The sequence below is a fragment of the Papilio machaon genome, chromosome 6 (assembly GCF_912999745.1).
Source record: "Papilio machaon chromosome 6, ilPapMach1.1, whole genome shotgun sequence".
Classification (NCBI taxonomy): Eukaryota; Metazoa; Arthropoda; class Insecta; order Lepidoptera; family Papilionidae; genus Papilio; species Papilio machaon.
The window spans coordinates 3,082,718-3,197,767 of record NC_059991.1 but is presented as its reverse complement, the minus strand read 5'-3'; the positions used below and the strand labels follow the sequence as shown (position 1 = coordinate 3,197,767).

General features: G+C 33.2%; 10 protein-coding genes across 13 annotated transcripts; 3 read left to right on the top strand and 7 right to left on the bottom strand.

The window, feature by feature from the left end:
• Positions 1-13,158: 13,158 nt before the first annotated feature.
• Positions 13,159-15,792, bottom strand: LOC106716675 (cuticle protein 19). The gene is made up of 4 exons (XM_014510242.2): positions 15,641-15,792; positions 14,700-14,796; positions 14,166-14,396; positions 13,159-13,419 (listed from the first exon to the last, which is right to left on the bottom strand). Exons 1-4 carry the CDS (start codon positions 15,737-15,739, stop codon positions 13,328-13,330), a joined length of 519 nt encoding a protein of 172 aa, XP_014365728.2. The 5' UTR covers positions 15,740-15,792; the 3' UTR covers positions 13,159-13,327.
• Positions 15,793-17,676: 1,884 nt separating this feature from the next.
• Positions 17,677-22,650, bottom strand: LOC106716683 (cuticle protein 19). The gene is made up of 4 exons (XM_045678337.1): positions 22,618-22,650; positions 20,538-20,699; positions 18,131-18,227; positions 17,677-17,849 (listed from the first exon to the last, which is right to left on the bottom strand). Exons 1-4 carry the CDS (start codon positions 22,627-22,629, stop codon positions 17,701-17,703), a joined length of 420 nt encoding a protein of 139 aa, XP_045534293.1. The 5' UTR covers positions 22,630-22,650; the 3' UTR covers positions 17,677-17,700.
• A 2,015-nt stretch (positions 22,651-24,665) lies between these two features.
• LOC106716725 lies at positions 24,666-27,716 on the top strand. The gene is made up of 8 exons (XM_045678393.1): positions 24,666-24,691; positions 25,513-25,618; positions 25,702-25,815; positions 25,897-25,916; positions 26,116-26,252; positions 26,315-26,503; positions 26,576-26,825; positions 27,531-27,716. The coding sequence occupies exons 1-8, from the start codon at positions 24,677-24,679 to the stop codon at positions 27,714-27,716; spliced, it is 1,017 nt and encodes a 338-aa protein (XP_045534349.1). The 5' UTR covers positions 24,666-24,676.
• Positions 27,717-27,770: 54 nt separating this feature from the next.
• Positions 27,771-28,663, bottom strand: LOC106716528. The gene is made up of 3 exons (XM_014510051.2): positions 28,618-28,663; positions 28,366-28,561; positions 27,771-28,149 (listed from the first exon to the last, which is right to left on the bottom strand). Exons 1-3 carry the CDS (start codon positions 28,661-28,663, stop codon positions 27,771-27,773), a joined length of 621 nt encoding a protein of 206 aa, XP_014365537.2.
• Positions 28,664-29,147: 484 nt separating this feature from the next.
• On the bottom strand, positions 29,148-31,673 carry LOC106716691. The gene is made up of 4 exons (XM_014510258.2): positions 31,467-31,673; positions 30,543-30,651; positions 30,201-30,375; positions 29,148-29,381 (listed from the first exon to the last, which is right to left on the bottom strand). Exons 1-4 carry the CDS (start codon positions 31,488-31,490, stop codon positions 29,177-29,179), a joined length of 513 nt encoding a protein of 170 aa, XP_014365744.2. The 5' UTR covers positions 31,491-31,673; the 3' UTR covers positions 29,148-29,176.
• Positions 31,674-34,506: 2,833 nt separating this feature from the next.
• Positions 34,507-37,974, bottom strand: LOC106713934 (cuticle protein 8-like). Its single transcript, XM_045678336.1, has 6 exons — positions 37,931-37,974; positions 36,689-36,871; positions 36,335-36,431; positions 35,858-35,970; positions 34,621-34,762; positions 34,507-34,524 (listed from the first exon to the last, which is right to left on the bottom strand). Exons 1-5 carry the CDS (start codon positions 37,934-37,936, stop codon positions 34,688-34,690), a joined length of 474 nt encoding a protein of 157 aa, XP_045534292.1. The 5' UTR covers positions 37,937-37,974; the 3' UTR covers positions 34,507-34,524; positions 34,621-34,687.
• A 3,646-nt stretch (positions 37,975-41,620) lies between these two features.
• LOC106716627 (mechanosensory protein 2) lies at positions 41,621-46,466 on the top strand. 4 transcript variants are annotated; one of them, XM_014510178.2, is made up of 8 exons: positions 41,704-41,869; positions 42,251-42,292; positions 42,500-42,600; positions 43,676-43,831; positions 45,281-45,378; positions 45,665-45,826; positions 45,945-46,110; positions 46,321-46,466. In XM_014510178.2, the coding sequence occupies exons 1-8, from the start codon at positions 41,779-41,781 to the stop codon at positions 46,453-46,455; spliced, it is 951 nt and encodes a 316-aa protein (XP_014365664.1). In that variant the 5' UTR covers positions 41,704-41,778; the 3' UTR covers positions 46,456-46,466. The 4 variants fall into 4 exon arrangements, with proteins under 4 accessions (XP_014365667.1, XP_014365664.1, XP_014365666.1 ...); XM_014510179.2 differs by lacking the exon at positions 41,704-41,869 and adding an exon at positions 42,022-42,166; XM_014510181.2 differs by lacking the exons at positions 41,704-41,869; positions 42,251-42,292 and adding an exon at positions 41,621-41,657.
• Positions 46,467-46,743: 277 nt separating this feature from the next.
• LOC106716695 (larval cuticle protein A3A) lies at positions 46,744-48,792 on the bottom strand. Its single transcript, XM_014510261.2, has 4 exons — positions 48,734-48,792; positions 47,964-48,194; positions 47,592-47,765; positions 46,744-46,864 (listed from the first exon to the last, which is right to left on the bottom strand). The coding sequence occupies exons 1-4, from the start codon at positions 48,749-48,751 to the stop codon at positions 46,757-46,759; spliced, it is 531 nt and encodes a 176-aa protein (XP_014365747.1). The 5' UTR covers positions 48,752-48,792; the 3' UTR covers positions 46,744-46,756.
• Positions 48,793-49,841: 1,049 nt separating this feature from the next.
• LOC106716529 lies at positions 49,842-52,625 on the top strand. Its single transcript, XM_014510052.2, has 6 exons — positions 49,842-50,235; positions 50,343-50,501; positions 50,616-51,067; positions 51,309-51,489; positions 51,565-51,685; positions 51,955-52,625. Exons 1-6 carry the CDS (start codon positions 49,945-49,947, stop codon positions 52,623-52,625), a joined length of 1,875 nt encoding a protein of 624 aa, XP_014365538.2. The 5' UTR covers positions 49,842-49,944.
• Positions 52,626-53,002: 377 nt separating this feature from the next.
• Positions 53,003-53,841, bottom strand: LOC106716646 (39S ribosomal protein L47, mitochondrial). The gene has a single exon (XM_014510200.2). The coding sequence runs from the start codon at positions 53,815-53,817 to the stop codon at positions 53,047-53,049; it is 771 nt and encodes a 256-aa protein (XP_014365686.2). The 5' UTR covers positions 53,818-53,841; the 3' UTR covers positions 53,003-53,046.
• Positions 53,842-115,050: the final 61,209 nt, after the last annotated feature.

Here is a 115,050-nt window from a genome sequence, read left to right as displayed (position 1 = left end):
TATATCGGAAATTCGTAAAATATATACATATTCAACATCAACATCAAAGGAATAAAATAAATAAATTGAGTGATAATTTTAAACTTCAATTAACTTCATTTATAAATTAAATTATAAAATTGAAACGAAGAAGAGATTTTATAATATTTGATTTTATAATGTCACCTCATTGGATAGGTTGATAGAAATATTGAAAGATTAGGCGTTATTTATATGTTACAATGTATAATTATTATATATTTACGAATTATGCTTACTATTAGGTGAGGCTCCAATAATTTGCTAAAATATGAATGTGCCAGGATAAATTCTCGCACGCTAGCTTAGCCTCCGTTATTTCTAAGGCTTGGCAGACGTCACACTTAACTAATTTACATTCACGATAATTGTTTGCCCTCGTCCTTATTAATGTCGCACCCAGATGCTGATTGCATGACCAAATATGATAAGAGAATGTAAATAATGTAGGTCATCAATTTCTACTATTCTAATACTGCAGCTGATGTAAGAAATTACGTTCTTTTTTTGTAAAATAAGGCAAACAAATAAGACGAGAGTTAGATAGATAGATAGATAAGAAGAGAATAGGCGTAACAACCCGAGCCGAGACTCCTGAGGGAGCCCTCGAGACTAGTTACTCTTAAAACGATGTTTAGGCTAAGCGCCATCTGCGCCCGGCCACCTCAAGCCCGGTGAACCTGTAAATGCCTCCTCGAGGCAAACAGTGACTCCTTAGTCACAGAAAAAATAGGGCACTTTGTCGTATAAGCAAAGTTATCTTTTAATTAATAAGTTGTGGATGCTAATGTTTGGATGGTATACTTTTTTAAGATATTACCTGAACGTTAGAAACTGCAGCTTTAAATCAAATGTCCAAACCATTAATACATATGGCAACAATATATGTTAAGCTCGATTGCACCACATTGATACTTGACAACAAGACAAAAGCAGATATTTGACGTCCTTGACATTTGAGTTGGGCGCAACTAACAATGCGATCATTGCAACGAACCCTCCCATAGCTACTTACGTGCATAATGAACAAAGCTGACACCCACGCACTCGCGGCATACACGACGTTTACTGTCAACTCTTTAAGGCAAACCTTTCTGACGTACTATATTTAAGGCGTATAAAATTGTGTATAAAGTCATCTTGTTAAGAGATAGTCAACTTTTTTCACAGCAGAGTATGTTTTTGAAATTCAAATGTTCGAATGGAATTCCTTCGCGATTGGCTGAGAATTACTGTTACCATGACAACCATCCATCTTTGCTGTTATTGGCTAGCAATACCCTTTCTCGCATAACAATTTTTTTTTTTCAATTTACTCACCTCTAAGTTAAATGGCGTCAAAATACCTGTATGTAACCTAAAGCGTGTCGTAAGTATAGTGCTCTTTATTATAAAAATATGATTGCTACGATCCTGCGTTATAAAAAACTAGCTTTTACCCGCGACTCCGTCCGCGCGGAATAGAAAAAAAATAGAAAACGGGGTAAAAATTATCCTATGTCCGTTTCCTGGTTCTAAACTACCTGCCCACCAATTTTAAGTCAAATCGATTCAGCCGTTCTTGAGTTATAAATAGTGTAACTAACACGACTTTCTTTTATGTATATAGATTATATTTACGCTTTATTATATTTGTGTAGATATAGGTGTAGTTTTCATTACTCTGCTCATTCTAATTTGTACACTCAGCGCACATTTCATGTTGTTAGGCTTCAGTTTGCTAACTGACATTTGCTTCACGTTTCGTCGTTTGTATTCGTAGCCGGTTGCAGTTTTACTCCGTAATATAAATTTCGATCGTGAGAATGAGGTGAAAGGATTATTGCTTTCCATCTTTCATTGTGAATAAAACACTTCCCAAGTATTCTGTCATCTTACGAAAACTTTATTGAATTTGTACAACTTATCGTGGGTTGCTGAGATCTTAATCCCCGTTTAAAACATGTTATTATCTCTGTTTTGTCGAAGATAATGACAGGAATACGTTTTATACAGAGATTTTGGTCTTAGAAACCAACGATTAGACATAAAAATTAACGCTTATACTTCAAAATGTAGTGGACAGAAGAAATAACAGTCAGAGAAATATAAGATTGTATTTTTACTTTTTTTGTTCCAATATTTGTTTCTCGTCCTGCAAATTATTTAAGGATAAAAACTAATGTCAAAGACGAGTTTTTTTTTAATTATTCCAATACAAAAATGTTAATAGATACCTTTCGTTATGACACTAATCTTTTTTCCTGGCGACATGTTTCATAATTCCAATAATTGGAAGTGAAAAAAAGTTGTAAGTTGCATATCTTGTCGCAGTCATTGAAATAATAGTTTTGAATAAAACATAGATATTTTGACTTCCTGCAAGTACAAGTTTAGTGTTGTAACTTATTTCTCGTTTCTCTTAAAGTTCTAATATTGCTAAAGTATAATATCTTAATTGTTTAGGAGTCTAAGTTTTGACCATTTGAATGGGTTATTTGGTACTCTATAGTCCAAAAGCGTTCTTTTTACGATGAATTTATGATTTAAACTAGCTGTTAGAAATTTTCTCTATAATAGTATTTATAAATGTTATTTATAATATTATCGGTTACTCTGCCTATAAATATAGGTAAATCAATTGTTAGTTTTTGTAATTAATTAATAGTAAACAGTAATCTCATTAAAATAGTGTGCTTTATCCGGAGCCATATGTTGTAGCACTTCACTAGTAAATCAACAATAGCCTTCGAGTCTGTAAACGTTGATGGATATTATCAATGGGTTTCCGCTCCCAAAAAGCTTGTAAAAAAACATAATGCTATTTCTAATTTTTCTTTGTGAATGAAAGTGATATAAACTATTTTTTTGTGCAAACGCTTTGACTGTGGAAAACTACTATAATAACTTTATTATGTGTAACAGAAGAGTCTCGGAGCGTAGATTCAGTGTAGATAAGGCTTTAATTAAAGGCTCGTCTGCCGTCGCTCACGTCGCGATCCCAGCAGGTCTCAGGGTCGACATCAACACGACGCGGTACGAAAACAAGTTTGATCCACTTCAATACCTAAAATTGCGCTTTTAGTTTTCATTACGCCAGAATTGAACTCTTTTTCGTATTAGACGGTAAACGAAAAGCTCCTTGGATTTTAATTAAGTGCAAAAATCTAAAACGATAAATTTTTTAAAATAGACATTAAAAAATAAATACGTATCCTGTTTCATAGTGAAAGAAACGTCTGTGTTATTCTTTCAGGATAATATTTTATACTCGTCCAATACGCAGAAAAATTTTGTGAATAAAACTATTCTCTAATCTCACATGTAAACTATTTGAACTTTATTTTCAGAAAAGAAGAACCTTATCTTTTTCTACAGTCCACTTAAAATTGTATTCGCTTATCTATTGTCTTAAATCCATGTGCTACATTTTAGTTGCCTAATTTTTGTATAAGTCAGCGATGCATTCGCAAACGCCTTTTGTTGCGCACTGGCATCTCTACTTTATACCTTCGCAAACATCTCGACGTATTTGGTCGTGTTTTATTTTAGTATTAAGTATGTGACCTTCTAAATAAATACTACGTAAACATCTATTAGAATGAAATGAGCAATTAAATCAACCATTTAACAGCTCTTTAGTTCTGAAATTCATTCAAAGAGTTTTTAAACGTTTAATTAATGCTCTTTAGTATTAAAAGCTCTTGAAACGTGTCTGCATTTTAAATGTTAAATTTTAAATTACACGTTTCGATAGTCACAGTAATAATTACCAGGAATTACTTTTAAATCGCCACCAGCCTAATGGCATTAATTTACGAAGAACGATCCGAAACATTACTTTAATTTAATTCTTGATATATCTTTTTGAATAAGAAGACTTTATAACAGTTAAGTGTTGAATTCATAAATAGAATATAGGGTCGTAACTAGATAAGTGAGAGTCCAAGGGATCGCGATATTTTTCCCCCATATAGAGGTTTCTCTCTAACCCGAATTTCTTACTTATGGAAGTCATCCGTCAGGACCGGGCAATGTCCGTTGTTTATAAAGATTTCTGTTTACTGTTTTGTAATATAATAATCCCTTATGTAATTCTGTTTATTCTGTACCACAAATGGCAAGTTCAGGAAATGTCATTATAAATTATGCGTTTTAAACTAGTTATCAGACGAAACATTTTAAATAGTGTAAGATCAAAATTCCCATCAGGAATTGCAACGTATAAAGAACAAGACCAATTATTATTATTTATTATTCTAGCTGTCGCTTGCGACACTGTTCGCGCCGCGCGGCTCTAAAAAATAAAACTTAACAAGTAGTAGTGTGCGTTCTTCCAGACTATGACAACATTTGCCAAATTTCATCAAGATTCGTTCCGGAGATAATTTCAAACATCCTTCCATCAACAAAAAAAATATCAAAAAAATATAGACCGAATCAGCATCGTTAAGATTAGATTTAATTTTCTTTCAGAATAAATCCTACGCCCCTTCTCAATCAAGAAACTAAAATGACACCAGATTATCTTACAATGACAGTACGTATTTTAAAATAACAAAATAACCATAGCACTCCAGTTCAATTAAATACATATAAGCCACATATGTGATAGTGTTACAAAGGACAAATATTTATAGACATAATTTTGAAAGTTGCACTCTTAAGAATTTTATTTACTATATAAAGCTTTTGAAAATAAGCAACGATTTTCAAATAACATATAAAATAAATGACTTGAATCGTATCATATATAAATCGCACACCCGACATGGTGCGTGCATAGCATTCCAATACGTATTAGATTTCAGAACTAGTATACACGAGGACAGTGATGTAGAGCAATAGTGCAGTACGTATATTTTTAAACGCATACGCACACTTACTGTCAAAACACTACTATCCTGTCTCGCCGTAGTACTACATTGTCTACGGATACCCCCATGTGAAACTGGCATAATATTCCTCTTAGCTTTCAACCTTCTAAATAAAACCGACCTCGAAGCATCACGCTTCATGTGTTCCGGTCGATTGCGATCCATTCGTTTGGATATAAGTTGACTCTTAAACAATTTACATGCACAAGAAAATATTTTTCACAACTTTAAATTGTTCCGCGTTCCTTTGTACTTAATACTAGTATTAAAGCAATATTGTACCTATATATGTTACCTATAGATTTTAAACTTCAACATTTTAAGATCGATCTAGGGTGTTGGTGCGGCTTAGTAACCGATTAAACAAGTGTAACTGAGGACCGGACGAAATATTAAGAAATTGGCAATCATGTTTGGACATGATACGTCAACAAAACTAACTTTACCTATTATTATCGTACATTTTAACCTAAAAAATGTAACATAACATCATTATGAGAAGGGTTCATTTAACAATTTGCTTAGCTCAATACACCCTGTCCGATTATAATCTGTAGAAGTTCACAACCGAACCGGTGGGACGAGACGTTAACTTTTTAACTATAACAATGCAGATAACAATCAGACCCGTTATAGTATTGTCAACATTAAAAAAAACTTTAAAAACAACTCACAAATATATAAATGCAATTTTCGATAGTTATTGCTAATAAGACATTGACCATCAGTTGTCAACACTTACCTACCTTCACAATTAACAAAGCACCTGAATTGGTTATACAGATAAAGGTAATTAACTTTCAATGGACTACATTTTTAAATAAGTTTACGGAACTATCGTAATATACTGGAACTCACCGCACTAAATTTATCTTCGTCGTTTGTCTATTTTATAATTTTTTTTTTTTTTGAATTAAAACTTCTGATCATTTTTCCACCTTCATTAATCCTTGAACAAATTATATAGAATTTCCACCACTCTGCATAATTAATTACATTTCACAAGTCTGCGTTTAACTATAAATATTAATTATTCGTTTATCCTTCACTGCTTATGAAGGATAAATATTAAACGGATAAACGGATTATATAATAGACGTAATAACTTAGTAGGATGTACAAACGGACGGTCGCACTGATATCTGTCGCTCGTCGGAAGCGCGGGACGTAGTATATAAAAGTCAAGGCTACGAAGCTTATACTTCTTATATTGGACCAATGTTAACTTGTGTTATTTAAATATCATACCAGCGACATGGGACTCCTTTCGAAACGTCATATTTTTTTCTTGTAAGGACGCTTGTCACTTCGTTTCAGAGTTTTAGAGGGAGTACTCGTTTTTATGTCGTTATTATTCAGTTTATGGTCGTTAATTAAAAATATTACGTCACTTTTTAATTTAAAATAATGTTTTGATCATTTTAAAATTGAAATATACTTTTATTTAGTAAATAATAAGGAAAACCATTTATGCATTAATTTGTTAATAATATTTAATTATAACATTTCGATATTATAATATACGGATTTCTTCAATTGCCTAAATTACCTATAATAATATTATTATAAGAAGGATGTATAAGCGAGTATTAAAGTAAACGGACCTGTAAGATGACTCAGGAATGAATATTGTTTTTAAATGAAGCTTTTATTTTTTCACCTGTTCTCTATCAAATCTTGCAAATTAAATTTGATTCACTTCTCGGTTATTGATTGAGCTGTAATTTTGTATACATGTGTAAATCATGTGGCAATGCAATATTATGATGACATAGTGCTGATCTGATGATGGAGCTGGAAGATACCCATAGAAACTTCTCAATGAAACAACACTACGTCATAGAGTTTGGGCTAGCTTAAATCGTTTGAAGAGTAGTTTATTTTTATTTTTTAGTTCTTTAGCCGACTTCAAAAAGAAGGAGATTATCAATTCGACTGTATTTTTTTTTCTGTGTGTTATAATTAACAAGAACATAATAACAGCTTGTTTATAAGAGGTGATTTTTTTATTAGCCTATATAAGTATAAACTAGATAACCTCCTTCTTTTTGAAGTCGGCTAAAAAGCAGATAAAACGCTTGTAACAGTATACCACGTATGTATAGTATCCAGCGATAGAGTTGGCATGATTGACGGAAGAAAAGTTACTACTGCTTCGGTATGGCAAATCAAATTCTGTGTACTATAATAAATTAAAAAATAGCAAAAATTGCTAATAAATAAAGATATATTGATATGTTTGACAGTAAGTGGTATTTATATGACAACCAAAGCTGCACTTTTTGACATTTCGTTAATGTCAAAAATTGCAAAAATAAATGCTCCGAATTAGCAATAGATCAAAATTGCATGTCTAGGTCCATTTAAATGGTGATGCAAACACTTAGTAATAGTTTTGTAATTTACTTGGGCTATAAATGTCACAAGATTAAACTGTCTGCACGAAAAGATGATCTTTCTTTAAATAATAAGATCAACGCTTAAGTTTTATAAAAATAATTTCGCACAACACACATTTTGAAAACACAAAGAGGCTCTTAAATGAAAATTGTAATGGCACACTGTTAATGTTAAAGAAACAATAACAGTTACTAGTAATTAGCATTCACTATATTTAAGTTGGATTTTGTCACGCTGTAGATTTGCTGAGAAGCGTGAAATTTAACACGTTATAAATGTAAACAATTTTATGCTTACTCCATGATACGAAACTAAATAAAACGCACTTATAAATTGAACCTAACTTGTAAATACGCAATCCGTTTTAAAACGGGACAAATAATCCCAAAGAAGTATATTTTGAAACATCGAAATTCACCTTAAAAGGTTTACTAAATATTTAAACATGTATATAAATAGTGTCTAATGTTAATTGCTGATTTATCAAGCGCAGATGTCTGATATCACTTGCTTTTTACGGAAAATACTTACTGAGATAAATTTGAGCCTATGCATTTCTTAAAAGTTTTGCGACATTACATTAGCGCTCCGATCGATCGATTTATGTTTTATATTTAAACCTGAATCTAGTCAAAAGCATCAGTAAATATTCTAATTACAATTTAAGATATTTTGAAACCATTATGAAAAATGTTAAGTGAAAATTTTGTGAGGAAAATTTCACGTCTGAGAGAAATCCATTCACGTTCAACTTACAAAATGTTGATTTATTCTTCAGTTCTTCTGGCAAAATGATAATTAATATTATTTAGGCAATTTTTTTAATCAGCTGAAATATAAGAAATCTGTTCAGAAAACGTTCCTTCGCGGTAAAAGTTCAAGTTCCACGGTAAAATTATAGCGAGGGCATCACAATTACGGTATGTCAATTTAAACCTCTCTTAAAACTTTTAGACATCAAGAGAACAATTTACACCTTCCTGTAAAATGTACAGCAACTAAGAATAACAACAGATGTAAAGCGTAGAAATAATAACCATTTATTTTGTTCCGATCGTATCCGTCCGGGTGTACCTTCACATCCAGATAACGTTAAAGTACAAAAACAAAAGGTAATTGTCGGCTCGAGTACTTGATCGATCGGCATCATCGTAATTGCTTCAGTTAGCTCTGATCATTCCGGCAATTATTATCCGCACTAGCGATCACTCCCGACACTCTATACTTTAATTTTACTGTTCATTCAACATCCAAACTCTCGTATTTATAATATTAATTTTACTAGCTATTGTCCGCGACTTCGTTGGCGCGGACTAACAAATATTGATCCATCCTTACATCTAAACTTTCGCATTTGTAACATTAAGATAAGTTAAGCTATTTTATACTTATTTTTGTAAATGCAAACTAAACTAAGCTTATACCTTTTTTACTGATTAATCGATGCACTGGTTTTGAATGTATAAGATATCTGATTATAGAAGTGTTATACAAACTTACATTTACAACTAATTTAAACATGTTTCATTATTAGAAAGGAATTAAAGCTAATCTAAGGAAGTAAAGAGTTAGGAAGTGAATTATATTCAACATAACATAACAAAACCAATTTATTATGTCATTCACTGGCCAAAGTAAATAAACAAACAATACAAAGTATGTAAACAATAGTTGTCGCATATAAGGTTGATAATGAAGCTATCTTCAAAAAGTGTGCGTGTCAGGTCATGCACCCCGACTTATTCGACTAAATTTTAAGTAACGTTGGCTCAGGCGAACGATTAAAACAATGTATTGAAATATATCTATCGAGTCGTTAATAGACCGACTTCATAACATTTATAAAAAGGATTTCGAAACGGATTCCGATAAATAAAATAGATAACCCGTAACTAATGAACTACAGCACGTTTTATAAAACAATATTGCAGAATATTTCTGACAGGCGTTAAGACCAATTGTTCCGAGTTACGCCGTCGCCTTTTGTAGCGCTTACATTGTTTCTAAGGCCCTAGGGTATAACGCAAGTTATCATAACAAATTCGCTTTATATATTTCGTTAAACACTAAAGCTAACAATTATACAGTTCGTGATGAATATGACGAATTATCGATGCATGTCATTGCAAACATTCCGAAAGGTCTTCGGTTTCCCATAACTTTTTTAATGTCACTCGTCAAATAATGCCTCTAGCATTGATTGCAATTGGCGAAGCTAAGCTTTCATATAATCTTGCTTCATTGACGTGACTTAGTAGCGCTTCGGCAGATCTAAATTTAGTCTCTTTAGTTTTATTGATTTTTCAATTTCATCACGGACTAGACAACTAATGAACTATTGACACTGTAATCGCTATTAGAATGATATATTAACCAGTTCTATTTGCCTTAAAACGAATTACGTAACATCTCGATTATAATTAGTTCACTGTAATAAGTAGACCTTGATAACTTATTCGAACAGATTCTTCTATTCTTGATCTTACTCTTCTGTTTACAAATTTAAGGAGTTTATTATTTTTTTAATTACACAGTGTCATTGTTTCCTCTTTTTTTTTTTAAGTTTCTAGCCATTTTATTTTCATATCACATTGTTTGCTCCTTCTCATCATCTAACAATGTGTCTTCGACTCTATTGCTAGCATTAGAGGTGCCGCTATCTCATTTCTATGCTTCTATATAGATTTAATATTCAAATTATAAGTTTAGCTGTAAAAAAACAAATAAAATATTTTATTTCATCTATTACTAGCTTTTACCCGCGACTCCGTCCGCGCGGAATAAAAAAAATAGAAAACGGGGTAAAAATTATCCTATGTCCGTTTCCTGGTTCTAAGCTACCTGCCCACCAATTTTCAGTCAAATCGATTCAGCCGTTCTTGAGTTATAAATAGTGTAACTAACACGACTTTCTTTTATATATATAGATAACCTTAACGTTAGTACCATGGTGATTAATCGGCAGTCGCCTCTGAGGAATTCGACATTCATAAATAAATCGTGACTATCGACATTGAATCCGGAACTGATTGTGTACTCATCTCCGTGTACAGTGTGCATTGTTGTCTTTCGCATTGTAAATTATGAAATAATAATCTTGACTTTTAAGCGATAATTTTAATACTTTAATACTGTTAGTTTTAGCGTTAATTTCTCAAAATATGATCGCGAGGTCGTGGATTCTAATCCCACCATTGAACAATTATCGTAAAACTGGCTAGACTCTCATACATATTTAGAAGTGAGTAATAGTTCAGTGTCATCCAAGGAAAACCAAAAAATGGAAGACGGACGATGACAGTTGCAAATGCCTATGAGTAGTGATCGCGGTGAACATTTTTTTAATGTCATGTAAAAGAAGGGGGCCAACGAGCGGCGGGAACGCTGAGGTGATCATCGACATCCGCAACACCAGAGGATCTGTAGAGATACACACGCTTTTTGATGAATCCCAAGTTATAATGGTTTGGAAATACCGCTCACATTAGGTGTCAATAGTTTGCCACCTTTTTCTATTAAGAATTATAGTTTCAGTACTGTAAGATAATGAAGATGATTTAACATTTTGAATTAAAGATATGTAATATGTGGTGTAGCCATATTTTTTTCGTATTTCCGTGGTATTGGTTTACTTCATGGTATAAGAGGGATCCGAGAGTTATATAGCGAGTTGACCTCATTGTGATAAAACATGCTTATAATTTTTGCTTACATGTGATAATTTTTAACGTTTTGGACAACATGAAGTGCAAGTAACAACTCTTCGGCAGCGAGTTTCAGCGACCTCATACATTATGATAAAGATTAAGGACACTCGTACTATTTTATTGCTTCTTGATAAATATTAACATTTGTATCAATGTCAAAGTGAATGCGTTCTTTAAAATCAAAATTAAAAATCAAGAAAGGAAAGGTCGAAGTACTCACTTTGAGATTATTTATTGTAAATAATATAGTCCTTACTTACATTAACAGTAAACAATATCTAAAACTAGCTTTTGTCCGCAACTTCGTCCGTATGGAATAAAAAAAAAACTATAGCCTATAATATTCAGTGATAATGTGACTTTTTAATCGCGGAAGAATTTTTAAAATCGGTCTAATAGTTTTTGAGTTTATTCGTTACATAAAAATAGAAAAATACAAGTCCTTATAATAACAGTATACATTGGAAAGTTTTTGATTTTTATTATTTAATAAAGATTTGGTTAATTTTCTATTTTATCGTAAAATTATCATTATTTATTACACTTTGAGTTTTTGCAGTTTGCTTCAATTTCAGATTATTTAATAAGTGACTAATTTAAATAAACGTCTGCAGTATATTTTAGTATACTATTAATATTATAGAGAAATCAAATTACAATTCGCATTCAGTACCTCGAGGCGTTGCAAAGGGTGCGTACGGAAATGGTCGAGAATTAACAACCGGGTTGTTTTTAACTGACACCTGTTGAATAACTTAGAAATGTAAGAGCGCAATATTTCAGATTGCTCATAATAATAAATGTTTTCTCCTTTAGTGTAGATGTAGTGTAGTGTAAATTAAAGAGGTGGGTGTAGGAAGGTGTATGGTGTAGACGCGTACATACCTAAGATAATTTTAGCAACATTGGTGTCAATATTATATCTTCTGTTTAAAACGTATCAGCTTGGAATTACTATTTTTGTTTGTTGTTTTGTAATGTCAAGGTCGTTCACTTGTTGAGCAGTAAATGTAATTGTCATAAATCAACTAATGGGTAATAACAATATATTTTATAGCTTAATGCCAGTGGCAATAAATTTGCTGTGATATACTGTTACTGTGGTCCAATACTAATATTTTTATAAATTACGTAAAAGATGCAATATACACAAGTCAGGCTACATCTAAAGGTACTTTTTAAATTAGTTGTTTATTGATTACAATATTCATTCTTTTGTTTGTAGCAAAAAAAAGGTCTAGATTAGATAATTGTTCAGGCCCTCAAACTACTTGAAGTTATTACTAATATCAAGAATTATTTTATGTTCATGTCGTTCAAACATCTGTATTACACAAGGAACTTTGAGAGAATCACTACATTTTGAATTACTGCCAAGACCTTCTTTGCAAATTCCATGACTTACACTAACGTATACATTGCTATTTTAAAATATCAGGCGAAGGGAAATTACAATCATGGATCAAGAAAAGAAAACTCTAATTTGCAAACTATATATCTTAGCCCTATAAATAATATTTACATAATAGACTTAGCTTTATTATTATGAAATACTGAGTCAAAAGAGATAATAAAAATAGATACGTGCTATGGATACACCTATTTTTATCATACATTTAATTGGGAGATGCATAAAAATTCCAATCATCATCTTTTAAATATTTATTCTATATTTATACAATTCATTTACTGAAGACATATCGTGCCTACATTCATCAGTAATTTATAATCACGTCAATTAACTACTCTGTACAAAAGACTTCGAAGACGAATTCAATATTTTATCAATATCTGGACTGGCCATTTTCCTGTGCATCTAAAATGAAAGAAAATTCAAATTGTCAAACACACTGGTATATAAGCTCCTTACAAATATAATAACTAGCTGACGCCCGCGACTTTGTCCGGGCGGACTTAAAAAAAAGCTAATAAGTAGCCTATGTGTTCCTCCAGTCTATGATCTACATCTATGTCGAATTTCATCTAGATCCGTTGAGCCTTTCTGGAGATACCTTCAATCAAACATGAATCCATTCATCCGAATATTCGCATTTATAATATTAGTAAGAATAAATTGTTCATATATTTATATGATTAAGTTAAATAAAATACACGAATTTGACTAACTGAAGTTTCTTTATTTTTTATTCAATTTTCAGTTAGAAATATTAGGGTATATGAATGTTATTAAATGACTGACAAAACTGTTTCAATATAAATCAACAACAAAGATTAAACAGCGCATTCTAAATGTCTAATTATTAAAAAGCATTACGTAGTGTACACCCTTAACTTCATATAACAGTACCTTTTCATTTTAACAATATGTAACATGAACATGGGAACCTAATAAAAATTCTTTGATGACAATTGATACGGTCCGTCGAGTTCAAATTCGTCATATTCTGGATAGTGCGGCCCCTCGACCTTGGGAAAAGCTGAAAAACAAAACAAAAGGTGAATTCCTTTCGCAAAGAATAAACAATGGTGCGCCTAACACAATGGAGTTACGATTCGTTATCCGCTACTAATTAGGCATACCCGTACTGACGCTGTTTTATCTGTTTTACACATTGTTTTTTAGTCTGTGAGATTTTACTGAACATAGTACGTGATAAAACTGAATAATATCAATTCGCCGTAATATAGATATCTTAAAGTCACTTCTCTTCATAGATAATAGATATTTATCAAAGACATAACATTATTTGCCTAAATATCTGTAGATTTAGTGAAAGCAATCTGCGACTTAAACGATCACAAACTGATTCTGAGTAGCACATTAAGTATGTATGATTCTATATGTCTCATTCTAGGTGACGATTAAAACAAGGATACTTTAACAATGCTTTACGTTTTTTTTTCGAGTCGTGATTGAAAGAATTGTGTCGAAACCTTGATGGTTCATTGCTACTAGATATAAAGACGTGAGCTCCTTAGACCATGTCAACAATGAAAATGGTTTTTATAGTCTGTTCAAAACATTGTATTCGATAAAGTCAACTTTATGCGTTAATTTGACTACAATAATTAAGGTTAGGATTTCGGAATCTCCTACAGAAGGCATTATTATTCTCTCAACTAAACCTAGGAGATAATAAAACTCGCTCATTATGACCAAATCCGATTTAAAAAACCAGAACCCTTAATAAAGATAATAAATCCAACACTAAAAAAGTCTTACCATAAGGTGCCGGAGATGCGTATATGATTTGCTTAGGTACAACTTGCACTGGTTTTGGCAGAACTCCTATGATCGGTTGCACAGGTACTGGTGGTATCGGTGTAACATGCACAGGTGCTGCGTGCACACTCGGTCCAATTTTAGATACAACCGCGTTGAAGCCGTGCACAGGGTCAGCTGTGTAGTCCACAGTACGTATGGAACCATCTGGCTCCACTAAGGAGTATTGCCCTGGAAAACAAAGCAACTGTTTAACATTTATACCTACATACATCAGTACCAAACAGTTTAGGCGACTGGAGGTAATATACCCATGTACAGTCGCCTTCGTTCGCGGTATTCCAGTTACAGAAAATTTCTATGTACCTCGTAACGTAATTTAACTCCGCCTCTTAATACTAATAAACAATTAGTATATTATCGGTTTTTTTTTTCATCAATTAAAGAAAAAACTGTTTTTCACCTGCACATAAATTCAGTATATTTAATTAAATATTTCATCGTTATCAAATGTGTTTAAGAAGAGAAACCAACCTTTGACGACGTCTCCATCTCGACTCTCATGTTGTGACTTCACGTCGCCTGTTGAATGATCAGCGACTCCATACGTGAAAGCATATTGTGGACGTTCCTGGAAATCGAAGTAATGAATTCACCCTTGATCCAGCAAGCAGCACTTATTTCTCCTAGAAGTATTTTCCCGATGGGAACAAAAATGGTAGCAACTCTCCACGCCATATAAGTCCTAACCAATAGTACTCTAACTACTAGATGAGGTTAATTAAATACACAATTAAGTCGTATCTTCAACATTTTAATGAGGTTTCAAACACTAATATAATGTATTAGAAAATGTGGGTTAAAACCCAGTCAGACATGTTTGTATAGTAAACAACATAAAAAGACACACATATAGTATACCTATATGTGTTGCATAACGTAACTTTGCAATGAAAAGACGTAACTTCAATGCAACGCATGGGAAGTCACAGCAAATAACCTATTGTATAAATCGGAATTAAAGGAAATATGTACGGTATTGTATGAATGACTTCACATACTTTTTTAAATAACTAGACGTTAAAAAGTTTACGGTTTGGATTTCATAACATATTTGTCACCTAATTAGGTATACATATTGTCTAAATTTATATTTATTTACTAATATAGACTTGCTTTGACTTACCCATTGACCGATTTATATTAGAGTTCATTTAATTTTTTTAAGGAAAAATTTCTGACTAAAACTCTGCCTAAATCGCATAACACACGCTTATTTTAATAGTTTAACATTTTTTTAATTTCTATGTAATTTTAAGTCTCCCTTACAATAGCGAAACTTATAGAAATGCTATAATTAAATTAATGAAAACAAATATACTATTGTGATCAAATTCTGTACAAATCAAATAATGATGGGTCTAACAACCTCCTACAAGTTAATGTGAACATACAATAAATACTCGTATACTTACGTAATAATCATTGTAGCCGTGTTCAAAGCCTAAATTTATCTTTGGTCTTGCAAATGCAACTTGCAATATCGCTAACAACAAGCATTGATATCTCCACATTATAGTATAAAAATTAAATAAGATCTTAAGATACGACTGCCTTACTATGTGTCTGAACCCTGAGTCGTACAATAGGGGGTTCACATGCATTTATAAGTGGCCTTATTCAGTAGTGAACGACAGCCTTGGTAGGCGGGGCTCAGCTTCTTCCGAAAACGAAGTTTCCTCGCGAGCACCGTATCGGGCGGATAATTGAGAAAAGTTTCGCACGGCTCAATGACCCAGCGCATGCAGATTACATTCTTTATATGTATATGCTGGATTTCTGTGAACCTTCATATAGTCTAGATTATAACAGAACACTTCCGTGATAATCGAGATATTTTTTTAGAAAGTGTTTATGTTTATATGTTACACATTTTCCCTTATAATCAATCTTATATTATGATATATTAGTCACTTTATGTTATGTATCTTGGCTATGTATACATTAGAAGGTATATATTCCCAACTGTCCTAATTATAATCACCTAAAGCTATATCTTCATTCGTCATTGCTAGAGTTTGTAACTGTGTTCGTAGATGTTTTATTTAAACTACAACATTTAGGGACTGATTCGGTTCCCATGAAAACTAGGGCGTTAAATGGAGTGCGCGAAGACATGATTGTGTAATGGTTGTTAAAAGTACACAAACGTCTGTTCACCATAGTACAGATACATAACAATTACACTAATGTTACTTTGCAATACCTTAAAAATACAATGTATTTCATACATTTTAAATAGGTAATGCAAATTAAGCTACTTGAAGCTTTAGCAAACAAAAATATTCTGAAAGTCATCTCATACGATTCATTTTTGTTTTGGGATAGACGAATTTTGAAAAAAAAAAGGGACGCAAAGCAGTTGGGGCTAAGGCAAAGGTGTCAAACTCAATTTTGCAGAGGGCCACATCTTAAATTCGAAGTCTAAAAGCTCTAAAAAACATGATTCTTCTTTCTGTGATACATTGCGATCGCAGGCCTTATTACTGGTTATTATTACTTAATATGACTGGGCTAAGGCATCCAGAGAAGGTTTATGACATTCAACTGATATTATCTTCACTTGATTATTTTTATATAATATGACAATTTAATTTATCATTAATTATTCTGTAGATTTCTAATAAGGCTTTATGATTATTATGAGATTAACATGATTCATCTTCACAATGTTTAGAAAAGGTATATTTTATAGCATGTTACAAAGATAGCTAACTTAGAATAGCGCCATCTGTGGCAGTATTAGTAACTTGTACTGTGGAAAACAAGTTAAGTGTTTATTAGTTCTGAAAATGTCGACCACGGGGCGCTGAAGTAAATTTAGTACTTATTTGTATAATAGAAATTAAGTACATATTTTTTTTATAATTTACAACTTATTACAATATCTAAAACATATTGTTATCTCGGTTTTGTCAAAAATAATTAGACAGATTTTGATATTTTTTATACAGAGATTTTGGTCTCAGAAATCAACGATAAGTGCAATTATAATTTCTATTCTTCCTCTTCTATTTATTATAACTTATATTCACATTTGTTACCCCTGCTGATTTTATCGGACACTTGTACAGTACATACAAACTTAGCGTGTTATAACCATCAATGGGATAAAATAAATAAATTGAGTAATATTTTAAGCTTCAATTAATTTTATTGACATTTAAAAATTAATAACATTGCGACTTATATTAAAATTTACAAAGACTTAATTGTAACACATTTAATGATAGGTCAGGTACGCGTAAAACCAACAATAATAAATAATCCAAGAAATAACAACGACGAGATCGGAATTATTGAGTCCAATCGAAAACATAATATTTTTAACTTACTACACAACTACATAACATAATCTATGTTATAACGGAAATAAATAAGTAACGTTTAAGTTACTAACCAATTAAATAAGAAGTATTAATTAACAAGTAATAGTCATCAAAATTAAGTTATTTCGAAACTGTTATGCAAAAATCTAATAATGCTCAGCAAATTTATAGTGGGCCGCTTCGTGTGGAGTTATTGGTGCGGTCCTGTGAACAACAGCATTGAAACCATTGTGTTTGTCGGCGGTGTAGTCCACAGTTCTAATTGAGCCGTCGGGTTCCACTACTGTATATTGACCTGTAAAGAAAAATTCAAGTATTTATAAAAAAAAAGTTAGGTTAAAATTAAATCTAATATGCGCGTTACTGCGACGATTTCATTGTAATCTTATTAGTAAGTAGTCACTGCCTTTAGCTTAATTCTTTTAGTAGAAGAAGCTTGTCTTCCATTAGGCAATATGATGACCTTAGTCAACTATTTAGAGAGGGTTTTTATAGAATCTTAGGATATAAGATATCGCTATCGTATATCATGTCAACGTATGTTTTGTCATATTATAAATAAAACTAATAAAGTACCTTTTACGACGTCACCGTCTCGGCTCTCGTGATGAGTCTTTATGTCGCCCGTGTGGAAGTCGTTGACGCCGTATTTGAACTCGTACTTCGGATACGCCTGTAAGCATGAACAAGGTGATTAAATACATTTCTCTTATTGCTATCGGAACACCCTTCATTTTAAGAAAACAACTTGTGTTGCCTATTTTTAACTGCATATGATAGAGTTCAAAAATATTACGACTATACAACACTTCGCATACGCCCTCTGTAGAAAGCGTTGTAAACTATAATATTTTTTATTGTTACGTCATACCGATCTAATTACGTCCATAGAGTAACTTAAATTAATTTCTATCAAATCTATACTACTGCTATAGGAAAATGTCTCATAAAAGAATGTTCTAAATTCAACTGTAAGAGCAAGCGAAGCATAAAATCATAATTGGCATTGTTTTAAGGAAGTGCTAGAATACAAATTTCTTTAGAAACGCCTAGCGCTTCGTCGCTCCCAATGTAAACGGTAAAAACACTTACATGCGCTTACGCAACAGCATTTCCTTCGCCACGCTGTTATCAAGTGAACAACCAAGTGCGGGGAACATTTATTACCTAAGTTATATTACTCAAGCTTACGTCAAGCAAATAAGCGTCTGTAATTTTAAATAGCTTATTACATTTTAATTTTCTTTTCTATCTACTGAAAGTATGTGACTTCATTAGAATCAAAAATAATAAAAGCTGTTTTATACACCAATATTTCATCACGTTAAGAATAATTTTTCAATTTACTTAACTACTTTTCACAAACTGATAACTAAAGCACGTGCAATGTGAACAAAGAACAGTAGACTAGCTTTTACCCGCGACTACGTCCGGGCGAAAAAAAACTTACTAAGTAACCTATGTGGTCTTCCAGAGAGTTTTCTATCTCTGTACAAAATTTCATCTAAATCTATGCAGCCATTCTGAAGATACCTTCTAATAAACATCCATCTTTACAAACTTTTGTATATATAATATTACTAGCTGTCGCCCGCAGCTCCGTCCACACGGAATTAAACAAAACCTTAATAGCCTATGTATTCTTCCAAACTATGTTCTACATCTATGCAAAATTTCATTGAGATCCATGCAGCCGTGAACATACCTTCAAACAAACATGCATCCATCTAAACATTCGCATTTATAATATTAGTAAGATTGTAAGATTAACACGCTACTATTCCTTTTCAAGGACGGTACGATGTCATGAATACATAAAAAACATACAGCCATCACTCTTTTATTCTATCGGAAAAAAAAAGAATATTAGTATAACTATACTAAAATTTATTTAGGTGTTTCGACATTAGAACCTACCATAATGTCGTTTTTTCTATTAAGCTGATTGTCAAAGCTACATTTACTAAAGAAAGGCGTTTTATAAAAGGTCTGTTTCCGCTTATATTTGTACCAAACAGCTCGCACTTATCCGATGGTATATTTCACAGGAAGAGCAACCTCGTCAGTGAGGAATACTTTCCTCACAAAGAGACGAAAGATTTTTTTACTTGCACCTTGCTATACAGAAAACGATGTTCGGTGGAAACGTTTAACCATTGTTTGGAGCAATTAGAGAAAGCTACAACTGAAACTAAAGCTGGATCTAACAGACATTTTATGATACAACCTATACAATTTTCTTACTTACATATTGCTTTGCTAATATGGTTGAAAGTTACGACAGCACATAACTTTAATTTATAAGTAAATAATAATATTTTTGAAGTATAATTCCATATTTCAATAATTAATTTTGTGTTACCTTTATATTTCTTATTTGCCACAGTAAATGTGTCGAAACTTTTTATTCATAAAGATACTGGTTGCAATTTCTCGTTACATTTAATAATATAGTAATAATTATGAAATGTAATTATTTTGATGGGAAACAAAATGAATTCAGTATAATAAAAAAAAATAACAGTCGATCTAAAAATAAAAGTTGCCAGTAAAACTGTAAAGGTTGTATCAAAGAAAGTGATCGAAGGAAAGTGCAATCGAAGCGGAACTGGCTGGAGAACCAGATATGTGAACAGAGGTTAGTTTATAAACCTCTAGGTTCAATAACTTTACCTTGTCTCTTCTCATTCAAAACATTCTAAGCGGATTTGCAATACAAAAAAAGTTTTGCGCTAAAAGCTTTAAAATGCTCACATTTTCTATCTCCAAATCAGAATAAGGATTTAAATAAATTAAAATAAAACTTACTTGGACTTACAATACGAAATGTTAAAGAGTTTTTTAGTTAATTAAATCCCTCTGTTGTTGTAAGTTATTGTAAGGTTAAAAAAAAAACATTTCATTCTAAGTACAACGAGTAGACATGATTGAAAAGCAAGAAATTTCTCAGTAGCTTTGAGTATAATTAATTTTAAGTACTTACATAATAATCAACGTGTTCGTCTTCAGATATATGATGATGATGATCAAACACCAACTGTGGCTCCTCGTGGACGAGAGCTGGCTCCGGGTGCAAATCTGCAGGCCGATAGTACGTGAAGAGCCGGCCGTGAGCGCACGCCGCGAACAACACTAACAATGCAAGCTGGAATAAAACAATTTAATCTGTTAAGAAACATTGAACCTTGATCCTATAAGACGAGTCACTACGCTGGAATCAGTCTAGTGACCCGTCAACCAGGTATGCACCGTCGACAAAGTGCGTAAACATTTTACTTCTTTATTTAAAAAAAAAATGACAACATGAACAAACAAAAATGAAGTATAAAATTGTAGAAATAACTTAGTATCAAAAACAATAAGAAAATTATAGGCAGAGCTGGGCATTAACTCGTTAATCCGTTAATCGTTAATTAACGAAGTTAACATTTTGCTTAACGGATTAACTTTTAAGTTAACTTCAAAAAGTGTTAACGCTTTTGTTAACTTCCGTTAAACTCAACTTCCGTTAATAAAAGTCCGTTAATCGTTAAATTAGAATCTTAGAGACGTGCTGTCATTTTGTTTAAATTACGTGCCACGCCACGCTCGTAAGTTCAGCTATTTTGGGCGACTGTCGGCGACTCGAATGGTGAACGAACGAGTTGATAATTGATATATGTGAAGTTCGCGTGCAAGTGTGATGCATCAGAGCGTCCGGGAAAGACATGACCAACAGGACAAAATCAAAAGAAGGTTCGAAATAGTATATTTCATTACGAGTATATAAAAGCACGAGTATGTCGAGTATGCCCACATTCCGAACGGTCATCATCCCTGCAATACGCCACTTTTTGAGCAACTGTATTAAAACACTTTTTTACTCGTGATTTTTCTTTAGCTTTTCCAAACTCGTGCGTTCTCTTTCCCAACTGTCAAAATAATGTCTATTGAAAAGAAAAAAACAACCACGAAGTTTTTACAAAAAAAAAATCATGGAAGTTTTTATGATTCATGCAAATATTTCTAAAAAGAAGCTCCTAATTTGTTACAATTTCAGATTTAATGATTTAATTCAATGTTTTAGGTTAGGTTTCATTTTATTTAATCTCATTAAATTTCATTTTCATTTCATATCAATAAAAATAATCTACTGAAGACTTGGCTGTTTGGGCATAGTTCCCTTTGCCTACCCAGAATGGGTGAAGAAAACAGAAAAAAAAACTCTGTTTGTATTCTTTTACGGTTGGCGCCATTTTCCAAACATTTTAGTTAATATACACTAAACTCGTTATTGTGTTTGTATTATTCTATTAAATTGCTTCATTTTTTCGCAACTGTATCAAAAATAGTTGTTTAGTACACGTGCGAAACTGTCATTACAACTTGTTCCAACTGTCAAGTCTCACCTTCGGCTGCGCTTCGGCTCGGGTAGACATTTGTCTGTCTTTGCAATGACAGGCTCTCCGCATTCGTAATGAAATATACTATGTATAATGCATTCATACTTGTCTTTAATACTAATGTGTTATAGAATGTATAGTCAAATTACTATTTTAAACAAGTGTCGCCACAATAAGTGTGAAATTAGTATGTAAAATTTTGGTATGGTTAACTGTTAACGATTAACTTTAACTTGCGTTAAATTTTCGAGAATTTAACGCTTTAACGATTAACGAAGTTAATTTTTTAATTAACGAATTAACGATTAACGAAGTTAACTTTTCGATTAACTGTGCCCACCTGTGATTATAGGTAATTGGAGTAAAAATAACTTTTTAAGTTATAAATTTCCCCTTGACAACTTTCAATCGACTCGCTCCAATGCCACAAAGGAAGGAAATCTTTCCGTATGCTAATAAATTTAATTAGTTGTTTTTAACACCAACGCATTAAACAGGAACAAAAAAGTTTAATCAGAAACTGTAAATAAACAGAAATGGCTTCACTTATTTTATTTCTATAAAAATAACAAAGCATAGTTTGATACTTTAAAATTAAAAAGCTTTCGTTAAGTCTGTAGTGTGTTTTGTTGTAATAAGAATTATTTATTTTTTACATGAATAATATTTTAAACAGCTTACCTTCAAGGCCATTGTAAAAGTTTTTTTAAACAAAACACTAGCAATAAAAACAAAAAAATCAAAACAAAACACAAATCGAGTTTGGCGCTTAAATAATTTAAACGTAAAAAATGTATGACACGATTAGAAGTCAATGTATTGAATGTAGCTAGTGAAACGTCTCCGTGCATTTATATGATACTGTACGGTCAGTGGTGGGTTGCAGCGAGCATTTTGAATACTACGAAAAATATATTAAATTTGAAGATATTAACAATTTAATTCATATTTAAATTAGAATAGTAATTTTCTATTTCACGCCAATGATTTCAGATCAGACGTAATCATACACTTGGTCTGTTATTTATTTTAATTTTTCTCATACAATTATGTAAAATTTTAAAAAAGACAACAAAATCTGTGAATTATGATGCTATCACAAAATATATTGAAACGTCGTGGAAAATTGTTAATTAAAGGCTATTACAATTTAATAAAGAACATCATAGTTTATTGGAAATTTAACTTAATGGATAACTTAACATTAACCCTTACTACCTATCCCTAAACCTTTAAAATTTTCTTATTAACTATAGACTTATAAAATTATTAGAGCATCACTGGCAAGCGCAACTAGTAACCCTTACCTCATGGTTTTTTTTTTTTCAAAACTATTCCAGTCATTAAAAGTAGATAAAAATGACGTGTGAATGATTCTTTGTCTTGTTGAACAATACAACAACATAATAAGCGCCGTTGCTATTACGATTTAAATACTTTGGTTATGGAACTGCATGATTGACTGGTTATGTGGAACATTACATGCAATAAGAAAAAGCTGATTATTACTCTTCAATTCTCCATAATACGTCAGACAAAGTAGTGACAACTTATTTGTCCCAAAGACGTAGCTTACAAAGCCATTTGATTTGCCAAATTTAATTTTATCTTAGGTTTGCACTTAATAATTAATTTTAAGAGATCGATACACACCTAATTTAGTATTCTATAGGTTTACGATCTGTTTGAAAATGAAAACATATCCATGTGTATATGTTGAAGAAATGAGTTCTATCTGATTGCTACGAGATAATTTGATTCGTTTTCAGCTGAATTGAAAGTTATATAATACATCTTAATAATGTTATAAATGCGAATGTTTGGATGGATGGATGAATGGATATTTGTTGAAAGGTATCTCCAGAACGGCTCAACGGATCTCGATGAAATTTGGCATAGATGTAAATCATCGTCTGGCAGAACACATAGGCTACTTATTGTGTTTCTTTAAACTTCGCGCGGGCGGAGTCGCGGGCGATTGCTAGTAACTAAATAAGTATGTATGTCTTATTCATCGTTTAGGTTTAAAATTAAACATAGTATTGTGCAAAATTGTAATGGAAGCAATAAGATTTACAAAACTGTATCAAGTCTTATTAAAGGTTACCTAATAAAATATTGCAAGTAATGTTATTTTCTATTATACTAACTCAATACCATAAAATATTTTATTACAATATGTCACTAATGCGTAAGGAGTTACGTAAGCTTTCGTATCCGTGGTGTCACGCTTTCCTTATTACGTTTAATTTATTTAACAATATGTAATTTTAGGTCGCAGCATAGTCACCTACATATTGACGGTTAAATAAAACTACTTTAACAAACTTTAATGTATTGAATTTTTTATACTATTGTAGATATTTGCTTTTTCCTATCTCCATAGATACGCGGGATGAACATTGTTTCGTTTTATTGTAGGATTGACGATAGACAATTCATCGCACAGAAATTGGTAACAAAATGATGTACTGTATGTTGGCTGCAGATTTTTAATTTGGTTATGGAAACGAGATGTGGTTTTAAAGAGTGATTTGACCAGGTCTTATGATAAAAATAGAAAATATTTCACCAGGTTTGCATCAAAAAGGTTGTATTATAATTAATAAATTATTTTACCGATGACAGTCGGTAAAAGTATTGTTTCAATGAAGCTATCAAAGCTACGAAGTAGTTACATACTCTTTGGAAGCTATCAAAATATTTTCTACGATTTTGATATATTTATTTATTGTATATAATGTTTTTAAACAAGGTATCTATTTTGTTTGTCATAAACGGAAATAGTTTTATTGTTGCGCCTGTTCGTGTAAATGTTAACGTGACTTTTTTTAAATTCAAGTATTGTCCGGATTCGTAACCTATTTTACATAGTTATGTTATTAAGACGAATCGAAGTCACTTTCGCTAGATTCACTCCTGCTATAATAAACCGAAGTAGTGTACTATGAACAAAATTAACATATAGAATTATAAACCTTACATAATCTTATGTAACATATGTACCATGTAAATAAATTGTAAAGCAATGCACGTACTTTGTGACGTTATAGTAACGTGTCATCTATGTTACCCTGGTAATATATACGATAATAGTAGTAATCCATGAAATATAATATAATAATTATGTTTCTATATATTAATTATATATTTCTAGTGATTAATATTTGATAGACATCCAGATACGTCAAGCAACAAAGAGAAATACTCAATCCCGACAGAATACCAACATCAATTTGCATGATATGGGTGCTTGTCCAGTCCGTCTTAAGATAACAATAACTCTGGGATATCTAATCCCTTATTCCCGAGACTTGTGTCTATTCCATCTGAATTGAGTATCGATATAATTTGATTTCGATATTGTTTTGATGGAATTATATAAATTAATGAACTCACCCTTACTTCTTCACCTTTCAACTAAACTGTAGCAGTATTCACTGATAGCATGTTATGTAGAGTTTGAAGACAGGACAATGGATTCTTCGGGTCTAGAAATATTATTTTAATTGACCAACTGTTTCACAAGCTTTATAATTCACTTATTTTAGTAATCAAAACTTTTTCATTTTTCAGATTTTTGATACAGGAAACTTACAATGTGAACTGTGCAAAAATATAACACCAAAGCACAGCGCATATATCTGTGAATCTGGTCATACTATTTGTATAAACTGTGACGGTATTTCCTTTAAATATTCATTTGTTATTTACTGCATCATTTTTAAAGTAATTTTTGATTTCAATTACTATTTATACTTTTAGTCGATCTAAATGCTACACACGAAGTTTCTGAACACGCAGGGGAAGATAAAACAGATGTTGAATATAATACACTAAATGATTTAGCGGGTGGTGATTATATTAAACAAAAATCTAGTAAGCTTAATTATTTCTCAAAATGAAATATAGTTTTTTTTTATAAACCAAGTTGTTGAAATTAATTTATTAATTTCACAGAAAAAATGATTGATGAAAACGTTAGAAGAAAAACAAGTAAATACAAGCCTGAAAGCACAGATAAAACAAAATATCTTAAAAAGGTCATTTATTCATATTTTTTTCCGATCTATAAAACTCTCATTCTTCGTCATTACGACTAACTTATAGAAAAACTTTCCATAAAAATTGCATGTTTTCTTTCTATCATAAAGGATTAAGTATAAATTTAATTTTCAGAACTTAAGACAGACCAGTAATGCACATGAAACCACCGTAGTTTACAAGAATTTCAGTTTCGACAACAATGAAAGTATAAAGAGCCTTATCAATAGCCATGATAGTACTAATCATGAAACGGAAAAAATTAACATAAGGTAAATATTTTAGATTTAAAAATGTATTTTTAATAAAACTTCTTACTAAAAAACATTTTCAGGCCTATTACTTGTCCAATGTCATGCTGCAAAAAGACAGTTGCATTTAATTCAATATTGAAACATTTCCACTTCGATCATTCAGAAATAGCCACATTACCGATTAACATGAGGAAAACTTTGAAGATTTACTTAAAACCAATAAATTTGTCAAAAGATACCAAATGTGTGGCTATTATAAATCCAATAGGGTAAGTATAATAACGTACAAAACAATGTGTAGATAAAATTTATACTAATCGCGAAACTTTTTTTATTTCTAGAAGTACGGGTTCTTTAATGCTTATGGCAGCTAAAGTGCATGAAGGTTACATAATCCATGAAGATAAGCAATCTGAAAACCTTTTTAACTCCAATCTCGGTCTACAAGATAAAAACGGAGATGCAGATCTTGAAAAAAAAGATAAATTTTCTCAACATGTACAAAAATCTTCATTACAGCAAGTAAAAGAAATGCAAGAAGACATAATTATTTGGATTTGTCGATTAACTGAATTTAAACAAGTGTGCTGTGTAAGTTGTTTATTTGCTATAATTTAGCTCTATAGTTTTTTTACAAAATCTTATTACTGAACTGATGCTATTGTAAGTAAATGGTCATTGTAACTGAGACTTTTATATAGAAATACAGAAGATAGATACATAAAATATTGCTATCTGAATCTATCATTACGTAACTAGCGTGGCGGAACGCGACGAATCAGAAATTCAAGTTTTCTCATCGCTCCATTCAGATGCATCAATCGGTTCCGAGGCAGTGCGCGATATGCATGCCAACTACAGCGCCGTCAATGGACTTGTTAACTTCCTTATTCAATTCACTCTACGTAAATTTCATTTCAGTTCATTTATTCATTCAAATTTTACCGACGTAATTTGATTTTAGTAATTTTCTTTTTGGTTCAATTCATCTGTCTTATATCAAATAAGTAATGATTTTAATCATTGCATGTCATTACATTTATCCGACGTTCTTACGGCGAAGGAAAACATCGGGATGCAACCTACAACATGTCTGAGAATAAATTCAAAGATATGTGTGAAGTCAACCAACCGGCACTGTGCCAGCGTGATTGACTATGGCCTAGTCACCCCTTACTTGGTTAGGCTCCGTGATCCTCGGTGGGGACGTATAGTGATAGATGATGATGTCATACTAGTCTTATTTGACGTTAAATTCTACTTAATGTTTACACTTCGCTTCGTTTCTATTTCCAGGTAAAAGTTAAACGCGACAACATTTTAGGTTACAGTTACATTGGAGAAGGTTTAGATATCAGTCAGCATCAGGACCCTACAAGTGTATTTAAGAGTCCAGAATGTTTGTTATTAAGATACCATTCTCTACCTAAATTGTTAGACGACCAGGAACAGATTCATGTGTATATTAATCTTTTAAAATAAAAAAACGTCATTTACTAGGTATTTTTATTTCTAGATAAAATAATTATTCTAGAATTAGTCGAAATACTTATAAGTAGCCACATTAGATGCTTCACGAGATTTTCTTTTGCCCTTGTCAATATAAATTCGCACTTTATTCTGCCCACATTTCGGTGCGTGAACTTCATTTTGCAAATATATTTCATAATCCGGTGAGTTCTTGTAAGCCTTCTTCGGGTAGAGGGATTTATCACCTTTAGTTAAATCATTGAGTGAAAGGAACTTGTTTTTAGTTGTGTTCGAAGGGTTGTTTATAGTGTTTGGATAATCTTGTGAAAAATCAGTGGATGAATCAAGCGGCGGCCACAGATTATCTGATTTTTGTTGCTTTTCTAAATGAGTGTTGTCTTGATCAATGGATCCGTCTAACACTTTCATACTTTTCAATTCAACGCTGAAATAATAGGTATTGTGATCAAAAGCCAAAATTAAAGGTACAAAGCTATGAAGTGCATTTATAACATTATTTAGATAACTATGGGCAGCGGCTACTGCTGCATTTTAGCCATGCAAGAACCAACATACCTTATAATAAAATGTGCTGTTAAAAGTAGTTAAAATCGCTCATTGATTTGTTGTGTTTTTAAAATGAATACAATTTATAACTTACCCATATCCTGTATCGTCTGCGTAATATCTTACATGTACTGGAACTCCTTCCTTATCTATGTACTTGTAATGCCCAGTAACAGTGCCATTGGGAAAATGTTTTTCTTCCTTTATGCTAATTTTATTAATTAAATTATCTCTACCCAGCGGATAACCTGATGTATAAAAGTAACATGTATAAAAATGAAATGTCCAAACTGTTGCAAACAATTCCTAATGCAGAGTTTTGGCATAACGCGTAATTCTCGAATACTATCCACATCTTGGTTGGTTATCGTACTCGAGAATTTTTCAGTCATTTTTTTTCCCAACAAGACCTAGGAAATAATCGATCTCTATGGACATTTTTAAATCAACACAACTTAGGACATTCAAAAGAACGTACTCCTTTTTGGAGGAAAACAGGAAAGCATTTTACCTCTACATTGTAAGGAATTGTGTTTATTGACTTTAGTATTTATCTAGATACGATTTCCTATGATTTGCTATTGAAATAATAAACTTTACTTACAATTGACAAATTTTAGTAGAAATAAAATCAAAATAAATCTCAAAAGACTTTGCTGTTTATTTAATATCATTTTTATTAAACACGTTAAGACATTTTTATTTATGTTGACATCTGACATATCATTTCAAAATTTCAAAATAGTTTTTGTATAAACGTCATAGATTTTTCACGATATTTTCATAATAATTTTACATTTAAAAAAAACACATACTTTTCACAATTTTTCCTAGTTTATTTATACCAATTATTAATAACATTTTTTATTATTCTTATTCTTCTACTTATACGAGTACATATATCTTCACTCGATCGCGTAATAACTTGGAGGTTTCAGTTGGTAGTACTTGTTCATGTTTGTTAGCAAGTTTAAAACATTTGTTGGTTTTACTTCTTGTGTTTTTTTCTTTTTCTTAGCGGGACGCGTCCAAGTGATAGAAGATTCAGTACTAGCTTTTTGACCATTGAATATATGAAATTTATCATCCATCAGTGTGTTGCTTACGACTCTGGAAATAAATGGTTTTCTCATTATAAATTTGCATAGGTATTGAAAGTAGGAAATATTGATTTGTCTTATATTGTATATTATAAGAGCTTTTCCCGTCTTCTCAATTGTACATTTATTACTAAAGCTACGTTCCTTCGCCATTGTCTTGCCTTGTCGTAGTAAGATTTTGAACATTGTTACTAATAATATTGTACAACGAGAAATGTTTTAAAATGAGACGTTATTGTGAACGTGAATAATGAATATGAACTTGACTTGTGATATATTCCATTATAATTAGACCACTATACGTCCCCAAGGGGCTCAGAACCTAAGTCAGGGGTGACTATAGGTCATAATCCATACTTCAAACATAGACATATATTTAAATTCTCTTCGCAGATATGTGCAGGTTGCATTACGATGTTTTCTTTCAACGTAAGAACGTCAGATAAATGTATATATGTAAATCAAAAATCGAAAAACACATTGATACATGGCGGGGTTTGAACCCAGAATTTGCCGACGCTGCAGATTACAAGTCAAGTGCTAAACCACCGACGCTCTTATTGCGTATTGTTATATATTTGACTAGTCATAAAATTTATTTATCCAAAAAATTACAACTTAAAAATAGGTTATGATGATAAGTGAAGAAAAAGAAAATGAAAAAGGAAAGTTCCAAATTCCTTTTATTAGAACATTTAATTAGTTTTTGTTAAGCATGTTTGCTTTTTAATATGCACAGGCGCTTATACTTTATATTACTCATGTCGAACCTGTCGCTCTACATGAGCAAAGAGACTGGTTTAAAGAAAAGATCTGTATAAAAATTTACCTGTAGCCATCTCCATCAGCTACATATTGAAAGCGACGCGTACGTCCAAAGGGATCCAAGTATCCATAACTACCTACTACGGTACCGTTTGGAAACCTCTCTTCCTTTCGATACTGAATGTTATCCGTCTCTGGGTCGGACACGTCATATCCGAAAGAATAAGATCCTGGATCACCTGTAAGATTACAGAATATTATGTATATCCTCTTCTGTCCCCCTCCTGTCTTCTTTCTATTACACTCCCATGCTCGTAGTTTACTTTCAGAAGAAATAACTAGTTTAAAATTTATCATTTCAGATTAAATAGTAATGCTATAAGCTATAAATTATTAAATATTATACCTTGTCCATAATAATGTGCCGGCATTGGTTCTGCCAAACTGAGTCTTTTAATTCTAGATGATGATTGGACACCTCTGTTATACAAAATCACGCTCGCTATAGCCAGAACCTGAAGACATTTAAATATAACGGTGAGTTTTCACTTATGAAACGTCTGTTTGTCTCGAACAGTGTTTACTAGATCAAGTGTGGTTAGAATCAGTATTTTAAAAAATATTACACATTATAAACATGTACTTGTAAAGTACTTCTATAATTATAAAACCACTGTGAATCCTAATTAATTAGATTTAAGAAAAGGGCGTAACTTCGTAACTTTACAAATGATTCCGTATATTATATCAATTAGAACAAACTTTTTTTTATTATTAACGTCATCCTGACAAATGGATGGAATTTGTCTTGTGTCCGTATAATCCCGTGTCGGACGTGCTTTACTTAACGTAAGAACCACTGAGCTCATATATCAAAACTGATACAGAAACGTACATACCTTGTAGGATTAAGTCATGTTTCTTTGATTAATTGAAACATTATTTAGCAAATTACATCAAAAACACAATAATAATTCAAAACAATTACTTATTTATGAAAAATTTTACACAACATTTTTACTTAGTTTCAGACTACGAAAATGTTTAACACACTTGAAACGGTACAAGGTATAAGACGGTATAAGACGAATTAAAATTTCAAATATAAACCGTCTTTTTGTCTTTTCTTTATCGAAACACATCTAAGTGCATCTAGTATTTTAGTCAACAAACAAAACTTAGTTTAGTATCCGTTACAGTTTACTTACTAAAAAAACGTCATATTATAGAAATAAGAGTAAGTTCTCTGCCGATTCAAACAACTAGGTAAACGTGCAAATTTTACTAAATCTATCAACAATTATTAAAAATAAACAAGGTAAAGCCTTACCTTTAAAAGTAGTGCCATTGCCATTTTCGTTCGAAAGTTGTCACTATTGACAAATTCTTTTTTGTGAATATTTTTCTATTGTGGCTTGTTGTAGGAAGTGTGTACACGGTCAAACGAGCGCCGAGCATACGTGATTCCCCTTATAGTCACCTCCTTTTAATGGCTTTTAGTTTGCAAAAAAACAACAGCAGTGTATAAGGCGCGTAAACTTTGTGGGTGAAGGCAATTTCGCCCGTATCCGTTCCAAAGTGATGTCATACAGCGGGATAAGGAGTTATGTGGCGACGTAAGCGGTTGTCGGATGTATGGCGGTGGCTAGAGAACACGTAATTTGCATTTATATTTAAATACAAAAACATTGTTCCTTTTTAAGTGCAGTCATACATAAGTGCACTTTTCAAGGTTGAGTCATTGCACACAGTGAGCTACCAAGTTCAAGTACATCGACAAAATTTGTACTAAAATTTGGGCAATACCAATTTTTATCGAGTGTAAAGTACACCAATAATCTTATACTTATTTTGACATAATTGACAATGACGATACGAAGACGATTGACACAAATATTCGTGCTAGGTCCACTGTTAATTAAATGCAATTGTAATTCCAACCCAAACTTTTATAAGTTAGGGTATGGGGTTGTTAGTTAGAAGTGTGTAATTGAGTGCCTGTCACGCACAAAAAAAATATGATAAAGTGTTGCAAGATTTTTTAGTTCGTATTTTGGGTCTATCAATCAACAACAGCAGAAGTGCCAGGCTCTCTACTTAGGTTCTAATTCTAGTCCAGAGAAGATAAAGTTTTAATCATATTTTATTTTACTTTGTTTTCGCTAAATCACGCATTACGTTTTCTGTATGTTGACGATCATTTTCTAAAGTATCGTAGATAATAAAACATCTGATTTTTATAAACTAAAAACGATGTAAGGTAATAAAATGAACAGTTACATTATTATTCTCAAATCGTCATTTGATTACATTGAAGATATAAAAGCTCAATTCTTCTCAAAAGAGTGATATCGTAAACACGTATTTGGCATTTCATGACATATTTAACGTGCGTACCTACGCCTAATGCCCACGCATGACTTTATGGATAGCATACTTTTTAAATAGGAGAAACACTAAAAAGCTTTAAAATAACAGCACTTGCAAAAACATTTCATTTCATTATAATAATAAAATATAATGTGAGTAATAATTTTTGTAACAAAAATACAAATTTGTTCTCCTTAAATAATGTGTTAAACGAAACATATTATGCAAAGAAACTTGATCCCGCATATCTCCTTGTTTGTTCTTTTAAAATATGGTTTTCATAAAAACTGAATTCCTTTTATACGATTACCCGAATAACGAATATTTATATATATATTTCTATATGACTTGACTTATAAAAAAAAAATTCAACCAGTGTTAAAATATAACTAGCTCTTGTGACTTCGTCTACTTTTAGGGCACAGTTTTGTTCAGGTACCCTAGGAAAAACCCTTGGAAAATTATGTAAAATCAAAATCTGCCCAATGGTTTAGTAACGGAGGAGACAACTATACAAACAATCATTTACATATACATAGATATAAGAAAGATAAATGTGGTGTAGTGAAAACAAGGTATTAATAGTCGTTGATGAGTAGATTAGATAAAATTGACATTAACAAAGTAAACAGTATTTCGCTACATCTATATTTGCTGCGTGCGTTTGATTGCACCAGGGGTTCCAAACTGCAATTTGCAAGAATAGTACAATATTAAATGTATCGATGTATGGAAATAATACAAATTATTCGGTTCGCAACCCTTTGAGCAGTATAATTTGCATATTAATTATTCATTTTAATAGTGATCTTAAAAATAAACTAAATAAATTTTACTATAATGAAAGTTCAAGTACTGGTATCTAAGTACACAAAAAATATTACTTTAAATCTTAAAACCAATTTTAATTACTTGTGTGTTATATTATCTCTACAATTTTTAAAAGTGTAACGACATTAAAAAGCGGCCCGCAGTTGTAATTTATAAGCAGACCTGTATCAAATAGAAAAAAATCCACCCGCGCCAAGTAAGAACTTAATGATTCAGCATCGTTAATAGCTTATTAGCGAATCCTGTTTCTAGTTTCGCATATGGCATTAATAGTAAATACATTTCAACAGCATATAAATTAATACAAGATTATAAATGAAAGGCCAATGAACCCTCATCGCCATATATGGTTTGTTTTTCTTCCTTGAGATTTGTTACACAGTTTTTAGAGCGGTATATTTGATTTTATCATCATTTATTTATTTTACGATTTTAATTTATGTTATCAGTGGTAGATCCCGCAACAACAATATTTATTGAGAGCACGAATGGGCCTCGACCAGTGAAATACCACGACCACACAGAAGAGGTGTGAAGTGGAAGCAATTCCGCGTTTTCTCTGATGAGTGTGGTGCCGGAGGCCTGATTTTAGTCCTATTTCCCTTCCCACCCTATTCTTATTAAGAAAGGATTTGAAGTCAAAGTGGATTTGGCGGAAGAGGGGGCGCATAGGAAGAGCAAATATCCTTTTTCTGCGCATCCCCTACTCAGTTGATTAACTGTGAGCAACGCATCTGCATTCTTGGATGCCTGTGTGCAAAGGTCCTCTCTATTTCGGCGAATTTAGGTAGCCGTTTGCCATCTTTTGATATAAAAAAAATTAATGTGATTTATTATTCAATATTTTTATAATTATTTTACGTCTAAAGCATAAAGGATTAATAAGTAACACAATTGTACAGATTATAATTTATTAACCATACAAAATATTGATACACATTCATATCTTTGACAAATTGCAAAACCTTACAAGCTAAGCCGTATATAAAACAATAATTCTATAAAACACGGAGGATTTCATTGTACTTAAGATGCTGTAATTTTCTTAACTTTATAAATCATTCATCACTCAAAATTAATTTCAACATTAAAACATCCTATCCTACAGGAAACTGCTGTAAATATACAAAAACGATGATAAAAAAGTAACAGGAAGATGAAAACTAATTTATCAACTTTTACCAAACCTTTAAAATAGCATTTATAGCAAATAATTTCGAATTCAAAAACAGGAAATTAATCTTAAAAGCCTTAAAACTCTGTTTACGATCGTCAAAACTAACACTTATAAGTATAAAAATCATGTTATTCGTGAAATAAAATACGATAATTTTAGACAATCAATGCATGTTAGTGATAAGAGTGAGGAGAAATTGCATAGGATGGCGTTGCGACGTAGTGTGCCACTGGAGCAACTGCCACTTGCTGTAATACAAACAAATTATTCAACAATTAGAAAAATGGAACAAATAATGACTTATATTATTTACCACCTATTCTTTCAGAAATATCAACCCATACCGAAAAATGTAGAAGATAAAATTACTGGCTTAATATCTGGCTATTTATTAAGTACGTAATACTAGACTAGTTGTACCCCGCGACTCCATCCGCGCGGAATAAAAAAAAAGCTTAATAAGTAGCCTATGTATTCTTCCAGACTATGATCTACATATATGCCAAAATTCATCGAGATCCGTGGAGCCGTTCTGGAGATACCTATAAACAAACATCTATACATCCAAACATTCACATTTATAATATTGGTAAGAAGTATGAAAAAGAATCTAGGTAATGTAAAAGGATAAAATGAAAACTATCTTTGTCTATATAAAGTCTGTTCAAATTAGGACTCAATATTCTCACTAATGACGCATCTAATAAATCTTTGTGATAATTTTAAAACCAAATACCTATATGAACAGTGTGTAGGTGCGTTCGTGTAACATTGGATACTAGACCTAACTTTTGAATCAGGACAGACAGTATAAGCCTTTTAAATTTGTATATATAATACCATTATGATCTACAATGTTTATGACAATTTCAAATTATAACACAACTATTTTTAGCATGTTTTTAAAAATTCACTTAAAAAACTGTACAACCAAAGTAGGCCAAGATCCACGTTGTTTTCTTTTAAGCTGACGCACCATGCCTGTCGCAATATGACACCGGCTCTTGCTCGAGCGACAGAGAAATCAAGTCTGTGTAATATTTGGTTTTACGAAAACTCTGAAATTATTCAACTGTCTCAAAAATTGAAAATTCGAGCAGCTAGAAGATGATATTTTGATTTTGATTAAATTGTTTGGCTTCGTAAATATTATAGAGTGAGTGAGATTCTAGACACAAAACTTAAGTTTACTAGTAATTAAGACTATTTACATTTACCGTACAATAAAAAATTCAAGATTCAAACGCTGAACCTTTACTTTTATTCCGAAGTTGGAATATAAGCAAAGTTACATCTGACCAGATTGCATAGTTTGTACAATGTCAACAAGATGTTATTCATACCGGATGCACGGCGTGGCCGGACTTTTGCACAACCGCGTTGAAGCCGCTGTGGTCGTCCGCCGAGTAGTGAACGGTGCGCGTCGTACCGTCCGGCTCCACTAGCGAGTAACTACCTGTGAAATTAAACTTAAGTATTGATATATTGGGAGAGATGATGAATGAAATAAAAAATCAATGGAGGGTATAGTATGCGGCGCTTGATTAAGCATATCCCACAGAAGTATATGCTTTGCTACCGAAATGCCAAACTTAATCCCGGGTTCTATAACTTCTATCCTCCTCCTCTATCCGAGGCTGTACTACGGCTGGACTCGTATCGTCCTCTGCATTTGCTGGATAACAAAGTAGGCGACAAACTACTCGCTTTCTTTCCTCAATGATATTTTTCTAATTTAATTTTTGTTTAACGTTTCTTAAATTTTCTTGGAAAATGTTGTGTTCATATATTTAGTCAACAGTGAAATTTGTTTTGTGTACCTTTGACAACATCGCCGTCTCTCTCCTCCTGTTGTGTCTTGACGTCACCGGTGTGCGGGTCTTTCACGCCGTACGAGAACGCGTATTTCGGGTACGACTGGGACAATACGAAAAACATAATTCCTTAATTCTAAAATATTTATACTCAAACTACCATTATTGTAGTGCTGTTTGTCCCGCAAGTTCTTGTGAATGTCTGAAAACTGCACCATAGTTTTTAATTTTTCATATAAAATATAGATCAGCTTAGCCTGCTAGTCCTATATTCAGACTAGTCAGTTAAATAAATCTATTCTACCATCAAAAATAAAACTTTTTCCAAAGCAGTATACGTGTTCTGATATTATATCGTACCACGGTCTCAACAGCGACGGGCGCATGGACCGCTTGCACGGCGACAGGTGCAGCGTGTACTGTTTGCAGCGCAACCGGCGCGTGCGCATACACCGCGCCGCCATAACCGCCGTATCCACCGTAACCGCCGTAATCGATCGGCACAGCGAGCGCCCCGCTCATACATGCCAGCAGTACAGCGAACTAAAACAAAATTTATAAGATTTATACCCGGCGACCCCTTTTTTAATCTATACGAATTGTGTCAGTCGTGTCAGTGGAAAAGATACCAACATACATTGCTCATAAAAATAGCAATCACACGACTAGTACCGTTTAGAAATCGTTCGTTCATTGTGCGTAAAGCAAAGGAGTGGAACAAGTTCCTGGCGTTAGTGTTTCCGGCAAAGTATAACGTGTGGGTCAAGCGCCAGTTCATACTTTATTAATAATGATATAAAATCAAATTCGTTCCTCCAATGCCGTTTGAACTGATATGAAAGAACATCTGATACTAGTTTATTTCAAATTAAAATATTAACTGTTTTTCTTCATTTTTCAATGTTTAATTTTGTATAGAGATCTTTAGAAATCGTTAAATTTAAGATTAAATCGTAAGCAATGGTTTGATGTCAACAAGTTCGTTTAAGGAAGTAGGATCCCACGCTAACATGTCTTCACATAACTTCCAGAGTCGCCTTTAACAAAATTTATTGAATCAGATTTGTCTTAATTTTTAAAAGCAACACACATTTTTTATCTGACTCGGATATATTGTAAGCAAATATGTAGAATTAATACAAAAATATATGAATGGAAAAAATGTACTTTCATTATTACTTCAATAATTTTAAAACTTTCTTAAGAGGTCAACAACATAAGGTGACTATACAAAAAAATTAGGAAAAGTTATATACTAAAAAAAAAAAAAGTTATGGAGAATAGTTTATTAACTTTTATTAGAAACTAGCTTTTACCCGCGACTCCGTCCGCGCGGAATAAAAAATAGAAAACGGGGTAAAAATTATCCTATGTCCTATTCCTGGTTCTAAGCTACCTGCCCACCAATTTTCAGTCAAATCGATTCAGCCGTTCTTGAGTTATAAATGGTGTAACTAACACAACTTTCTTTTATATATATAGATTTATTATTAAAAAAAAACATAACTCAAAAATTATAATCTAATAATGCAGTGTAATCGAATGTTTTTTTTTTCTTTTAATTTTTTGTTATTATATTTATGAAATTGTAGGTAAACTCACCCACATGACTTCAAGTTAAACCACAGTATCACACTACACTCGCACACTAAGTTATCATCAACCTACCTCTAGCCCTAGGCTTTTAAACATAGGGCCCCTCCAATTTCTACGCTCTAAAATTACTTAGGGTTCACAAATTTTATTAATTGTAGTAAAAATAATTTTAGCAATAGAAAAATATAAAGAGAAATTAATTTTACTGTTTTAATTAATAAATTATGAAACTTTGTTAAATAATGTTATAAAATATCGCTTTTTTATTTCGCATCCCTTATGAGGCAATTGGAATAAAACCTGCTGCTATGGCAGCTGCAATGAAAGCACTATTGCTTAACAAAGGAGATGCACTAGTACATACCATACTTATTTCAGATAATTGTACATTGGCCACTGCCGATACCTGTGCATATTGTAATATTTGTTTATTCGGTTCGAATGATAGAATAACAATATGTTTGGTATATATGTTTTGGCAATGGACATTCCATATAATTCACAATAATTTTATAAACAAAAATTAGAATTAATATAAAAAGCTTTTAGTGTTCAGCATTTATATCTCCTAGATATCAGAAATAGACAACCCTGCTTGAGATTTGTTTAGACCTGTGATTAAATGATAGCGCATTTTACTTTACGCGTGCACATTATAAAAAATATGTATACTAGTAAAGTTTAGTAAAATTTTTGCTTTACATTTAATTTTTATCAAAAAAAGGCTTTTCACAATGAATCCAACTTGTGCAGTTCATTACTATATTACTTCATATTTGGTTGTGTAGGGTCATTGAAACACTATTTGTTTCATTTATTCTTTAACTACCTATTGTTATATAGGGCACTATATGTAATATAGTAAATACAGGTATTGCTTCATTGTGTATAAGTAAAATATATTGATATATCTCATTAAATAGGAATAAATTTAAGATAGATATCATTAAGTCGGTCGGAAATTCACGTCAGTCGTTACAAATATAAGTGGTTGACAAGCGAATTACTGAAATTACGTATAAACTTATTAAAGTAACGTGTTCTAGATAAATCAGTGTTTATATCTAAGTATCCTGCGTAACACTAACACAAACATGTATGCCCACTTTTTACAATCAAATACTTTTACGGAACACAAATGATGACGGAGGAAACCGCTTAAAGGTTTTTATACTCGAGGCATTTAGAGCATGCTACTCAAGCATAGCTGTTTACTCTTAAAATAATAATTAAAAGTCTACGGTATTACTGGTTGAAATTTCAATAGCAAGAAATATGCCACAAAAAAGATTATAAACACCAAAAAGTTAACAAGAAATATTTTGTTTTAAAATAACTGTCTCCATTTTTATACATTACAGCATTTGTAGATAAAATTCTGTGTTTATTCTATTGGTATTTTTAGTCTTATGTAGTTATCTATTGCATTGGATATGTTATAAAATTATGTTACTGTATATATGCTCCTGTATGGGTGCTGAAATATTTGGCGGGTGAAAGATGCTCTCCGCGGGAACGTGGTTAAATTTTCCAATAACTTGTGTGACCTCAAAATTATTTAAATGCCTTTTGTTTATTAATAAATAATAATTTGTTAACAAATCTCTCTCTAACTTCCTCTGTCGATTAAATGGCAACGCATCTACAAATGCAGATGTCTATAGGCCACGGTCACTCCGCTAGTTAGCGAATTCAAATGACCGCTCGCTCGTGCCACCTTTTGTTATTAAAAAAAAAAACAATTAAATGAAGTTAATTGGAGTACTTTATGGAGTTCAGTTTCAACAGTTAACAAACAAAAATAACAAAAACTTACATATTAACCACACATGGCTTGATTGAAATAGATATCGTAGATAGATATTATTTGTATTGATACGCATAACAGTCTAGTATTTGCTCGACATTCCTATAATGTTGTAATTTCTACCAGTTCTCGCTCGGACTTGGTACGCCTTCGAGTTGTGGTGCAACCTAAATTTGTTGCCAATATAGTGCGCATTTGAGAAATCGTACCTGTTTATTATTGTCAACCACCCAACTAATGCGACAGATAAAGTCGATAAATTAAAAACATTCTGTTGCAACCTGCATGATAGTGTTTTAGAAATACGTAATATAAAATACGCTTAAGAAACAACAAAACTTATTAATAGTTAACCGAACACACTAACTTATTAACCTTCTTCGAAACACCGATGTAAAATGCAAACAATTTTAGATATTACTTTTTGAAAACACTCTTCATCACAAAACCTTTCTACTATTATACAACAATAACAATGAAAGTCTTAATTTTGTTTGTTAGGCAACGCCTGTCTCTTATAAATTACAGACGTATACTGTAGGATACCTAGTGCCTTGTAATTGAACGTTACATCAGTAATGTGCCTGCTTTGTAGATCATTTATTATGTAACTCCATAAAAACTGTCTCAATGACCGATACACATTTCCTGTCGCACTCAAAGTTCAATCTTGAAATGGTCCCTTTTAGTCTAAATTTCAAATGTACAATTAGGGCCTTCCTTAGTGATGTGTGTGTCCTCTTCTTCTTCCCACCCTTTTCTTATAAGGAAGGGATGTGAAGGGGAGTTAGATTTGGATTTGGCAGGGGAAACATAGGAAAGGAAAATATCCTCTTTCTGTATGTCTCCTCCTGTGTCGTTTAAAGGTAGGCACACCTCTGCAAATGCAGACGTTTATGGACCACGGTCCCTTCGCTATTTTGGTAATTTCAAATGGATTACTCATTTGCCACCTGATGATAAAAAGCTATCTAAATTAAATAGAATACATATATAAACACATAATATATTACGTACTTTTTGACGGATAAAGACCTACCTTAGCGTTAGAAAGTAAATGATAGGTCATATTTCTAACATATCATCATTAATATTAAATCTAGATTAACAGTTAGTATGTTAGTATTAGACAGATTGATGAGTAGATTTAAATATACCACTAATGATCTTCACAGTAACGTTTGATGACATAAACATATAAAAGGTCACAACAAGTGGCCTCAATGAGATCGACAAGACGTTACACCGGTTTGTTAAAGATCACTGTAATGAATCCCTTGCAAGAAATAACTAACATGGATTTTCTGTACATAGAATCTATTAATTATGGATGTTATTCCTTATAATAAAACAATTTAAAGGAAGATTGATTTGAAAAAGTCACAACATTCTTTTTTATACATGTGTTTTGAAAATGTAAATCGATCTTAAAACGGCTGCAGTAGTACATAGTTAGCTAACTGTTAATATAGAACAAGATAGTAATAAAAAAACGAGAGCAATAAGATTTACCAGATGTGTTAAAGGAATGACTTTGAACTAAATTTGTCATAGGATTTACTGTTATGTTTATAGTTAAAAATAAAATTATTGCTATTTAAATTTTTATTATGTATTACGTTCTATTTTTTATAAATTTAGATGAATACTATTCAAAATTATTACTACTACTAGTCTAAAAGTAATTAGCACACAAATGTCTGTTTGAAATGGTTAAAAATTATATTACAAATATTTACATATATATCAAAGTTTTTGGCAACTCCTACCATAAACATACTAACATCTGTATTAGTTAGTTATTATCTAAACATCCTCTTATAAAGTATCGTAACGGAGTGAATAGTTTCAGGAATACCTAAATTCAACAATTTTGTAGTTAGCAGAGGCGTGTGCGGCCGTGCTCGCTCGACGTTATGCCTAAAAGTGCGTTTATTTATTTATTGTCGGCATAAGCCTGATATTCCGTGCTTCCCGGCTTCTTAGTGTCCCTACAGACACCGGGTAGCTAACATCGCGACCACTTACCAACGATCTTAACAAATCAATGCGCTATACACTGCGCGGTGTCAAATACTCCATGGATTTCGGTTGCTACGACAAGGACTCGGGCGAAGTGGAGTGCTACCTCGAAATACGTAAATAATTCTAAAATAAAAATATGTTACGACCTTGATTTACAAACAAAGTATTGTTGCGGGACGACGAAATGTAATTGATATTTTTAGGAATCGTATTTTTTTGGGTCGGGTAAACATGCGGCCTCTTCTGACAGTAAGTTAGCGCAGTCTGCGATTGTTAGCCGGGTAATACGCTGTTATGAGCGTTTATAATTTCGATTAGATGGTGTATTAATTAAACAAACATATAAGATCCATTTAATATGCAAACAGAGTTGAGATCTCATAGCACTAGGCGCGATAATGTACCCAGTCGTAAGTAAATCGTCGCGAAAATTTCTGTTAAAAATAATACGATAAACTGCATTAATCTAATATCTGTGCATTGAAACGTTTTAGATTGTGATACGGGTACGTCTTGCGCTATCACGATACAAATGCGTAAGTACTATGATAATAAGGGAACAATAGTTATCATCTTGCACTAACCTAGTTAGTTTGTGCAATTTATGTGGTGAAATTAATTATGCCAAAACTTTGATAGGTTCTTTAATATGTGAAGAGTTATACAAATTTTGTAATACAGTACGTTTTTTTTTATTATTTTAGTTTCGTTGCGTATCTCATAAAGTTTTTAATTGTTGACAGCGAATCCTGAGGCAGTGGGATGTGTTGAGAGATTCGCTACGTTCCTCTCCTTTCTTCTGGTCATCATTACATTCCCCTTCTCACTTTTTGAATGCTTTAAGGTGAAATTACGAACAATTATAATTGGCAGTCTGTGTATTAATATACTAATATTGTATAAAACAATGTAATGTTTTAATATTAAAAAGACTAATTTACAAATATATGTAAATAAATGGGATTCAAAAGCATGGCCTAGTTTAATAAAATTTTTCCTATTCCTAATACTTATCATAGTATGACTTCGTCGCGTCGCCACATATGTGAATTTAACATAATTAGTGTTCTGTTAAGCACTTATCAATTATTTCAATAGTTCATTTAAAACATTTAAAAAATATCTTACTAATATTATAAATTATAAATGTTTAGATGTTTGTTTGAAGGTATCTCCGAAACGGCTTAACGGATCATGATGAAATTTGGCACAGATTTAGAACATAATCTGAAAGAACACATAGGCTACTACTTATTGCATTTTTTATTCGCGCGGACAAAGACGCGGGCGACAAATAGTTCACTATAAACATGAAACTTTTTTTTTAAATTCATACATTTAGTAAAACATGTAAAGTGAGTGGAAAATTCTAGATTAGAAACATTGAAAATATCTTAAAAATTTTAAAAGTAAATAAACCATTGATCGTTTAAAATACTTGCTTAGATATTGGTGTAGTGTAAACAGATTGCGGAGTCCATTGCTGCAAGTAAAATTACCACAGTGTTCTGCAAGTGAAGCCAATTAAACTATTTTCGTATTTTATTTGTGTACAAAACAGGCGTGCAAAACATTTAATAGCGAATTTATTTGCGGGCGCGGGGCGATCTGATCTAATTGATTTCTAAAATTAACATTTTAATTTTATTATTTCATAGGTAAAAATTTAGTCGATAAAAATTAGCGTGTTTGAAGCTAATATCAGCATTTCATCGCTTTTCGTATGTGTGTTTGTTTTGCTTCTTTGTCTACACAACACAAGCACCTAGATGTGTGGAATATTTCATGCCATTTGGAATCCCTACATACTCGTAATCTATGCTAACCATCGACAAGCTCATCCACATATCTATTACTAATAAAGGCTATTATAGGAAAATTATTTCCGGACCCTAATCGCCTCTGTGATAATTTTCCAGGTTGTCCAAGAGTTTGAAAGAGCTGTGATATTCCGATTAGGTCGAGTACGGAAAGGCGGAGCGAGAGGTCCTGGTCTATTCTTCGTGCTACCTTGCGTCGACACTTACAGAAAAGTTGATCTGAGAACAGTCTCTTTCGACGTTCCGCCACAGGAGGTAATAAAGATTGCTATGTTTATTTCGGATATAGTAAATATGATCAGTGACTACTTTCTTCAATAACATTAAAACTAAAATTACAAGTTTTCAATAAATTCGTATCTTAAAATACACATGGTTTCAAACCTGAGGGGTGGGAATAGATAACAGATTTTCAATTAGTGCGGTGCTGTCACACATCTTCCTCCTCTTCCACATTCATATCTTAAATTAACTTTACAAATAAAAATAAAAAAGAACTGATATATGCTTGATGAAGTCATGGTGATGTATAAGAAGAAACAAGATACACGAGCGGTTGTACAGCGGCATTGGTATTGAAAACAGTTAACCCAGATGTTCCTCACACCGTGTGCTATGGGCCACGATTAATTGATGCGGCCGTAAAGCATCAATCAAAGTTTTACAACACACAAACAATCGCTTACTGTTTACCAATCGTCTGGATAGGAACTAATCTTACATGCATCTATTAATATTTCATGCCGTGATACAGTATGAAGAAAACAAAATTTTAACACGATGTAAAAACCTTTATGAAAGCAAATGATAGAAAACCTTAAAAAAACATAATCGAAGAAGTGCCGAGTATCATTAGTAGTAAATCAAAATTGACTCTCTGGTCGCAAATTTAGTACGTTATTTAAAACAGTAAACTAATCTCTATTTTACTGTTCGGCTCAAATATTATAAAATTTTTCCCTAAAAATCAGTAGGTATATTAAATCGCAACACATGTTATACGATCTTGTTAGTATTTGTAGTCATTCTCAGAGCTACTATTAATAACTTTCCGACGTATTCCGATTGAAATTATTCTGAATCTTTATTTGATACACGTCATTATGCGTCAAACGGTGCATGCACACGGACTGATTGAAGTGGATTCAGGTCGTCGGCACCACTTGCCAACCATAAATATGCACCAGAACATCTAAAATCCATATTCAATTTACATTGCATTGTTCAATTGTGTCAGAAAGATATAGCAGACTAACTCCAATTAAAATTCTTAACTTCCTCCTGTGTCTTTTTCTTCTACTCAGCTCATTGCGTTATTTATCTTTTAGGGTTGTATTAAAAAACTGAGGTTGAAAAAATGTTTTATTTGCGTTTTAAAGTATATTTCAGGAACCCAATATTATTTTGTATTTACATATTTCTTTCAACCGAAATAACTATAAATAAATGGTTAATATCATAATTCTGTGTATATTTAAACAAGTCAGATGTTCAGTATTCGTGAACGGATATCTCACAGTGCCGACCTAATTTGTCAGCCGGATTGATGGCTACCGACATTAAATCCGACAGCAATTCGGGATTTAATTGCGTTCCAGTAAAAAAAAAACATCTGCCCAGAAATTTTTTAAGCGAAAATGTTGGACTTTATACAACTGTCAAAATATGTAGTTTTGTTGATTTGTTGTATTTTCTTCTTTAAAGGTTCTTACAAGAGACTCCGTAACAGTTGCTGTTGACGCTGTAGTGTATTACAGAATAAAAGAACCATTAAATGCAGTTGTGCGAGTAGCAGATTACAGGTGAATATTTTTTTACATTTTATTTCACATTAACTTTAACAGTGTAAGTGATGCAATGGAGGTTGTATTGAATGCAAACCGATGATTTCATCACGTCCAAGAACCGTCTTTTTTATATTAATTAAATTCTTATTTATATTAATTAATTCCGTCTTTTTTATCAAATATATTATATCAAAATAATTGTATAAAATGAATCATGGCTATGGCTATTAAAAATATGGCTAAGCATAGTAAATTGTATGGAATATGTTTGTCACGTATTTCATAAAGGCGTAACTTGCAGTGCGTCTACCCGTCTTTTAGCTGCGACGACACTTCGCAACGTGCTGGGCATGCGCGACCTTGCACAGCTGCTGTCGGACCGCGAGGCCATCAGCCACATGATGCAGGCCAATCTGGACGAGGCCACAGATCCCTGGGGCGTTGAAGTTGAAAGAGTTGAAATGTTAGTATTTGGATTCGTCCCTAACGTGCAAGATGTTTTTTCCTTGACCGTAGGGAAAAGCATACTGTGATATTTTTTAGAGAGAAAATAAAGAATGTAACAATTATTGTATTTTTAGCAAAGATGTAAGATTGCCGGTGCAACTGCAGCGAGCAATGGCGGCCGAAGCAGAAGCGGACAGAGAAGCAAGAGCAAAGATTATAGCCGCTGAAGGTGAAATAAAAGCATCGAAGGCGCTTAAAGAAGCTTCATTAGTCATGATTGATAATCCTATGGCGTTGCAAGTAAGTAAACTAACGCAATATCAAAATATATCATACTTGAAGTATGCGACATCCGTAACTTTATAAAACTAGTACGCATTCTGTGTGTAATAGTAATAAAGCAAAAGGTGTTACTTTAAATTAAATTAATGTTTAAACGAAAGTTTGATGTTCAATTGTTCTAGGCGCGTGTGCGTGTCTAACGCATTTGAATTTTCTTTATTCTTTCAGCTACGATATCTGCAGTCACTGAACACGATATCAGCAGAAAAAAATTCCACGATCATATTCCCCTTCCCTATGGATTTCTTGAGAACTTTCTTAGGTGGAGCGGGGCCAAGCATGTCGCCGTCATTACCAATTTAAGTGTACTCTTTGAAAACAAATTTTACTTATGTAGATATTTTGTTAATGTGTTCATAATTTAAGTAAACTGATGTTGAAAAATGAAATAATATACAGCAATATATTATTTAAATGTTATGAGCTAACGGAATTTCTGGAATTCGATAACTTTGGACTTTGAATTTCATATAAAATGTTATTAATAAGAAATTTTAAACTTGGTTTAAGCTTATTTATTTTAAAAACTTTAAAATAGTTCATAAATAATCAAAAATATAAAACTAAAACATTTATAAACGAAATACTTATAAAATAATTAAGACTAGTACTCTCTGGAATCATCTTCTTCTTGGTTTCTACGACCGTAGTGGACTGGATGCTCTACCTGCTGTTGCTGAGCTTGTGCGGCAGGTTGTTTGTGCACCGTTGCCTGAAGAAAAACAGTATTATAGGTAAAACATTTAATAATAAATACAAAGGGACCACACTGAGTTCTCATTCAAAAATTGATATTGCTCTTGCACTTTCTGAAAATACGTTTAATGTTATAGCAGTCTTATTGACCAGGGTAGGCACTGGTCCATAATGCGGTAAGCGTCATTATAGTCAATAATTATCATTAAAAAAAATAATCATAGCAGTAGCAGTGACAGGTGATGAACGAAGGAATGAAATGTTGACACCGTAACTCCTCAAAAACAACAGTAACTCCTCAAAAATTTACTCATGATTATAAAGTTAATCGTGAGACAGACACAGACACAGACAGGCGTGAAGTGGAAGTGGCGTGAAGAAATTCCGTGTTTCGTCTGTTGAGTGTGGTGCCGAAGGCCTAATTTTAGTCTTCTTTCCCTTCTCACCCTTTTCTTACAAGGAAAGGATGGGAAGGGGAAGTGTATTTTTGATGGAGGAGGGGATATACAGAAAGGCGCAATATTTTCTTTCTGTGCGACTCCTCTTCCGTCGATAAAAGGTAAGCAACGCATTTGCAATTGCGGATGTCTATGGGTAGCGGTCGCTTCGCCATTTCGACGAATTCAGGTGGCCGCTTGCTCGTTTTCCACCTTATAATATAAAAAAATGTTTAGAAACAACCGAGAGGTTGAACTTGATTGAGAAAGAACAATGTAGCTGGAATATTTTGAAACATTCGTTACCTTGAATCCGTTTTTGGGATCGGCGGTGTAGCGGACGATACGGAGAGAACCGTCAGGTTCGACTAACGAATACTCCCCATTGACAACATCTCCGTCACGTTGCTCTTTGTGGTTCTGTTGATTGCCTGTGTGGGGATCGTCTACGCCGTACGCATAATGATAATCGGGTTTCGCCTATGATAATGTAATATACTATACGTAAGTACCAGAATTAACTACATTATACTCATAAGCCACCTTTGGAACTTTTTGATAAAAAAAATAATAAGTAAATACAATTCATAACTTACTTATTATAATAATTTAAACCATAATGTAATCAAAAGTTTTAAGTAAGTGTTACCAACAGTAGTATATAAAAATATTTCTTACCACATAGTCGACGGTCTTCAAGCGGGCGTACTTTGCAGTTTCAGGATCTATTTGACCAGCGTTATGATCGTAGCCATAACTCGCATGTTCTTGGGCCGCAATATTTTTGGCAGCTGGCACTTCGACTTCTACTATTTGCCCACTAACAGGACCACTAAATCTGTTATACGAATAACCACCAGGAGCCTGATTTGATGAAACACTTGAAGCAAGAGCCACGATGACAAAAACCTATAATGAAAATTTAAATTATTCACATTGTTATTTTTAAACTATATGCTTTATCCAGTGGTTCTAAGTTGAATAGATGAAATAAAAGTATGTCACTATGGAAGTTAAAAATTGTGTAGACTGATCGAAGAAAAAAACATTATCTTACAAATGGTGGATGCTAAAAAGTGGGACGACCTTCACGGTCAGCTGATACAGAAGAAAGTTACTCAATAGCAATGGCATTGAAAATTCGATGACAATAATGATTTCACAATTGTATCAATATTTTCAAAATCATGCTAAAACCTAAAAAAAAAACTTAATTCTGACTTTGAATCTGGTAATTGTATGAGGTAAGTTCAATTTTAGTTTCCTGTTCTACTAACCGGGTTCCACAGTCAAAATAAGTAATTAATCAATAATAAATCAATTTGATTTATTGTTAGTCATTATTTTCGCGTAATTACAATAAACTTGTAAAAATGTTACTTATCGCGTAAAAATCTTTAAAACAAACAACAGTAAACAAGTACCCGAGTAATGTTTTGCCAAAGTACCTTAAAATAAGCAGCCATCGCGTTGAATTTTTTTTTTGGATATAGTGTTGTCACGCGCTTTCCTAGAGGACTGTTGCCGAAGTCGAGGGTATTGTGGTTTTATAGCGACCGTTATTCAAGAAAGTATGGGTGCAATTGCTAACTTATTCAATTCGGTTGCGTACAAACTATGAATCAATAATGTTCAATATTTGGCACTACTTCAGTGAACACGAACAAATTTTGCTTGTATAGATGGGCATATTTTTCAATCACACATAATTTTATGACTCTTATTATCAAGGCTACGATAAAAATTAAAATTTAATATTCAATTTGGGAACATATGTGGTAATATGTAAATGTTAAAGGAAAGAATGGTTAATAGACAGGAGTGGAACGTACGAAAAGAGTCTGCACGTTTGCCTCCTCCGCCGAAGCCGTGTCTCTTTTTCTTTTAAGAAAAAGGTAGGGAAGGGAAGATGACTTGATGATGATGATGAACTTTGATCTCCGGCACAACATGTTTTGTGGGACTTGTGGGAATCACTTCCACTTTACGCCAGTCTTCTGTGTGGTCTTGGTATTTCACCGGTCGAGTCGGCCAATTCTTGTCCTTGCGGGGTCTACTACTGTTTAAAGAAGAAGATAACCTCATATTATTCTTAATTAATTTACTACCCATATCTCTTGATAATCGATAGTCGATACATTAGATAGATAGATAGTATTCGACAATATTATGCAAGAAGAATTCTTTGGTGTACATTTTTTTTTTGCCATCGGCGTTATTTTGAGTATCTTTATCTAGCTTTTATTGTATTGATTTCTTTCATCATTACTATGTTATGTTCACTAAAACTAAATGAACGTTATTAAGATGTTTACGTTCTTCCAGACTATTTATGTCTAATTTCACTGAGATCCGTTAAACTGTTTTGATAATACCTTCTAACAAACATCCATCCATACATTCGCATTTAGAATACTACTAGCTGTCGCCCGCGACTCCGTCCGGGCGAAATAAAAAAATGTGTGATTTCTCAGGATTGCCATAAACAAACTTAAAACTGCAAGCTGGTCACACTCTTTGCATAATTCAAAAGTATCTGTCAAAACAAAACTTTAATTCAAAACAAATGGTTTGCTTCAAAATGATTTAAAAACAATAAACAGTGGGGTTATGCTGCTGTACAGTACAAATTTTTTTTTATTAATATTACAACTTTAACATGAGCCCAAAAAGGAAAAAGACAAAAGTGAGCGGCAAGGAAGGAGGAGAAATGAAACGTACAAGCGAAAAGGACGTAGATAATCAGAATAAGCCATCTAATTCAGAAAAGCAAGAGACGAAGAAGACGACGGAAGAAGAGTTAAGAGCATTGAAAAGAAAAAACTTTGTTAAAGCTTGTGAACAAGTATCATATAAGGAGTATTATAATTATGCTAAAAGATTTAAATTAGTGTACCTACCACAATGCATAAATGGAAGTAATTGCAATCATCAAAATGTTAAAAATTCAGTAAGATTCATGCTAACTTGTGCAACAGTAATATTATGTACAATTTTAATATAAATAATATATAATAATGTAAATAAATATAATTTTACATAATTTTAAATTTTCAGTCAAATATAAATCAGATACCATCATATGCAGAGGAATCATTTCAAATAGAAATCAAATCAGGCACATGGTGTGAAGCATTGGAAGTATGCTTTATATGCCTAACACCTCATCAATATTTGTCAGCAAATGTTCTGAAGAATATAGTGGAAATAATGCTGGTAAATCTTGGAAAGATTTTTTAATTTACCCAACATGTTGTCTGTGTTTTTATTTTCCAACAAAATACTAGAAACACTCTAATGTTAATTTTGTACCAATTATTTTAATTTCAGAATGCTCATGATGATCCAGATGAAGATTTCACAGTTTCATATTTATTAGAGAAATGTCAACAAGTTCTTTCACAACAGTTTAGTACCCATCCACCATGCTTAATGAAGACCATAAGAAAATGTTACAATGATTTCCTTACATCCTCAATGGATAGAAAAGAGAATACATTTACAAATAGAGATAAATTTGAATTTAACAAAGGAGTTGTTAAATATTGCATGAATAGACTAGAATATGAATTAAGTTTAGAGAGTAATGATGAACCTTTAGTTAATGAATATGAAATTACTCCGGAAGAGATGAAAGACAGTGTTAAAGGCTTACATTGGCAAAAACAAAAACTAGAATTATATGAAACTTTGAAGAGAGAAGATAGAATTTATAGAATCATGGCTGTACTTGAAAGTGTTATTGAACTGTTACAGTTTGATTTAGTGATATGGCATTCTCGGTGAGAATTTCAATACTAAATACAAAAAAAATTTGAATTTAATATAAAAAATGAATTGTTGGATTGATACTTTAGGTTTAACTTTTTTACTAAACATTATTTAATTTTTATAACAAAAAGTAAGTTGGAACTATTAATTATACATTTTTACAAAGGTTGGAAGATCAGAACTATGTATGAAGACGTCTCATACCAATTGTCAACTTTGAAATTTAATTTATTATTTTGTTATCAATTACAGGTACAGTAATAATACAGGGTGTCACATAATGAGATCGCACAGGCCCTTAATGGCTTTTGTTTTATGGTCTGATAATATACTCTTCACTGGGGCTGTGAATAACAATTGTAGGCAAGTCCTACGCATATTTTCTTACATGGTACACCTTTCATATCCCGAGGAACACATTAGAATTATAACTGTAAGTAATGTGACATTCTTTAATTTAAATTCAAAATTTTTGTATTAAAATTTTAAATAATTATTACTCTTTTAGATGTGGCTTAACTCTATCATACAGACATTTTATATTTGTGAAAATAATTCAAACAGTGACTATCCTAATACTGGTAAATATTGCAATGCATTTGCCAAGGAGTTTTATAAGATTATATCAGGTAAGTTCTATACGTTTTTGAAGATTTTTAACTAAGTTTAGCTTATATGAGGCAAAAATTATTATCCCTTGAGATTTTGTAAGACAATATAACACAGTCACGGCTATTGCTATTCTATTATACAAGGAGTGATGAACAATACATTGTATTATTCAAATTTGGTAAGGTGTGGTATGCACAAAGAAAACCCTTTACTGAAATTATCCATATACCTTAAACATATTTGTAGTTTTTCATATTTATAACAAACATATTTACCTAAATTTCAGGTCTTCCTCATGACTCAGTACTCAAAATATTGCAAAGGGTACAACCAACTTACATGCAAAATATTCTTGGAACATTACATTTACAATCAACAATACCTACAACAAAAGACAACATACTAGAAATACTCATTGAATTTTTAGAAAATTCACAGTGGACAAAATATCCAACAAACAACATCAACTTGAAAATGTTTGTAGATAGTAGGTTAAAAATAAGAAAAGTTAAAAGCATGTCTAATTACTTATCAAAAATATTACATAAAATTCGTAAAGAAAATCTTCCAGCTCCAAACAATTTTAATCAATACCCTAAATTCGATCCAAATTTCTTAAAAGACCCTTGTGTAATAGATCAAAGTTATGTAGTGTTTGCTTTATATATTACACTGAATGCCTGTCTAGATGCATATAGTGTTCAACATGTCCAAAACGTGTTAGATTCCCTAAATGACAGTCTTAGTCGAGGTCATATTGACGAAAATGAACCATCTTCTGAATTTTGTACGTACAATGTTACAGTGCCCTTTATAAAGCACTATCGTTCTATATACACATTATTGAAGCAACTTATCATAACTTTTCAAAAACTGAAAAATAATGGTACACTTCCCAGTACTTTTAAAGTGTTTGAGAAAATAGATTTTCTCGCAGCATTGGTAAATTTTTCATAAGATTTGTAATAATTTCCTGGCTTTGATTTCTAGGTGATTGTGTAAGTGTTATGTTATAAATTAAAAAATACATTTTAAATATGATGCATTTACATTTTATTACTTCAATTTTAAGATACAACAATAACTGTTTAAAAATGTATGAAGAAATATGTCGTAGTCTTTAGTCATAAATGTTATTTTTAACTTAAGTATTTAACCTCATGATATATGTTTGTATCTTAACCTTATGTATATGATCTCCCTTTCCTTATCCCACAACACAGCACAACAGGCTTTATCCTCCAAACTATAAACTATTTGTCAATCAATCATTACATCCCTTCCCTTCTTAGTCATATTACCATAAAATAAAATACCATTATTATTCACACTATCTTTATTAAATAATAATAACTCTAAAACATTAATTTAAATGATACTAATACAAAGGCATATAATGCCCTCTTGCTTTTTTGGTTCTCTTTGCTTTTTCAATATCAACATTTGGATATTCAGCTTTCAACTTTTCCATATCCATATTTGGGAAACGTTTCAATAGCTGTTGCACATGATTGAAATCTCTATTGCGGGCTTTTCTTACTTCATTGTACTGTTTTTCTTTATATAGTCTATAAAATTTCTTAACAGCAAGACTGTTTATGTATCCATGTTCTAAATAAGGTCTTACCCACCTGCTATTCATAAATTGTGGTATATAGTACTCTTGTTTATTGTATTTTTCAGGTAGACCAAATAAATTAAGCACATCTTCCACTGGGCGTTCACCAGTTTCACCAGTTTCTAGCTTATAATATGCAATGTTGCGTTCTCTGATGACTGTCTCAATATTACTCATTGATTCTTGAACCTTATCAATTCTTTCAGGGTTAGGAAACAGTCGTGTTTGCTCGTTACATTCATGCTCCATTGTATAAAGCATATTACGTTCTTTAAGTAGTACGTACCACAGTTTATGTAAATCCACATTTGACTTTATTCTTAATTCGTCCAGTTTCCAAGCTCTGCCCACTCTTATATTTGTCTCACTCCAATTTTTCTTAGTATCAAAAAATTCCATTAAATCATTATTGTATCGTGTGGTGTGAATACTTCTAACCGGAAGTGACAAAGCAGCAAATGTTACGTTTCTTGTTTGGTAATATAAAGTGGAGGCATGTCTAAAAACATTTTTAATTATGGAAAAGTTCATGTTTACAATTACAATTTACTTTTATTCAAACAACAATACAACCTAACCTATAATTGAATGTCAGAGTTAAACTTAAAATGTCAAAGTCAAACTTTATCAAACTTCTTCACTTCAAAATGTTACGTTTCAGACTATACAAAAACATGAATTTTGAGGTAAAACTAAATCTTCATTTTCCACAACAGTTAAGTCCACTTTTCTCTATTGAATTCTTTATTTAATTACTGAAACTCCAAATTGTTAATGTTGAAAATTAAATAGTGAAAATCCACAAAAAACATATTTAATATTTATCTATGGTGCAGTCATAATCAGCGGATGACGAACAACAGAGTTGAGTTTGCTTGTCGAGTTTTGTTTGGGAATGTTTTTGCAGCTAAACAGTGAATAGTAATGATAGTAGTATTACATTGTAATTAAAATTAAAATTACTTTAGTGAAAGTGTTTGTTGAAGAAGTGTTTTTAAGTGTGTTCTGTTATGAGTCTTCGGTGTAACCAAATCTGAGGAGTCATTAGAAGGTAACAGTGCTATTTGTTGCTACTATTTTTGTTTTGAACTACGTTCATCAAACTAACCTCGATATACAAGGTAACTTTTACTTCCACCATGTATAATTAGGTCTTTCTTAAAAATCTATGATGTTTAATTGTAATTGAATTTAATTTAAGTAAATATTATGGTGATAAAACATAACCCTAAAGTTTAATTATCGGTACCTTATTTACACTTCATACAAAATTGCCAATTGCTTGGATGTTGAATTAATAACATTAGGATATTAAACCCATGCTATCAAAATTTGTGGATACTAAATAGGTTGTGTTATTTTAGTAATTGCCATTACTTTTAATGACTTCTTAATATTTTAAATTTTCGTTCAGATTTCGTAAAGTAGGATTATAAGTTATTTAAAATTAAAATAACAGAAGTTTTAGAAAAATAAATTACTCTAAAAATATCTGTTATGTATTTCTCTTCATTGAAACATTTATAAGTTTTTAGAGTTTTTAAAATAAGTTTTGTTTGGTCACTGTTTACAAATTTTTCATTCTTACAGTTTAGTGACTTGTGCCTTTATATATTGTAAGAGTGAATCTGTGATTGAATGAAACATAATAATTATGGATTTAAATTCCAGACTATGCTTGTATTTCACACATTTTGTACTGCTTTTATATTTTCTAGTATATAAAAAGATTCAGTGGTTGACATGGAAACTGTCAGAAATTAACTCTAATTACATTGGAAGAATAAATATAGATTTTGAACTGCCAATAGCTCCTGCGACTGGTTCCTATAAAAGATTGAAAATCTTAAAGCCTCTATGTGAGTGAAAAGAACTAACTAATATAGAAAAGTTGTGAGGTATGCAACAATGATGTCCTGAGGGGCATACTTTTTGAAAATATGAATCCACATGTTTGGAGACCTCTAAGGTTATGAACACCTGTGTGATATTTTATACTACAAAATGATCAGACAGTAACCTGAATGACAAAGAAAGTATCAGTCTTTTTAACAACAAATAATGAACATATTATTATAAAGATATTATCCAAACAATTTATTGTGTAGTCTTTGTTCAAACCTTGTTTACTTACTCTAAAGTTTATATATATATATACAGTCAAAATCTGTTATAACGACATCGAAGGGACTACTCATATTGAGTCATAAAAACCGATAGTTGTAACAACCGGTGACAGGTATTAATAGGAAAGATATGTATATAACATTCAGCCAGGACCTTTGATTTTGGTCAATTTAACCGGTATGTTGTTCTAAACGATGTCTCCATAAACGGTTTTGACTGTATATATATATATATTCCACCACTTCACACACACACACCACATTAGCAACCACTTCCCATAGACATCCACAATTGCAGATGCGTTGAAGTAAGATGTATGTAAATAAAGCCCATGTAATGAAATCTAGTGCACATCATTCAAATTTAATCAAGATTCTTTGAGCTGTTCCAGAGATACCTTCTAACTAATATCCACCCATCCAGCTATCCATACTTTCGCATTCGTAATATAAGTAAGATTACACTATACATCCTGCATTAGCTTCACATCCTGTATGAGTATTGTTATATAAGTTTAGTGTTTGTTAATACTAGATTACGAGATAAATTGTAACTAACAGCGACGCCTTTGTTTCGTAGGTGCACTGTAAATCACGTGATTCACGCATTCGTCATTCAAAATCGAGTTGTATCTCAACGTAACCGTGAAATTCTACTGCCATTATGTTTAACACAATATTGTTGTCTCTGGTTTTTCAAAAAAAAAAATGAGAGGGATGGATTAAATTTTTATACAAGTGTTTCGAAAATTTAAACCTACAACTGGACAGGAAACTAGCGCGATCTGGTTTCGACAATGGGCTATTAAAATTGTTTAAAGCGTACCGACTTTGATCCTCAATACAATGTCAAATTGAATATCGCACAGTTAATATCGGATCATAAAATTACATTTTATGATCAACGCCACCACGGATATATAATGCCCAGTTTTTGTCGATAATTGGTTATCTTATTTCTTTTTTTTACTTTGTAAAGGAATAACACTTTTTTTTTTTTCGAGTAGGCTGTCGACGAGAAAGCCGTTCCCGTGATGTTAATTGACTGTTGTCGTTGTAGTTGCTATATTTTACTACATCATTAAAGACGTAAGCGTTTACATAAATTTAATATCAACTACGACGGGTGGTGAATATTAACTCTCATGTTATAATCACATCGGAGAGGGCGATGTATTGACACGTTGATTAAATCAGCCGAGCTTTGTTCAAACAAGTACGTGCTTTGTATTGCACGCTTGCACAGCCCCCCTTATGGCACGATGAATGTTTTGAAGTTGTTGTCTTAAAGTTTAGTTTTAAACCATGTAACGGTCTAATCGTGCATTTAATCGCAATGTTTGTGACCCCTATGGGAGGTGTGTTATTAATTTTTAAAGCTCGTTTAAAAACTAAGTTTCACACAAAAGAATAGTTAACTTAGCGATTCCTTAGTGTAGGTTTCTCATACTAAATCAACAATAAGGGACGTTCTTAGTACAGGAGCTAGCAGCAATATAAAATAAACTTTTCACTTTACATAAAATCTTCTAAAACCGTTCTCTTGATGTTTATTTATTATTAATATAAATCATTGATTAATTAGGTAATTATTTCGCTCTAAACGTGCTATTGAATTTTATTACAATATTTGCTCTGCCGTTGAAATTTACACTTGATGAGTTTCAGTCAAAGCAATCAGTTGACAGTAAATTAATTAGTTACCTGACAATGTTGAGGCGACGGCTTTCACTTTTTGTTAATTTATTTATCAGATAACTCTGGAGCCTTCGCTTCGGTGTAATACGTATTAATCATTAACTCGCCTTAATATCGTAATACATGCTCTGCGAGTTTGTAACTTTACATAATTATGAAAATTTAATTATTATACACCATTTACAGATTTTGCAAGAAATTCAAAAGTACAAGTAAAACACTTCATACATAAAGGTAGATGAACATTTAAATGGACAGTACCTACTGAGATAAATAAATTGTCCTTTCATTGAAAAAGCTTCAAAGTTAGCAAAACATAACTTTTAATAAATTTAAATAATTACAGCAATAAGAGATAGAGAATTTTCAAGAAAAATATTCTAAGAATGTTTGAAATGCAAATTCCACAGACGTCCAATAAGAAAGACTTAAACAGAAAACCATTAACCTAAGCGTATTCTGTGAATCTTGAGTGACGTTTTTCAAAGGGTCGAAGATCAAAGCAATCGAAGCGAATAAATAAGATGTACCTATTCCTTCCTTCGTTGTTAAGGGGCTACTTTCTATTCGATTGATATAAGGAATTCAATTGCGTCGAATTAATAATTTATTTTTTATTCATATTGAAAATTTATTTTCTCTGTTATATTTTTAATCTACCTACTTCTCTTCTGATTTATAAGTCATAATAAAATAATTGTTCATTTGTTGATATTCCGTATGTCTTTCTTTACTCTTTACCACTTTACGTATTTGAATTTATGTAGAATTTCGTAATTTATTCAGTGAAATAAGTATTATTCATTTTGAAAAGATAACGGCATAATTCTTATACTGAGAGGAACCCAATTTTGCTCCGGAACAGCAACAAACATTATTATCGCAGTTCCGGCTTGCGCCACCGCCTGTAGTAGCTTTCCGCCTCGGCGACACCGTAACGTTTCCCTGGCAATATTTCAGGGCGGAAAGAGGGTCAATTGTCTATCCCGTGAGCCTGTGATTAAGCCATCAGTGCCAAATTATCCGCGTAATGTCTCTCGCTCCAGGAACACGAGCAATTTCGTGTCGCTTTCTGGTCGCCCACGTTAAGTGTCACAATTTGCATGTTTCACGACGCCAGGTGTTGTTGCTTTCGTAACTTGTACGTTGACGATAATAAGATAAGTTAGGATTTTTAATAAAAACGTGTCTCGCTAAAAATTATTGTTTTTCTTTTACAAGCTTATATATTTTGATGTAGCACCACAATCAAATAAAGTTCTAATTAAAACAAGTATCAAAACGAAAGTTTGTTTATTTTGCCGTCCTTTATTACACGTGGCTAAGATGAACGTTTTAATTGTTGTGCTCGAGGTCCATTCTGGGCGCCGGGATGGCCGGGGAGGTCGCACGTTATCTGAGCCGGCTGTCGGGCACACGCGGCCTACAATGGACTCGTTTGTTTCCGAGCTGTGTAATATTGTTTGTAATTTAAAATATCGGGCGTGTCGGCACGAGTGGAAAGCGGCTTGTTTCGCAGCTAAATTGTGAATCCGAGGTGTATTGTTGCGTTGATTAGATCAGGAGCGCTTTGTTCTGAGCTGAATGGCCGGATCCGCTCGGCTATCGTCTGTCGTTTGCACGCGACCCGCTACCGAGCTTGCGGTTACACTTCTCACGTTGTTTGTTAAAAAACGTATGTACATATTGTGGTTGAATTCTTGTAATTTATGAGGTAACATTGAATCTCATGCCCCAAATTAATTCTTCAGATTATACCATCGACCTCCGTCTAGTGATATTTCTTTCGCGAACATTGGCTGTATTATTATCTGCGAAATAAACTTGAAATAGGCCATTTATTGTTAAAAGAGTAAGTAATCATTGTTATCATTTTTGCTGTAACGTATTTCTCGTAGGTTATACAAATTTAACAAAAAAACTCGAGAAAATAAGGGGCACCGTTGAAAGAAGGCGGACAATACGCTAATGGCTTATGTTTGCGATGACTGTCCCTCCCTGTCAATAGGCTCTATTATCATGGCCCGACTCCAGTGCGCTGAATTGACTAAATGTTTTGTGCTGTCTGAAAAGATTCGAGATGACGGGGAAATTGTTGAGAAAATTGATCACTTCCACTGGAATAACTCGGATTTATTATTTCTGGGGATCGTTTTTTGCAGAGGTCGGTAGTTACATTGTAACCACACGCATTGTCTTCTTCTTATGTCCCAGTAATATATTTGAAGGTATCCTTTTTAATATTCTTTCTAGAGTAGGTACCCTAGTATTAATGCTTTTTATAAAATAAATTGTTACCATTAAATTGTTATTTTCACATACATACTATTTTTTAAAATTATATTAAGTACTATGATATACTACGAAATTCGCTTCTAACTGATTTATGTTTCTTATTTTGAAGATGTCATAATGTAAAAAAAATCTTAAGTAAATTCTATAAAAAAACACAATTTCCGTACCATCCAGATTTCAGTTTAAAGTTTCCACATTTGGTGAGAGACCATTCAACCAGAATGGTTCCCATGACTTTTACGATGTAAAAACCATATTGCGTCATAGCCAGTTCGAAGAAGCTACCAAGTAACTTTTTTTATTTTTTAATTATACCGAATTGTAAAGTTACAAGACGCGACGCCGCGGTATCAGGCCTGACATATTTATATGGTGCCTTATAAAATAAACGGTGCCGCTAGTCGTGAAGAATTATATACAGAGACCTCTAAAGGCATCTCGAGCATGCAGTTACGTACAGGTACGTAGACATCGAATAAATTATCTCACCGCATTCCACTGTTCCGTTGCAATGTAGTAAATTTGAAAATCGATGCTTTTTGTATTGAGTACCTACTTATCTTTAACTAAGAGCCGTATTTACCTTTTAAATATCTTATCGATTCTATCTGCAATCCGTATTTCATAAAGTAATTGCTATTAACCATAATAATTTATAAGCTTTATTTAGCATTCGGCCGCGGCTCCGTCCGCCTGGAATTAAAAAAAAACTTAATAAGTAGACTATGTGTTCTTCCAGACTATGTTCTACATCTATGCCAAAATTCATCAAGATCCGTTTAGTCGTTCCAGAGATACCTTCAAACAAACATCCATCCATCTAAACTTTTGCGTATATAATATTAGTAAGATTACTTTGTTGATTCATTATAGGTAACTTTTTTCTACACTCTTATTTGAAAATTTCAAGTAAGGCGAAGCAATTACAAAAATTCCCACCTTTTCGCTTCATTTAGACGGTCCCTAATAAAGGTGACTCATCTCCATCCTTTTATTGTGAATGTCCCGTGCAGATTTGGACGTAGAGTTTTTGTTTCTCTATCTCTTTATAACAAGTTTGTAACAGGGCTAGAATAATTTACTTTAGTCCTTTTAATTTTATATCGTCTATGGATATAGGGTCTAGAGATTTGTCCGCATCTCCATTAAATATCAGACAGGGTCAACAAATACAAAGGACGGAGAAAAAACAAAAGCTAATCTTAGACTAATGCGCACTTAAAATATTGTGGTACAGAAATAGTAGTTGATTTCGAAATATGTACGACAATGTTTAGTCGAGCTTAGTAATAAAATGCTATACATTCCAGTTAAATTACACACATGATGCATTTCAAATATAAATTTATATAAGTATAAAAAGAAATCCTAGAAATTATCTTAAATCTTACTAATGTTATAAATACGAATGTTTAGATGAATGGATGGATGGATATTTGATTGAAGGTATCTCCGGTACGGTTCAACGTAACTGGATGAAATTTGGCACAGATGTAGAATAAAGTCTAGAAGAACCCATAGGCTAACTGTTACTTTATTTTTTAATTCTGCGCGGACGGAGTCGCAGACGATGGCTAGTCGTAAATATTTTTAAAAGGGTAAAGAAAAAATCGTAATGTAGTGCGGTTATAATAAGTTCATAAGGATGTACCGATAAAATATTTTAAATCTTTCTTTGAGTAAAGTTAAAATAAAATACCACCAAGCATAAACAAGTTTTAACCAAACTGGGACTGAGAGATGTAGGATTAGACGTATGCCTGTCGTTGCTAGCGTTAATAGCGAAATCATTCATCAATATTTTATGACTATTAGGTCATGTGCCGATGTAGTACATATTGTAAAATGTGATAGGCGTTTCCAATATTTAACTTATGATAGGTGACAGTGACAAACGAGCACATAATATATCCATATATAGCATAACGAATGCGAATTTGGGTCATGAGGTGTTGACAGTGTAGGCATACATTCACTTTTCATATAATAGTATAGACCTGGTAAGAGTATTTTATTTATTTATAAAGACAACGTTCAAATACTACACCTTTTAAGGAACATAGTCTCCAAATCAACAATTGGCATTCGCCATACACGGACCTCACTGCCATTTGCAACCGCCGCGAAAGAAATCAGCCAACCGTGCATGAAGCAGTTCGAGTATGGCCTTTTATATTTGTGTTGTCTTAAATAACAAAAAGTGATTTTATTACATGAGCAAAAATTAACTCATAAAATATTTTATAAAACAAAGCCTTAAAATAAGTATTCTTTTGCGTGAGCATAAAATTCCCTTAATTGATTTAAAAGGCTCTCACAACGCCGAGGGCGGGCTAGCTCGCTGTTGTTTTAAAAAATTTCATAATAACCGACGAGGATCTCACTTAACAATTAGTTAACAAAATGGAAGGCCGAGTTCTACTCAAGCTCCATAAGAACACTTACTGAATTTCCGTTAAAGTCATTGTAGATATTAAAATGTCTCACATGTTTTTTAAACTTTTATATGTGAGTTTATGAATGGGGAAAATTTTGTATGCTCTCATACATTGATTCGACATTTAAGTGATTGTAAAGTGGAAAAAGCGAACATATGGTGTGGAGAGCTATGCAGAGAGATTATTGCTTGCCGGTGAATTTATTTACGCAAAGCCTGGGCTTTTTTTACCTCCCCTCTAACACCAAACGCTCTTTATTAAAAAAGAATTTATGCTTTAATTTCGTGCGTGTTTTGATGTTTAATGATGTTATGTCGGCATATATGAATACTTGGACACGGTAATCGTAATTTTTTATGAAAAAATAACCAATAATAAGTTAATCTATATTTCTAAATTATTGTTACAAAAGTTAATATTTGGTGGCAGATCGAAACGTACAACATTTTAAGCAAATTATTTTATAGTTTGCGCTCAACATTGCACATTATTGCGAGCTGGAAAATAATACACTTGTCAAATGAAAAGTTTGACTTTTTGCGGTGTAAATTTTGCAATTTGAGCTGTGCAAAATCTTTGCTATTGTTCCCTACTTTGTTGCTTGACTTTGATTCTATAATTTAATCAAGAAACGCTTCCAACAAAGTTTTAAATGGAATCTTAAACAAGTTAAATTTATTAAGTGGCTTCAAATGAATTATTGTTATTAAAACTATATTTAAATTTTACTGAGTATTCTAACTAATGTTCACCAACTTTTAATGGTCACAGACTTTTAAAAATTAGTTCTAATTAACTTGACCTCCTTTCTACTTCATGTATGTTTAAAGCACAAGGTCGCTATCGTATATCACTAATCGCAAATATTTGTACATTTGATTTATCACGAGTGATTCATTGCAAGTGGACAGCGTGCTAGTCCGTTTGACGATCAATCAAGGGGCGGACGAAGGCGCGACAGGCCATTAGGCAGTACTGCCGGCTCAGGTGGCGCTGCCGTCCGACATCACTAGGCGACTCCACTACATCTCTGTCTTAATGACAAGAATAACTCTTATCAACTATAGTGCTTTATGGCAACTAGTCTCATGATAATATAAGCTGAAAGAAAACTGTTGAGCGTACAGTATAGTACTACTTATAATTATTTTCGTAACCATGCGGTTGGAATTATGTATATTGTCATTAGTTTGATACATCGTTAAAAAGAATTTATAATTTAAAAAGCTTTCTCTCAGGTTTATGGCAAAAACATTAACTATTATTTAATTTCGAGCTGGTTAAATACTTATGTCCGTATCTAATTCTAATCATATTATAAGAGCTATTTAAGAAAAGGTTACTAATAAATATGTTTGATAATTGTTCGTATAAATAACTTTCATGGTAAACACCGAAAACAGGTCAAGTTACACACGCACAACATAAACTGCGCCTGACACCCAGTCTGTCGTCACTCGTCGTGGATTTAAATTAGATTATCCATTTACCAGAGTCTAAGCCGACTGATTTAACACACTCCTTGTTTGGGTAATATTTTTTTATTATTGTAAACCATTATTTAATAACCACGGGATAAAAAATGTGCAGAAATGAACGGAATACTTGAAACAGTACCTAACATGTGCAGGTATAGATGCATGTTAACATTTCGCAGACATGCATTTCCTTTCCAATGAAGCAAGAATACTGAATGCAATACAAGGTACATTTATTAACGGATTCGACATTGTACTCCGAAGGCTTTAATTATTCAACGCCTGCACTAAGGCGACAGGACACGTCGAACATATGACGATGTTCTGTCTGCGCTATGCTTGCTCTATATTTGAACCAGATTTTGTGTTATTGCATACTACATACGAATTAAAGTTTTATATATAGAAATCCATTTACGTATGTGAATATTTGGGATTTCAACAGCTGTTACATGTTTTGTACTTAACACCATCTACCGTGTCTGAGAATATAAAAATGCAGCTGCGAATCAGAGACATGCACGGAAATACTTTCTGCAGGAGCATCTGTGACAAAGACGTGAACCGTATATTGGTAAAACCTTTTTCGTTGTCCGGAATTTGAAACTATGTTATATTGATACTAGGACCATATTAACACATAAATTATGTTATACCCAAATGTCGCTGTATCTACTTCATTCTAATTATACTTTAAAGGCGAAAATCATCATTTGGCAAAGTGGGTCATAGTTGAAATGTGAACAAGTGCACTCATTATAATGTTTGGAGGTTAGAACGGGATCGGATGTCAGGGCCTGGGGCAGTACATTAGCCGTGAGGAGCGACACGCAGCGACCCGCCATTAATTACCCCGTCGTTTCAACCTAATGCACTGGACACTGTTGTCGCGTTCTGTTCTGCGGACTGCACAACGAACAATGCTATTTATTATCTGGTTGCCGCTTAACCTAAATAACTAGTGTACTGCGTGCATTGTTAAAGTTTAAATATATGTTTTATTTTTCATACTTCATACTAATAGCACACAACTACAATCTCAATTGATTTATATAACTAAAGCTTAATCGATTGAGGAAAATCAAAGAATCAGCTGAGCTTAACATACACGTGTTTTTTTCGAACATCGGAAAATAAAAGATATCACACAATAATAATGGTCACGTGTTCGTGTTCACGTGTTCCTAATTTAGACGTGCTCGGTATTTTTTGGTGTGACGCGTAACATTCGGAATCTGCAAGGACAACGAGGATAATATTTGTTTATAACGAAGAAATTAAAACTTTAAAGTTTGAATATGAAATAAATTCAAAAATTGTTTTAGGAAAAAATAACTTAATTGTTTAAAAAAACACTACTGTATCACTTAGAAATAAAGTGAGAAGTTGCTTTTTTATTGGAAATTCAAATAATTCAACTAGCTATGTAAGTGTACAAATGACCCTAACATGGCCTCAATATCACCTACTGATATCGATGAATTCACGTAATGGATATTTGGGTAGATATCTAACCAATACTATTAAGACTCGACACAAGGCGTTATGAAAGTCATCGTATTTCCATTATTCAAAACAATGTCTACAAAAGTAAGAATCAAATATTTCGTAATATGTAAAGACTCTACAATTATGTCTAGATTAGAGGGCTTTATATTATGTCAGACTCTTGTAATGTCGTCAGGTATAGGCCTCCTGAGAATGTATCTCGAATATTTGCGATATGCGTTTTCGTAACTTCATTGACAAAATATGTTAAAATTTGCTATGGATTTTTCGTGTACCTACTTTATGCCTGATAGCGGGCGCTCTATAAATCTAATACAAATTTTGTCAATGACGTTACGAATACTTTCTCGCAAATGTTCGTGCTAGGCCTTAGGTATTCTTTTATTTGAAGTTTATGTTTATCTACCATGAAACACGGATGCGGGTGTTTGCTTGTATGTACTCTTATGATCTCAAAGTCATCAAAGGTCTATTTCCTGTATTTGTGAACATACTCATTGTATGTTGTTTACAACTTAATATGACTTCGAAGTCTTATTAAAACTGTATCTGAATTGAACTTTTAACCGATTTAATGCATTGTGGAAACATTCAAGTTCCCGTCTATAAATATCCTTCGATAACTATGCCATATGCCGAGTCTCACATCGTGTTATAATTAAACAATTACACTAGACGGCAAGTTGAATCGATTTTGCGACAATTGTCGTCATTCCAGCTTTATTATAAGCTTTTGTTTGAATATGCTAACATTGCAGTTTTGTTTTTAATATAAACATAGTATTATGGTAAGCTCGCATTTAATTATTTAATTACATTACATTTAATTATTGAAAAGTAATTCAAGTTTCTTCTAATGAGATCTATTTTGAATCTTTAACTTTCCTTAATTATATTTAATTTAATAATAACCTATTACGATATGATTGTGTGAGATAAAGAAACCTATCTGAAGTATGAACGGTGGTTGTGCTAGTTAAAATAATGGCGACCATTTGTATAAATAGCTTATAACATTTGTCATTTACGATGTAACGGTGCTACTTGCTTTGATTGCCGCTCGTGTAATTTCGAGTATACTCTCAATTAAAATATTGTTCACGACTGCGCAGTATGGCTATTATAACGCCTTCTACACTTGCGGCTTTAGATTCTTTACCTTTGTCGTAAACAGGCTTTTAGTAATACGATACTGGTCTTCGTGAAGTGTTGGTTATCTGTGGGTCTCGTGATCAAATGAATTACTATAAGCTCCCACAAAACCCGCATACTCGTTCGGCTCTCACCGTTCCCTCGGCCCTTCAGAGGAATAAAGCGTGATCACTGATTATCCGTCGACGACCTTTGATTTGCACGCTTAAAAAGTTGAATATTATGAAAATCTATCTTAATATTAAACTTTTAATAATTAAACGTAGCTAAATTCTCATTGTAGGTCTGGTCTTTCGTAGTCAATTTATAGCATTAGAAAAGTTTTTTTTTATATTTACAGTTATTTCCAGAGTTCGATCCCTTATAGAATTGATGACGTAGCAAGTTTTATTTGGGTTGCAAGTCGACGAAATAAATTGTTATTGGTATACTTTATTGTTTTGGTAGGCGTGTTGATACGAGAATTCGAGAACTGTCCCCGCTTTGCAATGGTGTTTTAAAACTATTTGTATATTCCTAGTTTTTATCAATATCTTTTTGGCAAATCTAACTTTAACTATTTAGGTACGATTTTGATCGTTTAACTTTCTAATAATAAGAAATCATTTCTGTAATAGTCCCCATTCCCACTATCTTGGCTATTAATAGTGTCGTGTTACTTAATAGCCTGAGGTAAAATAAGAGGATGTTTTAATTAGAAACGTCGACGTTACTAAGGCCCGCTTCTCAGACGAATTTCCGAGACATTTCATAATTTCATTAGGGCTCACGACAGAGTTGTAAGATCGTAGACATTAAGAAGAAAATCCCTTACTGAAGACCCTGAATTAAACTGAGAGCGGTGGTTTAAATGAGTTTAAAGAAGCTTTGACTTTAAGATTTGATTTGATTTTTTAGCAGTTTTGTTAATACTTAAAGCTCGAATAGTTTAATTTTTTATAGATTTCTGAGATAACGTAACAGAATAACCGTGGGTTTCTGAGACCAAAATAAAGAATAATTTAAGAGTTGATATCTCTGTTTTGTCAAAGCTATGTGACAGAGATGACGATATGTTTTATACATAGATTTTGGTCTCAGAAACCAACAGTAAATTCAGGTTCGCGATCGGTTCCAATTACAACGTACCGTGAACCGAAATCGTAAATGCGGTAAAAATCTGCCAAATTAAATTAATACCATTTGTTACTTTGTTTTTATTATACGCTGTTTTCATTACGTTGATATTTGAAATATTATAACAGGTGCAATACGTATTAATAGATTATTCAAAGAGATTCAGTAAAATGGGTCACAGCTGGAGAGAAAATACTTCCTGAGTGCACGAATTAAACTGCGACGTAAGTAATGAACATCTTTCTTGTAAATAACAAAAGCGAATTTAAGAGTAACTTTGACCGTGGGTTTCAAAGACCAAAATCTCCGTTTAAAACATATTGTTATCTCTGTTTTGACTTTATGTTTTATACAGAGATATTGTCCAATGTTATCATTTAATTAATATTAGTTGTTAGTTGAACGATAGATGGCGTGCATCGTCTTTATGGATCGCGGTGTAAAGATTCGCGGAGGTGGATTGACCTCACTTCACAATTTAATTAAATTTGTCTTCGCTGTACTATACCCCAATGTTTTAATTCATACCAACTCCACCAACTCCATTGAGAAGGAGACTTTTTGAGGCTGCTTAACAGATATTGGTCTCCGAAATCAACTCTGGTTTCCCTTCAAAACGTATAAATCTCCGAAATCAACGGTTCGGACATGTTAAATGATTTGTTAAATAAAATTATATATTATAACTTAACCTTAAATTAATAACGAATTTTCTCATGTATACTGTTTTAAAAGTAATTACGAAGTTTTTCGTAACACTTGGTTAAGCGCGTGTACGCGATTCGATTCAAAAAGCAGTAAAGTTTAAGTAAACAGCTGTTATATTTACGAGTAGTTCGTGTCATCAGACTTTGCAGTCGACTGTATAGCTTTAAAACATTTCTGTTGGTAAATTAGTTTTTAAGTTTATTCATCACATGTGACTGTATAGTTTTACTGTTGTTAAAAGTGTATTAAATTAGAACTCGTAAGCTCTTAGATGCGTGATACATTAATGCAATTTAAACTGTTGTAATTCTTGTATTACCCCGCTACATTTCAAACCCAAAAGGCTTGTAAATGTAGAAATTGGTTTTGAATAACACAAAAACACATGAGTTACAAGACGCGAGTGTTTTTCATTTGTTACATACGTGTTGGCAACCGCTTTGAAATATGTTTTCAATCATTGTATAAGTAAAGTAGATTAAGGTATATCATTAGATGCATATCAAATTTTATCGCAGATATTTGGACATTTGATTTATTACAAGCGGCGATGTTTTGTGACGGGGCCACTGCACACGTCACCTGTCGATCAATCACCCCGCTTCCCCAACTTACCCCTCATACCCCGCATCATCCGTCAGGCCATTAGGCGACTCTTCTCGCAGTGCTTACATGCAAACTGCTACCTTGCTGCATCTTGTTCTGTTTCTGTTATATAAACGTAGATATCAATTTTCGCTGCCAAAACAAATATACAAAAATACTTTTAAAATACTCATTGAAAAGTTAAATAACTTAGTGAATAATATTGAATTTAATTACAGTTAATTCAAAAGTTAATATTTGGATTAGATAATAGTTCCGAGCGCTGGTACGGTTCAGATATACAACTATTGATCTTGTGTCAGTTTATCTAGAACTACTTACTTCAATCGCGATTACCTGTGTAGACAGCGGTATATCTAAAGTGCTTTCACTAACTCACTTTCAATCATTGATTCCCTAATCTAAACTAAAATTATTTTTGCTAACCGGATTTTGGTTGAATGTAAACTTGAGAATAAGTGCGAATATTGTAAAAACAAAAATCCTTTATTGACACAAATGAGTTTGCGTTTCATCTAATTTGAGACAGAACTAAAAATATTTATATTTAATTTTATAACTATGCATAAAAAACAATATCAATCAATGTATGATGCATGAAAAGTCAGATTACAAAGGGCACCGAATTATCTAAAGGTCGGATTACCGCGGGTTCACTGTATTTGCTTGTTTAGTATTATTTCAGATAGATGATAAAGAAAAAAAATTTGACCGTTATCCGTTTTTTCTAACTGAAAATCCGCGATATGACATAAAAATATGAATTGTCCCTGTTGCCTACAAACATTTGTAACAGTTTAAACTTCATAGCGCAACTTCCTCCCTCTTTGTTCAAACGAACTGCATCCGACCTCGTTTTGTTGTCACTAGAAATTCATTTTATCTTTTCTTTTTATTTTTTATTATTTTTATTTAATAGAAATGTTTGTATGACAATCTAATAAAATAGTTCTATACCAAATAACAATATAATACTTTAATAGTATTAGGTTTCACAGCGCGTTGCGTGATGACAAATAAGAAAGGAAAGTAGTAATTTAATCCCAGGAAGTGAAAGCTTAATACCTACTTACTGTAGTATACAGTGAAGGCTTCTATTTGCACACACGTTATCAAAGGATGACGAATGTTAGGTCATCGAGATTACGTGGTATTATAAAGTTTTAGAATTATTCCTTGCTAGTTGTCGTCCGAGTCCTCGTTCTGTTGGAATAAAAAAAAAATTAAGTTGCCCATGGGTTTTAACAGATTTTGTTCTACATCTATGCTAAATTTAAGCTAGATCCGTAATGCAATTCTGGAAATAAATAGTAAGAAAGATCCATCCATCTATTCGCATTTATAATATAAGTAAGATGATATTTTACACCTCAGGTTACGAGATTACAAGAATATTAAAATAATATTCACATAGTTATTACTGATTGTTATGGAAATCTTAATCTAAAAGGTTAACTCTCAATTATTTAGTTAATTATAGTTGATAACTAGATAGTCGTAAAAATCTATGAGCTAACAAACCAAACAACTTATTTTCACGTCCAATACCATTATAAGATTAAAGCAGTGACCGGTAATGTAACAGGCATAGTCAGTAAACAAAACAGTAATAGACTTGTGTTTTCTAGGCGCGCCTAACTAACCTCGATGTTCATAATGTAACTATGCCATAGAATAGATTGAAATTCAATAGTGTGATGGAAAATAACATTAGGTAACGTTTCTTTTTTGTTTTAGTGTAAATTGATTGAATGTATCAAATATTTTTTTATTTTACATTATCGCTTGGTAACTAAGTGATTATTTCTTAGTTGACGGAATTTATTTTCTCATATTTTAATCAAATCCCTTTCACTTTGTACATGGATCTTTAAAACTATGGACAGTCATCTTTAAAATAAGGATTGTGCATACAGTATTAAAGATACAGTCATTAGAAGGATGTTCTTTAGATAGATGTTCACCTTTCACATGTAGATAATTAGTGTAGAGATAGGATCTGTATTGCGGTACCGCAACGTACGTACGTGATTTTGCCTCGTTCCCATTCAGATAACTGGGATCATTTAATACGTTCCTTTTATGTTGAATTATAGTTAATATCTGATGTCTTTGAGGAGAACGAAAAATACCTACCTTGATTTTCTACAGTTAAAGATATACTTGGTTTTTCATATTTTGTTTCAGGTGCTTAATGCATTCAAATAACAAAGTATCGCCACTAGTCATAAAGCACAGGTATATTGTATTTTTTTTTTAAAGTAAACAGGCAGCTACGGTAAAAAAACGAGAAGGTCATTAATCTCTTCAGCGTATTAATAATATTTAGATACAAGCTAATCTTTTTGTTAGTTCTGTATCAATAAATACACAAAAATAATATAATAGAACTAGGTAAAGGTCCAATTTTGTTGAGATTGTTCATAGTAGAAGTCAAATAGAACATACCTATATATTAGTGTCAGTAAGTTCTTATTTTAAAACAGAAATGGCATGTGTAATTTTTTGTATTTTACGATAGAAATACACTAATGTAAAAGTTTGTAACGGTCCGTCAGAATTTTTTCAATATTCCGATGCTTAAAATTTCAGTATTCCTGTTTTGTGTTTAAATAACAATGCTTTAGTTCATAAACAACAAAGGCTTGGCCCACATTATAACAATACCGAAATTGTGCTGTACGTTTTATGAGTCAGTAAACAATACGCAGTTGCTAAATTACCTGATGATACTATAAATATCAAGAGCGTAGGTGGCTCAGGGTCTTGTTATCTGCATGTCTTGGGTTCGAATCCCGCCATGTACTATGTGTTTTCCCATTTTCGATTTACATATGTACATCTGATGTTCCTACGGCAAAGGAAGACATCGTGATGCAACCTGCACATATCTGAGAAGAAATTCAAAGATACGTGTGAAGTCAACCAACCCGCACTATGGGCTACTCACCCCTAACTTCGTAGGCTTCGAGCCCCTGAGTGGGAACGTATAGTGAGCTGATGATGACTATAAATATCGTGATTTCGTAAAATATTGAAATTTATTAATAATATACATTATATAGTTAAGTTTAACACGTTCCATGCCACTACTGTCCGGATTAAAGTGAATTCGTAAGTCGAGTCAGGTAGTTAACGTGTTAGTATGGTACCACGTTCTATTCTGCGGCCGCTCATTACATGCAACATAATACTGTTGATCACCAGCTTGCGTCAGCGCTAATGTTCAACTACTTGACACTATGAGGGGTGTGTTAATTAACTTACACATAGTTTAAACTATCTAAGTACTAGCTGTCGACCGCGAATCTGTATTTTTACCTGGTGTTTTGCCAATTGATAAAAATTCATGTTCATTCAACTTTTTTATCAAGCGAAACTTTGTCCGGGAAACTATCATTTTGGATAAAATTTTTATCGTTCAGTTATTTTAGTGGGGAACTTTTTTAATTAACATTCGTGTAGCGCCGATGTATACGTAAACACTGTCCCTGTATGTCTGGAACTAGTTGACGATATAGCAAGTTATTTAAGTGGTGTGAACAATTTTGCAATTTAAAATGGGTTCTATAAATTTTATTTAATACCAAAAAAATGTTCATATCTAATTTTTTATAAATTAAAATACTGCTACTAGGTATAGAGTAAACCATTTTACGTGATTTTTTTTAATGGAGGATTGTTACTTAATTTATCATAATGTTCTTCGCCTTAGCAAATAGAAGATAGAACATTTGTTATAGTAAATTCAATTCTTTAACAAATATTTTTTTGCCAGTGAAGAGGTCGGCTTCGTTTGAATTATGACAGTCTCATCGGATTTGTAATCAGATGAAACAATTTCTTATTTATTCTACTGACGTCTTCGTAAAAAATCGTCGTTAAATATTTTAGTCTTTTTCTTTATTCAATATCTCATTGACCTATGATTCAACTTTCAATTAGAATTCAATGGTAGAAACTGGTTCATAGTATAAATGATTTAATGTTATTTAATTCTTATATTGAGAGCTTCGGTGGTTTAGGGGTTAAGCACTTGACCTGTAATCTGCAGGTCCTAGGTTCGAATTCCGTCATGTACCAATGTGATTTTCAATATTCGATTTACATATGTAAATTTATGTGGAAACATGAGTGAAATTATCCAACCCAATAAGTGGAGACGTTTAGTCAGCTGATGATGAGTTCAAGTATTAATAGGGACAAAAATGCTAGAATTATCTTCTAGAAACTGACTTGACAGCAAAATTTAAATTAATTTTTAAGGTTAACTAATTAAAATTACAGTTCATTATGTTTAAAAAACAACTAACATTAAAAAATAGGTTATTTAATTTTCTATTACGTAGTACTATAACTAGAAGTAAATCATGTCGGGAGTTTTACCTTTATATTTGTATGCTAAGATCGTAAACCACGTAAGGAACGTTATGTAAGGCTGAAATATGGAAGGCCGGAAGGGTTTTACTGCGGTTCATTTTTATTCGAACATTGTTTATGTCGTAGATAAAACGGCGCGGAAAGTTTGCATCGAGTACGAGTACTATCGAGCCAGTTCGATGCATGCTCTTCCTTTTCTACGATACGTTGCATGCTCACTTATTGCATGGATAGGCCATTAGTATACAGATAGGCTTGATGTTGTACTACAACTTCTACGTCTACCCGTGTTCCATATATTCCGAAATTGTTCGATATTTTCCTCCTGTTTCTACGATGGCCAATTTTATGCAAAATCTATACATTCAAGTTCAGATCCGATAAATGAACGTAAGCATTTCTTTTTCATATTTATGTGTTGAAAATTATTGGTCATCGTACTGCATGTGCTGTAATTTCAATTTCAGTTATTAATATTAATAAAGTACATAAATTAAGGAAGAGTAAATTTGTTAGAATGTTACACCTTTTATAAAATATATTTTACTGTTTTATAAGAAATCATCTGCAGTTTTTAATTAAATTACCATCCTCTTTGAGGATGTAAAAGTATTTCTTAATGAAAATATTATATGCATTTTAAGTTTTAACTTGTGCACTCGGAAGTCTTGAAGAGCTGTACGAAATACATTCTTACTATTTTTATTAACCTTAAAATTAATGTAATTTAAAAATGTTCATGAAAATAATTGCTCAGTATTATACTTTTGGAGTATTGAAATACTTATAGATGGAATTGCTTAAATACGCTTATTTGTGATTCTCTGAACTTAAGCTCAGACTCATTTCTTTAGTGTGAATCACAGAACACACATATTAGGGTAGGCAATAATTGCTTCTGAATAACGAAAGCGAAACAAGCAATCTCCTGTCGTCTTGATTAGGTGATAAAGTGTACATAATTCTTTGTTTGTAATTAACTACAGTGGAAAGAATGAAAGCATTTTTATTTCACTAGATGTGAAATATTCATCTGTAACGCCCGCTGAAGATTCTTCTTCAAGTTTAATCACATTGATGAAAAAAGTACAGCTGAACAACCTGTGGAAACTCTTAATTCTTGCTAATCTCAATATAAAAAATATCGTCATCCCTGTCATATTTGACAAAAAAAAAACAATATTTTAAACGAGGATTTTCTCAGAATGATGATCTCAGAAACTCACGATAAGTCATACTATGTAATCTGCGGCTTTAAATCTACTTCTATGAGCATAATTTTTAAAAATTAATTATTGTCGTATTAAGTATACGCTTAGCTATATTGATACATATAGATAATTTTGTTAGAGAAAATTTGTTGTAAGGTCACATCAGAGACTAACGAGATTGTCCTTGAATGTAATTGCCTTACGGAAAACCTAGTGATTTTCATAGAGGAATAAAACATTTAAAAATTAGCAGCACTGCCTCTAAATGATTGTAGCATTTTACCCTTCATATACAGCTTCCTCTGGCGTTGTTTGAACGAACAGCATCCGTCCTCATTCTATTGTCCTTGTAACTTACATTTATAGTTCAATTCTCTTTGGTTTAATTTAGAAAATTGTCCCATGTGGCGTTTTATTACATAATATTATCTGGCGTGAAATGAAATCTAGTTGTTACATTTTAAAATGAAATTACAAGAATGGTAAAGTTTGTTAACATAATTACTATAAAACTAAATGTACCATTGTCAGTAACGATTATTTTAACTAAACTCTTTCAAGTATTGTTATTAATATATGGGTTGAAATAAATGTTTAATGTTATTTGTTTCAAAAGTAAATGTTTGGCATTAATTACAACTTAATCTTTACATTAAACTTATTATAAAAGTTAAGCATGACGTATTACACATGAAATAATTCAAACATTGATTTTTGATCTATACTTAATATTATAAAAAGGAAAGATTTGATTGTTCGTTTATTTGCATTGAAATGTGAAAATTTTTTGAAATGAAATTTATCTCCTGTTGGGTAGCTACACTTTCCCTGGGTGTTGTGTGCTATTTTTTTTTAATATCGTTTTGTTGTTGTTTTTTAATTCAAGCTAGTATTTTGTATTTATTTTACGACTTGAAACGATTGATATTGGTTGGTGAGGTTTTATAAGCTTATTAACAAAATGTATTTTGGAAATAATATAGGTATAAAACATTAATGTCCATTCTCTGGAGTCAGTCTTCATAATTGCCCTTTACAATGATTCTATTCCTATGTTCTTCATGATTAACCTTCACCTTATAATACCTTTTAGGACTGGTTCTTTACCGCCATCACTTGGTCCATGGACAACACTTTGACATTTTGTAAATTAATTCGTTTGGAAAAACAGTTAACTAAAATAGATCAATAGTTATCAGTTTGAAATTTTACATGTATTTTGCAGTTAACCAGGTCATGTTTATGCGATAAGGAGGCATTATGTGCTGAGCTGTATTGTGTGCGAGGCGCCAGCGGAGCGCGGCGGAATCGAAGCTTTGTTCAGCAGGTCGCCAGGGGGCGTTACTTTATCTTATTACACTCGTCACTTGAGGGCTAATGAGCCAGCACCCCACAATTGTTTTACCTTCAAACTTAACGTGACTGTTTTCGTAATGATGGTATTATGCATTAGGTAAAACATTATTGTCGCTGACAAAATATGACGTAATTTTCAAGGAAAGCCTTTCTACAATTTAATTACGTTGTTGAAATAAGACGAAAGATGTAGGATGGCGTTCTCCTTAATGATTTACTGAGGAGCTTGAGTTGCCAGCTGAGAAGTTTTCCTAAAAATTACAATAGCACGAAACTTTTAAACGTCCTAATGAATTATAATGAAAATGAAGTTGTGTATCATACTAATCTATATATATAAAAGAAAGTCGTGTTAGTTACACTATTTATAACTCAAGAACAGCTGAATCGATTTGACTGAAAATTGGTGGGCAGGTAGCTTAGAACCAGGAAACGGACATAGGATAATTTTTACCCCGTTTTCAATTTTTTATTCCGTGCGGACGGAGTCGCGGGTAAAAGCTAGTATTATATAAATGCGAATGTTTAGATGGATGTATGTTTGTTTAAAGGTTTCTCCGGAACGGCTCAACGGATTGTAATTTGGCACAGATGTAGATCATAGTCTGGAAGAATACATAGGCTACCTTCTGCGTTTTTTAATCCCGCGCGGACGGAGTCGCGGGTGACAGCTAGTAATTTCATAAACGAAAAAAAATCATTGCTGTAATCATCGTCTATTTTCTCTTAAATTAATAAAATAAACATGTTCACGCGTTCCCGAGTAACGTTAAATACAGACACATTACAGGAAAAACATTTCCGCTATCGTTGCGTTGAATGGCAGGGACGTATTCGCAGTGTGAACAGGTACGGATTTATTTTGCTACGCTTAATTGAACACATAAAGTAGAGTGTCCATGCAATTTCCAACGTTTATAACTCAACCATCTGAGTATGGCGGAGACTTAATTGCCTGTCGTAATATAATGATCACCGGCGTTGTTTAATGTTACGATCTTTTCCTTTATTGAACATGAAATATAAGTTCTTATATCAACATATTGTATAAGCTGATTTACTCTACATTTGTTACTTCACCATTTGTACTTATGATAATAATACTCGTTATAAAAACCTTGGTGATGTCTTACTCTGTTGTCTATAAAACTCTCTTACTCTGTACGTCGTACGTACTGAAGGTTTCCTTTTATGTTTTATTTTAGTCGATCTCTTTTTACGATAGTATCAGTGCTGCATACAGTTTTGGCGACTCATTGATCTGCAATGTCGCTGATGTAGATGCATTAACTTATACTTACATAATCCATTACATCTCTCACTTTACAGTTTTTTTGTTTTACTTCTTCATCATATTGTGATGAAGCCATAGAGCATGTTTTTAATAAGTTAATTATTATTTTTAATTATATTCGGTTTCATCTGACTAAATCATAGTTATTACACAACACCTGCAATCCAAAAAACTGCAATCCGAAAGCATTGTTCCTATAAGTAACAATACATTCATAACTTTTGATTTTCATGTCGTATAAAAGATATATTTTTTTGTAAATTTTCCTCCGCCGTTTTCTGCGTTAAATTGATACCGCTTTCTTTTTTCTCTAGAGCCGAAGCATTTAATTATGATTGGTCGACTCTTCGGAATCGGTATCATTTTTATTCTTATTTCACCTTTAAGTTGAAATCAATCTACACTTTAAGTGATTGATTGAAAAGGAACATAAAGAGACGGTAACTGTATTGATAAGACTGTCTCAATGATAGTTATTTTCATGATTTAAAAAAAAGTTGATAAAGTTTAATTGAAGTTGATAAAAGTGATTCACATATCGATAACAGTTACACAGTGAAACTTTTTTTTTTAATTAAAGAACATTTTCAAAGTAAAGTCCTAAGTCATGTCTGAATCATAAAAATGATTCATATAAGAGGACAAATATATGAATCTTAACGTACTTTAATTAACCTCATAAAATAGCTGGTTCATACACTATTCATCGCTTCCTTCCCGGTGGAGTGCTAGAACTTAATTGCCTGTGGTAATATTACTATCTGAAGTCGGTCGTGTGATGGTTGGTATTAAAACGTATATCATATTAGACAAAGTGTTCGTGACTGAATACATAGAAATTCGATGTTATACTATCCGTAGTTCTGGAATAAATTCTTAGGCTGAATTAGAGCTTAAAAATCCTTGTTCAAAGTAATAGAGAATTTGGTAGTTCTGTTAATTATGCATGTAATAAAGTACCTTCTTGAAAAATCTAGGTAATACGAAACAGGATACGAATGCACATGGACGAATTAGTATTTATTGTTGTATTTATCTGGATTGTCAAATCAAAAATAACGCTACTTACAAAAAAAAAACATTCAAGAAAAAATTGTTTAAAATCAAATGTATATGATTTTATTGGCTCCAATTGCAACAGTGTTGTTTAACGTTATACCGCCGGCTGCCACGTTGTTTGAACGAACAGCATCCGGCCTCGTTCCATTGTCACTATAACTTTCTGCTTATTTCTCATTGTTTTCTCTTAATAAAGCTCTTCACTATGACACTTTAATGCGACACTTTATGTGACATTTTAAAGCTGTAGTATATTGCAATGTGTGTTTAATTTTTATAATTTTACGGAACATTAATTTCACAGTTTGTTTTTTAAAAATAAATTAAATGGGACTGTTTATTAAGATTATCCGTGACAATACATTCTCTATGACAGCTGAGCTTTGTTTGATTAAATATTTCCTAAGATGATACGATTTTCTTAGCGCAGAATTCAATTGCCGCAATAATTGTTTTACATTTTGTCTTTCGAAGATAATGAAATTATCTTTGACACAACAGGGACTGCAATATAAGTATCACAAGTGTTGCGGCAGGGCAATACTATTAGATTCAAAGTCTTTCAATTTCAATCAATGCAAATAAATAGAATATGTTCCGCAATAGTCAATAGTCACCTCAGTAGAGCCTCATACTTCGATTTGCAGACATAATGGCGGGGCACCGGAGCGTGGCTAAGTTATTACAAGCCATTGATGGCTGTAAGCGTCAGTAACGTGAAATGCCTGAATGCGATTGCCAATTTATCTAGCGGTTAGGCCATTTGAGTCCTAAAGGAAGTTATTGAGCGTTTTGATTTGGACGGCTTTAATCCAGCATTCGATTCTACAGGTCGTGTGACGATTTTACTATCGATGTTGAAGGTTTTGAGGTAGAGTTACATTTGTGTAATTCTGTTCATCTTGGGTTTTGATGTTTTCCTTTTCATCACCATATTTTTAGAAATAATTTTTTGTACGGCCTATTTATTTTTAGTATCTGATAAAAGATAAATATTTATTAATTTGATCTGTTTCTAAGACTAATATTTGTGTGCTAACATTTAATTTCCTTTTTCTCAGGTTTTCTTGTTAAACTCTTTATGAAAACATTATATCGTTTTGGGTTGTTTGCACAAATAGCACCCGCCTCTGCTCTGATTTTACACTTTTATTTTATAAAAATTCTTAGATTATTGCAAATTTGTTTGTATCATTTTTTTGCTCACTCAATATAGGATTCATTCACTAGATTTGTATGCTTCATAAAATTACAAACACAGTAAAAGTCTTTTGTTATCTGTTCGATTCCACTGCCAAAACATTCACACAAAAACATTTTATCTCAATTAATTCAAAGAGAATGAAAGGGAAGTCAATATGTTTTTGTTTGCATGTATCAGCAATGAAAACCCACCGTAAAATGTACATTTATCAGGTACTTGAACAAACTCATTATAATATAATTCCACGTTTACATTCGTATGTAAATATGCGTGGAGTTATAAAACGTTCCACATCGGAGATGTAACTATAAAATGTGTACATTTGTGTTTATTTAACAACTGTACTTACACATAAGAAGTAGTACTTCGTATGCTTCAGTAGTCGGCGTTTACTTTATATGACAAGAAGCTTATGATTGTAACCTCGGTATAGATGTGATTCGACATTTTTCTTTTTGAAATATAATAACTTGGTCTTACTGCTGCTCTAAAGCAGCTCTTTGGTGAAGATGTAGTGCGAGACATCTTCGCTAAGGAACGGTGACTTAGTAAGTTAACTTTCAATGACTCTGAGTTTGTCAGTTTGTACGTTTATCTTACTAATATTATAAATGCGAAAGTTTACATGGGTGAATGTTTGTATAAAGGTAACTCCGGAACAGCTCAACGGGTCTTGATGAAATTTGGGACAAATGTAGAACATATTCTGGAAGAACACATGGGCTTCACATTAAGTTATTCTTAATCCCACGCGGACGGAGTCGCGGGCAATAGCTAGTGTGTTTATAAAACTGCGAGATTACAATATTACAAGCTATGTCCCTTAACATCGTCTTTGCGAAATTAAAAAAACAAACTAGTAATAAATGTAGCCTATGTTACTCAGTATTGTGTAGCTTTCTAATGGCAAAAGAATTTTTAAAATCGATTCAGTAGTTGTTGAGTTTTTTCGTTACATACAATAATCTAAATTATTCCTCTTTATAATAAAGTTTGGAAGTATGAAAAGAGACATTCAAAGTCATAAAATGAAAGCACTTATATTGTAGAGCAATACTGCATTGTTAAATTTTATACAATTCTAATTGAAGTCGTAAAAGAACCGATTCATGCAATATTCAACGTTTCTGTATAGTAAAAGGGAACTCTTAGGAAGTCATAACTGAACGTTGTTATTGATGTTCTATCTTCAACAAAGGTAACTAGCGCGCTTCGCAATCTCTTACTAAGCAGTATTATTATATCAATGTCATTTTTCTCGTAAGCAATAAGCTACGCCTCACAGCAGACACGTGCGAGAGATATTGAATCATGCTATCGACGTAAAGATTACATGAGATTTTAAGACGACAAAAACACCACAAATTAGTTTTTTTACAAATTATATTTAACATAATATATCGAATAATATTTAACTGACTGTATAGTGACAAAAATAAAATAAACTGGATTTATAAATGATAGATATTAAAATTGTTGGCATTGGCTTGTGATTGGATATGCATAGTTGAAGGTTCACTCCTATTAGTGTACTCTTCAGAATTCTAATACAAATTGTACATATAACGATTCTCATTTAGACATCGGGTACATTAGAAGTTATGCTTTGAAATTGTGTAATACATTAGTGTGTTAGAACATTTTTCCTAGACTTGTTGAGACTTAATCTTTATATTTTGTATGAAATCTTTTCTGTAACATTTTCTTTTTCTGCATTAAAGTCATTTCGTATGTAGGTCATTAGCAGAAACACAGGCTCGTTATCGTGTGTACTCCTAGCAGCGCTCGTTTGAGATAAGCCGGGAACGTTAAATACGTGCCTCTTGCGGCTTACGGCCCATCAGTGTTTTTGTATCGCAAAGAAAACGGTTACACTACATCGTAGCAATATTTAATCAAGGAGAATCTGTGGCTTGATTTTGTAATCTTTTATTAAAGAAAATTGTCAACTTTCTGGAGAATTTTTTTTTTGGAAAACATTTTGTGTTTAATTGTACTTTTAAAAACAAACTTTAATAGACCTGTTTTGTTTCAGATGGTTGGAATAAGATGGTGCTCTATTTGCAGTTAATGATTTAAGGTAATAGAGGTAATATCTTGTAATAAGTTTCCGTTGGCGAAATAGTATTGTTTATGTTTTCTTATATTTTTGTTTGTTTATAAAATGCTCTGCGTCAAAACAGCTATTAGTAATCAATTAAAATTTCAGAATTCAAAAATCCTTGTACAACTTCAACATAAATTTCTTTCGAAGTTGTAAAACATATTCATTATCATATTTAGATGAAATAATAGTAGTATAATAGTAGTTTCAAAGGAAAATTATAATGTGTTAGCAAGGTTTTAGGGTAAGTTGCCTTGTAGCGACCAACGGAGCTTTGTCGGTTCCGGGCATCGCTTTATCTTATTACACGTGTCACTTGCCCGACGCCTGTCCCTGTTACCTCCTACCTAATGTACCACGTCTTTTACAATGTCACTTTCTTTTAACACCTTCATAAACTCTAATAAAATTAAAACTTCAACAAGCAACGCTTTCAATTTGATATCAAATTAAAGTTAAAAGTTTCCTTTATTGGATATTATATGTTGTTAAACTGTTACTAATTCAAGAGTCGTAATTCGTAACTAAAGTAGACCTTTAGTGTAGATTTCTCATACTAAATCAACACTTAGGGCACCATTTAAATCTCTTCGATTCGGATATTTTCCGTGGCAGAAATGAAACAATTTTCTAAAATAATTTTATCTAGTTATAAATAGGTCATATCTGTAGGACGTCATCATTAATAGTGGCAGTTAGTACGAACACTTAATTCCGGAAAAGTACTGCGGACATTAAATTAACTTAAATAGTTAACTAGTGGACACTTAGCATTCTACAGTACATATTGCCTGCCCCAACGCTATGTTTCGTCATCCATAACATCTTGATAAATGTAGTTACGAATTTTTATATTAATCCTAGCCGTCGCCCGCGACTCCGTCCGCGCACCATTAAAAAAAACTTATGTGTTTTAAGCTTATGTGTTCTTCCAGACTATGTTCTACATCTATGCCAAATCTCTTCCATCCATCCATCCATGAAAATATTTGCATTTATAAAATTAGTAAGATTAAATATAACTCAAGTACACTCGTTTTACTATTCTTTTATTCATTAAACTAATTTTAAATGGCATTTAAAATTATCCCAAAATTTGAATTAATCTGAAAGTTGACAAAGCCGGTAAATATTTTCGAATGAAAGATGAAAAAGATGTAAAACTGGTCGTAGATTTCATATTGTGGCGACTTTTCTTTCCTATCATTTTCCAATGGTTACCTAGGTTCCACTGCGGCATGTAATATCTTCTTGTAATTAAAAAAAATGCACGCATTAAATGAGTTCTTGGCCGTGGTTGCGACGCAAGGGAAGGTTGCATTCGAGCCGGCTTGCATTGTCTCATATTTTCTGTTATTGTTTGGATAGCGCTGTTTTTATTAAAAATGAACTAACATTTGGTGTTTTTAATATCTTATCCTGGTGCAATATTAATATTTTCTTGTTAAATTTCTTTATAATGGAATGTACGTGATAAATTAAAGCCGAACGGTGAGTAATCTTACTAATATTATGAATGCGAGTGTTAAGATGGATGGATGGATAGATGGATATTTGTTTGAAGGTATCTCCGGAACGGCTGAACGGATCCTGATGTAATTTGACACAGGTGTAGAACATAGTCTGGAAAAACACATAGGCTACTTAATAAGTTTTTTTTAATTCCGCGCGGACGATTTCGCAGGTGACAGCTAGTTAAGCATATATCACCGAGAACTTAATCGGTTTTATGTATATTCTATAAGAGTGAAAAATTAATACAATAACAGAAAAATAACCAATTACTATTTTTTTTACTTGAAATTTAACTTTTCTGCGACATTTATGGGAATTTATTCGGCATGAAAGATGCGATGTGCGGGTCAGGTAATGTCGCTACGGCTACTGTATTGTTCACAAAGTCCGAGGGAGTATAGAGGGCGCTTTGTTTGCTCCTAAGCCGAACCCGTCGTCATGTTATCTTATTACACGTGTCATTTGCGGCACAACCAACCGGTCAGGCACCATTGTACTGCTGAAAAGATTACCTCGTAATACCCGCGCAGTTTTTAGCGTTTTTCTTTTGTAAAAGCCAAAAAGAAAACTAACGTAACATGCATAATCTCAAATGAATTTATCAGGAATCCCAGTATTTCGTATCATTTAACTGATTGGTGGACACTTTCTTAATATGGTTTCGTTTTCAATTAATTATTTTTGTATGAATATACACGAATACTCACATAAAAAGTTTTTTTTTTTATCAAAAGGTGGCAAACGAGCAAATGACCACCTGAAATCGCCGAAATAGCGAGGCGACCGTTGCCCATAGACATCCGCAAATGCAGATGCGTTGCCTACCTTTAATCAACGGAGAAGGGGAGGCACAGAAAGAGGATATTTGCCCTTCCTATGCATCCCCTCTTCCGCCAAATCCACTTCCCTTTCCTATACATTCATAATAAGAAGAGGATGGGAAGAGAAAGAGGACTAAAATTAGGCCCCAGGCACCATACTTATCAGACGAAACGCGGAATTGCTTCCACTTCACGCCAGTCTTGTGGTCGTGGTATTTCACCGGCCAATCCGGACCATTTGTGCACCCAACAAATATTGTTGTTGGGGGATCTACCACTTTTAAGTCTGAATGTATAACAATAATCTAGAGCTTGACACTTAAACTACATACATAGCAGAAAAGTTAACAAAACTTGCAAAATCAAAAGCTCTCTAGAGAAGTCTTTGGCGTGAGGCTACGATATCGACCTATTTAAGGGTGAACGTTACGACGATTTATGTATAAAAATACTCGTATATTTTTATGTCATTTTTCTTAATTAAACAGCTAACAGCAAAAATAATATTTTTAATACAAATTTCAGCACCAGATATTACTTCCACAATGACCATAACTTTAATTTTGATACTCCAAAAGGTTTTTATGGCGGTACTAAATTTTCTTTGTGACCGATCCTGACCCGTGTTTTATGAGAAACTTAATTTCCTATAAAATTTTAGTCTCTATTGTGTTATTTTTAGGAATAACTGTCTATCTAGAATGAGTATAACGTTTAAAACATGTTTTCTAAATTGTTTATAACATTGTAAAAATGTAATATCGGTAAATACTTGCAGATCAACAAGTTCGAATTTGGGACTTAGTAGTGGTCTATCCATGCAAGTTAAAGACCTCTGTTAGACTGTTAAACACAAAAGGGTATAGTAAACAAATTCCTATTTATAATTTTGAGAATCTAAAACTAAGCTCGAATCACAAAAACTGGATCAGTTCTCTCACTACGGAGTCGCTAAAGATTTTAGTCCTGTTGAATATTTAAATCTAGACGCATGTATGTGCAAATAAGCCTTTAGAGATATTAGCATAAGAGTTTTTAGTGTTTCTGTTTGTTCATTGGGGTGTTTAATACGATGTGAATAAATGTACCACACACACAAGTTTATAAAGACGTTTAGATAAAGATTTACGTTAACATTCAACAACCTCTTTATTTATACTTCCCTTCTTAACTGTTTGTCATTGTGCCCATAAAGATTTATAACTACTTAGAGACGTGAATGTGGATAGTACGATGAAAGTCCCATTCGGGCTTAAATTACATTTCTGATGTCTATGTTAAATTGTTTGTGTTGTTTTGCATAAATTAAATTTTGTAAAAACTAAAAACTATGTAATTTATAGTAATTAATCTTTAATAATAACTCTCTATATATAAATGAAGGCCCTGCTCTGAATTACTTTCAATTATATTGTTATGCATAACTTACCTAATTTCATCAACTACAAATTAAGTCTTATGATTTTACTATAAGAATAAATATTGTTACAAATATTACAATGCCGGTTTCCAAATTTGATTAAGTGAAGAAGGGACAAAAAGCCTGTGGCTTACAATGTGATAACTGAAATTTACTGTCTTTTAACACATTTTTATCTACATCCATGAAATATGTTACTTCAGTAGAATTTCCCGTCATCTTTGACGTTCACAGTTTGTAACAATCTGAAAAATATATCTTACTGTCTTACTAATATTAAAAATGGTTATGTTTAGATGCATGGATGGATGTTTGTTTGAAGGTATCTCTGGAACGGCTGAACGGAACTTGATGAAATTTGGCACAGATGTAGAACATAGTCTGGAAGAACACTTGTTACGTTTTTTTTTAAATTCCGCATGGAAGGAGTCGCGGGCGATAACTAGTGTATGTATAAACCTGAGGAGTTTAAAAGCTTATCTCTATAGCTCGGAATAAACTTCTTTCATCTAAAAATTGTCGAATAAAAAATCAAAGGAAGCATTTTCCCTGTTTTTGTTCCGTGATGTGAGCCGTCACCTTTCGCATGCAGGTCATTAACAAAAAGATAACGGCGATATTGTGCGCCTTTCCCGCGCCAGCCTCGTTACAGATAAGCCGGGAACGTTAAATATGTGCCTCTTGTGACGTGCGCCCCCGCGATACTGAACAATACTCAACATTACGCCGCATACATAGTTGCTTCCATTCATTTATATAGTTACTCGTAGATTATAGAAAGTAGTATAACGTGATATACGAAAATGATAAAAATTATTAAAACCTAAAACCAATCTTTGTCGTAATGAAAGTACTACTTACTTAGTATATGTGTCATTTTGTGTCGTTTTATCGTTTTTTTTAATTCCTGTCTTGAATTTGACGTATCAACCAACTACTCTAAGCTAGCGGAATCCGGAATATGACCAATTTCGACAAACTTACGTTTTTTGAAGTGACGAAGGGTACAATTTTTCATTCTTTAATGAAAAATACCAGGAAAAAATTGAAAGCATAGTTAATCTGAACTTTCTTATATTAGTCAATGGACCAATCAAAATAATATTTGCCGTTGGTAAAATATTTAATTCAGACACTAGGTTGAGTGAAAACACATACCTATTGAAAAATCTGTTTCAGATAAAATCAATCGGAGAGATTTTTTTCACAGATAAAATGTTCTGTGCACAATTTTAAAACTATACCATCTGCCTGATTGAATGATTTTAGTATAACGAGTGTAACCATGCATATTAGCACAAAATCCCGTGTTAGAGGATTGTATTGGATTCAGTAACGAATGCGTTTTTATCTGCACACGGGTTGCACAACGCGCAGCTGTTATTGCACTGTTATTTTGCATATGTGTGTATATCACTGACTCAATTTGTTCATAGTAAATGAAATTCCTGAATTTGTTTCCGCTTTATTCTGCTAGCAAAAAAAAAATAGCTAAGCTAACATTTAGCTTTTAATAATTTTGTTGTTGTTTAGGAATATTCGATGTAGACGTATCGTGCCCTTGTGATTTTCATTTAAATTGGCCAAAGGCTTTGTCCAAACTAGAACACAAATTGCTTTACAGGGTGAGTGTCTTGTATCGGATCCGGTGGCTGTGTATGGCAATAGATTGCTACGATCCGATAGCAATTAACGGATAACGTATCAACTGATACAAATTTATTGCTGTGTATTAATGATCGTTATACTAAGCCCTAGAATATGTAGACACCAAGCGAACCGTGCTTAATTAGGATATATTAAAATACTGGCTGCCGCCCGCGACTCCGTCCGCGCAGTATTAAAAAAAACTTAATATGTAGCCTATGTGTTCTTCCAAACTATGTATATATATGTGTATATCTACATCTGTTCGAAATTTCATCAAGATCCGTTGAACCGCTCCGGACATACCTTCAAACAAACATCCATCCATACGTCTAAATTAATTATGCATTTATAATATTATATAGTAAGATTTGTTATAATCCTATTAAAGTGTAAATAAAGGATGTTTAATTGGTAATAACAAAACAATTAAATATTTAGAAATAAATACGTATAAAATTTTCAATATAAAAAAAAATGTGGGACGAAGGTTTTTTCATTTTCTTTGTCGATACGGTAAATTTGATTTGGAGCTCTTAAATTCACGACCAATTGATTCTCGGCCGAATCGTGTCGAAGAGACCTCGTTAGGCGCGTAGCGCTCCCGTGGTTCTGTGAAATAACTGCCTACACTACGTCAGGCGCTTTTTTATATGATAAAATAGTGAATATTTTTTCAGAGTACACTACATGCTTATCGAGAAAGAGCAAAACTGAATGTAAGAACGAAAGCTATATGTTAAGGTCATGAAAACACGCAGTAAAGTGAGCTTATATTGATAATACTCAGTCAAAATGTGATAGACAAATATCATACGATTTGTAGAGAATCAAAATCACACAGTTTTCCTATAGAAAATAATATTGGATGGCAATACTTTACAGAAAATGTGTTGCTCTCACGGATAGTTTAGAAACTAAACGCCCGAGGAAAAATTAATCTGGTGGCCCTGCCAACAAATGTTGTTGTTTGGTTTCCGACTCCGCGGGCTATAAGTAATCTCGGCACGTCATGCACTCAGCAGGCCGGTTTATTGGAAAAGTGGATAGCGCCGCGCCGGCGTGGCTGCTTAACGCCTTACTAATGTTTGTTGTTTCGTTGTTATACTGAACTTAATATTTATCACGTTACTCTATGTCATTATGTTAAAATATACTTTTTACTGTTGCTACTTTAAACTACAATGCATCAAATATGTCTATTGATTTACGTCTTTATACAAAATAAAGTATTATAGTTGCCATCAAATATAACCATGATGTACCAAAACGTACACATCGATTTCTAGCAAGTGCGGCAGACAGGTTGTCAAATAAGCAAATTCAATTCCACAGTTATAGGCTTCCTTTGATTTCGCAATGAGATGCTCTTGAGCTAAGAGAATCAGAGCCCCCTTCGAACAAGTTATGCATTAAAATTCATTCAGATGTCTCTTAGAGCACTCCACTTAGTCTGTATTCCGGAAGCCCGAGTATTAAAATAGTTGAGAGAGTGCTCCTTTATACTAGGTATTGAAAATGGAAAACGTTTTGCGGTCAGATCTATACGCGTATTCAAGTTACTATGTATAAAAGCAGATATTTCTAGGTATCGTACTATGAGTAACATGTCAAGGATTAAAAATGAGAGAAGATAAAATTCGCAATATAATCGTGGTAATGAAATAGTTGCTTTAAAGTTTTTCGCAATAAATAGCATTATAAATGTTAGGTTTACTAAATTATTGTATTCTTAGGACTGTTGAGGGTAGCCACACAAATGTTAGGACTGTTGAGGGTAGCCACACAAAAAAAAGGATTTATAAGGAAGCGTGCGCTGCTGCTCGTGGCAGTCTCTTTCCATCCGTCATTGCGGAACGTCTGACATTTTTGTTTATTTACGTTCGGTTTGAGTTTATCCTATTGCGAGGATTATTTAGAAGTAGAGTTAAATCCACTATTTCGCTGTTAATTTATTTCTTTTAAAATACTTTTGCATCAAATATCTAACATCAGAAGTGGGATAGGATCCGCGTGATTCTATCCACTTTGCTCACTCTGTGTTTGTGTTTGTATTTTTGTGAAAATAAATGCAAAGAGAAAAATGTCAGACCGTTACCGTGATCATAATAATCGTCGTAGTAGCAGCAAGTTGAGTCAAGATGAGAGTCGTACCAGTGTTCGCGAATCAAGGGTAGCGTGGACCAAGCCGTGTATTCTGCATGGGAATATGTGAGTAGTGAGGCTCACGCGCTGTCTGTGTATTTCACAGCAGACAGGATTGTGGACGCGATCTATTCAATTTGTACTGCGGTAAGATCGAACCAATATTTTTATATTTCAAGTTTTGATGCCAAATAAGTCAACATCAGACTTTTTAATTAATGTAAAAATGTGTTCTTTACTTAAGACTGAAATTGAATACCTCGATCAGTTTATTAGTGAGGGTCAGGTTAGGCCGAGTAGTGATAAGATTAAAAGACTTTGCCTGAGTCATATGGATGCCATTATGTCGTAATAGTCATTGATACCCTTTATTAGTTCAGTTTGCTTTGTCCATGTATTGTCGAGATGCTCTGCGTTGCGTAGACTGCGGGATACCCAACTGCAGAAGTGAGATAGTGAACGAACTGTGAGACGTTTTTGTATCAGGAGATGATGCTTCTAGGGTATCTTCAGGACTGACAAACTGCGGGTTGCCATTAATATCATGTAGAGGACGGACTGCGGGACGCTCCTATCGGCAACGGACTGCGGGACGCTTGTCCTACATGGTGCCCTGGTGAGGAGAATCTGTGCTGTTTGATGATCCGATGTAGTTGTTACTGGATCTGTGCTGTTTGATGATCCGATGTAGTTGTTACTGGATCTGTGGCTGTTTGATGATCCGATGTAGTTGTTACTGGATCTGTGGCTGTTTGATGATCCGATGTAGTTGTTACTGGATCTGTGGCTGATGATCCGATGTAGTTGTTACTGGATCTGTGGCTGATGATCCGATGTAGTTGTTACTGGATCTGTGGCTGTTTGATGATCCGATGTAGTTGTTACTGGATCTGTGGCTGTTTGATGATCCGATGTAGTTGTTACTGGATCTGTGCTGTTTGATGATCCGATGTAGTTGTTACTGGATCTGTGCTGTTTGATGATCCGATGTAGTTGTTACTGGATCTTTGCTGTTTGATGATCCGATGTAGTTGTTACTGGATCTGTGTTGTTTGATAATCCGATGTAGATGTTACTGGATCGGTGTTATGTAATGATCCGATGTAGATGCTACTGGATCACTGTAACCCAATACACTGAGGCAAGTTTAATCTATAAGGCAGTGTGGTCCCTGAAACACGCGCCTGAGTAGTGCCTGTCTACAATCAGCGCGCCACAGCCGCGCCTGACCACAAGCAGCGCGCCACAGCCGCGCCTGACTACAAGCAGCGCGCCACAACCGCGCCTGTTTGCAATCAGCGCGCCACAGCCGCGCCTGTCTGCAATCAGCGCGCCACAGCAGCGCCTGTCGCAAGCAGCGCGCCAGTGCAGCGCCTGTCGCGAGCATCGCGCCAGTGCAGCGCCTAACAACGAGCAGCGCGCCCGCGCATTGCGCCTGCCAACGAGCTGGTATCGAAAGACTCTATGCCATTGTTACAGACGAATTCCAGTGTTGAAGATGCTGGAAGAACGAGCCCGAGGACGGTCTCATGTCACGAGAGGCCGTGTTAGGACTGTTGAGGGTAGCCACACAAATGTTAGGACTGTTGAGGGTAGCCACACAAAAAAAAGGATTTATAAGGAAGCGTGCGCTGCTGCTCGTGGCAGTCTCTTTCCATCCGTCATTGCGGAACGTCTGACATTTTTGTTTATTTACGTTCGGTTTGAGTTTATCCTATTGCGAGGATTATTTAGAAGTAGAGTTAAATCCACTATTTCGCTGTTAATTTATTTCTTTTAAAATACTTTTGCATCAAATATCTAACAGTATTGTATTCAACACAGGATAATTTGTTATGAAATATATATATATCGGCGTGACCATCTTATTAAATTATCTCATTGTTGAAATTAATTAAATAACTCTTGTAAATACGTTCTTACAATCGATTAATTGATTAAAACTTCATTTATTGTAATTTTTAGATTAATTTACAAACGATTACTAAATTCAAACACTTTATTGTAAGTCTCATGAGGGTATAAATAAGAATGTTCCGGCGGCACAGAGGCAGTCTCAGTACGACCGCCGGAGTGTTCAGAGCTCTTCAAGGAGGCAAAAACTCTGCTGAGAAATATAAGGATATTCATCAAAGGCTGCGTTTCATTTAAGGATGAGCAATGCTAAAAATGATTTTAGTGGTGCTACCACCACTGACGTTGTGTGTTTTTCAAACACTTCGGGCGGTGCTCTTCCGACATCAGAAGTGGGATTACAAGAGCTTTCAGTCCACGAATTCACTTCGGTAGCTCATCCGCCGCCTGATGAATTAGAACAAAATTCTCAGCGATGAGGAGATGATGCAGAAGATGTCGGAACGGTTGTGCGCTCCACCCGCAGAAACAAAAGTCAAGATCAATGATATCTACCTCCCATCGTTTGATCCGAATACAAACGTCGGTGTACGAGAGCGGTGCCAGCACATAGATCAGGTAATCAAAGCTTATAACCATAATGATTTAGACATCCGGATGAAGATGTGTAGCCTGTTGAAAGGACGCGTCAAAATGTGGGTAGATGACTGAATGGTGACCACTTTTAAATGGGTGAACAGTTGACCGTATCGGCGGTGAATGAATCAACCCAGAATGAATTAACCCAAGAAGGTGATACTGTTTCAAATCAACCTCTTCCATCAACCTCTCGAGAAATATGCTGATCAACAAAATAAAATTGTAAGTACACATTTTTATTACTATTAAACTACTACTATAAATCCATAACAATAAAACTCTGAGGAATCTACGAGACCCTCCGAGATATCTACGAGACCCTACGAGACCCTACGAGACCCTACGACACTCTACGAGACCCTCCGAGACATCTACGAGACACTATGAGAAATCTACGAGACCAATGTTCAGAAGATTCATAGTCATAACATTCATGATTGTTTATTTAGTAATTAATTTGCAACATACACTGTTGATTAACAATAGGTTACTGATTAGTGACAAGTTGCTTACAGATAGCGAACTCAGAGAAATACTCTTCAATGATTACAGGTGAACAAACAGGTTTCTACGAGGCTGGTGCAGAGCGCGCACCGCCTGTCAGCATGGCCGTATCGGCGTGACCATCTTATTAAATTATCTCATTGTTGAAATTAATTAAATAACTCTTGTAAATACGTTCTTACAATCGATTAATTGATTAAAACTTCATTTATTGTAAATTTTAGATTAATTTACAAACGATTACTAAATTCAAACACTTTATTGTAAGTCTCATGAATAAATAGCCCGAGGACGGTCTCATGTCAGGAGAGGCCGTGTTAGGACTGTTGAGGGTAGCCACACAAATGTTAGGACTGTTGAGGGTAGCCACACAAAAAAAAAGGATTTATAAGGAAGCGTGCGCTGCTGCTCGTGGCAGTCTCTTTCCATCCGTCATTGCGGAACGTCTGACATTTTTGTTTATTTACGTTCGGTTTGAGTTTATCCTATTGCGAGGATTATTTAGAAGTAGAGTTAAATCCACTATTTCGCTGTTAATTTATTTCTTTTAAAATACTTTTGCATCAAATATCTAACAGTATTGTATTCAACACAGGATAAATTGTTACGAAATATATATATATCGGCGTGACCATCTTATTAAATTATCTCATTGTTGAAATTAATTAAATAACTCTTGTAAATACGTTCTTACAATCGATTAATTGATTAAAACTTCATTTATTGTAATTTTTAGATTAATTTACAAACGATTACTAAATTCAAACACTTTATTGTAAGTCTCATGAGGGTATAAATAAGAATGTTCCGGCGGCACAGAGGCAGTCTCAGTACGACCGCCGGAGTGTTCAGAGCTCTTCAAGGAGGCAAAAACTCTGCTGAGAAATATAAGGATATTCATCAAAGGCTGCGTTTCATTTAAGGATGAGCAATGCTAAAAATGATTTTAGTGGTGCTACCACCACTGACGTTGTGTGTTTTTCAAACACTTCGGGCGGTGCTCTTCCGACATATATATTTCTTCTAATAAGTTTTTAAAAGAAAAACCGACGATATTGGTAACAAGAGATAAGCTTAGATGTTGCCAGACTAATCAAAACCGCTGGCAATCGATCTGTGGAGTAACAAATATTTAATTATCGTCAGCGCCTGTCACTTCTGTTCATACAACATTCAGGCGTTTGTTCATTTTACTTCAATTAATTTATTTAATAAATTCCAAGGAGTCGTAGTGCGCCACCTGTCTCCTGCTCCCGTTATAAATTCATATTGTTGGACGTGTTTCGAATTTATCTGCACTTATATTTTCTTGGCGTATTTTCTTAGCTATGAAAGAATGATCATTTCCTTTTGCTTTATATCCGTTGGCATATTTGTTTCGAATAAGTTTATCTAAATTATTATTATCTCTTCGAGTTTTGATCATAAATTTATGATGAAATGTATTTAAATGTTGAAAGATAAAAAGTTGTAAATGTGTCTTGTACATTTGATCCTCTTTCAATTTCTTGGTTCCGTTAACAATTGTAAATGCTACGTCAGTGTGCACTAAGCCAGTCGGGAAGTAATCTTTGATCATACTTGCAGTTGACGGCAGTTATGACGAAGCTCATCGTGTTATTGTCTGGCTCAGGCATTGTCCCCTTTACAGGCTCCCGTTTAGTTTTAATTAAGTCCGCTTTGAATGTTCATTTCCGATTGTGGTCGCCGACTGTGCCCGGAATATCTGAACCGAGTCACTCACTCTGTGCCGCTTAATGTTTGCTTTTATAATAATCACACATTTTTTTCATTACTTTGATACATGTTTGTGGCAAAAAATGCTCTCTGTGCTACTTTATTCTTTTTATTTTCAACATAAGCGCAATTAAAAAATGATACAATATTGAATAATACAATACAATAGTATTGTCGGAAATACTTGTAAAATTATAAGTATTAAGTATAAGGAAATAAAAGTAAAAAGGCATGCATTTTTATAGCTCTTTATCTAATAGCTCTTATACAAGTTCTTTTTATTTTATGAGGTGGGCGGGCGGTGGTACCTGCGGCCTGGGAACTCCGCACTCCGTTCATTTTATTTACTTATTGAAAGTGGGTCTCGGCTTGATTATGAGATTCTTCCGTGCATTTCTCTCGGGGAGCTATTCATCGATACCCGAGCTGTTATATGAAGCCGTTTAAATTCATTCATTCTATTTAAATAAGTAGGTGTACCGAGAAAAGGAAATTTAACTTTTCAAAATTATAATTTTTCTTAGAATATCTTTTATAATATCAAAAACAAAATTCATAATTATATTTTGAATAATTAAACCGTTATATTTCATTAGAGAAAAGAGTTTATGATGTTTTAAAAGATTATCTTTATGGTTTTAGTATTCTTATAAAATTTAATGAAATCCTTTTAGTAAAAGAGAAGGCAAAATTAATCGTAATATTGACGCTGAAGGTGGTGGAAACATTTAACTTGAGCTCGAAGGGAACCAAGATGTAATTAAAATAAATATTTGGCACGAAATCCGGGTCGCGGCGGCTAAGTAGAGACATTCCCGGCCTTTGAACAACTTCTTGTTTATGTTTGCTCATTAAACAAATATAAACGAGAATTCCTTTTTAATACTGTGGTTTTTCTTAATAACAATTATGTTATTTTTTTATAATCAAACATTTATATTATTATTTCTAAGAATGCTTTTAGCTTTTTGAATAATATTTTACACCGGATTAATATTTTTATATGGTTCGTTATATCATAGCAGTAGCGTTATCATTTTCTTTTTATTTTGTTTTTTTTTATTCAATTGATAAGATACAAGCTGTCGCCCGCGACTCCTTCCGCGCGGAATTAAAAAAAAAGTAGCCTATGTGTTCTTCCAGACGATGTTTTACATCTATGCCAAATTTCATCAACATCCGCTGAGCCGTTCCGGAGATACCTTCAAACAACCATCCATCCAACCATCTAAACATTCGCATTTATAATGTTAGTAAGATCTATAAAAACAAAGGCCGCGTACCTACACGAGTAAGTGCTAATAGAATATTGGCAGATACAGTATATGTACTAGTTCTTTTGCACCTAGCTAATTAATTACCAAGAGAAACATTAAATTTAAAAGTCTTGTTGTCAGTATTATTAATGTAATATCGGTATTGTCTTTGTCTTGCAAATGACAAGACACTAGTCATAATCACATGCCCGATTTGTATTCGAAGTGCGTACGCATAATTAACCACTGGTCGCTGGTACTATTTGATTGAACATTAGCAACGCAACTGGATGCCAAGGCACGGACTGCTAATGGCGCGACAACTCTCGACTGATACGCCCGATACGGATCACACATGCGTTTGTAGCAAACATCTATTGAATTAGCAAACGCCTTTAATATACAAGCGCATGCATCATAGGAATAAGCTTAACAATAGAGTCATATAAAAATCGATCTAGTAAATAAATACTGTAGTATTTGTAATACATTTTGTGTCCCAGTATGCTGTAGTCATGTGATAAAAATCACTCAAATCTTGTATCGTATTACAAATATGTTGAAGAAAAGGCAGAACATTCTGCATGAAAGGAAATAGCTTTTGTGCAATGTAATATTTTGAAGGAAATTTAATCCGACCGCAACATCGCGAAGGGGATATTTCTGTTATTTAGTTATAAGTAATGTCTGCAACTTTACGATGCATAAAACAAAGCGCCCCTTGGTTATTAAATTGCAATTGTACTTGCTTTTACGTTGGCCTAATGCAGTTTTAATATTTTAAATGTAAAACAGTATGACAGGGGACTATAAACTGTATATAAAATAAGCAAGAAGTTAACGAGCGTGCCTACGGTCGCTCCACTCGCTGTGATAGCGCGGAAATGCTCAACCGACATTTTTTAATCTTTTTTATTCTTCCCCGGGCACCGTCTCCGCACCTGCACTGTATTGCCGTTTTTGCACTTTCAGTATTATGCGTTATGAAAAGTCAGACCCTGTTCCAACATCTCAGGGATGATGGTGATGAAGGATAAAAGAATAATGCAACAAATGATAAGTTTAAATTTATTCATCATCATCGGAGTAAATAATCAATCAGAAAATGTTTTTTTTTGTCACTGACATTGATATTTGATTTTTTACTTCATTGCCGGCAAATTTAATTTTCCTTCAATCGTTCAAATGCACTGTAGCCTATAAATATTGCCATTTAACTTCAGAGACAATTTCCTTTCCGTACGTTTGGTCTAGACTGATTGTAGCTTTACATCTTAAAGAAAGGAAGTTCACCTGACTTCTAGATTTATATATTTTGTTGATCGGTAAAAGAAAAAATCTCACGTGTTAGCTGAATCTTGCCTGGGGCATGTCTGGTCTAACTTTTCATTAACTTGCCGGAGAGAGCCTATCGCCGTACATTATTATTAACCCTTTGTTTTTCTTATTAGGTAAACATTTGAATATTTGGTATGTAAGAATACGATATGAAAATGTGACTTACTGCGCGCAGTAGTGAAACTAGATATTGAACGCGGTATATAAAATTCTTCATTAAAGTACATAGTTATTATGAAATGATCTTCGTGATAACGCTCCGACGGCACGGCCCGGAGGGGCCGAGTCGACTCAAACAGGAAGCCGTTTTTGCGATTGCAATTTATTTCTTTTCTATTTTATTATCGCTTCCTCAAAGGTTAGTCATTCTCATTAATCGCTTTATAAGAGTAAAAGTGCAAAGTGGAGCGTATAAGCATGCTCGAGCACTACCTTGTCGGGCCTGAATTCATTATTGTCTTAGTACTAAGGCTGCGCTTCAAAGAAACTGCTGAGTTATCTGCTAATCTGTGTCGACACGTGAGAGGGCTCACTTTGCCAATTTATTGCGCTTTCGGGATCGCTGTATTATTATTGAGGTTAATGGGCAATTTGCATATTATTAAAGTCTATCTTAACTAAAATGCCTGTTCAGTTAGCAGACGTATTACCGAGTTGCTTATGAAATCTTATTAGTATTATGAATGCAAAATGTTTGTTGTAAGGTATCTCCACAACATCTGCTTGAATCTGAAATCTTTCATAGATGTAGAAACATAGTCTGGAAACACACATAGGCTATACTGTTTAAGTTTATTTTTATTCCTTGCGGACGGAGTCTCGGGCGGCAGCTAGTATGAGATACATACCTCATTATACTTTGTCAATTTTTTAAATTTTGTTATTCACTTTAACCTTGATCTCCGTACAATTTGGTTGAGTGAAAACTGGCGACATTAATTTCTTTTATTTTTATTTATATTTTGAGATAATTGTATCCGAATTTGATATTGAAGATATGTAAGTCGGGATCAAGAGCTCGGCATTTGGCAGAAGCTGGACCCTCGAGGTGCTGGCTGGCGCCCAACACGCTTTATCTTAATACACTCGCTTGTCGCTTTCCTTCACTCCAGCCATAACTTGTTTTTCCACTCGACTATTGTTTCGGTCGAGCGTCGCGTCGTTAGCGGCTTATTTGATACGTTCCAACAGTGAGTTGCACTCAGCGTTGCTTAATAATGTATTTAATTTTAGAAATTTCGCACGGTTTTGTTCAACTTGTCGTGAAATTTGCGTTGGCTGGAACATCGGCGTGGGCGAGGGGGCCCGGAATTTAATTCGACTGTTGGTGTTCCCCGCGACTGACGGCGTCTGACACGCGGCGACGCTCGCTCCACGATTTTCGCCGCATTCTGTTTAACCGAACGGATTTTATTGTATTTGAATTCTAAGCTTCCCGAAATGCTCTTTTTGAAAATAAGAAAAGTACCTCTATTTTTGAACATCTTCACGTCTTTTAATGCAATAACAAAGGTTACAATTACAGTCTTATTGCACGTATCTTGATATGTATTCGTCGCCGTGAACCAAATGTGAACGTGCTATCACGTTATAAGTTTTTTCCCCATCATCAACCTGCCCTTATCCCTATGTAGGGTCGGCACAGTATGTACTACTCCTCCATACATCTCTATCAGCCGTCATATCTGAATTTACCCCCTTCTTACGCATATCCTCTTTCACACAATCCATCCATACTTTCTTTGGTCTTCCTCTACCTTTATAGCCATCCACATTCAATCTCATTACTTTTTTGTTTATATGATTATCATCCCTCCGCATAACATGTCCAAACCACGCTAACCTTCTGCTCCTCAATTTCTCGATAACTGGCGCTACTTTCAAACTTCCTCTGATATGCACATTCTTAACTTTATCTTTTCTTGTCACACCACACATCCATCTTAGCATACGCATCTCAGCTACATGCAATCTTCTTTCCCCAAATATATGTATTTACAAAATCCATGGACTCGTTGAGTTGTATATTTGTAGATTGTAGTTGTATTGTAGATTGAACTCTAAAATAAATATTCCAGAAAATTATCAAATAATTTCAAGTTTGGTATAGAAACAACCACCGAAATCATTATTACATTAGTTTTCAATTATTCCAAATTGTTTTCAGAAGTAATGAAACTCGCAGATGCGTACAAGCAATTACGGAAATAAATTAAATGTTTGTAATGCCGTTCGGTCCGTCGGCTGTGGTCAGGAGGTCGACCTCCAAACTCGAACTAAATTCAACCGCGATTAGGAACAATTAGGTGCACGATTCGTATATTTCTCCCGATCCAGGTATGCTTGTGTTGTTTTATCAACAATACCTCTATTTCTGCAGTAATTACTCGAAGCGTCCTATCTAAGCCGACTTGTTTGATTTAAATGACATATATTTGCTTTCTTTTGAAGTCAACATATTTAAATTTCCTGGCTTATATTCTACTTATAAACTACCATCGGGACAATCGATATTTAATTAATTAATATAACATTCATCTCATCACAGATAACATAATTTTTATTTCATAAGCAGACACCTGCTTCTGCAATGATAACACGATTGACTATATATATTTGCAGCGACCTTTGGTTTTATATTTCAATATTTCATGATTATTACAATAATGAAAGGATAACTATAATAAAAAATACAATTCTAACGTTATAGTCAAGTAGCCTCATATAATTAATATAAATAAATTTTCTACTTATTTATTTCTGGACATATGTAAAACAGTTTTATACTGTTTTATTATAGGTATTGTTGTCGCCCTCATTTCCAGTGTATCTAAAATACGTGGGTATTGCAGAATAATCAATTGATACGGTTGCTTTATTGACTGGATGTCACACACTTGGATTCCTGAGTATAGTAACCATAACTCTTTTGCAGATGGTTATGTTGCGTTATTATTATAATTATAGTCCATTACAGTGAGTATAGTATAGTTTAAAGTCAAACTATTGCACTAGTAACAGCGTAGATTATAGTATTCTAGTAAAATCTTTGTTTACACCTTGTTCGAGAAGAGAGACTATTATGTACGATATGAACGAGAAATAATGTGTGATGGGGCGTTGTAAGCGGATATCGTTGCTGTCGACGAACCGTCATGTCGTAGTGGAATGGGCCCGTAACGCGCCAGCCCTATATCCGCCGTGAAATTGAACGTGTTGCCGTTCCCGCCATGCAATCCTGTATAGACCCACTCGTATTAAGGATATTCGTGTTCTACCGAAATTTGTACTCCATTTTGAAATATCACCGATGAGATTCGTGTATCGACAGAATTCTGACGAGATGAAATCACAGTATCGATTTTTGAAGATATTGCAACTTTGATATTACTATTCCAAACTATAGTTAAATGCTACTCTTTGACTGATTTTACATATGTTTGAATTATTCATAATAATTTTGAAAAATAATCAAAACATGTCCTTTCCTTTCGTAAAAAAGTATATTACATTTTAATAGTTCTATAATAAGTATAGGTAGAGATTATATGCAAAATGCGATGAACGTGACGTTAAACATTATATTCAAAGCTATTTAAATAAAATAACATAAAGTCTGTACATTGTTTAAAATCCTCTAAAATACACGTCCTTGTAGATAATAAGGATAAAGCAAAGAGTCCAACAGGTCGAAGTGAAGTAGTCGACAAAGCCTACCGCGCAAACATGGAGTAACGCTGAGTAAATATTACATTTCGACGCGCTAATGCTCGAGAGCTCTCCCAAATCCGACGACTCGGGGCCTCGTTAAGTTTTCATAATAAATATTCTTTTTTTTTCCAATCCTCAGACTTGAATGCCTTTACTGGCATAATAATGTTTACGCACACATGTTTAAAAAAGATTATAATTGGGGATTTTATGTTAAGATAACTTTTATTATTCAAATATTAATCAAATAAACCACTCAGATACTATTTAATCAGTTATTACCGCACAATATAACTTGATAGTCCTTTATACATTTACAAATGCACTATTATTTATTTGCCCACATTCAGAATAATTGATTAATTTTAGGCGTTCCGTTGCTCGTTTGCCTACTTCTCTTATAAAAAAAAGAATATATGTTCTTTAGACTAATTTTTAATTTTAGTAAACATAAGACAAATTAGTGACCTGAATACTATTGTAGCGACTGCAAACAAAGAACAATAGATTTTCTAGTCACATGAGCACTCGGCCCAGGCTATATAATTCCAGTAGTATGCTGAACTAACAAATCAACGTAACATTTTGTCGACGACCGAGTCTGATCCCAATTTATATTCATAGCCCTCTTCGCTCATTCTTGCATTTTATCCTTTACTGAATAGTTTGATTTTGGAATCTGTATACCATTTTCAGGACAGAAATCTATGACTATGATATAGCTTGAATTATTAAGTTTTCCGCAATGCAAAAAATTAAAAGAAAAGAAGGGTCTGAAAATGATTTGTAAATTATGCTATAGTAAAGTTTTGGCAGTCTATATTTATTAGATGATTACCGCAATTGTATTCCATAATTCTTATAAACTTATATACATTTGTAATTTATAAATAACTAGCTGTCGCCCGCGACTCCGTCCGCGCGGAATTAAAAGAAAACAAATTAACAAAACATTTTCCAGACAATAGTCGACATCTATGCCAAACATCGAGATCCGTTGAGCAGTTCTGGCGATACCTTCAAACAAACATCCATCAATCCATCCAAACATTCGCATTTATAATGTTAGTAAGATTTCATCTATAATATAGGTATAAATAAATTCTAACAGCTACAATATCACAACAGCGAGGTAGCAACTATAATGTAATTGCATTAAATATAGCTTAGTATGTATTATCTTTTAAAGTCTTAATGCTCTTGTAATGAGAAGATTTTTCCACAACACGTTTAACTCGTCCGCATTGAATCTCATTTTATATTTCTTACTTATTAAATTCAACGTGTTGTTCATAAAAATGTTCAATGTTCTTCAGTAATTTGTTAACTAACTACATCATACAGGTAATTATCATTCTTATCAATCAATAAGTGTTTAACATTTGCAAAAATTTTGAAAATTGTACAACTTACACTCTTTTTTCTGCGTTTTAATATGCTAACAATAAGGTTAAATGCATTAAACTGTTTTACGGTGGGATTCTGACAACAAAATCTCTATATATATAAAAATATATAGTCATCCCAGTCATTATCTTTAATAAAACAGAGATAACAATATGTTTCAAACGGAGATTTTGGTCTCGGAAACCGGCGGTTAGATCCAAGTATAAACGTTATCTAGGAAGCAAAACTTGTTTAACGACGAAACCACCGGAGCACTGAGGAAAACTACAACATTTGGCTACTGGCTTAAATACCACTTCTGACCATCAAGTTAATTAAACTTTAATACTAAACAAAATTCCCTCGGTAACAGTTTTAATGAAAGATATTTCGATAATTATTCTACTTACAAAAAACATGTCAATGAGAATAATTTAAACGCAACGTGTAAGTATATATATTATTATGTTTAACTAGCGGCCGACCGCGACTTGGTCAGCGCAGAATTAAAAAAAAATATATGCTCCCGCCCATCAGCTACATTCCTGTCGAATTCAAGTCAGAATCGAACAGAAATTGACATTCAATTTTATTCGAGGTAATATAACTAAGTAGCTTGGTAGGATCAGCATCACGACTGTATTCTGGTTTGAAGGACATAGTCAGCACTGAAATTATCGACTTAATGAGACGTCTCGAGGAAATTAGACCGAATTCGGCATTGAACAGATCTTCTGAATTACGAGTAAGAACCACTAGAGTATGATCAATGTGCATAAGGTTTATTATTTATCTTCGTACTTCTGCAGTGTATTGTACGAAATTTGCTGCTTATGACAATATACTGTGAAGACTTGTTACCCCCTGAGGTGTCTTTTGCGGTGCAGCAAATGCATTTCTGCTGTTTCATAAACTTGTTTTAACTTACCTGTTATAAATACTAAAGAGCAAAACATCGATAAATAACGTTTGATTGCTAAAAACATTGTTACTACAATTTTAGGAAAAAAAAATATGTTGGAAATACTCGTACCAACGAGGTACTGTGATTTCGATGTTAAAACAAGAATTTTCCGGCGATATGACTAGATAGCATCGAGCCAAAGTAATATCCCAGCTAAATGCCTGTCGCGGCGCGGCCTCGGCGTCCCGAAGTTTTTCAATCTCACTCCGCGTTACTTTCGCGGAATTCGGTGTACCGTAATCTCGTTGTAGGGGCACTCGTTTTCGGTTCACTAAGCCGGAGATCTTTTGATGATAGAACTTCCTCCGTACGTTCCACTTATTTAGTAAATATTTTACCAATATCTAGGCCACCAGTTATTAAATCATGTGCTACGAAAAACTTTTTGTTTTAACAGTTTTAACGCTAACTTTGCAGTGTCTTAATTAATTCTGTTGAATAAGTAGACTCCTTAAAGATATGTCGTATGTTATTTTTTCTTTTTATAATATATTTTTGTGTAACCTTCTCAAAACATTCATACCTTCTTGTAGAAGGTATGTTTTATCTAGTAATTCATTTTATCTTCGAACATTTGCAGTTTTCCAATATGTTCTATTTCGAGATAATACAACGATTCGCTTCCATACGCACGAAAAACATATTCAAATTTTATTCGCAAAAATCCCTCGAATAACTGAGTATTCAACCATTCACAACAATGAACCGCTTTACCATTTTGTAATTCTGTTTGCGTCCACGAGAACGGCCGACCCATTCTTTCGCCGTCGCGGATCTTATCCGTTCAGATATTTCACTGAAACGCAGAACATCTAAAATTATATTCATTTATTACTGTTACCTACTTTTTAAACGCGGATTTCTTGCGTTTTTATAACCACGTTACGTTTTTTCCGCACCATATTCTACAATAGCGATACCACAAAAAAAGAAAATAATTTTTCATTGCCTTAGAAAAGTTTTAAGGCTGTTTTTCTGTAAGTGGTCTCCTAAAAAAGTAATTATCAATGTGTTTTTTTTCTTATATATTGTTCTCTATGAACTACACACGCTCCCGCGTCAGCTTTTACCATGAATAGACCTCAACTAAAATATACTTTATTTACCGAGGCTACGTGACGGACCGCTGAAGACACAACCGGCGCTCTCCCGCTCGTTTGTCACACAAAATTATTACCTACCACTACCCAGGACATTTGTCATTTGAGATGTTTATTAATCAATCCTCGTATCACGTCCCTACTCGATACAACATATAAATGTGACATTCATTTTAATTAGGTATTTTTACCATCTAACATTTGTCAACACGCACTGCTTATGGGAGTTTATTTGAAACAAATATATGTGTTATTTACTTGTAGTGCCGCGTTAAGAAAGGGGGTTTTGCGTTTTATGTTTTCCTATATAAATTAAATAATAGGCAAAGATAATTATTTTAACACAATTATGGAAAGACGAGAGACGGCGCGCAAGCGGAGCCTTTTCTAGCAGACGCACCAACCAGGAAAAATAATTTTCCTCTTGACATATTTATTGCGGCGCCGTCAGTTTAAAATGTCATTTTCCAGCTTAATTAAAATAACACAAAATCTTTTGCGCGGAATGAAGCTCTTCAACACGTTATTAATGCTTCCATTTTATAAAATGGTGACGTTTTCAAGGGTGATAGAACAATATAACTTTTACATTTTTACAAAAGAGAAAAATGTTAAACGAAGAAAATACTATTAAGAAATTAATTCAACTGAAATAAAAGTAAGTTATAACAAAATGTAAACAGGTATCAAATAAATAAAACTTACGAATTTAATGCAACAATAAAAATGCGTTTATTCGACGACAGGCAAATATTTAAAACGTTTAAATTAAATGTAGCGTTGAACACATCGTGAGCGGGCGACGCTGCAACCGTAAAATTTCATATATTTATAAACAGCAGACGTGTCTACGTAATCCCACTTGGCTACGGAGTCAGCTTTAGGCACTTTGGCTTTGTTTGCAAATTTTCCAAATTTGTGACGTTCACGTGAATAAGACTTATGAATTTTGGCGAACGTTTACCCGAACAAGCTTATATAACACTACTAGCGGTCGGCAACTACTTCGTCAGCGCAGAATTGAAATAAAAAAACCACAAATGAAAAACATGTCCGCGTGTATCAAATACCTTCCCGTCAAAATCGATTCAATCGTTCGGATTACCCAGAATAAACACAGCCTTGTGGACGGACAGACAGACAAATATTTAAAAAAATGATTTGTCGTTGTTATTAGTATTTGGGTTGCTGCACAGCATATATACGAAATATGATTGTTTCTCGATAATAGGTACGTACAGGCACTCCCTCCTATTTTATTAATATGGACTCTATATTGAAACACTTTTGCAATCCTTGCTTAATACTACGACGATTAAAAATTTTACTGATTTAATTTGTAATAAGGTTGCTACAATGCTACTGTCTAACCGAGGAGTAGTCTTAAAACCTAATTTGATTAATATTCGTCTCTAATACCATTATTATTCGTAACTAGAGGGGTTAATTTGTTTTATCTATTAATTGATATCGATATTCTGAATTAAATACCATCTATCAGTAAAGTTCTAGTAAGTTACACTACGCTAGGAAAGTGGCAATGTGTAAATAGGCTTTTTGAAGTAAGGCCGAAATCCCATTAACCGGAGACGTGGCATCAAGGGCCGCAAATTGGATTCACTTAGGTCGGACGGCTCGAAATAATATAGCTTCGACGTTGCAACCTTTTTAATTTGCCTCTCTACTTGCTTTCTATTGCGAAAATAGACGTATAGATAGTACATTTTACTGAGGTATTTTTGGATGCACTCCAAATTTAAAAAGCTGTTTTTAGGAGCTTAAGGTAAGGTTTAACTATCTTTTAGAAGAAAATAAACAATTTTGCTACATATTTTTGTTTTAATAGCAACTCTCGTTATTTTAATGTAATAAGTAACATAATATCTGCTTGGTTATGTTCTTTACAAATATTATAAACTAGCTTTTAACCGCGACTCCGTCCGCGCGGAATAAAAAAAAATAGAAAACGGGGTTAAAATTATCCTATGTCCTATTCCTGGTTCTAAGCTACCTGCCCACCAATTTTCAGTCAAATCGATTCAGCCGATCTTGAGTTATAAATGGTGTAACTAACACGACTTTCTTTTATATATATAGATATATAGATATATATATATATATAGATATGAAAGTTTAGATGGATAGACGAATCTCACTGAAATTTGACATAGATGCAGAAGATAGTCTAAAAGAATACATAGGCTACTAATTTAGTTTAATAATTAATTATGTGCGGACGGAGTCGCAGGCGACAGCTAGTTTAAAATAAAACAATCCTATGTGCAAACAAAATACAATAGCCCGTTTCCTACAATGCTAATTAGTTTCATCTCATGTATGGTGCAGAGTACGACTATAGTATGAAGGACTCTTGATAATCCGTTTGCGAGCGTGACAGCCGAATGGGCAGCTCAATTCCTACCCTGTAATTAAGGAGTCACCTGCGTGAACTCACTCCACATAATTGAAGCTTTCAACTTGGCCCGAGTTATGTATGCCGACTCGGGGCGACTGTGGTTTGCGATTCAAATTTCATGCAGATAATATAAGACCCCTTTAACGACGCAACTTGTGTGAGCTACGATTTAATTGAAAGCGTTAATAAACTAGGGCAGAGAGGACACAAACATTTGGCACAACAAAATGTACATAGACATTAAGGTCAGTATATCAGACCTTTGTCTCCCCATACTGTTAATTTAGGGATTACTTAAATGTGTCTATTAAGATGACTGTCTAAATTTAAATGTATGTATTTGTTCTTAAATGGATGTGGTCAAGTTGCTCGTATCTTATGAATCAGTTTAGTTGACATTGACAACGTGGATCGTTTAACCAATAGGATGTTGTAACTTCCAAAATGTTACTATTTGTCTATTTCATCTAGGAAAATTTTTCCGTTTTTATTTGGCGATAAAAATTCTTCCACCAAAATAAAAATAAAGTAGATTTTTGATTCACACGTTCAATTTTATTGAGTTTAATTTAATGTTTAATTTTATTACTGCACAGTGTTTTTTTTTTACTTTTTACATCAACTTCTTTAAGGCGCTTTATTAAAAAAAATTCTCATCCCGATAGTACCTTGCTTCCTCAGTCACATAAGCGTCTTTGTTACTATGAATTAAATTATATACATAGTTAATCATTGCAGAGATATTTGGTTAATTTAGTTTGGTGGCTTGGTAGGTGTTTATTAGGCGCCTCGGTAATAATGTCGAATAGTTTCTGGTCGGGTAAATCTATAATCGCGCGACAAATAGCGACAGATAGAGGAATGTTCGCATACCGAGCGCGGAGCACTAGCGCCGGCGCCTCAGCCCACTTGGATGTCAGCCAAGTCGGCATCGACTTCTGTTTGTTTATAGTACTAATTCGTGTAGTGGGTGAACCTCTACTTGTTACGTTGTGAATTCGTAAAAGGTTGTTTCACTCCGCTAATTTCCCTCCTTGTGTATTTAATGTGGCTTCTGTCTTGAGATTATACTCGGTTTCGTAATCAATGTTATCTCGCTTAGTAAAGTTATATAAATGTTATGAATTTAATCTAGTTTTGCTTAACTTTGAATAAGGATTTATTAAATTCATTATGTACTCACTCTTGGTATATTTAAATCATCAGTTCAATTTTTTTCCGCACACTTAAACAATTATATTGTGTTTTTGACTTTAACGTCTTTAAATATTGGGTTGTTCGGAAAGTCATTTCGTTTCTATTTCTATTTTCTATGTTTATCACTATGTTCAATAATGCCTTTATCAGCTCCAACCGACCTTTCAGGACGTGGTACATTCTCGTCGAAAATACACGAATCCTAAGTAGAAAAAGAACGTAATGACTTTCCAGACGACCGTTAATGATGCAAAAAAAATATATTTTCATGTCTACTACAACAAAAATAAGAATAGATTCTCGCAGTCAATAAGAAGTGGAAAACAAGGGCTAATAAACATGTGCCCTTCGTTATTCCGTGACAAAGTTGCCTAAACAAACTTAATCGGGCCGCGGCTTAATCATGCGTTCTTTGCTATCTCCCTGTTTACATAGGACTCGGTAACATCTGGCTTTGATGAACTGAATACTTCGCATTTAGGTTGCCAGCACTTGAAATCGTGCCAGCTTATTTTAAGTGGCGACGTCTGCTCAAGATTTGCGTCTAATGTTGCCGTCGTATTTTATGGCTCGTTTTGAAATCATCACCTTATAAATATGGCCTTATTGTTTGTTAAAGTGCCGCAAAGAAGAAGTTGCTTGTGCGCTGAACAGTGAGCGATTAAGATAAAGAGTAATATTATATGTTGTGAAATATTAATGGTTAATAAACTATATGAATTTAAAATTACCATATTCTAGTTTACTTGTATAAAATTTCTTATTAATGTTTTCACTTTCTTCAGTTTTATCTTCACATTTTATATCCTACAATATGATTTTAACGGAAAAAGTTGCTCTTCTTTTACATATAGGATGAAGCAGAGAGGTTTACATTGTTCTTGACTACGAACAGTTTCCACATCGATACAATTTTAAGCCCCCTACACACCTTCAGTTTTAACTGCACATTTCAACTATTGTGTACAGATGTGTAGCGGGCTTTATTCGAACGAAATGTTTATTTCTATAAAACTAGCATAATAAGTATAGTTGTGCCTCTGCTCTAAGGTGAACCTAATTAAAAAAATTATAGTAAATTATTAAAATAATTTTAAACGCGAAATGCGCTATCTTACTAATCATATTAATGTTTAGATGGATGGATGGGATGATCCATCCATCTAAACATTAATATGAAGTTTGTCAGAATGTATCTCTGCTAACTGCTGCTGCTGTAAACTGCTAAACAAATCTCGCTGTAGAACTTAGTCTGGAAGAACACATAGGCTACTAAGTTTTTTTTTAACTCCGCGCGGACGGACTCGCAGGCGACAGCTAGTTTAATATAAAGCAGTTTTCACTTTCGCGTTGTTCGCTCTCTCATACGTGTCAATGTCCTATGTGCATGGATGGCCGCAACATTTTACTGATGCAATATGTTTTTGCAATATGTTTCGCAGATTATTCCTCGCGTGTGTCTGTCTGTTGTCGTATAGTGACATAGCGTATTAATCAACATTAAATAAATGAGACTTTGTCGTTGCCTGAATATAATTAAATTAATATGCTTTTAGCAAATTATTTTTGATGAAATATTAAGTTTGGTTTTAAAACTGATATTTTGTATTTTAATTAAATTTAAATTTAAATATTGCATATTATGTAACGTATTTTCAATATTGTAAGCTTCAATTAAACTCTTGTTTGTGTTAAATTGTTTCTCCACCGATAATTAAACAAGTAGCAACTTTTTAATTGTAGATAAATGAAGGTCATTTAAAAAGAATAATGTTAAGGACAAAATTAAATATTAAAGTTTATATATTTTAAGACTTTTTATCCTTTAAACAAAGTAAGATTCTAATGCGGTTGTGTTATTGTATAGCGTTGGTCGACACTTAAATAACTTATAATTTGCATTCAAGTAACTTTATTATTCAACCGGTATCCACAGATAAACAACTTGGATATGTGCTTATATTAAAGTTACGGAAATACAATTAACAATTGTAATTGATCAGGTTTTTACATCGCCGCCTTCTGTTACGCATTTATTAAAGTTTACGGATGTACGTGTACGGTGGTGCAGTTATTAAGCGCTTGATCGGACCGGACCTAAATCTATAGGTTCGATCCCTGTCATGTACCAATATGCTTTTCTATTTTCGAATTTTATATGTACATTTAACTATTGTTCTTACGGCAAAGAAAAAATCATGATGCAAATAAATTCAAATATTGTATGTGAAGTGAACCAACCCTCACAGGGGAAGCGACGTCGACTGTGACCTGATTACCCCTTAACTGGGCAGGCTGCAAGCCCCTTGGTTGGGACATTTATGACATGACGATGACGGATGTCTTACTTGCTTTACTAATCTTCTTACTACTATTATAAATGCGAAATTTTAGATGGATTTAATGGACCAATTTTTGTTAACACATAACTTCAGTAAGGCTCTACGGCTCAGGAAAAAAATGGGACAGAGGTTGGACTGCTCAGTTTTTATTTTATTACAGGGGGCGAATTCACAGACGATAGCAGTTGTAATATCACTATGATAATGAATTAAAGTGGGTTATAGTTTGTTCTCAATATCTCCAGCAATGGCGGCGACTCCCGTCGGAAATAAAGTTTGATTTAGTTTAGACACGACAATCCGTTTCCCGCAGCAATGGGGGAATCCAATTATAGCAAAAGTCCTTTACTTGAACTGTCCTTTGTTTATGGTATAACGATGCAAATCTATAGCCTTATCTGTATTTTTACACGACTGTCGATATTAAAGTTTTCCGCGCTAATGGAGGTATGAAATTTAGATTGTAAAGGGAAGTTGGCTGATAACTGATTTCGCGAAAACTATCAGAAGAATTTGCTATTGATATAATATGATATTTACTTCGTAGTACAATTCAAACAAAGAAGCAAATGTAATTTTAGAGTAATTTTATATATCATGTTCTTATTTGGTGTCATCTCCTAACGAAGGTTTCGTCATAGCAATTTAAACCATGGACACATAAGCTCGAAATATAGAACGCATACTTTTTTCTATGTAATAATAATGATCTGTAAAAATTCTTACTTCAGTCCATGCATTATATACCAAAGTTATCCTATACCTATTATATATCTTATTATATAAAATATTTAACTAGCAATTTGTTATTTTGTTACTTAATTTTACTTAAGTTAACAAACCGACGTTCGCCATCTCTCAGCATTGAAGTGTACGAAGCTTAGATACGACAATCGTTCGCTGGAGCAACAACCAATTCAATTATAGATATAGTCCCTTGCTTCAACTGATGCCGTGCGGAACAAACTTACATTGCTTCTTGTATCTAAGATAAAAATAACGAATCGATGATATACTTATATTTCTAACAAAGTAATCACAAAACATCAATTTAAAGTTTACGAAGTTAACTAAAAAAACTAGACTTTAAAAATTGTTATAGATTTTGCAAATAATACGGTAATGCTAATAATGCGTATTTCCAATTGGAAAATGTTTGCAAATGTAGATGATGAGGCTACGAGTACATTAATCGCCTAAAAATTCCTGTCTACATTAACAGTCGATAGTCCCTGTGTAGCTTAGCCATATTCAGTAAGTATACATAAACAAATTTGAACGAACACAAATTGGTACTTTAGTAAAACTTTTTTACATCAGCACAATAAGACCAAAAATTTTGGCTATTTCCCAAAAAAATAAATTTATATACGTTTTCAATTACTGGCTACTGTGATCTTCGTTTTTTTGTAACAGCGGTTATTAATTGCTGGTCGCGGTGGCTGCTTGCCTCCAGTTTTGGATTAAGCAGTGATTTATGGCGTTGTCCGTTTCAACCTACCATAGTGCCATGAAATTTAACCATATGTAGGTATATAATTGAAAAAAAATTAATTGAGAAAACTATTTATTTATCGTTATTTACTTTTTAATTTTATAGCTAAAGAAATAATATTGATGTAGAAATAATATAGATGATCAAAATTAGTATTTAAAAATAAATAAAAATTACCTTTAGGCTTGCAAATGATTAATTTAACAATAAAATATTTTAACTTATTTTCAAGGACTATTTTCATAGTGACATTACATATTCTTCAGTTCCTTGTAGCCCGAGGGTGAAAGACGAAATCGCACAAAATATAACCATTTTCCCCTTTTAATACATCTACCAGTGAAACTAAAGTACAGCAAGGCAGAGCCTCGGGCGGTCGCCAGCTGTTCGCTCTCGCCGCGATCCGTGCGCGTTTATGAAAAAACTTTTGTCTACATCCTTGGCATTGTCTTGTCAACTGTTGAATTCATTCCGGCTTTTAACTTTATCTTTGTTCGCCATCGTGTCACTGACCTATGTCAGTAACTTTAATTAAAACTCCGTTTATACTCGAGCATTATTTGCTTTTATTTGTTTAGCTCAAAGCTAAACCTCTTTGATACTATTATGTTTTTGTTTTACCTTCACTTTGGTAAGAGAGTCCGAGTTTAGTTTGTTAAATTTTAGTACCATTGTTATAGGTAAAATTTTAAAATAATGTAAAAAAAAATATTGTAAAATAATGTTAATATTGTAAAATTGATGCAAATTTAATTCATTACTAAAGTAATTTTGATGTTTACAGCAAATCATTTAAAGACGTTATAAAATTAAAGAAAAGTTAATAACGTGTAAAAGAAAAGCTAAACATAAAAAATATTACGTTTCTTTCTCTTTAAATCTGTTACGACTAAATTTTTCCATTGCAAGAAAAGGTACATGGAAATATAAGAGCAGTTATAAAAGTTAATAAGTAACTGGCTGCTTGTCCGTGTTCCTTCGAAGTCGAATACTCGGTACTTTTATGAAAAAAGTTTCACTCGTTGCACTCCGCGATCGTGACTGCTCTAGAAATGTAGATAAGCCGTAAAATACGTATTTTTACATAGTTTGGACAATCGAAAGAACAGTTATTCAAATTGTAAAAAAGTACCAAAAATATTTCAATAAAATCCGTATCAAATAATTTGCACGTGGAATAATTTTAAAACGACTAATATTTTTCAGAAAATTCGTAATAAAAATCCCAACTTCATTTTTTGTTTAATGTTATTGCCGAGACTTTGGCGTGTAATCTAAAAAAATACATTATCTCAACTTTTCAGCATCGAGAAAATTGGGTCAAACTCTGTAATTGGCCTCCTATATTTACAAGGACATTAAATCAGAACGAAGGGAGCCATTGGCGTATAATTAAAATTCTTGAAATTTGTTTCCTCCGAATTATTCTTAATCTATAATATACTATTACTTTCAATGAAATGACATTATTTATATTGATGAGGTTTAAATTTTAAACTACATCACTATTTTATAGTGATGGAGTTAAATAGTTTAATTATAAATATGGCGTTGGTTGATACGGAATATCCATGTTTTGTTTATTTTTCTTTGGATAAAACCTAGGATCAAAGCTCGTTATTTAAACAAAGAATAACGTAACATTGATAACTTTATGTGTTTGTTGTGTGGCGGCTAAGTGCGGCCTCTGAGCTGCTTACCGGCCTTACGAAAGCCTCGTAGCTAACAACTCACCGTAACGGAGACCCGGGAGTTATCTGCTTGGACAGTAGTACTTACAACGATGTATTTGCCCTTTAAGAGTATTTTGCATTTCGATTTGTTTAAAGAAATCAAGTTGTACTTAACACTTGCTATGAATATTTGAATAAATTTCGTATTGATTGAAATGTGCACTTGCCTTCTTGAATTTGTAATATAATTATTTGTATGTCGTAAACACTTCGGCAATTTCTGCGTATGTATTGGAATAGTTCAAACAATCGTAAACAAAACAATAATAAAAAGGGTTGAACCGCTTGCCACGTACAAATTCAGAAGCGGCTCTTAAACAAATAACTTTTTATTCCCCATCAGACAATCCATACGGGGAAAGAAAACTACTTTATTCAATACTTGATTTATGTAAAGGCTCGACGTCGGGGAGGACGATTTGAATAGAGCTCCCCGTTAGCCATGTCGAACCTGAAAGCTTTTCATAAATGAAGCTTCACCTCAGAGAAAGGTAGGTAAAAGGCGACTGTTGTTGTGGAAGAAACTTTACACTTTGTGATGCGATGGGGCAGACTAAAGTACCCATTGTGTACATTGAATATACTCTGATACATCGAGGCTATTTATTCGATGGTATAAGATATCGCGTGTACTGTTCGTTATGAGATTCCTTGACCTTATTACAATACCAGATATTTTATGACATGAAACAATAATGTATGATTCAATGAGCCACGGAGTTCTATACATAATCAATTCAGACAAGGTATAGAGATTTTATACCGTAATAACTCGAAATACCATCATGAGTGTGAACCTGAGTCGACCTTTTTGTCAGTAATTGGGTCTCATCATGACAAAGTATAAATAAATACGGTCATGTTAACTTTATTAAAATTACATAAACGTCCATAACAACTACAATCTTACTACCTATAATATTATAAATGCGTATGTTTGGATGCATGGGTCTGGATCAAAATTGGTATAGATGATAGGTATGGTTTAGATGATGGTAGAATATTCTACACATTGTCTGTAAGAGCACAAAGACAACAAGTTTTTAATTACGCGCGGACGTAGTCGGTGGTGAAAACTAGTCGATTACTAAAACAAACCTGATTCCCATGGATATAGAGTTTTAAAATGCTTAATAATGCAAATTAAAAAATAAATTCAGTTTACTAGTCATGTTTAATATTTTGATTCCTGATTAAATTTATACCTTGCTAAAAATTTTAATATGTTTTTTCTATGGAGTATGTTTTTATGCTACGTTTGGGAAAAGCGATGTGCTGTCGAATTTCTGTAGTCACCGGCGCCGTCCGTAATAAATAGAAACGATAATCTGGTATAACATTCGTTATTCATATCGTATCGGTGCACGTATCGCCAGTTGTGACGATTGACGTTAGTTGAGGACCTTGGCAAATTTCACCGGCTATCCTGTGGGACACGTTAAAAGAAGATTTGGGCAGGACTACGGACCGCCAATTAATGTTTCAAATTCAACATGTTTGTTTAGCGATATAGCTACTTAGCTTTAATTTGATTTTGTTGCTATGTTTTTTCTTAATACAATTGTTATTGGCAGAAAATCAATGATAATATGATTCGCAAAAATAAGCTTTGTGAAACATTTTGTTACAATAATATTGGGCTAAAGTGTTTCAAGTGTGCGATGGATGAAATGTTACCGACGGGTATTGGTAACGTAATGTTACTTAACTTAACATTATGCCAATATTGAATATACTTTCTGGAAAATTATTTTTCAAGTGTAGTAAAATGTACACTTGAAAAATGCTACTACTTTAATGTTATTTATTAAAAATTACAGTATTGCATAAAGCAATATTGTAATTTTTTTACACTAATATCACATTTTGTAATCTTTCGCGTGTTTACATGTTGATTAGTTGCAATATCACGCATTACAATGACGGTTGTCGCATTCTTGAAAGGCAAATAAACTCTAAAACTTAGCGTTCACTGTATCACTGGCATGTGCTGTTTAAATTCCGTCACGAATGTTTTTTTTTTTCTAGTAGAATTATTTAACAATTCACCGCGACTAATATATAAAAAAACTTTTATATCAGTGGCTAGTTTCGATTCCAAAGAAAGCGACAGTGGTTTTTACGTCGCGTGCGGCTCGTGCCCACAAATGTTCCGAATCGATCATGCAAGTGTTAAGTACCGTAGCATTCACGATAAATAGACGCTGATTATTCGCGATGCGAAACTTATTTTTTATTACACTAAAAAATTATATTTCATTTCGTTCAAATTACAAAGCGATGTTTGTTTACTGTAAAAGTAATAAGAAATGAGAGCTTTGCACTGATCAACCAACCTTATGTGCTCGTTTTATTATAGATGTGCAATTTTTATTTCTTCCTTGATATCTGTTTTGGACAGTGGTTATGTTTTCTTATGCGAAAAAAAATTCTCTCCTTTATTTTTCAGACATTTTAAAGTAAATAAAAAGAATGTCTTGTGTTTTTTATAAACTTTGTTTGTTAATTCTTAATAATTAAAACTACGCCTTCGGTAAAAATATTGTAATGAGCATTTTATAAAATATTTAAATTCCTTTGTCTTGTATATTTATTTAGCAAAAAGAAACATCTTCCGACTGTAATTAATGGAAGAGATCGGTTGATTCGGCACAAGGAAAACTCGTTACGGCGATTTGTCAAACAAATGTGAGGGTACATAAGCATTAATAAAAGGGAAACGAAATCCTCTTTGCAAGACAAAGGAGCCGGCATCAATATTTATTGGCGCGCTTAGTATTAATCGGGCGGGATCGTGCGCTGTATCGGAG

Coding starts and splice junctions, on each gene's coding strand:
- LOC106716675 (XM_014510242.2), bottom strand. CDS start 15,739: ATGTGGAGATATCAATGCTTGTTGTTAGCGATATTGCAAGTTGCATTT. Junction 14,797..15,640: donor ACGGCTACAATGATTATTAC/GTAAGTATACGA, acceptor TTCGATTTCCAG/GAACGTCCACAATATGCTTT. Junction 14,397..14,699: donor AGATGGAGACGTCGTCAAAG/GTTGGTTTCTCT, acceptor TTTGTTTTCCAG/GGCAATACTCCTTAGTGGAG.
- LOC106716683 (XM_045678337.1), bottom strand. Junction 18,228..20,537: donor ACGAACACGTTGATTATTAT/GTAAGTACTTAA, acceptor TCATGCTTACAG/GCGTATCCGAAGTACGAGTT. Junction 17,850..18,130: donor AGACGGTGACGTCGTAAAAG/GTACTTTATTAG, acceptor TTTTCTTTACAG/GTCAATATACAGTAGTGGAA.
- LOC106716725 (XM_045678393.1), top strand. Junction 25,816..25,896: donor TTATATTAAACAAAAATCTA/GTAAGCTTAATT, acceptor TTAATTTCACAG/AAAAAATGATTGATGAAAAC. Junction 26,826..27,530: donor AATTTAAACAAGTGTGCTGT/GTAAGTTGTTTA, acceptor TTCTATTTCCAG/GTAAAAGTTAAACGCGACAA.
- LOC106716528 (XM_014510051.2), bottom strand. CDS start 28,663: ATGACTGAAAAATTCTCGAGTACGATAACCAACCAAGATGTGGATA. Junction 28,562..28,617: donor AACCAACCAAGATGTGGATA/GTATTCGAGAAT, acceptor TGTTTGCAACAG/TTTGGACATTTCATTTTTAT. Junction 28,150..28,365: donor GCAGACGATACAGGATATGG/GTAAGTTATAAA, acceptor CTATTATTTCAG/CGTTGAATTGAAAAGTATGA.
- LOC106716691 (XM_014510258.2), bottom strand. CDS start 31,490: ATGGCAATGGCACTACTTTTAAAG. Junction 30,376..30,542: donor GGCACATTATTATGGACAAG/GTATAATATTTA, acceptor GTAATCTTACAG/GTGATCCAGGATCTTATTCT. Junction 29,382..30,200: donor GCTGATGGAGATGGCTACAG/GTAAATTTTTAT, acceptor ATTTATTTCCAG/AGTCGTAAGCAACACACTGA.
- LOC106713934 (XM_045678336.1), bottom strand. Junction 36,432..36,688: donor CCGTCGCTGTTGAGACCGTG/GTACGATATAAT, acceptor GTATTGTCCCAG/TCGTACCCGAAATACGCGTT. Junction 35,971..36,334: donor AGACGGCGATGTTGTCAAAG/GTACACAAAACA, acceptor TTAATTTCACAG/GTAGTTACTCGCTAGTGGAG.
- LOC106716627 (XM_014510178.2), top strand. CDS start 41,779: ATGCGCTATACACTGCGCGGTGTCAAATACTCCATGGATTTCGGTTGC. Junction 42,293..42,499: donor CGCTATCACGATACAAATGC/GTAAGTACTATG, acceptor AATTGTTGACAG/CGAATCCTGAGGCAGTGGGA. Junction 45,379..45,664: donor GTGCGAGTAGCAGATTACAG/GTGAATATTTTT, acceptor CGTAACTTGCAG/TGCGTCTACCCGTCTTTTAG.
- LOC106716695 (XM_014510261.2), bottom strand. Junction 47,766..47,963: donor TGAAGACCGTCGACTATGTG/GTAAGAAATATT, acceptor ACATTATCATAG/GCGAAACCCGATTATCATTA. Junction 46,865..47,591: donor ATCCCAAAAACGGATTCAAG/GTAACGAATGTT, acceptor GTTTTTCTTCAG/GCAACGGTGCACAAACAACC.
- LOC106716529 (XM_014510052.2), top strand. CDS start 49,945: ATGAGCCCAAAAAGGAAAAAGACAAAAGTGAGCGGCAAGGAAGGAGGA. Junction 50,502..50,615: donor ATATAGTGGAAATAATGCTG/GTAAATCTTGGA, acceptor TTTTAATTTCAG/AATGCTCATGATGATCCAGA. Junction 51,686..51,954: donor GTTTTATAAGATTATATCAG/GTAAGTTCTATA, acceptor CCTAAATTTCAG/GTCTTCCTCATGACTCAGTA.
- LOC106716646 (XM_014510200.2), bottom strand. CDS start 53,817: ATGAACTTTTCCATAATTAAAAATGTTTTTAGACATGCCTCCACTTTA.